The following is a 131,720-nucleotide window of genomic DNA, read 5'->3' on the forward strand; positions in this document are numbered from 1 at the left end:
TACCAATCATGGACTCACAGAGAGATGGAAGCATTAGTGGCAAAACTACCTCCACTCACACAACGAGGTCAGAAGTGGGTGAATGATCTGGAGAAATACACAGTCCAAGAACACCTGTGCTTGGGAGACATGAGGGCACTGCTTGGACGGATAGAAGGAAAACTAGAGGCAAGAGCAGTGGATTCCAAGGCCAAATGCACCAACTCTCCAGATTACATTTCCTTCAACAAAGTCAGGTCAAGGTATTGGGCTGCCATTCGTCAAATCTACCCAACAACACGGAGTTTACATGCCCTCAACAGCCTGAGAAAAGAACCGGGGGAAGACATGTATGCCTTCCTGAAGAGATGTGAAGGAGTGTGGGAGGACTGCACTGGAGAACGACATGACGTTTCACCATCTGTCGTAATGCTGTGGAAGAACGCGGTCATTAACGCCCTTCCCCAATCAGTGCAGGCAAGCCTGGGAGATGTGGTGGCATTAGACGCTATACCCATGAAGAATGGAGACAACATCTAATTTACCACGATATGAAATACCAAGCAACCCAGAGGGAAAAAGACGAAGAAATTAAAACATTACAACTAAGACTCTTGAAGATACAAATGGCTGAGAAAGATACCGAAGCTAATAAAAACAAGAAAGCGGCAAGGCAAATGGCAGCTACATCAGAGAAGGCAGGGCAGATTCCGCCAACAATTCAAGCTCAGGAAGAACCAGAGAATGCAGGGCAGACATCTCAAACAGTTGAATCTCAGATAGTGCCAGAGAATCAGATGGAGAACCAACAACCAGGAAGTTTCCGAGGAGGCAGAGGCAGAGGAAAAGTTCTCCGGTTTGAGGGATGCTACATTATGCAATCAGCTGGGCCATTGGGCTAGAGATTGTCCACAACAACAAATGAAATACCCACCACATGCACCAAACAACGGCCCACCATGCAGTTTCCATGATGACGACGGAGGCAGGGGGTCCCAGAGATGTCAAAGACGGACAGGATTTCCAAACATGAACCAAATGCCACTGACAGCCTGGTATCAACCACAACAATGAGGAAGCTTAGAGGACCAGACCATCAGGTGATGCATCTTCAGCACTAGAGTATTTTGAAATCCAGCTAAATAGAGCCACATATGTCACCAAAGGAGGGAGAGGTTGAATGTTATTTAAAAGATAGTGAGTAGAATATTGCATTTACACAGAGCATCCACAGATTAGAAGTAGCAGAGTAGAACATTTAGCAGACTATTTTTGTAATTATGAGAAGGAAAAGACATTACGAGTGATGTTGTTCCCCCACACAGAAAACTATTGTGTCCACACAGCTAGTGAGGTCAAGAAGACGGGCTTCCACCCAAAATATGCAAGGGGCGGCGATACACCTGACGTGAAGCTGTCCAGACCTGAAAACAGAAACTTGATTCTGCTGTGGTGAAGTCTGGCTACAAAGGGAGGTGTTCCAATAGGGTCGCTTGTCTCAAACCAGTGAAGAAGTCAACAAGAATCCAGCTGAACTAGAGAGTGACTGTTAGTGGGAGAACTGTGACGGAGCGTCAGAGACTGGCCCAACATTTTCCAGCCAGTACATAGATAGACCCTGTCAGAAGACCGGGGCTTTGTTTAAAGGGGAACTTCATTTATTCTTAGCCAGAAGTGTAGTTTTTAATCAAACAAATTATGTGATTTATGGAGTCAGATTACATTTTTCTCATAAACACAATTGTATAATCGGTCTGGAGTATCTGTTTTAAGGCATGAGCCGCAGATTAAATAACATAACACTGATTGAGAGCTTGGATGAAGAAGTTGTAGGGTTTTTACAACAGTTTCAAGAATCAGTTTTTATTTATTTATTCTTTAATAACTGTACTGATTTATAGTGTAGTGCGTAAGGCAATATCTCATTTGAGTGAGGGGCACCAGCCCTTCATGCAGGTCACTCTCTGTGAGAATAGTTCATATTTTCCCTCCAGTTTGGAGAATGATTATTTTATCATATGTTAGTTCAGCAGTGTCAACCAATCCTCTAATCCTAGAATTATTGAGACGCATTAGCGACACCAGGGGTATTGTTTTTCGCAGCAACGATGATGCATAATACCATGACAAAAGCCATTGTTGAAACAAGTAAACTATTTTTTGTGCTAATGGCAGATTTTTTAGTGAATATGCATTTATACCATCAGAAAACCATACATCATACGATATTTTTGTACGCCTTGTGGGTACACGGAGAAGTTATATTTATTTAATGCAACGTTATGGGTTTTACATGTCCTGTTCATAATAGGGTATTCATTGCAATATTGATTGAGCCTTTTATGCTCAAAGGAGGGAGTGTCATGATTATACAGATATGTTAATTTCAGTGACGTTGTAGTTAATAAATAATAACATGTAGTTAACAATAGGTCTCATAACAACAAGAGGTATGCCGAAGCTTGGGCCTTCTCCAATGAGGGAGTGGTCCAGTTTTAGATATTAGACAAATGGAAGTGGATGAATATGTCAGAACTCTGAGTAATATTATGCAAGTTTTGTCTACACAGGCTAGGAAAACTACAGAGATACCAGACGAGACTCCAGAAGAGACTCCTGTTCGGCCAGGTGAATGGGTGAGGGTGAATGTTCACAAAAGACAGTGGGCTCATCCCCGGTGGACGGAAGCGTGAAAAGTTGTAACAAACTTCACTTGCGCTCTGGTTTAAAGGTAAAGAAAAAGGAGCAAATTGACACCACCTCACACATTGTCACCCTTCACTGGCAACTTCCAGAACATTATTGGGAGTTAGGACTGATTTGGCAGAGCTGGAACAAAACAATAAATAGAAATAAGATAAAGATAGAAACAGCTCAAAAGACAAATTGTCTATAGATTTTTATAGATTGTACATTAATGTGAAAACCAATTTTTTGTTTTACATCTGAAAAAGAGTCCAATTTTTTGTATATGTTATTTTTGTACTCATTATTTAAATTCCGTAACGGACACAACCAGGGATAAAATAGAGATGATGACGAGAACAAAGCCAAACCAATTGTGGGGTCCCCTAGGGATAAGATTTAGAATAGCATTGTCGATTGTGCTCATTACACTTGGCACCTTTCTGGTTGGAAGGGGAGTACAATATCAAGTAAAACATGGAACCATTAGTTCACTCATAAAGAATGCCCACATCACTAACAAGACTCCAGCTGTGTTTCAGAGACTTTCACTTATCCCCAGAGCCAAAAGATCAGCTGAGCAACAAGAGGAGGAGTTAGAAATACTCGTTCCCAAAGGTGAGGCGGTTATAATCAAGATGATTCACCCCCCTATATGCAGTTCTTGTATCAAATGATGAGATGGGTTTAAGTGATCGGGATATGTAAGTGATGGGGATTTACAGATTAGGGGAATCTCTAAATACACTGGATCCATGTTTTAGTCTGTACTAGAAACACCCCCTGCTAAGCTATGAACAACCGACCGGTGACCTGAGCACAATTATTGAAAATGATTGTTAGACACAGGCTACTAACCCACAAGTACAGCTTTGTACGTACAAACTCTATGAACAAGATTCCCCAGCAGATAGTGGCAACATTGCAGATATGTCCAGTCACAAAAGTTACTAAGGTTCTAAATAACAGTGGGATTAAAGTGATGGAGAAAATATGGAGACGTTCTTTTATAGTGTGTGAAATATGTGGTGCTTGAAACATCTAGGTATTTAAATGTATAGAAGAAAATGGTTTCCTGAAAGAGTTAATTGGAGTAAACATGTTACAGTGGGTGAAAACAATGTTTAGGGATATGGTAAAATTATTAGTAGACATGAATTGTGTTTAGATGACATTTAACAACTAAGATGGATAGTAAGATTAGGAAAATAGAGTGGAAAAGGTTGGATTTATTTGTGTGTTAGAATTTAACTATACGTAATGCCTCCCGAGATCTCTCTCTCTCTCTATCTATCCGCCTGTCAGACCACTACGACCACATCGTCCAAGCAGACAAAAGACCTCACCACGGAAGACTCCTCCTCCATCGAACAGACAGAGAAGCAGAGCTGAACCATCTCCACCTGAGGAATCCAGAACTACAGGTGACATAAAAAGGCACACTCATCGGTCCCCCACAGGACATGAAGTTCCAAGCTGAGCCACAAGATTTGGGCAAAAGAGCAGAGAGTGGGACATGAGAGCGGAATACACCCTCCATGCAATAAAGTAGAGACTGTAAAGGAGGAGATGAAATGCAAAGCAGATGGGACACTGAAAAGAGTTACAGCGGAAGGATCCAAGAGCGGATGGACTGAGGAGAAGGTGGACGGAGGAGAGGACAGGACGGAGGAGTTGGCATGGTCCGGCAGAACGTGAGGGGGTCGTGGCTTGACAACCAGAGGGGGAGAGAAGGAAAACGGGAGTGAGTGAGTTTACACATAAACACACTTACTCACCAACGAGAAATACGTAAAGAAAAATATTTATTAGCCATGAATTAATCAATTGGTGAATTTATAAAGAAAAAAAGAGGAAACTATTAAATAACCCTAAAAACACACTGAGGGTAGAACATATTATTAAATCTTTTCATCATATGAACAAATTATTCTTTAAGAGTTTTTTATTCATGTGTGAATTTGGGGAAGATTTAACTTGTTACAGTATAGACCTACAGTTTAAAGGGATGGTTTTAGTAACCACTCTATAAAAGCAGACAAATCTTTATTTGTATGGAAAATGTTAAAGGTAGAGCTAGTACCGAGCCAAAGATAGTATTCCAATCTAGAGTATTGATTTCTCCATTGTAGCATGGTTATTACCTCAGGAGGAAAGATTAAGGTGGAAATAACATTTGTTTTTCGTCCAAGATGTAGAGTTTTAAAAAGACACTTGGCGAAGAGAGATTGCACATTTTAATAAAAAAAAACTAATATAATTGGGAGTAATACATGCGGGGCCTTGGATCACTCATTGTGATGGTGCATATTTTACAACAAATATCGTTCAGGGAGAAGGGGTCGCTCGACCCACCCTGCAGATGTTTTAAATCTTACTTGCAGCTTCAGAGGGAGCGCACGGCACCAGAGTATGAGTTTTAAAAGACAAGCGCCACCAGCTCCTAATGGTCATCCATTCAATCAGTGATGACCTGACATTTAGAGATGTTATCTAAAGGAGAAACATACCTGCCATAAGTGTAAATTCCTGAATTGAACTGCAAACCATTAATGAAATGACTTCTGTTTTAAAGTCCTTGTTAAACGAGGGAGTAATTATCACATGCTCGGGCAACCAAGGTTCCACACACTGTTAAAGGGGTTAGCATAGTTATTTAAGTAGACCATAATTGAAAATAAATTAGTATAATGCGTTATTGATATTCCACTGGTTCTCACACCATTTCAGGGACTTTATCAAGACCCTCCAGAAAAACGCGGGCAAAAATCCTTGATTATGCGGGCTAAAATCCTTGATTATGCGATTAAACATGCGGGGTTTTTATGTGATTTTCTGCGGTGAAATGGCGGGAAGTTGCGAAATATGCGGAAAGTTGCGAAATATGCTAAATATGCGGGAAAAAAGAATAACAATTTTTTTAAATATTGGGCTGTCTTATTTATTCTCTCTCACACACAACCTGCCATTAACGTTAAACCCCTTTACTATTCAATTAAACAAATTCAATGTTTATTTACTGTAAAAGCAATTGGGCTATTTTAATCTCACACACACACACCCTCCCCCCCCCCCCCCCACACACACACACACACACACACACACACACACACACACACACACACACACACACACACACACACACACACACACTTCTCCGCCTCATTCTGTTTTCATTTACTCGTTCGTTATCTGACCAGCTTCAATCTTGTAGGCTACTCACTTCGTTTCTTGTAGCCCTCGAAAGGGTTTTGGAGGTTGATGCCTCGGTTAACGTGCGTTGTTTGGCTTTCTTGTCCGCAGCAGCAGAAAGCATTTTCGAATGTTTGAATGAATCAAAGTGGGTCGTCACCGTCGATTTTCTCTTATGCTCCAACACAAAGTTGCACGGGGTGTAGAATAGTTTCCCCCCACTTTTTGCCCGGTCTTTAGTAGAAATGTTCGTCGGTAAATGAGATGGAATAGATGTTTTCCTCTTGGTGTTTTCTCTATCGTGTGAGCTCCACACGTTCACTCTATACAGTGTTGTTTACATTCTGTGATGCGCGAGCTGATGACGTCACGTCAAGACGAGTTAACTTTTTTTTCTTCTCAACTTTGTGTGGAAAAATGCGGGGATTATGCGGCCTTTTGATAAATATGCGTCCTTTTAAAAATCTGCGCCATTTTGCTGATTATGCGGTAAATTCTGCGATCGCAGAATCGCGTTTTTCTGGAGGGTCTATTTATCACTGCATTAGAACAGACCACCCAAAGGTACTTAGTAGGAACATTTAAGTGATTAAATTCTACAACTGTTGTAACTGACCAAAATCTTCTCCCAGAAATGACTGTCTGGAATGCCATACCCCAGAGTAGAACGTACCGATTGAACACGACGGCCCCTTCTAGTACTTTCATACTGTAACGTCACCCGGAATGACGAGTGAAGCGTTCTCAAGTTAAACAGGTTTATTAACAACCAACGGCTCTCATCCGTCCTTTCTCACTCTCTCTCCTCTCGCGCCAACCTCTCACTCACCTGCACGCGCCCACACAGACACACACACACCACCCTCTGCTCCCCAACCCCGCCCCTACCTGCTCTCCTCACAGAAGCCTGACACAAACAGTTAGCAGAACACTTGAACAATAAATGCAGATCGCTACATTGCCCCCCCCTTACTAAGTCCCTCGCCCCGAGGGAATGCATAAAAAGTCTCTGAGGTGGCCCGGGGCTCTTCTTGGTCTCTGAGGCCGCCTTGGAGTGAACACAGGCGGCTGCGCTTGCCGGCTTGGAACATCCTGTCCCGGAACAGGGGGTGAGTTTGGGGGTGGGGGTGAATGTGGGGGGTCAGCAGGGGACACAGTCAGTGAATCGGGGGAAGTGACTGTCTGGTTTCTCCTAGACGATGCTGGGGGTCTAGGCCGCGGATGTGCATCGCCTCTGTATGGGGCCAGCCGGTCCCTGTGGAGGGCCACCCGTCTCCCTCTAGGCGGCAGCTGGACCCTATAGACCACCTCTCCCAGCTTTTCCAGCACCTCACAAGGGCCCACCCAGTGACAGTCCAACTTAGGGCACCGGCCCTTTTTTCTTCTTGGACTATACACCCACACCAGGTCCCCGGCCTTGAAGTCCCCCCCTCTAGCCCTCGTGTCATAGTTTCTTTTCTGTCTCATGCCCGCCTTCTGCAGCTGATCGCGGGCAAAGGCATGTGCTGACTCCATTCTATCCTGGAGCCTCCTGGCATATTCCGGTCCCGGAGGAACCGCTGGTGTGTCGGGGGGTCGGCCAAAAGCCATTTCTGCTGGTGTCCGCAGCTCTCGCCCCAGCATGAGCAGGGCCGGTGTGCATGAGGTGGACTCCTGCACAGCCGATCTGTAGGCCCAAAGAACAAGAGGGAGGTGCATGTCCCAATCACGCTGATGCTCCGCGGTGAGGATAGCGAGTTGTTTTCCCAGAGTCCTATTGAACCGTTCGACCAGTCCGTCACTCTGCGGGTGCAGAGGAGTAGTCCGCGTCTTTTGCATGCCCAGCCGGTCACACATAGCGGCGAACACCCTCGACTCAAAGTTTCTTCCTTGGTCGCTGTGAATGACCTCGGCCGCTCCAAATCTGGCAAACATGCCCTCCACCAGGGCACCTGCAACGGTCACCGCCTCCTGGTCTGGTATAGCATACGCCTCTGGCCATTTTGTAAAATAGTCCATGGCGGCCAGGACGTAACGGTTCCCCTTCTCTGTGCACGGGAATGGGCCCATTATGTCCACCGCCACCCTCTCCATCGGGGCCCCCACCGCTAGCTGCTGAAGCTGGGCACGTGACTGATCAGTGGGACCTTTGTACGCCGTACAAAGGTCGCAGCGGCGGCAGAAGTCCTCAACATCTCTCCTGAGCTGGCCCCAGTAACAGCTTTGGCGGAGTCGACGCAAGGTTTTGGAGACCCCAAAGTGTCCTGCCCCAGTAGTTCCATGGGAGGCCTTAAGCACTTCTTCCCTCAGCGCCCTGGGGACCACCACCTGCCACCTCTCCTCCCCCGTTGCACGCTCTTTCCAGGCTCTCTGCAGCACTCCATCCTTCGTCCGGAGAGCCTCAAACTTTGCAACCAGTCCTTTGGTGGCAAGCGAGCACCCAGCAACTTCATTCCACAGTGGCTTTTGTCCTGACTCCACCCACCTCAGCACTGGCTGTAGGTCAGCATCCTCTTCCTGCCGCGCTCTCCATTCGGGTGAGTCGATGATCCGTGCACCTCTGCAGACCGGCTCGGCTGGTTTATGCCTGTGGTCTCGCTCCTCCTCTGCACAGAGCTCCTTTTCTTGGTCCTCTCTCTTTTCACAGTACCGACAGCCGCTGGGAGCACAGGGGCGCCGGGACAGGGCGTCAGCGTTGGTATGGCGAACCCCCGCCCTGTGCTCCACTGTGAAGACGTACGGCGCCAGTCCTTCTAGCCAGCGTGCAATCTGTCCCTCGGGCTCCTTGAAGGACATCAGCCACTGGAGGGCTGCGTGGTCAGTCCTCACTGTGAAGGACAGGCCACACAGGTAGTACCTGAAATGGCTGATTGCTCTCACAATTGCCAGCAACTCTCTGCGTGTCACACAATAGCGCCGTTCAGCTTTGTTGAAGGTTTTGCTGAAATACGCCACCACTTTTTCCCCCCCAGGCCCCACCTGGCTCAACACCGCCCCCATCCCGACGTCACTGGCGTCCGTATCCAGGACGAACGGTAGGCTGAGGTCTGGGGGAGTGAGGATGGGAGACTCCGTCAAGGCCTTCTTTAAAGAGCTGAAGGCCAGCTCACACTCTGGAGTCCAAGCAAAATCACAGTCTTTCTGTTGCAGGCGGAACAGGGGTGCAGCTATGCAAGAGAAGCCACGCACGAACCGCCTGTAGTACGACGCTAACCCAATGAAGCTCTTCAGCTCCCGCAGATTGATGGGGGCTGGCCAGTCCTTTACTGCCCGCACCTTCTCCTCCAGCGTGCTGATGCCCTCTCCTCCGACTCGGTGCCCCAGGAACTCCAACTCTCTCCTCAAGAAACAGCACTTGTCGGGGTGGAGCTTCAACCCCGCTGCTGCTATCCTCTGTAGAACCCGCCGCAGGGCTCCTAAAGCCGCCTGGAAGGAGCTACCATGGACCAGGATATCGTCCAGGTAGATCAGGCACTCCTGTCGGGGAACGTCAGCGAGCACCCTTTCCATCAGCCGCTCAAACGTGGCCGGAGCGTTGCACAAGCCGAAGGAGAGGACTCGAAACTGCCACAGCCCCCTCCCAGTGCAAAAAGCTGTCTTTGATCTGGCTTCTGGGCTGAGCGGAACTTGCCAATACCCGCTGCGCAGGTCTAAAGAGGAGAACCAGGATGAGCCAGACACCAAGTCCAAACACTCATCTATGCTGGGCAGCGGGTATGAGTCTTTCTTGGTCACACTGTTCAGCGGTCTGTAGTCCACACAAAACCTCATCTTTGAACTCTTCTTCTTATTGACCATCACAACCCCCGAGGCCCAGGGGCTGTCAGAGGGCTCAATAATGCCAGCTGACAGCATCTCATCAATAGCGCTGTCTGCTGCTGTCTGATGGGCCAGGGGAAGGCGGCGGGGGCGTGTCTTGACGGGCCGTGCGTCGCCCGTGTCGATATCGTGCTGCACCAGGTGTGTCAGGCCCACTTCCTCTTCTGTCAGAGCAAAAATGTCCTTAAACTCCCACAGCACTTGCCACAGTTCCTCCCGCTGCTCGGGTTTTAAGTCATCACAGCTGCGTTTCCACACCTCCTTCACTGCCGCCCGTCTGTCCCCCTTTAGAGCTGCAGGTTGTTGTTCCGGGGCCGGGGGCCGTACATCAACTGGAGTATGGGGTGTGGGGTTGGGGCTGGGGTTAGCATTGATGACAGGGGGCATGGCTGCAGGGGGGGGGGGGGTTTGGGGTGGGGGAAGTGTTTCAGTCACTCTTGATGTAGGTGGGTGTGGTGTCGTGGCAAGTGTGGGGTGCACCATTTCAACTGTGGGACCCCCTGGAAAGGCCAGCGTGTTCCTCCCCAGGTCTAGCACACAGCGTGCAACCCGCAGAAAGTCAAGTCCTAATATGCAGGAGTCCTGTACTGCCGCAACCCACACCTTAACAGACACTGACAGCCCCCCCACCTGTATAACCACCACCCCTCTCCCAAGCATAGGGGCTAGCTCACCGGTTACTGTTCGCAGTTTCACCAGAGTGGGTGTCAACCGTGTGCCCGCTGGGACCACGTCCGGTCTCATCAGTGTCGCTGTGGAGCCGGTGTCAACAAGGGCCGTCCATGGGGCCCCTGCCAGGGTGACGGGGACATGGCAGAAATCCCCCGCGTGAGTCCAGCCCACCACCCTCACAGACTCTGCGATGTCGTTTGCTTCTGGGGGAAGCGGAGCCCCGCTCCCCCCTCCGTGCAGCTGGGCTCTGTCCACTGGAGACCAGGCAGGATGGGACCCAACGGCGGGGGTCTGTGACGTCCCATTTACACAGACCCGGGGGCGTTTCCCTGAATATCAGCATTCATGGGGCACCTTGTGCTAATATGGCCGACCTGGCCGCACCCCCAACACACCAGAGGACCCCGACGAGGACGGTTGCTGCCCTGCGGCGATTGCAGTGCCATAGCACGGATTAGCTCAGTCAACTCAGCCGCCCATGCTGGTTTCTCTTGTCCTGGCTCCTCCTGTCTCACCGTTCTCACAACCGGGCCGCCTCCCGTGTGCGTGCTCTCTGCCGCCCCTCCTACAACCTCTCTCTCCAAAGCCAGCTCCAGTGCTTCCTGCAGAGAGCGGGGATGTGCCAGTTGTGTCTGGACGCGCAGCTCCCTGGGGTTTATGGCCCGGATAAACTGGTCCCTAGCCAGCTCGCTCTGCACCTCAGGGGACATGTGGCTGTATGCCCTTCTCGCCAGGGTTTCAATGTCATTAGCCAATATGCGGAGCGGCTCACCCGGCTGTCTCTGTCTGCTTGACAGCTCCGAACGCAGCACCCCAGGCTGGCTGCATTGTCCAAACCGCCGCTTCAGAGCCCCAACCAAGGCCCCATAGTCAGTTCTTTCAGCCGGGCTGAGCAGTAGCAAACAGGATAAAGCTTCATCCGTAATACACAGGGCCAGCTGGAGCGCCTTATTGTCCTCAGACCAGCCCACAGCCCGTGATAACAGTTCAAATTGGGCATGGAAGGCTTCCCAGTCGGCTTTACCGTTGTATTTCGGTGTTTTAACTTGGAGCCGGGCGCCGCCATCATTGTTTACAACCGGCGCCGCGCCACTCCCGGGGGAGGTCCCTGCGCCGACGTGCCGCTTCCCGCCGGCCGAGTCGAAACCGGCAGCAGCATTTAATTCACGCCATAAATTGTCTTCTGAGTCACGCCATAAGCCATCCATCTCCTCCTTGACTTTCGGACGAGCTCCGGTCCGGTTCATCTGTGCTTCCATTATTTACCGGCCGATGAAGCAGAGCTAACGTTAGCCGAGTCAGTGCTAGCTGCGGCTACCGGCGATTAGCGGATAAAACTCTGTTTTTTTTGTTGTTTTTTTTACTTCTGACACCAATGTAACGTCCACCCGGACGTGTCGGAATGACGAGTGAAGCGTTCTCAAGTTAAACAGGTTTATTAACAACCAACGGCTCTCATCCGTCCTTTCTCACTCTCTCTCCTCTCGCGCCAACCTCTCACTCACCTGCACGCGCCCACACAGACACACACACACCACCCTCTGCTCCCCAACCCCGCCCCTACCTGCTCTCCTCACAGAAGCCTGACACAAACAGTTAGCAGAACACTTGAACAATAAATGCAGATCGCTACAATACCTTAAATGGTATGAAAGGAGGGAGGGTACATTTCTCATGAGGAGACAGTTACAAATGCTAGCAGAACAAGACGACCCACCCCGTATACAGATGTTGATGACAATGATGAGTTAGTTTAAATGATATGGATGTTCGGAGATGAGATTGATCAATGAATTTCCAGCTGATGTGATTCTTTAAATTATGAAATCATGTGAAGAAGTGAGCAAAATAAAATGCTAAAATGGAGTGAATCCATTTCAATTTACTTTACACTATTCCAAGATAGTTTATTTTTATTTTTCAATTTACTTTGCCAATCCAAGATATTTTATTTTATTCTTTATTACTTTATACTATTCTAATATGGTGGATCTCATGTTGTATAAATCATTGCTATTCTAAAATGGTTTGTTTCTTTTCACTTTGTAAAAACAAGTGCCTTAACACTGAGCGTGGTATGGGAACGGTTTCTGTGAAAGGAGGGAGGAAGAAATGCTCTAATACCAAGCCATTGCTGTAATATTTTAAGAATGATATTGAATGTAAACAATAGAAGTTATGCACAAGGGAAAACTTTTATTTTTGAACCAAGTCAAAGTATTTTTTTGTATTTTTGTAAAGTTAGGGCTATTGAACCATTCCATTTTGATTGTATGTTTGTAACATGAGTTATGTGCTATGCAAAGTTCAGATGAAGAACTCATTGATTTCAGTATATACACACCTTTTAGGTGTGTAAGGAGGGACTGTTAGAAATTAAAATCAATGTTTTGATGGTATAATGTAGTTTAAACATACTGTCAAGTTAAATGCTCTTTTATACTGAAAAACCAGAAATTCTTGTGCACAACCAGTTAAGCTTTTATTCTGAAAATCCTTCATCTCCGGTTAGCATTTAGCATGTGGCTAATATACGATTTCCTAAAGAGGTGAATTTAGTAGCGAAATGACATGGAGTGGTGCAAACCGAAACCTACTGATTTAACACTACAACTATAGATGTCGAGATACTACCATGCTGAATATTAAATGAAGGTACAGTTTATTTGAATACATTATTGTTTACAGACGAGAGTAGCATGTGACAATGACCGGAAACCAAACCAGCCGTGAGGTATTTTCTGTATTTTTTAGAGTATTGATTACAGCGTTTAGAATGTGTTACATGAAAAGTGATGAAAGAGAAGATGAGGAGAAAATGCATGTTAAGCATATATTGAATGTGAAAAGTACCAATCCTCTGTTTAAATGCAACAACGGACAATAGAGAAGAGGCGAGCCGGCTGGCGGGGAGGAGCCAGCAGAGGATATATATATAACAGCACCAGACGAGGGATTCGCTCTCTTCTCTTGCTCAGGAGAGACGGCGTCGGTACCAGATGTGTTCGGGGTACCATATGTGTTCGGGGGCCGTCTCTTACCAATAACGTCACGCATTGTACGCATTGTGATTGGCTGTACGGTAATTTACCCAGGGGTGCTCGGGGGCAAATCACATCTACAGATCATGACGAACCGAATTGAATTATTCCTATGCTCCTAGCGTGTGAAAATGTTTGTGAAAAACATGTTAAAAAAACATGAAAACGGAGCAATGGCTGTACGCCATTGGCTGTACGGCAACTCAAGAGGACCATCATACACGGTCAAATTCCGAACATTTAAACATAGCATACACTTCATTCCAGTGGCGGCTGGTGGAAAATATTTTTGGTAGGGCTGTTGATATAGTGAGTAAAAATGTTTTTGGGGGAGAAATGACCCCTTAAATTGGGACTTCTGGTGATGTAATGGTGGTTCTAGGGCCAGGAACAACCAGGCTGAGTCGGGCTGAGTATGCTAAACTAACTGTGGTCAAGCCAGCCTCCACTCGGGAAAACCTAGTCAAGCCAGCCCTCACGTGATATTGCGGTGCGCGAATATCATATGCATTACGGTAGAGTAAAAAAAAAAAAATCATCCCTCTGTGTTTAGATAAGAATAAAACAAAAACTGTCCAGTATCAAAGACTCATTTCACTTCAGGGTGATAGCAGGACATCCCATCTAGTCACTCAGAAAAAAACAGGACATTCTGATGTAGAGTTTGAAAATAAAAGACCTTTGAAGTCTCATATATGAGCTTTCATCCCTGTCCCAAAAGGTCTTTTATTTTGAAACTGTAAATCAGAATGTCCTGATTTTTTCTGAGTGACTACATGGGGTGTCCTGCTATCAACCTGGAGTGAGATGGATCTATGATACTGGACAGTTTTTGTTTTATTCTCATCTAAAAACATGGATGATAACTCATACAATAGAGATTTCAAAGGTCTTTTATTTTGAAACTCTACATCAGAATGTCCTGATTTTTTCTGAGTGACTAGATGGGATGTCCCGCTATCACCCTGAAGTGAAATGAGTATTTGATACTGGACACTTTTTGTTTTATTCTCATCTAAACACAGAGGGAGGATTTTTTATTTTTTACTCTACCGTAATGCATAGGATATTCGCGCACCGCAATATCACGTGAGGGCTGGCTTGACTAGGTTTTTCCGAGTGGAGGCTGGCTTGACCGCAGTCTAAACTAGAGAGAGAATCGCTGTCAAGGGGGCTACAACTACAACAAGATGAAAATATTTGACCGTGATTTAATTGTAATACACGTTTCAAAATGATGCCGAAGTAACAACATACTGATACCGGATAGTAAAAACCATGAATTAAGGCTTTGACAAGTCTGCAGACAGACGGCAGGCGAAAAACCTTTTAAAATGCATGTTTTCTAATGGAGATTTGGCTAAGCTAACGTTGTAAATGCTCCGACCGTCCACACTCACAACAACGGCCTATACAGACATAAATAAACCAGCGACTGTATTCGCCATGACACAGACAGTATGTGGTTTGTACTTGTTTAACATTTGTCTAGTTTCTGAACAGATATGAAGAGCTGTGAGCTCTGAGTGCTAAGAGCTAACGGCTGTGTTGTTTTTCTGTGGAGCTCATAGCTCACGTCACGGCTCCGCCTACACTGCGTTACTATAGATACTACCCCAGTTCTTCACGAGTCTAAAAAACAACTCACTTCAACGCACGTAAGCAACATGGGCGCCAACGTGAGCGCTCTCGTGACCAAAATATTTGACGGCGCTGATTGGCTGAAATTATGTTTCGGCGGAACAGTTTACTATTGAGACTTTTGCAACGTACTGGTTGCTGCTGTTTGGCTCGGGGGAAGCGCCCCGTAATGATAAACTAATACCAAGGGCAAGGCCAGGCAGGAAACATGTGACTTATCAGTAACTTTAGACATCGTAACACAATTTTAAACAAGATTTTATTGTAGATTATACATTTTACTGATACCAATTGTAGGATATTTACTAGGGGTGCACCGAATGGGAAATTATTGGCCGAAACCGATACCGAAAATAGGAAACAGTTGGCCGAAACCGAATGCCGAAAGGCCGAAAATGATTAATAGAAATATATATATATATATATATATATAATGTATACATTTTTTTACCAATGTTGTTCAGCTGCCCGATTATGGAAAAATAAATGATTATGGCAAAACTTAACTTAAATAATAATCACTATTATGGGTCCATAAAACATTTTTTCAGCACTTTTGAATGCATACAGCACATTAATTCCAAGTCAAGTGCATTTTCTTTTCTCTGTAGGATAACTACTACAAAGTGCATTCAGAACAAAGCCAAGGTGCTTTAAAACTGCATAAACATCTAGGCCAGTAGGCCTACACCAAAATAATGTAAATAAAGACTGTAACAGCCAGGCCTTCAACAACAACAAATGCACCTATAAGTGCATGCATACAAATGTGCAAACTGGATAAATCCACATGAATGTAACTATTTACAAATGAAATTACAATTGAATTTCAAGAATCTGTAAATAAGGCTGTCTGTCCTCATAAGCAAAGTAGGAAACATTGTATAAAGATACATAAAGTGAAAACTGGATACAAAATCCACAATCAATTACAAATTAAATTACAATTTCAAGAATCGGCAAATAAGGTGGTGTGTCCTCATGAGCAATGTAAACAACATTGTATCATTTCGATACCGAAAGTACAATATATTGAACACTGTGCTGCTGTCATTTCCCCCTAATGATAACCTGAGATGGTGAATTATAACTCACAATGAAAATTGTTCAGGAAAGTGGATATAGAGTGGACATGTAGAACTAGATAAGCTTATGATAAGCCAGCCTTGTCTACTTATTAAGGAAAAGTGGGAGGTTCTTTTTAATGAACATTAGCTTCTCTGCTTTATCAGCCATAAGTCTGTTCCTCTTCTCATCAAGCACATGAGAGGCAGCGCTGAACAGTCGCTCGCTGTCAGTGCTTGTGATTTGATCTTACTCCGCATCTTTGTCCGGGTGTTTTGATTTCAAGTGGTGGAGTAATCCCGAAGTGGTGAAAGTCTTTGCAGTTACACCCCCTCGAGAAATGTCAGCTGAACACGTTTTACAAATCGCAATCCGCGCCTCTTTCTCTGATATTTTTAAATATCTCCAAGCGGCAGACATGTTGGCTGTGAACCAGCCGCGAGCATGGTCGCGCGCCGTGCTTGTCGTTGCGTTTTGATTACGTCATCACAACAACACGTTAGTTTACCAACGTAACCCTGTTCTCTGACATTCGGTGATATTTTTTCGGTGCTAGAACCCTTTCGGCCGAAAGCCGAAAGGGCCTTTTTAACAATTTTCGGCCGATAATTTTCGGCGGCCGAATATTCGGTGCATCCCTAATATTTACCTTGTTCATTAAAAATAAAAAATATTTTTTTTTTTTGAAATTTTTATTTTTTTATTTTATATATTTTTTTGTATGTGGGAAGAGGTGGGGCGGCGCCCCTAGCGCCCCTATGGGCCGGCCCCCACTGCTTCATTCTTTACTTTGTCCGTTATTATATGTAGAAGATGAACTACCTCTCTGAAAGGTCCCAATGTGTTCATTTTGATGGGCTGTCTTCTGAGTGGTTAAACATCACTAATGATTTTCTGACTTCTGACTGCTTTGGATATATAATTAAACCACAATAAGGTTTTACTATCACAGTGCACTGAGATTTGTGACAAACTGTAAAGCACTTACGCATCACTGTACACTGTAAACCAAGGCGGTTTTGCCATCACTTACTGTACTGAGGCTCAGTCACTGGTACATTTTCATTTACAAAGCCATGTTGGATAAAGTATACCATCTTATATCTGCTCCCTGATCTCTCGGCAAATTGAAAGTACTTATTGCCTGAGATCTCATGCTGTGGTTTTATTAAATGTGCCAAGTGCTAGGACTGTCTTAGGGAAGAAAGCTTTTAGATGTGCAGCTCCACTAACTTGGAACAGTCTGCAAAAAGAATGTAAAATTACCAAGCTGGTACCACTACATGTTTTTAAAGCTCGGTTGGATGCTCCAAAGTCAGATGCTGTTGGTACCTGTACATGTGGATAGATATGTAAATTGTAATCCCTGTAATTTTTGCTGTATGATGTCCTTTTGTTGTTCTGTTGTTTATGTTTTTATGTCTTCATGTGGAACCTACTGCTGCAGGTCTCCCTTGAAAAATAGATCATTGATCTCAATGGGATTTTACCTGGATAAATAAAGGTTTTGAATTGAATGTCGAGCATTAACTGCAAGTCACTCAAATGCATAAACTGGTGTTAAATGTGTTCTTTATTCTCGCGTCCAGGAGAGAAGCTTTAAAATGAGACTAAATGGAGTCTCTGAAAAGATTCAAATGGGATACTTTAATTAAAAAAGGCGCGGTAGTGTTACAGACAGAATATTGGTCCGGCAGAAAACAGCTGTGATCTGGTTCTCCTGAGCAAGAAGAAGACAGCGGATCTCTCCTCCGGCGCTGCTATATATATCCTCTGCTGGCTCCTGCCCGCCAGCCGGCTCACCTCGTCTCCAATGTCCGTTATTGCATTTAAACAGAGGATAGGTTCTTTTCACATTCAATATATGCTTAACACGCCGTTTCTCCTCATATTCTCTTTCATCACTTTTCATTTAACACATTCTAAACGCTATAATCAATACTCTAAACAATACTTCTCGGCTCGTTTGGTTTCCGGTCATTCCGGATGTTGCCACATGCTACTCTCGTCTGTAAACAATAATGTATTCAAATAAACTGTACTTTCATTTAATATTCAACATGGTAGTATCTCGACATCTATCGTTGTAGTGTTAAATCAGTAGGTTTCGGTTTTCACCACACCAAGTCATTTCGCTTCTCAATTCATCTCTAGGAAATCGTATATTAGCCACATGCTACATGCTAACCGTAGATGAAGGATTTTCAGAATAAAAGCTTAACTGCTTGTGCACAAGAATTTCTGGTTTTTCAGTATAAAAGAGCGTTTAAAACTGACGGTATGTTTAAGCTGCATTATACCATCAAAACATTGATTTTAATTTCTAACACTGGAGAATAATCATGTTACAAGTGTTACAGAAAACATATCCAAGTGTAACAAACATCCAGTATTAACCTTACTGTTTTTTACTAACAGTAACCAACTAATAATTTTCATAAAGTGCATATTTATTCCAAACTCACAATATATATATATATATATATATATATATATATATATATATATATGTAATAAAACATAATGCACAATGGTACACAGTATCCAAACTCTTTAGGCACTGGTCAGAGGCATTCATGTAAAGCAGATCACCAGAATCCAATACTGGTCAAAACGTTGCAGAGATCAAATGTTTCCTTGTCTGAAAGGAGAAACCTAATTTTAAAACAACATTTTCAGTGTGTGACTTGAAAGATAAGTTCTGATCAATAATAAAACCTAGATATGTGTATGTAGTGACCCTTTCAATGTCAATGTCAGTCCCTTGAACAGTACAAATGTTGGGGAGAAAAGAAGTTAACTTTTTGCCATTTGAGAATATCATGAGTTTGGAGTTGTCTGCATTTAATACTAACTTGAGTTGAGATAAATTAGATGGAATAACATCAAAGGCAGACTGGAGGAAATCAAGACTTTGCTCTATAGAAGAGGATGAACAATAAATAACAGTATCATCTGCATAAAAATGGAAAGCAGCATTTTAAAAATTATTAGAGATTATTTACATACAGTATATGGTGAAATTATTGGTCCTAATATGGAACCTTGGCGCACACCCTTTCAAATCAAATCAATCAAATCAAGTTTTATTTATATAGCACATTTATAAACGATTTTTGGTCGAGCCAAAGTGCTGTACAAATAATAAAAATACCCTACAGTAAAGACATTTTACAGCTAATACAACAGCAGTTTGTTCGAATATCAGTATGAGAAGAAAATGACACCCTCTGTCCTTAGACCCTCACATCGTACAAGGAAAAACTTCAAGAGAAAACCCACAGTTTAAAGAGAAAAATGGGAGAAACCTCGGGAAGAGCAACAGAAGAGGGATCCCTCTCCCAGGACGGACAGACGTGCAATAGATGCCGTGTGTAAATCGAAGAGATAATACATTTTACAACATAGGTAGACCGAATGTTAGGCAATGCATGCGTCTATAATAATAGGATGAATCCACGAAGATGTCAACAATCCTGTGGGAGCCTTCAGGGAGGCAGCACGACGAGACCCAGGCAGGACCGCAGAGACAGGTTCAGCCACGACCCGAAGTCCACGACTTAATCCAGAACTCAGGATAGAGGATCCAGGATGCGGGACCACAGCAAGAGGATCAGCCTCGACTGAAGATCACATCAAGACACAAAAGAAGAAAAATGTTGCTGGGTTAATCGGAACATGAGAATACACAGATACAGACAGACAGAAGGAAGAACAAGCACTCCCTTTGGAGTGATTTTTTTAATATATTGAAGTTAAATGCATCAATCTGGTGCCCTTTGAGAGCAAAATGAAGAGATATATGGATACCTCTCAACATCCATATGAAACAACTGTAAACAGATTTACTTTGTCTTTATGGATTCGATTGTGGACTTGATTGTGATTGCTGCTGTTACGGTATCTGAGAGGACCCAAACGCAGGACACGGCAGAGTGTTCAAAAAGGGTTTATTAGTGAACAAAAGGTGCGGGAAGGATAATCCGGCAGGAGTGGCGAGGAAGTGGAGGCTGGTGAAGACAACACGGCGGTCAGAGAATGATCCTGGAGCACAGGAAGAAAACACGTTAGCGTCAGAACATCCAGAAATAAGGTAGCTGATAATGCTGAGTAGCCTGGAGGTTAACCACTGTGGTTTAAAAACAATCTGGCGCCGACAGGTTGTGGAGCCTCTGCTGATATGCCGTTGTAGATGGCTGATGAGAATCAGGTGTGAGGGTGAACAGCTGATTGCAGCAGGTGAGCCGGGAGCCAGAGTGACAGCCACCACGCCCACACAACAGGCAAAGGGAAAACATCCCCAAGGAGGCAGCTGGAAATGGACAGCCACCACAGTACCCCCCCCTTAAGGGACGCCTCCAGGCGGCCTACCTGGTCTACCAGGTCTACCAGGGTTATCCCGGTGGAAGTCCCGTACCAGGGACGCGTCGTCGATGTTTCGCCGGGGAACCCAAGACCTCTCCTCCAGGCCATAGCCCTCCCAATCCACGAGATATTGGAATCCCCTTCCACGGCGACGAACGTCCAACAATCGCCTGACGGTGTAGGTCGGGTGACCATCGATGATGCGGGGGGGTGGGGGAAGAGTCACTGGAGGAGACAAGGGGCTGCTGGCAACAGGTTTTAGCAGAGAAACATGAAAAGTAGGGTGAACCTTCATGTGTGGGGGAAGCTTGAGCTTGACTGCAGATGGGTTAACAACAGAGTCGATGATGAAGGGGCCGACATAACGTGGCGTGAGTTTTTTAGACTCTGTCTTGAGTGGGAGGTCTTTGGAGGAAAGCCAAACACTCTGACCTGGTAAGTAGTTGGGGGCCGGGGTCCTGTGACGGTCTGCGATGAGGCGGTTGCGGGCAGCGGAACGGAGCAGGGCGGCTCGGGTGTCCTTCCACACCTTACGACAGCGTCGAAGGTGGGTCTGAATGGAAGGAACAGCAACTTCCTCTTCCTGTGCTGGAAACAGGGGTGGTTGAAAACCCATGGCACAATGAAAAGGTGAAATACCTGTGGCTGCATTTGACAGGGAGTTGTGGGCATATTCGATCCATGGCAGATGTGGGCACCATGAAGAGGGGTTCCTGAAAGCCACACAGCGGAGAGCCGCTCCCAGGTCCTGGTTGGCCCGTTCCGTTTGCCCGTTTGTTTGAGGATGATAACCCGACGACAGGCTCACCGATGCTCCCAGAGCCCGACAGAAGACTTTCCAAACGTGGGAAATGAACTGGGGACCCCGGTCAGAAACGATGTCGGTGGGGATTCCATGTAGTCGAACAACGTGGTTGACCAGAAGATCTGCAGTCTCTCGGGCTGTGGGAAGCTTGGGGAGAGCAACAAAGTGTACCATCTTGGAAAATCTGTCCACAATAGTTAGGATGATGGTATTACCTTGTGAGAGTGGAAGTCCAGTAACAAAATCCAAGGCCACATGCGACCAAGGGCGACTAGGTACTGGCAGCGGGCGAAGCAGACCAGAGGGAGGTTGGTGGGAGGACTTGGCGCGGGCACATACTGTACAGGCAGCAACAAAGACCCTGGTGTCTTCAGCCATGGAAGGCCACCAGAACCGCTGTCTGAGGATAAACAGTGTGCGATGGACACCAGGATGACACGAGAGACGGGAGGCGTGTGCCCACTGCAGGACCTTGGAGCGGACAGAGATAGGCACAAAGAGATTATTAGCTGGGCAGTTACCTGGGTTAGGCTGCGCCCGCTGAGCCTCCTTAACAAGTGACTCAATCTCCCAAGTAACAGCCGCTACCACGCAGGAGGCAGGTAGGATGGTGTCTGGACCGGCAGCTGGTTCTTCGGAAGCAAACTGGCGAGAGAGAGCGTCCGGCTTGAGGTTCCGTGACCCTGGGCGGTAGGTAAGGGTGAATGAGAAGCGACCGAAATACAGAGCCCATCGAGCCTGACGGGAGTTAAGGCGCTTGGCAGTTTGGATGTAAGCCAAGTTTTTGTGGTCTGTCCATACAATAAAAGGGAGCTCAGCTCCCTCCAGCCAGTGTCTCCACTCCTCTAGGGCAAGTTTGACAGCCAGCAGCTCTCTGTTACCCACGTCATAGTTTTTCTCAGCTGGAGTGAGGCGGCGGGAGAAAAATGTACAAGGGTGTAATTTTTGGTCTCTTTCCGAGCGCTGGGAAAGAACTGCGCCTACCCCGGTGTTGGAGGCATCAACCTCCACAACGAACTGGCGAGAGGAATCAGGGTGGATGAGCACAGGGGCAGTGGTGAAGAGTCTCTTTAGCTCCGAGAAGGCTGCATCGCACTCTGGGGTCCAGGAAAAGCCAGTTGTAGGGGAAGTGAGTCTGGTTAAAGGGCCCACCACTCTGCTGTAGTCTCTGATGAAGCGCCGATAGAAATTGGCGAAACCAAGAAACTGTTGAAGCTGTTTCACTGAGGTTGGTTTTGGCCACCCTGCCACTGCTTGGATCTTCTCAGGGTCGGCCCTAATCTTTCCTCCCTCAACGATGTAGCCCAGGAATGAGACTGTGTTGACATGGAATGCGCATTTCTCCGCCTTCACAAAGAGTCTGTTCTCCAGGAGTCTCTGCAGCACCTGCCTGACATGGATAATGTGTTCCTCCTGGTTACGAGAGAATATAAGGATGTCATCCAAGTAGACGAAAACTGATCGGTTGAGGAGGTCACGGAGCACATCGTTAACCATCGACTGGAAAACTGCTGGGGCATTCATCAGTCCAAAAGGCATTACCAGATACTCGAAGTGACCGAGTGGTGTGTTAAAGGCCGTCTTCCACTCGTCCCCTTCTCGGATTCTGACGAGGTGGTAGGCATTGCGGAGATCCAGTTTGGAAAAAATTGTGGCTTCCTGGAGGGGTTCAAAGGCAGAGTTGATGAGGGGTAATGGATATCTGTTTTTTACAGTGATGGTATTAAGACCCCTGTAATCAATGCAGGGCCGCAGTGAGCGGTCCTTCTTGGACACGAAGAAAAAACCAGCTCCGACCGGGGAGGAGGATGGGCGGATGACACCGGCAGCCAGGGAGTCATGGATGTAACTCTCCATGGATTTCCTCTCAGGGCGAGACAGGTTGAACAGACGGGAGGAAGGCAGAGGGGCCCCGGGAAGAAGGTCAATGGGACAGTCGTAGGGTCGATGAGGGGGAAGAGAAAGAGCTCGCTGTTTACTGAACACTTCTCCCAGGTCATGATATTCAGTGGGGACAGATGACATGTCAGGCGGCTCGATCTTGGGTGGTGGAGTGGCGGTCTCTGCAGGCGGTAGGGCAGACTGCAGGCATGAGGATAGACAAAAACAACTCCAACTAAGGATTTTGCCAGTTACCCAATTAATCTGGGGGTTGTGTGTTCTTAACCAGGGATGGCCCAACACTATGGGGGCATGAGGTGAGGAAATTAGGTGAAACTGAATAACCTCACGATGGTTTCCAGACAGAATGAGGTTTACTGGCAAGGTGCGGTGAGTGACTTGGGCCAGGAATTTACCATTAAGAGCATTAGCATTAAGAGGTGAATCTAACACTTCGGAGGGAATTCCTGCCTGAACTGCAATATTAATGTCCAAAAAATTCTCGTCCGCCCCCGAGTCCACTAAAGCGAGCAGAGGTAGGAACTGTTGGTTGCAGCAAAGCACGGCTTCTAGCTGCGTTCTGGGTCGGGGGTTGAGAAAGGAGGAAGGGCTCGCCAGAATCCCCATACCTACTGACGAGCCTGACCTTTTGGAGATTGGGGCAGTGGCAGTCCCAATTTGGGGATCAGGTTTGGAGTAGCTGGGATTGGGGTGACGGCTATTCCTATCCCTACGTCTCTCTCTGAGGCGATGATCAATCTTGATAGCTGTGGCAATTAAATTATCCAAGCTAACTGGATCATCCCTAGCAGCTAGCTCGTCTTTAATTGCTTCGTTCAGCCCCTGAAGAAAAATATCCTGCAATGACTCGTTATTCCAGCCTGAGTCTGCAGCAACTGTTCTAAACTCAACTGAAAATTCGGCTACACTACGGGAGCCCTGCCGGAGAGAAAGAAGGTGCCTGGAAGCGTCCCTCCCTCGTACCGGGTGATCAAAAACTTTTTTCATTTCGGAAATGAAAGTATCAAATGATAAGCAAATGTGTGGCTGGCTCTCCCTAACAGCTGTAGCCCAATCTAAAGCACTCCCCTTCAACAGACTCATTACGTATGCTACCCTAGCCCCATCTGTATGATAAGTACTGGGCTGCTGCTCAAAAACTAACGTACACTGGAACAAAAAGGCTCTACAAATCCCCAAATTTCCAGCGTATCGCTCCGGTGTGGGAATGACGGCCTCTCGTAGCTGATAGAGAGGTGCGGCAGGAGCGGGAGGAGGGGCTGCCGGCTGTGCAGCGGGCTGCGGAGGAGAATACTGTGTGGTGAGCAGTTCTACTTGCGGGCCGATCCTTTGCACGTTAGCGGAGAGGTTCCGGAGAGTCTCCACTACCTCACGGAGAACCACAGCGTGATGCCCCATGAGAGCGCCTTGACTGGCCAGGGCTTGGCTGAGTTCGTCCGCAGTCTTGGACTGGTGGCCTGTGTCCGCTGGGTCCATGCTGGCCAGATCGTTCTGTTACGGTATCTGAGAGGACCCAAACGCAGGACACGGCAGAGTGTTCAAAAAGGGTTTATTAGTGAACAAAAGGTGCGGGAAGGATAATCCGGCAGGAGTGGCGAGGAAGTGGAGGCTGGTGATGACAACACGGCGGTCAGAGAATGATCCTGGAGCACAGGAAGAAAACACGTTAGCGTCAGAACATCCAGAAATAAGGTAGCTGATAATGCTGAGTAGCCTGGAGGTTTACCACTGTGGTTTAACAACGATCTGGCGCCGACAGGTTGTGGAGCCTCTGCTGATATGCCGTTGTAGATGGCTGATGAGAATCAGGTGTGAGGGTGAACAGCTGATTGCAGCAGGTGAGCCGGGAGCCAGAGTGACAGCCACCACGCCCACACAACAGGCAAAGGGAAAACATCCCCAAGGAGGTGGCTGGAAATGGACAGCCACCACAGCTGCACATTATCCCTTACTTAATAAATACTTTTTTTGATAATCTATTATATAGAAAAGTATATCATTTGATATATAATATATAATTTATTGATAATATATAATATAATCAAATATAACAATCACAACGAAATAAGTAGTATTAAGTATTAGGGCTAAGAAAATATTGTACATGTGAAATAGTTGTATGTATTGATTTAAATTGACATGCATACGCTAAGAAAAATAGTCCGTTGTTACTGTTTGAACTAACGTACCAACAGCACTGAACATATTACATATTACCTACCATATTACGTTATATACTTCTTACCTTCGATTTCTCTTGTTCTTCTCCTCATTCGTCTTTGTTTTTCTTCAAGTTTTATTGTATTTCTTCAAGTTTTTATCTTGTTGGTCGAATGCACTTAAGCTTCAGCTAAATACAATGTAATGTAATGATCAAAAAACCCCTCTATACTCTAGACAGCGTGGGTAAATTACCGTACAGCCAATCACAATGCGTGACGTCATTGACGTCATTACGTCGTGACGTCACTGGTAAGAGACGGACCCCGAACACATATGGTACCCCGAACACATCTGGTACCAACATCGGATCACAGCTGTTTTCTGCCTGAACAATATTCTGTCTGTAACACTTCCGCGCCTTTTTTAATTAAAGTATCCCATTTGAATCTTCTCAGAGACTCCATTTAGTCTCGTTTTAAAGCTTCTCTCCTGGACGCGAGAATAACGAACATATTTAACAGTATTACTTGATCTATCTAACAATGGATTAATTACAGCGTTCATATCACCACCAATAATAATGTCATAATTGGTTATTTCGGAAATTACTTTTGAAAGTGATTCAAAGAACGTAGGTTCATATGAGTTAGGTGCATAACATGCGATCAAAGCTATCTTTATATTGCAAATGACTCCTTGAAGATAAGTAATTCTTCCATCTTGATCTTGACCTTTGTTAACAATATGTAATTTTAAGTTATTGCAAATTAAAATGATTACTCCTTTAGTTTTACTGTTTGAAGATGAATAAGCCACAACTTTATAAATATTATTCCCAATTGTATGTATATCTTCAGCTAATATGTGAGTGGCTGCATTTAAGCAATAGCTCACGACAGGCCGTGGTATATGCTCATTATATCACAGCTAAGGGGCGTGGTTCGGCCCGACGCGAAGCGGAGAGAGCTTTCGCACCTGTGGCCACTAACGGTCATAATTTCTCTGCTTTGTTTCAAGACCCGCATCAGAAAGCTTTTGAATGGTGGTACTTTTCCAGTTGGTCTACCTGCTCTTCACGTAGCTCTGCATGTCGTAGTTTAGGTGCTTTTTTTTTCTGGAGATAGGCACTGCTCAATCCACTCCTCCATCCGTAAAACCCCCCCGGAGGTCGAAGTTAATCTTAAATGTTTCCATTTTATGCTTTGTAAGTTTGTTTCGTAACGGAAGAAATTTAAATATATTTATAAAACTGACAAGTCAAATCAAGCAATCTGATTGGTCGATAGCGTTTTTGCGGACCTCTTTGATTACAGATTTGAAAACATCGTTGCTTGCTTTAAAAGTAGCACAATTCATTATGTTAAACCTTCAAAAGTATCTAGATATCCCTGCCCTAATGCCAAAGGAACTGCACACTGAATATGTTTTGCCGTTTGATGTCTATGTCTGGACCGCTGTGTCAAAAAGGAGGGCTTCTGCCCCGTTACTTCTCCGCTGCTTTCTTGTTCCAGTAGGGAGGGATACTGACTTGTTGTGAAAAGTAACTTACAATTCTACCCGTGGTATACGCTCAGTATATCACGGCTAAGAACCAATCGGATTGCTTGATTTGACTTGTCCGTTTTATAATAAATGTTATAATATTCATCGTGTCCTTTCTGCATATATTCCTGTCCATTGCTTTCATTTTTTATTTAATGTTATTGTGTTTATACTTGTTTCCACACATTTCACAATTTGGGATGAATGAAGTATCTATCTATATATGATAATATCCATCTATCTGTCCGTCAATCTATCTATCTACCTGTCTGTCTGTCTGTCTGTCTGTCTGTCTGTCTGTCTGTCTGTCTGTCTGTCTGTCTGTCTGTCTGCCTGCCTGCCTGCCTGCATACCAACCTAGCCTACTAGTTGTTTTGTTTGGAAAGGTTTTGTCATTGTATTGCTCTTTACCGGCACCTGGCTAGGCTACTTCAACATCAACGAAAGTGCTCGATATGCTGTATTGAACCAAACTAACACAAACTAACTCTATCACTATCACATGATGATGATGATGATTATGATGATGATGATGATGATGATGATAATGATGATGATGATGATGGTGATAAAGAATGCATCTAACGTTCCGCTGTTCATTATAATAAAAAAACAGAGCATTAAACAAACCATCATGCTCTTACTTTGAAATCATGCGGAAATGTCGTCATCAGCGGGCCATCACGTGGTTTCCGAAAATAACCGAGTGACACGAGTAGATTTTTACGGAGACTGGCGGGAAATATGTCTCAAAATTCCGTGTGTGTAAAAAGACGATCCACAAGCAGAAATGTGAGATCCACTAGCAGAGATTTGAGATCCGCAAGCGCATTTTTGGTCGTCAAATACTAAATGGATTCACAAATGCCTGATCGAAAGTTGTACATTTTAAAGAGATATTCAAAGATCTTTTTTTTATTTGTGAACATATTTAGCGTATTTGCAGATCAGTTTTACACTTGCAAATGTACTTGTGAGTTTGCAAATCTTTTAAATGCATTTGTGGATGGTGTTTTACATTTACAAATCAGATATTTACACACAAATTATTTTATGTTCACACAAATTATTATGAGACATATCTATGCCCATATGTTCAAGACAGATGTAAGAGGGACTGGGGAACCAAGGGGAGAGGGAATAGTTTGGAAAGAGGGAGTTATTTTAGTTTTGTTTTGAGACAGAGAAGAAAGCACTAAGCCTGCCAGCTTGCTAGAGGGAATTTAAGAAGCAGTTAGATCTTGGTATGCTGATACCTCCGGCTGCTCGTAATCAAGTGAGTGTGGCTCTAATCGTCTTCCGTAGATTGATAACATTATATGATAAAAAAAATGTTCTTGTAGTAATTGTAACAGAATACATTCTTCAAGTCACCTTCCCAATGCTGGCTATATCAGAATGGAGTCATGTGATGGAATTGACAGCAGTACATTTAACATTTATAAAAGGAATGGCATTCAGTCGAAACCAGATCACTGTCTGAGAACAGATAACACAAGTGTTGAACGTGAGTCACTCAAACGGCGTAGTGGGCGGAGGCGTGGAGCCAACTGTAGCATGCAGGCAGCCCCCCCACTCTGACAACCAGTGGCAAAGCCCCGAATGTTTTTTCTGTAGTCCCGGACCATTCTCCCTCAATAATATATTACATTAACCGTGCTTTACCTGAACCTCATCATGACACTAGAGAGGACGGCAGGAATGTAATTTCCCGTGTTCAGTGAATGCAACAGAGGCAAGACACTTGACCAACCAGAGTTGAATGGAAATCTGTCTTATCGGCTGACAGGTACCTATCCTATGAGCTGTGACAATATTTAAACTGTCAGTCGGACTCTGAGTTTTTGAAGATGGACATAAGAAAAAAAATTCTTAAAAAAGACGACAATTCTCAAGTGGTGGCTCACACAACAACCCCAGAGCCACCACTTGAGCCCGGTAAACAAGGTATGTAAATATCAGTAAACTTCCAAGTTCTATATCATATAAGGCTTCGCCCTCTAAGGCTATCGCTATTGGGTAATCCCCACTGCACGTGTGCAGCACTGACAGACTTAATCCACGCCCACCTATGACGTGGGCCCCACCTCCGGGCTCACTTCCGTATAAATAGGAATTACACCCTACAATCCACTCCCACTTTTCTTCAGCACCGTTGCAGAAGCATTGTCAGGCAAACAAGTTATTTTAAGAGCTACTTACTGAAAAGCAAACATTCCTCCTAAAAAGCTTTGTTTTTCTGGTAAGATGGAGACTGGGCAGGAAAGTCAAGGTTGTGTCAGGGATTGCCTCGGATGCGGGTCGGGCTACATTATGAGCTTGACAGGCACTCACAGTGTGAGTCCTGCCTGGGATTAGAGCATACAAACGCTGCTCTCACTCCCGGGGTATCATGCTCGCATTGTGCCCATCTCCCGCTGGCCCTCAGACAGCAGAGAGCGGACGCTCTCGCTGCTGCGGCCGCCGAGGACGAGTGGCCCGTCCAAGAGGAGTACTCCGGGGACAAAGCCCTTGACTTCCTGGATCCGAGTGGCGGGCACGAGTCGGACGACTACGTCCCCTCCATTCAGGGATCACCGGGTGATTCCCCCATCATCTCTCCCCTCCGGACGGAGGAGACAGGTATGGGGCCCGGTGTAGGTCTGGTGTATGATCCAGTGATCCCTATCTCTGCCGCCACGGTGTTGCCGTCGATTGGCGGGATCCTCCTAACTCCCGGAGATTATATCTAAGGCGGCCGCCTGGAGAAATCTCCCCGTTACCCTAGCTCAGGAGAGCTCGCCTCCGGATGATATGTCCGGGGTGTTCTCCCGGGTACACAGGGTCAGGAGTGACCCTGTCTGGCCACGCTTCCCGGCCAATAGGAAGTACCAGGAGGGGGCGGCGGCGGACCCTGGAGCAATGAAGGCTCCGATAGGGACGTGCCCCTCACGAGAGTGGAGGGATTCACGGATGTGGGTATCCCGACCGTGCCTCCTCTAGAGCCGAACCTCACGGCGTTCTTTGGGGCTAGGCAGGCCAGCACGGTTACCGGACGGCAACCCATGTTGGCTGCCACCAAAGATCGGTTTGTCGCCCGACAGACTGACCGCATGGACCAGTGTGTGTTCCAGGCGTCAGCGGTGGCAAACAATATAGCGTTGCTGTCAAACTCCATGGTGGAAATGTCCGAACAGTCAAAAACGATGTCCTCCGTGGAGGCTGAGGAGATAGGTAAGGCGGCTAGTACTGCACTTACCCTGTGAGCAGCAGTCGCAGTCTCGCAGGCGCGGATTGCGACGTGGGCGACACAGGTCCACCGGTATCTCTGGCTACAGCAGGGGAATATACCGGAGGGTGCAGGAAAGGATCCGCTGGAGGCTCCAGTCAGTCCGGACGGACTGTTTGGACCACAGTTCCACACCATGGTGGAGACTATGAAGTCTGCGGCAGAGCAAGCAGACGACACAAGGCGTCACGCTAGCTGCTTTCAGGACAAACTCCCTCAGCGACAGCAGCGACAGCAACGACAGCAACGACAGCACCCGCAGCCCCCGTAACAATCTCAACGGGGGCAGCGCGGGCAGCGGCGAGAAAAGCAACGGCGTCAGAATCGCCCTTCGGCAGCTGCAGGGGCTCCGTCCCAGGTCTCCGCTCCTCCGCCACAGACAGAGGATCTGCAGGCAACGAGTCGGAGGGGAATGAAGAACCCCCGCTCCTGGTCTGCTCCTTCGAGAGAACCTCTGAGGAAACAGAACCGAAGATGACTCTTTGGGGGGGTTATGTGGGAAGAGAGAATTGTTCATAAAAATGATTCAAATCTCAACAGTGTGTCTGTAGCAACTGTGTCTCACATGTCCCCCACACTAGTCAGGCCGGCTGCCATTAATCTATTGGTTAAAAGGCAGCAGGACTTGTTGCATAATCCATCTGTTTTTAACCTGTCGGTTAATAAACAGAGGGACTCGCCGTTTGAGCCAGCTGTTTCTAATCTGTCGGTTAGCAAGCAGCAAGGCTCGCTGTATAAGCAGTGCTTGAATTGGGCCGGTACTCACCGGTACGCAGTACCGGCACTTCTGATTTTTACCCATGTGGTACCGGCACTTCTTACTGAGTACCGGCACAAAATGCCGGTCTGACTCTGCCTCACAGAGGGTGACTGGCTGTCTACATGACATGGCCTGCCGACATTGCCACTTTCATACAGATCATACTAATGCCCTCGATTGGTCTCTGTGTGTCATTCAAGCTCGGGAGGGTGTGTGTTGGTGTGTGTGTGGCGCGAGCGAGCGAGAAAGCGCGCGCACCGGTTACGTGTATTCTTGTTAGCATCTGGTGCTAGCTAGCTGCGCTAACGGATATAGGGAGCTGTTTCAACAACAAGGTGGAGGGAGAGTCCTTTGCTGTCAGACTGAGAGGCTGAAAACTACAGCTCTGGTGAGGTAAATTACTCTCTGAGTCTTTAGATAGTTAACTTAGTTTAAGTTATCTCAGTGGGTCTCAAACGGTTTGGTCACCATTTATGTAAACACATATTTCCATTTGAGGGGGTAGTGATTAGTAAAATACGCATGAATAATACAAACAAAATGTTAACTAGGTGAAAAAAGGTAAGATAAACTTGTTGAGAGCTAAAACTAGTCTTTGCTGTTGCCTCAAAGAGGAGCAGGGGGGAGAGGAGGGAGACAGGAGAGGCCGATTCAGGAGCCCAGACACACTCACAACTATAAATGAACCAAAAACAAATAAATAAACAAGTTTCAATGTTTTTTCATATTGGATATTGTATGTTATTGGTTATGGCCATGTACTTATGATTGTATGATTATTTAAATGTATACATTTTTGTTTCATATGGGTGTAGTCTCTTTATTTCCCCCTCAAAATGCACCAGATTGACGCATTTAAGTCCAACATTTAAACAAAAATCTTACCGGGGGAGCATGCCCCCGGACCCCCCTATAGGATTTGAGGACCGGCCCCACTGTTCCCAAATAGATTTGCAATTTATTTTAAATAGTAACCCATCTCCATATGTTTCTTTTTGGGTAGTAGATTTAAACTAGAGGGCTATCACTTTGTGCAGCAACGCTATTGACAAATAAATCCAGCAAAATGGCACAAAAAACTGGTAGTGGCCTCAGGGACAAGGAGTCATTTAACCAGCCAGTAGGAGTCAAGCTTTACTTTCTTTTATATCCATAAAGAAAAAGTAAATCTGTTTACAGTTGTTTCATTATGGATGTTGAGAGGTATCCATATATCTCTTCATTTTGCTCTCAAAGTGCACCAGATTGATGCATCTAACTTCAATATTTTAAAAAAAATGTTCCCGGGGGAGCATGCCCCCGGACCCCCCTAGACTAGAGGGTGTCAGGTCCACTCCCCACTTATAAAAATAGCACTTTACCACTGCACCCCCTCTAATCTCAGATGCACCCTGAGTCATTTTGTTTAAGTACAGTGAGCCTTTCTAAAATATACAGTAAAGAGACAAACCCCCCAGCATTATAGGATATACTATGACTTTGTGCCAAATACTTGTTGCTGATTTAGAGTACTGGCACCTTTTTTTATTCCAATTCAAGCACTGTGTATAAGCCTGCGGTATTTAACCAGTCGGTTAAAAGACAGCAGGGCTTGACATTTAAATCGGCTGCTTCTATCCTTTCGGGTAACAAGCAGCGCGGTTTTTCCTTTGTCCCAGTTGTGCCTACACACAGTCGTATTAAGCCTAGCGCGGCTATTACGCACGAGGTGAATAGCACTGCAGACACCTCCACGAGTTGGAGCATAAACCCGCCTCAGGGTCCTGTTTATGAGCCTTCTCCTAAACAGAAACAGGATGAGAGCCGGTGTGTGATGCAGCGTGTGGAGACCCCTTCACAGCCCTTTAGGGCTGGGCCCCCCTTGGGTTGCTTCACAGGCAACGGCGGCAAGGGCTCTGGCATGGCTTGTCACCATGACTACCACAGCACAACAAAAACAGGTACGCCCGCTCTCAGAGCGGTGCTCAGAGTGGAGGCGGCTATGTTTAATGGACGGATGGATGAGCAGGCTGATCAGCAGAGGGTAGGCCTACTCTCTGCAATTTGCCTTACCACCCCCCCCCCCCCGCAGTTCGAGGGGATTCAGGAAACGCTCCCGTCATCCCAAGAACAGTGTCTTGCGCTCCAGTCAGAGCTGCGGAAACTCCTGTTAAAGAGAGCAATTTCCAGGGTTCCTCAAGGTGAAGAAATTCGGGGGTAGCCTACTCTCTGTCAGAGCAGTATATATTCCCGGCGAGCTGAACAGACGGGCAGACCTTACGTCCAGAGGAGGTCCTCGACAAGGGGACTGGAGTCTCCACCCCGAGCTGGTCTCCCAGGTGTGGAGCAGGTTCGGGAGAGCGGAGGTGGATCTGTTTGCTGCACGCGGGAACGCGCAATGTGCTCTCTGGTTCTCCCTGAGAAGGCAGGATCACCCCCCTCTGGGGGTGGACGCGTTCACACACAGACCTTGGCCCAGGGTGTTACTGTACGCTTTCCCACCAGTCCCTCTGATCCCTCGGTTCCTGGACCGAATGCAGGAGGAGCGACTGATAGCGGTCTTAATAGCCCCGGAGCGCACGGGAGCGTCCTGGTTCCCTGCATACAGCCTCTCCTGTCAGGGAGACCGTGGGAAATTCCGTGGCGGGGGTATGCTCTCTCCCAAGTGGAGGGAGCGATCAGCGGTCACCCAGTGTTAGGCCAACGTTTGTGGGCATGGCCCCTGAACGGGAACACTTAGAGGGGCTTGGCCTCTCTCAAGATGTTGTGAGTAGCCTACTATTCAGGGATCTAGGGCCGCGTCTTACACAGCCAAATGGACAGCGTTCCAGCGTTGGTGTGTAGGGAAAGGCTTGGACCCCGTTACGTGTCCCCTGCCTGACGTGCTGTCATTCCTCCAGCTGTTGCTGGACAGGAATTTGGCCTATAGCACGATAAAAACATATGCTGCTGCCATTTCTTCATGCCACGTAGGTTTTGAGATCAGCATGGTGTTTAGTCACCCTCTGACAAAACGTTTCCTACGAGGAGTACAGAGACTCAGACCGGTATCACGCGCTTTAGCGCCTCAATGGGATTTGGTTGTAGGCCTAGTGCTGCGCGCACTGAGTAAAGCTCTTTTTGAACCATTAGATCAGGTTCCCCTGAAGTTTTTTTTGTCAGAGCTCTGCTCTTGGCTCTGACATCAGCTAAAAGTGTGAGTGATTTGTCTGCTCTCTCGGTGGCTCCGTCATGTCTCCAGATCCAGGGAGATGGCAGCTCAGCTGTGTTGCGCCCGAACCCGGCTTTTATGCCAAATGTGATCACAAGCTCTTTTAGATCGAGAGTGATAACCTTGGATGGCTTCTTTCCTCCTCCTCACACTTCAGAGGAAGAAGCCACATCTCATCTTTTCTGTCCCGTGCGCGCGCTGGCATGCTATATTGCACGTATGGCTGCTTTACGCAAATCCCAGCGTCTGTTTGTGCATTATAGAGAGCGCTCATTAGGACAGCCTCTATCTGCACAGCGCCTGTCACACTGGCTGTGTGAGGCAGTGTCACAGGCATCTGTTTCCTCTGGGTTGGATCCCCCGGATAACATTAAAGCGCACAGCACCAGGGGAATTTCAACCTCTACGGCGTTGCACGGAGGAATGACAGTGGAAGACATTTGCACTGCTGCATCTTGGTCTTCACCCTGTTCTTTTATTCATTTTTATTTGAGGGATGTCTCCCATTCCTCTCTGACACATTCAGTACTGAATAGCCTGCCAGAATGAGTAATGTCGGGGTTTTTAATTGCGTGCCCTCTCTCCTGCCTGACGGCACTTAGAGAGCTGCCCTTTTCCCCCCTCTCTTGATCGTTTTTAACTAGTGAGACTCGATCTCTACTTTTTATAAACGACAGGTAACCTAAGTTAGCCTACCTTCGTTCCCTGATGGAATATTCATTTTTAATGCTATATTCCCTGGGAATATGATGCTCCATTTTACGCATGGCGAAATGGACATGGGTTATTAACTGAGTAGGTGTGTTTAGTGCTTCTAGTAACGGACGGAACCAATGGGGCGTAGACTACATCCTGCTTCGCCCTTAACCCAATAGCGATAGCCAGAGGGTGAAGCCTTATACGATATAGAACTGGGGTTAGGTACTGTAACCCAGTTTTCTATGAGTATAGGCGCAGCCCTAAGGTTCGGGCCCCACTGGCTCCGCGAATAGCTGAAGAAAAGCTGTTGTGTGGGAGTGGATTGTAGGGTGTACTTCCTATTTATACGGAAGTGAGCCCGGAGGTGGGGCCCACGTCATAGGTGGGCGTGGATTAAGTCTGTCAGTGCTGCACACGTGCAGTGGGGATTACCCAATAGCGATAGCCTTAGAGGGCTGCGCCTATACTCATAGAAACTGGGTTACAGTACTTACCCCCAGTTATGCGAACATGTAAGCAAAGCATAAATTACAGCTACGTTGACGTTACTTTGAACCGCGGGGGTAAGCTAAACCGTTAGCAAGTAGCTATAGCTAGCCAGATATATTAAATAAACACTTTGTCATACAATCTAAATGTTACGTTTTTTAGCGTTACCTGGTGATTTCAAAGAAAGCTCTGTGAAAAATGTTGACTGACATGAAGCTAGAATCTACCTTCAGTACACAGTTGATCCTGTCTATGGCAAGCCATTTGAGTATGTATTCCATATCCTTGATATCAGATGGCAGCTGCCTAGTTGGCTCTTTGATTGCACTTGTTAGATATATGGTCACAATAGTTTGGCAATCTGCTTGAATAAAACATTATACTAGTCACTCTTTTTCAGCAACTAGTGGCACTTTTGTCTGACTAGTTACCATTATGCCTTACTAGTGACGCCAGGAGCTAGTGAGATACATTGAAATACAACTAGTGAACTAGTGAGGCTTAAAATGTCCACTAGTAGTACTAGTTGATCCCAAATGCTCACTCACTAGTCACACTAGTTGCACAGAATGCTAATGAGGAGGAGGGGAAAGAATGCATCAAGGTCTTCTATTGGCCCTAAGCTATAGAGCGCCACCCAGCCCAAATAGTTTCGTTAAGAGATTAAATACACTGTGTTTTAAAATACAGTCATATGACCATATTTACAAAAATATAAAACAAAAGTATTTTTGTAATTATTATCATATGACTGTATATCAAATTAGGTTGCCGGACTGCAGACAGGAATATAGATCCTGTTTAAAACATTTTATTAGGCTGCAATTTGAAAGGTGCTTGGATTAGAATAGCACTGTGATAACAGAGGGACATTAGTGATGGATAGAAATATGGAATAACCCTCTTTGGATCACAGCTTTCCTGAGAGGCTGAGAGATCGCCTGTGACCTCTAACTAGTCTAAGGCAAATTTGGAGAGGTTGTTTATCTTCATAGTGCACATTTGGGACCCACTAGTACTACTAGTGAACATTTTAACCCTCACTTGTTCAATAGTGGAATTTAAATGTATCTCACTAGTTAACGTTTAGTCATTTTGAGCCCCACTAGTTAACTAGTAAGGTCAAAAGAGGTATCAACTAGTTAACTATTGAAACGTTGCCTTTACTATTAACTAGTGACTGATTCTGGCTGCTACTAGTTAACTAGTGCAGAAAAATGTATGCCACTAGTTAACTAGTTCTGCTTCTTTTTTGTAACTAGTTAACATGTCAGAGCTTTTGCAGCGCACTAGTTAACTTGTAAGACTTTTAGTGTCACTAGTACGGTCAGAGGCCACTAGTTCATCAAAAAGCTTACATGTTGGTACTTTGGTGCAAGAGTGCTGCTCCTAGCATCACTAGTAGGCTTATGTGGTAACTAGTCGGACAAAAGTGCCACTAGTTGCTGAAAAAGAGTGACTAGTATAATGTTTTATTGAACTAGTAAAGCAGAGTGCCAAACTATTGCGACCATATATCTAACAAGTGAAATCAAAGAGCCAACTAGTGTAGGCAGCTGCCGTCTGATATCAAGGATATGAAATAAATACTCAAATGGCTTACCATACCTGTCAGTTAAAGTGTTTCATAGTTAGCTTAGCTCAACCTAGCACTGAAATATATGGATGTTATGTGACAGTATTTCTGATAAAAAGTCAGCTGAAATGGTTGCATAGTTGCCACTGCTTTACGTGTCGACATCACGTTTGAACGTATTTGCAGCCGTAAATTTGGCGTTTTCTTTGGCTGCAACCTCTTTTTGTGACAGATGTTTGCATGAAATTATAATTATTCTGAATGATATTCCTATTGACAGCTAGTTTCTATGTGAACATTATGAGATGGACAGCCAGAGAGAATAAATGAAAAACAGTTATGAAATACTGTAGGGGAGAAGGGGGTAAGTCAATGTTCAAATTACCCATTTGCTTTCGGGGGAGCCCTATTTTTCAGTGCACATCCTGCTACAAAATATATCACACGCACGCTGACTGGCGCAGCAGCGCAGATTCGATCAATTGCTATAAAATCACTCTGCTACTACTACAGACGGTGTCACTACGCCGGCGGCTGTGGACGTTGTTGAAGCCTCTTCAGGCTCCGCATCACACAAATTAAGTACCGTGGTAAAGTTGACAACGAACTACAATCACATGTTGATCAAAAAAAGCGAATACGTGCTGTCCTCCAAACTGGACACATTAAATTGGTCTCTTTCCGCAGCCGGAGAAGAAACGGGTGCTAGACGAGTGAGGGTAATGATACACGGGCAAGGCCAGGCCGGAAACATGTGACTTATCAGTAACTTTAGACATCGTAACACCATTTTAAACAAGATTTTATTGTAGATTATAAATGTTACTGATACCAATTATATAATATTTACCTTGTTCATTAAAAATTCAAATTAAAAATATATATTTAAAAACAATTATTTTTTTATTTTAATTGTTTTTATTTTAATTTGTAATGTGGGAAGAGGTGGGGCGGGGCCCCTATCGCCCGGCCGCCACTGGTGTAGTGAGTTTGGTATAAATATACTGTATAAATGTGAAGTGATTGAATATTATTGTATTCTCTTTTTTTCGGAGTTGCACTTTGCAGACGGTCCCTGAGCACTCGTTTCATCTCCGGCTGCGGATAGAGACCAATGTAATGTGTCCAGCTCGGAGGACGGCGCGTATTGGCTTTTTTTTTTAATCAAAATGTGATTGTAGTTCGTTGTCAACCTTACCACGGTACTTAGGAGACGTACTTTTTGTCTGAACAACGTTTTGTTCATGAGTTATTGATCCGTGAAATCTGAATCTGCCAATATCGTTCCAACTTTACTCAACTCGGTGAGGAGCTGTCAAACTCGACCCACGCCGCTTACAGCCGGCCAACTAAAAGTTGTTTTCCGTTCACGTTGTCATTTTTAGACTCCTTTGCTTCTTTGCTTGTGAATCCAAAAGATGCGAGGCAAGGCTGTTTTCGTTTTGCCATATTTTTTATCACAAAGCCAGAGCCGGCATCGCCTGCCGTAACCATGGCAACACCCAGAAATATTCACAAATATAAAACAAATATTCAGAAACTGTAATGAACAATAACTATTATTTATTTCAATAACTTTTATTTACAGAAACTCAACATTTCTAATCTGTGTGACACAAATATGCACGATTCTTTTGGGCTCCCCCTATTTATCTCAAAGTCGGCCTTCAGGGGAGCTCCCTCCCTCTTCGGGGGAGCCAAGCTCCCCTGGCTCCCCCTCATTTCGAACAGTGGGGTAAATTGAACCAACCCCTGTAAAGAGGCAACGATTTATAGTTGTAATCACATGACCAGAAATTATGCAAGCTCCTCCCATTTCTCTTTGGCTGTGAGAGATGCTCATTGTGGTCTGCCAAGTAAACATTTTTACAAAAAAACTGTCAAAGTAAATTTTCTAGATGTCAGCTGTCATGTCAAACAAAATGTATCCAGGTTTAAAAACATATTGAATATGTTGATGTGTTGGCAGCGTATTAAACCATCATCATTAAGCTAAAGATGACTCTGAATTGTTAAGCTAGGCAATTCTTTCTAAAATGGTGGCTATGGGGTAAAGTGAACCATGTACCTTGGGGTAAGTTGAGCCTCAATGGGGTAGCACAATGAAAGTAGGCCCAGTTGATAATAAGAGCTCATTGTAGGCTACAATCAAAGTTGAATTTACCCTGTGTTTGATTGGTAAGATGTATGAAATTGTATCACCATTTGTATGATTACCTTTCCTTTTAACATGTTAAAAAAAAAAATCCATCAATTCAATCGAAATGTATATTAAAGGAGACATGTCCTGGCCATTTCCACTGATCATAATTCCATTGTTGAGGTCTACTAGAATAGATTTATGTTGTGCAATTTTCCAAACTCACATTGGTTTCACATACAGCATCTCTGTAAACTATGTGTATTCACTGAATTTCACTCTCTGCCTTTAACGGCTCGTTGTAGCTCCAATAGCTCCAGCCCCCACCCTCCCTGTGAGCCCAGTGTGCTCTGATTGGTCGGGACGTTGTGAATCGCGCTGAGCTCCGTGGAGGTGTGGTTTCCTTGTTTAGCGATACACAGCGAAACACAGCCAAACTCATCCTGAGCACACACAAAGTCACAGCTGAAGTAAAAACAATAAGTGTGGCTTGATATTGAGTAAGAAAAAGGTTGATAAACGCTGTGAGAATGGGTCTGCAGAGAGAATTTCGCCGCGATCCCAACTGTCTGTTATCAGCCTGCAACCAGGGAGGAGAAATCAGCAGAGCTGCCTGCACTGTGTGTGTGTGTGAGGAAGTCCGTGGATTGGTAAATTTGGACCAATCAGAGGGGGCTTAACGTAACGGCTCCACGGATTAGTCCATTTAGTTCCGGGTACATGCTTACGTAATCTCTTACCTGGAAGAATCAAATGGATGATGACGTTTCTCCAACGAAGCGTTTTGGGGAGGTATTTTCTGTGTTAGAGTTTTACTCGCTACAGGGTGTACTCTGCAGACCGTTTACATGCATAAAAACCTTCATAACACACAAGGGGACGGGTAATAACCGGAAAAGCATGACATGTGACCTTTTCAATATTTGAAAAACTAAACTGGTATTTGGTGTGTTATTTATTGTTTAAAGTTACCTTTAAGATTTTGTGTAGGTATGCCCAAGTTTAAACTGGAAAAAGTGAAAAAGTGAAGTGGTTAAATTTACCCCCCTGGATCAACTTACGGCCCGTCCACACAGCGGCGTGCGTTGAAAGCTTCACCATTCACTTTGAATGGGGTGACGTCACTTTTCGCCGAACTGCATTGTGGGAAGCGACGCGGAGCGTTGCTGGCGTGGCTCGCTGCAAAAGTTGAGCAATGTTCAACTTTTGAAATCTTGGCAGAAGCGTCAGCCAATCGAATCATATGCCAGTACAAGTTCTAGCCAATCAAACCGCTACTTGTGTGTCAGGGGCGGGAGATTCATGTGATTGTTTGTTGGTCGAGTGTCAGACACGCCCGCCGGCAGGCGACAACGCACGCCGCTGTGTGGACGGGCCGTTACCCCTACACTGGGGCAAGTTGAGCCACAAGAACACTTTTATTTTTAGAAGTAATATTTTCACTGCCCTTGATCAAATATTAATTATTATCATTGCCATTGATAGGAGAAATCCTGAATTATAGGTGTGTGCTTTCATTTTTACTATGTGTCATTTCTCCTTGATTAGAGGACAGCATAACAAAAAAATGGCTCAACTTACCTCACTCTCCCCTATGACAGTAAAACAAGAATACAGTTTAAAAAGGGGAGTGATTTGTAAAATATCCATAAAGAAAAAGAAAATCTGTTTACAGTTCTGTTTCATATGGGTGAAGAGAGATGTATCCATTCTCTTCATTTTGCTCTCAAAGTGCACCAGATTGATGCTTTTAACTTCAATATTTAAAAAATAATCTTCCCGGGTGGGCTTGCCCCCGGACCCCCCTAGAGGAGGTGAAGTCCGCCCCCCAATTATAAAAAATAGCACTTTACCCATGCTTACACATATATGCCGTGAGCTGATCACGAGCCTTCATTGTGAGAGTCGCGGGTACACTGTGTATGTGCGGGAAGTGTTGCAATAGAAAATTCAACTGTAGCGCCCGGTACCATAATGGGAAACCCTACATGTTTGAGCACCCTAGCTATGAAACGTCAAGCTACCCCACAGCACCCCCAAAAAAGAAAATCTCAAGCGCTGCAACTGTTTCCAGGTCCAGGGAACGCCCCTGGTGACAACACTGAAGAATCACACATCTGTAGCTGAGGATCGCCTTCTGTCTGTTTCTGTTTCTGTGTAGCAACTATGACAGCCTCCAACAGCGGCCAGCACCCCCCACCTAGCGCCTCCTCCACCCTCAACCCCCCCCCCCCCCAGCCTGCGGTAGACTCGGCGCATTGCTGTGAGCCCGCCTGTTCATCCGGTGTTGATTTTGGACCCGCAGTGACCATCGGCTGCAGGAAGTAGTCGGGCCCCGCTTGTCCTCGGGCTGCAGGGAGATTACAGGCATGCCATCCGTCTCCTCTGGAAACACCGCTGCCTGTTCCCACACTGTGCTCAGCACCTGAAGGAACCACAGCTGCTGCAATGGACACTTCGGGGAGCGATGCTGCGTTCACATACTTCGGGAAAGCTGAGGAAAGGTTTTATGATCTGGAGCATCTGCCTCCACTGCTGGAGGACGAGGTGAGGCGAGGCTATTTGAGATAATAGCGTATAGAAAATTGTTTCATGTGTTTTATGCTTAAAAGGTAACTCAACAGGTGTTAGAATAGGCTACACATTAAATACACACCTTATGTTTCTATGGTATTCAGAGGAGGAAGTACTCAGATCTGTATTTAAAGTAGAACTAGCCTATGTGGACTTAAAATACTCTATTACAGGAAAAATGCTGAATTAAAATGTTACCTAAATAGAAGTACAGTTCGTATTATCTACTAAAAGGAAAGTAGAACGGCTCTGTTATGGCATTTATTTGGTCTCTTTTTATCATAACAAACAATGGATGTCATTTCTTGTTGTTGAATTCATTATAAAAAAAAATAATGGCAACAAATGTAAGCATTGTATGTCAATGTGGATTACATTTTATAACGGTTGGTAGATTGTTAGTACTGTTTCATGTCATATGCATGTGTTTTACATTTTTATATGTAGGCTAAATAGTAGCTATGAGTATTATCTAAACTAAAGTAAATTATTGGCGTCTGAAATGTGGTGCAGTAGACGTGTATAGCATTTAACGAAAAATAATGTAGCCTAGAAGTTTGTCAACATACTACTGAGTAGTACTCAGTAATTTTATGCACAACTGGTGGTATTACATTACTGTAAATAAGTTTAAGTTCGATAATGTGAGGCCACTAAGGATTGTTTTCCTCCTTCAGGAACAATGATTCAAACTGCAAAGTGATTCTTTCAGTTTGAATTATTCAAATGTTAGATTTTAGGACTAAATTATCAAGACTGGAGAAATTGTGTTCATGTCTGCACCAAATCTGGAGAGGCTCCAAGAGGATTATTTAAGTAGAGCAGAAGAAAGATTCTGCTACATGTCTTTGCTTTTTTTGGTGAAATAGTCGATAATTAAACAGCTATCTTGATACCATCTGAGATGTTTAAAGAGGACAATATGATACTCCTTTTCAGTTTCATATTTGTTTTTAGTGTCTATACTGTGACATGTCTCCATGCCATGGAGGGAACACAGGGATTTTAGCCTTTGCAGACCATTTACATGCACACAAACCTATAGAACACACTACAGGAGAGGGAAAACCATTAATTAAAAGAATAATAGGGCCTCTTTATCTCCTTCTTTATTGTGACTTCTTACAACTTGTAGAGGTCTAACATGTTCAAATTCAATTAATATTTGTATTATATTTTAAGACAGTCACAACAAGAAAAACAGCAGCACACTACTAGGACAATGTTTACGCACAAACAAGAAAAGTGGGGTGGGGGAGGGATTGCAGTGTTTACTTTATTCATGTGTTTCGATTTAATAAACAGTGTAGCCATAGAAACACACTCCAAAACATAAATCGGCTTCCATCTTATTACACTTTTTCCTTTAACCCTGATGGATGGATCTGAAATGTAACTTCAGATAACCATAGTCAAGTTAAACGCACAATATATCCCGATATAAAGTAACTTAGAAAGTACATATTTAAGTGTCGGGAAATGCACTAAAATATAAACACATTGACTACTTACACTTTATTTTACTGTCCTCGTATCAGAATCTTGGAGCTCAGAGGCAAACTTATGTAGGACAGCATTTTTAACTTTGGTGGGGGGGGGGGGGGGGGGGGGGGACTTCCAGCTTTCCTCTGCACCGTTCTCGGGGGAAGCTTTCTATTTATGGGGCTGCTGCTGCTTGAAATGGCTTTTTTCTCCCCTATAATTGTGCTCTACCCAAAAGATCACATCGATAAGCTTTGTTCACAATCTGCTGCAACTGAAAAGAGCAGTGCAGTACTCACAATGTTTTGGCTTATTGATAACTAATTTACCGGCAGGATTTTTAGCTTTTTTTTGTAGTTTGTTTTGTAATTTTTGAAAGCACTCAGTGTAAGTCACTTTGGATAAAAGCATCAGCATTAAGAATCATTTGAAATTGCCACTTTTGTCCCCACCAATGTTCCGGAAAAGAGTGTGCCCAAGGAGATGTAATAAATGAGAAAAAATTGGAAAAGGTATATTTGCACGAGATGTACCATCTAGACAGTTTGTTTGTTCACACTTGGTGGGAGTATTTCTGGGAACTCAAGTTGGTGTAATTTGGACATGTGAAAATTTTTATATTAGTTAACTTTGAAAAGAAAACTAAATTAAACGTAAAAAAATTAAAGAAATTAAAAGATAGGTGGAATGACCCCCAGCCTACGGAAGAGGATTAGAGCCACATGTAAAATCTTTTTTCAAGATCTGACAAAAAAATTTTTTGAAAGCGATTAAGAGTCAGAAGAACTCTGAGACAAAAGTCAGAATGTTTGAGAAAAGTAATCTCAATTTTGACTTAAATCTCAGAATTCTGAGAAATAGGGGAGGCTGTGGCTCAGTGGATAGTGTGCTGGACTTCAAATCAGGGGATAGCAAGTTTGAGTCCCACTGCAGTCTGCATGTCGTTGTGTCTCTGAGAAACTTCACCCAAAAATGCTCCTGTGGGGATTGTCCACAGTACTGAGTATGTAAGTGACTTTGGAGAAAAGCGTCTAACAAATGACATGTAATGTAAAAATAATTCAGAAAATGCAGAATTATTCTAAGAATTCAGAGATTAAACTCATAATTCTGACTCTAATCTCATAATGTTGACTTCAATCTCAAAAATAAAAAATTACTTTTGTTCAGATCATACAAAAAAATCACATGGGGCCTTAATCTTCTTCCGTACCAGCCCCTGCAGTCAACATGTTGATGTTGGGAAAGACACTTATCCCCCAAGTTTCACCCAATGGTACAGCTAACGGTGTGTGAATGTAAGTTTTCAAACACAGGTGGCATTTTAGCCTCTGCCTCTAAAAAACTGGAGAAGGTCTATAATGCATTCCATTTACTTTGTGGTAAAAATCATGTAATGGAAGAGAAAGAAGTTCATGGTAATGGAAGAACTGGACATAGTGTTTGACAGATGCTGCTTTGTGATGCCTCTCACTCCCCACTTGTCTAATTTAGGGCAGGCTTTTGTGTCCTTGTAGAGCGAACAGAGGATCCTGTAATGATCCGAGCGCAGCATTAGACTGTGTGGAATCTCTGAGATCACTGCATCTGACACAGTAAAGAGGGCCACTTCGTACGCTGTGTACTATGTGTTCCAAATACCCTTGCAACTAAGGAGAACTCAGGGTTTTCTGCAACTTTGTGAAAATTAGGCCACTTTTCAAGGTGATGTATTTAAAACAGTTTACCTTGGCAGCTGTTTTCACAGTTTCTAAAATTAAGATTTATTTAATAACTTAGCTCTCAGCGCTACAAGCTGTCATGTTCCTCGGAAGAAATGATTTTCACAAAGATAAGACCTCTAGCAGTGATGCTGTGCTTTTGGTAAGATAAGATAACACAAGACTAGGGCTGCACGATTTGGGGAAATAATCTAATTACGATTTTCTGACAGATATTGCGATTGCGATTCAATTTGCGATATAATTTTTTTTAAAGTGTCCCAACGGAAGTTTATTGTAAAATGTGGCCATATCTCCGGCTAGGAAGGTCGTATCAAAGTGCAGTTTGTTTGTGCGTGTTCAGGGGACGTAGGAGCACAAATTGGCTAGCGTCTGTAGAACCCCCACAGCCCGGGCTAAGAGTGAAAGAACCAAACTTACATGAAACTTCCGTTGGGTTGCTTTAAAGTCGAGCTTCAGTTTAAGATTCACCGTGTAATAGATGTAAAACATGGGATGGAGCATTACTAACCTGACTCAGGTGGTTTGTTTCACAAAACCATCTAGGAAAGCTCAATTGGAAGCTAATTTGAAAAGGGCAGGCACTTTCAAAAATACTTGGCAGGTGATTGGATGAATCTGTCTATCACCTTCTATCATGGGCTAATTTCAGATTCCACATGATACCATCAAACTATTATCTGCTCTAATGCTAATGCAAGGATGAGAACGTACAACATATTTATTGGAACAACAAATGTTTTTTTTTAAACAGCTGCCATTTTGTTTCTCTCAACAAGTCTTAAACACAACTTGAAATTCACACAAATTCATAAAAATTGAACAATTCCAATATAAAAATAAAATAGGACGTTTCTGCAAACAAGGTTATTCAAGTATGGCTCAGGAGCAGCATCTACATATTGCACATACTGCAATCAAGTTAAGTAAAGTGATAATACAAATTGAATTGAAATAGATAAAGTGCAGAACAAATAAAATAGTAATTGCCACTTCCCTGAAATCTACTTCTCAAAACTAATTTAGATCTTTTCCGATTTTTTGTCAAGAAAACCAGCATGTCAACCTTTGCTGGTTTCACACATGAACGCTGACATGTGACCATGTTGCCTCAAGCACAAAACACTATTTCTGATTGGGAACTCGTGGCTGGTATACACAAGAATTTGCGAGCCACCTTGCTCAGCATCGGAAAGTTAACACGGTGTACCTTCCACCAGGCCAGGGGATCCTCGTCTCCATCGATGGTGGGAGTCATTAGGTAGGTGTTCACCTCAGCTTCTATGGCACCCTCCAACTGTACAGCGGTTGAAGCAGGGGGCACAGCAGCGCTGCTCTTAAAGAAGCTGCCCAATGACCGCTTTGCCAAGTAGATGGCTCTGCCTCTCCTGCACTCGGAAGCACGGCGTCTGTGGCGCTGGCATGACCCCTCTTCTCCTGCAAAACACAGATGAGCGTAGAAATGAGAACTGTTAAGTGTTGCATCAATGTAAATCTGAGCAATTGGGGATTTTATGTAAACATAAAAAAAATTGCCAATCAATTAAATCAAAATACAATATCATTGCAATTTGTTCACTAAACTGCACATAAATACAAGTTACCTTTCGTGTCACCTGTTCCATTTTGATCTTCACTCTTGCTTTGATGTCTGGGGCATTCTCTGCGCTCATGTAGTCTGTCTTGAATCTTGGATCAACAAACTAAGTGATGTCCAAAAGCTCCTGTGTGTAGAATTATTAGAGAATAGTTAACTCAGAGAATCTACATTGTATGCCTCCAAGCTTATCGATTCCTTTCAGCAATGCAGGCATGTTTTTCCTATTTGCAAAACAATGATCTCAGATACAATAGCAATCGCTGTATTTATTCTCCATGTAGCCAAGGACCAGTGACTTTATTTCCTTGGTAAGGGCAGTGTCCTCGTCCTTTGCAGCCAGATTTGATGTTTTCAGGAGATGCAGGACTGGCTTCAGGTACGATACGCTTACACAAGCTCTGTGAACTCCTGGAGAGGACGCAGGGCGTTGTTGATGGATTCAAGGACTTCTATGTCCTGCCAACTGGGGACCATGTGACGCGTCTTCCTGTCTTCAGAGAGAACCTGAGACAAGGCCTTTCACTGCTCCAACACCCTCCCGATCATTTTTTGCCTTGAGCCCCATCTTGTTGGACACTCTGTGATCAACGAGTGCTCTGGCAGATGCAACTCTCGCTGGGCCTCACTCAGTGCGGCCTTCTTTTTCCAACTGTGCGAGAAATGGCAAACCAAAGACTTACAAACTGTTGCCCGATTTATACGGTCTTTCATGGTCTTCTCTTTCAGAGCATTTTCTGAAAAAGAAAATCATGAATGAATGAATTAATGGTTTGGTTTATTTTCGGTCATACTCATACAAATGTGTGTAAATATACAGTAAGAAAAAATCTAACATATCAAAAACCATTTCACACAATAAAACTCAAACAATTTTAAGACTGAAAAAAGGAATATGCTGAAGCCAAGGCATGTTTTTGCCTATCCTTTACAATACAATCTAAAAGAAAACCCAGAAAATCTCAGAGTAAAAAAGAAATAAAGAAAAAAAAGACAAACCATCATTTACGCTAAATTATAATGCTGCATTATTTTACTCCTTAAGAATTTTAAGAACTACACAATTTCAAATCATCACTAAGATTATTCCATATTTTTACTCCCAAAACTGAAACACAACCAGACTTAACATGGATTCTTGCTTTACATGCTTTAAAAACACATAACCCTCTTAAATTATAATGTCCTTCTCTTAATTTAAACATATTTAGAATACAAACAGGCAGACTTTTGCTCCCAACACGAAAAACAATTTCTAAAGTTTTAGTATAAACCATATCTGCCAATTTTAAGGTGCAAGACTTTATGAATAATGGATTGGTCGATTGATTGGTCGATTCAATTCAATGTTCAATCAAAACATTATTTGTGTAAGGTACAGTATTGCATTTTTCAGATAGAAAATGTAATAACCATAATTATGAAACTGAGAGGGGTGCGAGAGGGAGAGAGGGAGAGAGGGAGAGAGGGGAGAGTGAGAGCACACTTACCAATCGCAAGATGCAGCCTGTGTCCAAAGCACTGAAGCCTTGTCCAGTGATTCAGTTCCACAGCTTTTACAACATTGGATCCGTTATCAGTGGTGATGCACGTCTGATCCTCTTCTGGACAAGGACTCTCTTAGTCCATGGGCAATATTCTCTCCCGTGTGGTCAGCAGGAAAGTATACCGTTTGCAGGCAATGACTCTTCAACTAAAAGTCGTAATTTATGAAGTGCACGTTGAGACTGAGATACGGCTCGGTCGTCCGGCTCGACCACAGATCGGTTGTTGTTGCATAGTACTTAACATTTTTTAGCTCCCTCTCAAGTTTATTCCAACATTCCGTGTACATTTCTGGGATGGCCACATGACTAAAGTACGTGCGGGAGGGAATCGCATATCTTTTATGCAGCGTTCGGATGAGTTTTTTAAACCCTTCGTTGCTCACAGTGTTAATAGACACCATGTCTTTAGTGAGGTAGTGCGTTATTGGTTATCTCACGGTGCCTTCGTGAGCACTTTTCATACGGCGTAACAGCCGCAAACGACTCTAAAACACTAGTTTGTTTAACGTTAGATTCGGCTACGGGATTTTCACTTAAAGGTGGGGTAGGTAAGTTTGAGAAACAGGCTCGAGCTTCACTTTTTGTAATAATCCATGGAATTTTCTTAACATCCTAATAGCAATGAATATCTTAAGTGCTTTGACAAAAAAATCATTTTAGCCAGCCCGGCTGGTTTCTCCAAAATTACCTACCCCACCTTTAACACTTAGTTTCTGACCGTATACTCGTCATAGAGCTGTCTGTGGTGCTTTTTCAAGTGCTGATACAGGTTTGTGGTGTTGCCTCGGGATGTAGCGACTTTTCCACGACAGGTCGTGCACAACACCTGCTTTTGTTGCACATCTGTCGTCCTAAACCCAAAATATTTCCATACAACCGAAGTGTTGCTTTTCTTCAGGACTAAATTGTCCAACGTTGCTTCTGGCTCGGCTGAAGCCATTTACCCACAGCATGAATATTGCTAGAAACGTCCTCACACATTGGCGTTTCCCGTGCAATGTTGTTGTTGGGCGTATGCGTCGTTACCTTGGGCCACTTCTGATTGGCTAACAATGGCTGGTACATGTGGAGCACAGCACTTCTGGTTGGTGTGAATGACTGTCTGACACACAAGAAAAACATTGAATCCGACGCGCTGTATAACGTGTATCCCAAATCGCAGGCTTTAATTAAATCATTTCAAATCGCAATTTCGATTTAAAATCGATTAATCGTGCAGCCCTAAACAACACAAGATTAGCCAATTCATTAATCCTTGGAAGAAAATACCTTGTTCCTTCCTGGCTAAACAAAGGTTTAAATAGTGGCTGTTCCGCTGTTTTAATTGGTCCATTTCAATTTGTGACATACCTTATCTTTCTTTCCCAGGGTACGTTGGAATCTCCGATTTTAGGGAATAGAGAAATGTGAAAACATAAACATCATAAAAATACATTCCTGATTAGAGCTGTTTTATGATTATGGAAATTGGGGCTATACGCAATGCTTTTTGGTGATCAACACCAAATTATCATGCAGTTTATTTCCAAAAAATCTCCATAGGGCACCTTCAACTTGCTGGATTAGTAAAGCAATTGCAATTTTGGTTACTTTTATCTCTTTGCAAGAATGCACTTTAAATAAGTTGCTACACTGCTTCTGCTGCTGATAGCATTGCATTATCAGAAAGATCCCAGAATCCACCTGTAGGAGTGTAACTCCAGGCTTTAGGGAGAATTGTATCTCTCGCCAATGTCACGCCAAACTGTCACTTTGTTTGCACACTCTGTATTTACATTTTAATGAAGCCGTTCCACACGAGTTGTCTGCCTGAAGTTAAGAGCAGGGACTGTTTAGGTGCTGGTGTGAAGGGAAACGTGAGCGCTTTGCTTCTCTCCTCCATTGCTCTGCATTAACATGTATGATATGCTCTGCAGAGATTCCATACAACACTAAAAGCAGTTATTAAAAGCAAAGTAGTTTTAAAGCCTTTTTTCCACAGCATAAAAAAACCCACTAATAACATCTGACCTTTTTTGTGTAAGAAATGTTAAAATAGGCACTCATTTCCAGGAATTAATATTCTTCCTTAAAGCAACACATTCCATTGACAGAAACAGTTATCATAACATTTCGACATAAAACACAAACTTGACAGGAAAAAATCAAACTCACAGAAAAAACGTCTTTCCACTGTTCCAGAGAAACTGAATAAGTCAAACAACCACTGTAAAAATGTTCACTGTTTACTAAATACCAAGTACAAGTAAAAGTCCTTGCCTGCCATATAGCTCACCTAGTTGAGCTGGCCCATGAATAGGGACTCAGTTCCCATGCGGAGGACCCAGGTACGAATCCAGCCTGACCATGTCATCCCCTCTATCTCCCCTTTTCAACACTGTCATCTCCAATAAAGGCTAATCTGGCCCAAAAAAAACAAACAAGTAAAAGTCCTACATTCAAGTAAAAGTACAAAAGTATTAACATCAAAATATACTTAAAGTAAAAGTAGTCATTGTGCAGATTGGTCCATTTCAGAAAAATATATGATATGTTTTATAATGATTAATCATTAAAGATTTATCAAAGCTGGTAATGGTGCAGCTAGTTTGAATGACTTTGTATACTGCAGGGTAGCTTGTGAATTTACTCCAGATGTAACTAAAGCCTGATATAAGGAGGTGAACTGGCACCTCTCCAGCTACCAGCTCATTCCATATTCTTGGTCTGATGGGGACTTGAACCGGCGGCCTTTCGCTTCCAAGACCAAGTCCCTACAGACTGAGCCACTGCCGCCTTTGCTTGAGCATTTCCATTTAATGCTACCTTCAAGATTCAAGAGTGTAGTTATGACAATGAAAATCTTAGTCTGTGACCTAAGATTTTCATTGTCATAACTATACTGTAACTATATACAAATGACAATAAAATGAATTTTAAGAGATGATTATATTTCACATAATTTTGTAAAAGTACACAATATACCTCTGAATTGTAGGGTACAAAGTAGCATTACATGGAAATACTCAAGTAAAGCCGGCAGTGGCTCAGTCTGTAGGGACTTGATTGAATTACAGACCTATCTCTTTACTTCCCCAATTCTCAAAAATACTAGAAAAGGTATTTAACAACAGACTGGATGCATTCATAGAAAATCACAAATTAATCACGGACAGTCAATACAGATTCAGATCAAACAGATCAGCATCACTGCCAATTATGGAATCAATGGAGGATATCACAGATGCCCTTGAACACAACAAATATGCAGTAGGGATTTTTATAGATATTAAAAAAGCTTTTGACACAATCAACCATAACATCCTAGTATATAAATTAGAAAGGTATGGTATCAGGGGTATAGTTTTAGACTGGATTAAAAGCTATTTAAGCAATAGACAACAGTATGTAAAGATGGGAAATGATTGTTCTTCATGTTTGGACATTGCTTGTGGTGTCCCCCAGGGGTCAGTGTTGGGTCCTAAATTGTTTATACTGTACATCAATGACATCTGTAGAGCAGGGGTTCCCAAACTTTTTCAGCATGAGACCCAAAACAGAAATGTTCTTGTCCTAAGGGACCCAAGCTAAAAAATGTCATGATTTTCAATAATATCTAGTTATAAACAAAGAATGCAACACACCATGAATTTAAAATGAAAATATTTATTTAATTATAAAAGTGCATCGCAGCAATTAGGTTTCTCTCCATAACAACCTTCCCTTTGAGCATGCCCAGAAAAAACAAGGATCAAAGCAGAAAGACGAAACATGGGACGTGCAGTCAAGTATATACAGTATAAATCAAATTTCAATTATACAATTATCAAAAGTGCAATATTAAGTTTGTCGCTAGCTCAAAAACTATGTACACACCATTTTAAACTATTTTAAATGAACAAAGAACAAACAAGGGACAAAACACTAACTGAAGTGCAGTCAAGTGTATACAGTACATCACAGGTGAAACCAAATTTAAATGATCAGGAGTGGAACATTAAGTTTGTCACTAGATCAAAAACTATGTACACACATTTTTAAACACTTTTAAATGAACAGAGCTGTTTTAAAACACTCTGAGAAACAAATAAACTTCGACACTTGGCAACTGATTAACTTTTTTTTGTGGAGGCTGACTTGATAGGATGCCCTCAGTGCCCCTCTGTTCCCTTTGAATGCCTGAAAATAACAGAGAAGATATTATCATTAACATTGCTGGGTTATTGGGAGATTTTTAATACCAGCCGGCGTACGCTATATACCCAATGTGGACCTGGCAACCACATTTATAGCGCATGACATTACATGTTACTTGTTAGACGCTTTTATCCAAAGCGACATAAACTCAATACTGTGGGGAATCCCCACAGAGGGATTTTGACAGGGTTGTTGCACAAAAAATCCAAGCGCGCACAGAAGAAATCTGAGAGCAGACATTTCACGAGCGCACAGAAACAGCCTGAGTGCGAGGAGAAGGTTTTAAACTGGAACACAGGAAATCTGTAAGCAGAAATATATCTGAGTGCAAGCGTACAGTTTGAGCAGAAGCAGAGCAAATCTAAGCGCAAGCAGGCACTATTTGAGTGTGAGGACAGGGTTTGAGGGAAAGAAATACATATTCTGAACGTGAAATCAATAAAGTATGCTCTCAAATTTAAAGACCACGCTCTTGAATAAAGATAGGGAATAACCCCCATATATATTCCTATGTGCATCACACTGCAGCAGTCACGTCCGTGCGGCTGATACTTTCTCTCGCTTCCCTTCTCATACTGCCTGTCACTTTCCCTCTAATCTTCCAGTGGTTATTGTTTCTCTTTTTTTTCTCCCGGCCGTTTAAAAAAAATGTCAGGCTAGTAAAAGTTGAAACACCGCTCAGTGCCGCTGCAGAATGTAGTGGACTCGCGGGAGCGAGTAGAGGACGCGTGAGAGCACGCAGTTGGCGGTCCGCTCCGGGGCTCAGTCTGCATTTCATCCAGGGTCGGCGTCATGGGTGGGCATTCGCGGGCCATGCCCCACCAAATGAGTCACTGTGCCCAAATGAGTCACTTTGCCCCCCCTGCCAGGCCAGGCAAGCCCTGCCACTTTGCCGTTTTTTTAATTAATTGTTTTATCATATTATAAGTGAAAACGTTTTCACTAAATCTTTTTTGTGTGAAATAAATCAGAAATAAAGAATATAAATAAAAAACACAGCCTGAGGTGTGCTCACTGGTGATTGGTGTGTTTCTTGACCAATGACCCCGGCCTTGGATTTGTTGTTATTAATTCAAAAAAAATTCGCGCATAATTAGCAAGTCAGTGAGACGAAGCTAATGCTCGGACTGTCGGACAGTAATAAAGTAATGGATATACGTAAATGGCTGAAAGGTGCAGCTGCTACACGGCCTCCTCCAACTCCTCCACCTCCTGAAAACGAAGGGAATAATGCACCCATCTCCAGCCTCGCCGGCGGCAGCACCTCTGAATAGCTGGAGCCGTGCTCTTCGACCAGCCCAACCTGCTAGCCAAGCCCATCCACCTGCTGCAGCTAACGTTTGCGCTGGAATTCAACAACCCATAGATGATCTTGGAACTGATCAGCCCAAACAAATCTTCTTAAAACAGTACCCTTACAGCATCCTCACTGGCAGGAGGCGTTCGTTTGTCTCTGCTTGGTATCACAACCGAGACTGGCTTGAATACAGTGTCAAGGCCGATGCTGCATTTTGTTTCTGCTGTCGGCAGTCTAGCAAAACCCGGAGAATGGATGCATTTATGTCTGTTGGCTTCCGTAACTGGAAAAATGCGGTGGAGAGAGACAAGGGATTTCAGAAACATGCAAATTCAAAGGAGCATCTCTCTTGCTATGCGATGTGGAAGGAGCGAGAGAGGCGTGCCAGCACTGGAAATGAGATTTCTACACTTGTTAACGCAGACCAACTACGAAAAAACAGGTATTATATCTCCTCTCTTATTGATTTCTGGTGGAAAACCAGCTGCCTTTACGAGGGAAGATAGAGGCTTTTGATAACATTTCAGAGGGGGGCAGTGGCCTTTTCCTCTCCCAGCTGGACTATACGATAAAAAAGACCCCAAATTGGCTGATGTAGTGAATTCAATCCCTCGAAACGCCACTTACACTTGTCACGAAATGCAAAATGAACTCATAAGTAAACTCAGCAATGTGGTGACTGAGGTTATCGTGGAGGAAATAGGAGATTCCTTTTACACACTGAAAGTAGATGGAACCAATAATTTCACCATATATGTAAATAATCTCTGTAATAATTTATCAAAGGCTGCTTTCCATTTTTATGCAGATGATACTGTTATTTATTGTTCATCCTCTTCTATATAGCAAAGTCTTGATTTCCTCCAGTCTGCCTTTGATGTTATTCCATCTAATTTATCTCAACTCAAGTTAGTATTAAATGCAGACAAATCCAAACTCATTATATTTTCAAATGGCAAAAAGTTAATTTATTTTCTCCCCAACATTTGTACTGTTCAAGGGACTGACATTGACATTGAAAGGGTCACTACATACAAATATCTAGGTTTTATTATTGATCAGAACTTATCTTTCAAGTCACACACTGAAAATGTTGTTTTAAAATTAGGTTTCTCCTTTCAGACAAGGAAACATTTGATCTCTGTAACGTTTTTACCAGTATTGGATTCTGGCGATCTGCTTTACATGAATGCCTCTAACCAGTGCTTAAAGACTTTGGATACTGTGTACAATTGCATTGTGCATTACGTTTTATTACTGGAAGGATATATATATTGTGAGTTTGGAATAAATATGCACTTTATGAAAATTATTAGTTGGTTACTGTTAGTAAAAACAGTAAGGTTAATTGCCTACTGGATGTTTGTTTTGCTAGTGGATCGCCAGGCCTTCTGACCTGATCTGTGGAGTCTCAGCTGATCATATGAACAGGGCTGGACATTATAAATGGCCCGCTGGCCCGGAAGCATTATTTAGACACCCCGGCCAGCATAACGTACTTTAAAATCGCCCCACAGCTGTTTGCTGCGGAGCACAGCGCGAGCAGTCTCCGGTGAGCGGGAGCGCACTCATTCACTACAGTCAGTAGTGGGAACCGCAGTAGACAAAAGGCGTTGCTATAGCAACACGTCATGTTTATGTGAAAAGGGGTGGGGTCAATATGACCCGCTGGCGGAAATAGGTAACAACAACAGAGGGTGCTACATAACACACTTTCAGGTGTGTGTGTGTGTGTGTGTGTGTGTGTGTGTGTGTGTGTGTGTGTGTGTGTGTGTGTGTGTGTGTGTGTGTGTGTGTGTGTGTGTGTGTGTGTGTGTGTGTGTGTGTGTGTGTGTGTGTGTGTGTGTGTGTGTGTGTGTGTGTGTGAGAGAGAGAGAGAGACTTGGCCGATGCAGAGGATATTTTGTTTGGAGATGCCAATTTATTCATTTTCAAGCTTTCGTTACTGAGCACCTCTCCACATAAAACACACTGAGGCCGCTCCTCTCCATTTCTAAAACAGCCATACGAATCATTCACAATGACAAATACCTTGATCACACTAACACATTATTCCTGCAGTCAAAATTGTTAAAATTCACAGACCTGGTAGAATTCCAAACGGCACAAATCATGTTTAAGGCAAATCATAACGCTTTGAAACATCCAAAAAGTATTCACTCAACGAGATATAGTTCAAGGAGACAATTTCAATTTGAAATTCATAGGGTCCGTACAACCAGCAAAACTTTTTGTATCTCAGCCTGTGGAGTGAGACTATGGAACAGTGTGAATGTGGAGCTAAAGCAATGTCCAAATTATTTTCTCGAGGTACATGGATGGGGAAGGTGTTTGACTATGAAGACTGTATGAGTTCCTCCTGCATTAAAGCTAATCTCTCCAAACCGTCTTAATTCAATGGAATTGACATTATCTTGTATCTTCTAAACACAAACTAGTTGTAGCCTACTTATATTGTTTTAGTTTTTTATGCTAAACATAGCTTATATTTTCTCTACCAATATGATTTGTTCAGATTATTACATCTCGTCATTTCACTTCACCTGACTGTACTGCAAACCATGTATGTGTGTATGCTACCCTGGGCCTTCTTGTACGTGTGTGTGTGTCCACAGGAGAATGTGTCTCTAGCGGACATCCTGTCTCTGCAGGACAGCTGTCTGTGTGAGGATGAGGTGTGGGGAGTGTGTGCGGAGTGTGTCCTGGCGCTGCAGAGCATCCGACCCTCCCACCTCTTCCACACACTGTGCATCACCCCGGACACTCTGGCCTTCAACGCTCATGGGAATGTTTGCTTCATGGAGCAGCTGAGCGGTGAGTCCACAGCTCTGACACCCTGCCATTCATCTGCAGGAACGAAACCCCTTTCAGGACTTTGTAAACCCCTTAGTTTGCACTTTCTGCCTGATACTTTTATCTCTTAACAGCTTTATTTTTATCTTCGCCAAGGACATTACTTTTTCATTGCAGTTTGTTTGTGCACATTTTTGTCAGCAGGACCACAGAAAAAACAACACTGGCCCTGTTTTTTTTGTGCAAGTATGAAGCATGTGCCAATAGGCTTGTCGCGATAATCGATAAATTGACTTATCGTACGATAAATAAAAATGGACTCGATAACTTTTCTGAGCTCGATAAATTGCCGTTTACATAAAGATGTGACCAGCATTTTAGCCTGGAGCGCTGTGGCTGCCAGGCGCGCTGTGAGGGGCGGGGCTGACACACAGCCAGGTCAGGACACTCCGCGTGCACGTGCAGCAGCGTAGCAGCCAAATTAATAATATAGCGACAAGCAGGAGACAACGTGTGACTTACTAGCGGGGAATTTAAAGTGAAATGGAATTGGTTACAAAACCTAACTACACATCTCGATTCTCCGGTGTGGCAGTATTTTGGATTCAAACCAAATCAACGAGGCGAACCTACGGACTTGAATGAGCCGGGCGGTGTGTCGCATTGGTTTAAAAAAGGTAGCGACAAAAGCAGGTAATACCAAGCATTTTAAACCACCTAAAACACAACCACCCCATTCCGTTTTCCCAGCTGGGAGCAAACACGGCAGCTGGAGATGGAGAGCCCCGGCCCGACAATGCAAACATGTTGGTGTTCCTTGCTCGAAAACTTAGAAAAACAGATTTGGATATGGCCTGTTGAGGCATCTGGGTGTTTGACAGTGGACTGGACACTTGATTGTTGTTTTAAGTTGTTTTGAGTTTTTTTTTGCTTGTGAGATAATGTGTGCTCATATTTATTTATTTATTTATTTATTTATATATATATAGAGAGAGAGCTCTGTTTTCCAGCCTGACTCTATTTAATTTATTGTTTTGATTGTGTGTGATTTAATTAATTTATTATAATTTAATTAATTTGTTTTATTTATTATATATAATTTATATATTTTAATATTATTTCACATTTCATTTGCAATGTTGAATGTTCAATAAAAAGTTATGTTTGAAAGGATGTACTTGAATTATTATTATATATTATCATTATGTCTAAAATGGTCTTAAAACGGCGCCGACAATATTATCGTTTATCGCAATAATTTCCATAAAAATGTATCGTCCAACAAAATTAATTATCGTGACAGGCCTATGTGCCAATGAATCTCATTTTGGAATGGATCAGAATCCCAGGGCGGATACATAAGGATTTGTAACTTTTTTGATATTTTCCAGACAGAGAATTTGGCTTTAGCGAAGGTCCATGATCTCAAAGTCCTAAAGTTATTCATATGTTTTGTCACAGATCAAGATTAAATGTTTGGTTTTCTGTAACTGCAGTTTTGTCTGGAAGACAAAGGCATTGTTATATTTCTTGCTCTGAACTGTATCAGTTTCAATGTGCAAGTCCTTGTTCGAAAACACATCAGTGTCTCATTGGATCAATCAGGCTTTCCACAGGTCGGTTCTGATTTGCACGGATGACATCTTCCTTGAGGCTTTTCCAAACTAATGAAAAGCATCCAACCTAGCAATTATCCATCACCTCTTCTGTTTTCCGAATTGTTTCATTCCTTTTGCCATTTATTTCATTGTCTCATACCCTCTCTAAGCATTGATTGCCAGTGGCGTACGAGTTGCTAGGGGGGTCGTTGTTATGGTAACTGCTTGGTAAGTCTATGATCAGTCAACCTAGACTCAAACACACATGATCAAATTACTACATTACACGACCAGAATGGCAGTGTTTTAACCGTTTTCTTATCCAGGCACAAATCTCCCACCAGAGACCCTTTAAGAGATGCTTTGATTACTCTGTTAGCTAAAGTCCTTCGTGGCTTCATCTCTTGTCACACTGCTTTATCGGATCAGGCTCAGTCCTACTGCTGTGATTCATCCTGTGGATAGAAACACAAGCCGCAGTGCCCACATTTACCCTTCTCATGTTCATGGTGAACAAACAGCGCCTAAATCATTAATCACAACACTTTGCTCTCACAGTTTTCGTTCCATTTAATTGAGCTCTTTGTGCGATTTGGATGACATTTCAGTCTCACGTACTACTCTCCCATGCTCAATACAGTGACATTGAGAGCTGTGGTGATTTATCTCAGTGAGAATAGCCTGTTGCTTCATCAATAGGGTTAATTTCAGATGATTAATTATTGCAGTAGTAGCAGAATGGTAGTTTACTGAGGAGCAGTGAACGCATCACCATCGACCAATTAGTGCAACATTATGTCCTCTGATGGTTTTCACTTAATGATGACCAAGACAATCCCAAGCTGATCAATTTCTGATAAAAACTGGACTTTTTGATCGGCATATTTGCACAGTGTGTTGAATCAGTAATATGGCTCAGCTCGTACTACCTGTTGTGCTGAATTGTGGAGGCATGCATGACTCAACACACTCTCCCCATCACCCCGAAGGCTAGTGCGTCACTCACAACGGCTGTCCTCTTTTCCCTCTTATTCAATGTGGCGAAGGTCGTACTCGTTACATATGGTGGGAAATGTTTCAGAATCTTTGAGAGGAGATACAAAGCATAGGAGATGTAGAGACGAGTAAAGACGAGGAGATGAAAACCCTAAAAGAGAGGAGGAAGATGTTAGGACAGAGGAGGAAAGGACAAGATAATGGGAAGAATAGATGTGAATAAAAGAAAGGGAAGTAGGAAGGTTTGAAAATAATTGAGAGGAGGTGAATTGGAAAGGAATGGGGAAAAGGAAGGAAAGGTGTGGACACTAGAATAAAGCATAAGGAAAATGGGAATTTAAGGAGACGTGGTAAAGGAAGGGAACGTAAAGGAAAAAGAGCTAAGGAGGAAAGGACGTTAGAGACTCTGGAAGAAGAATTGAAATGTTGACGAAAGATGGTAAAGGACAAGTGAAATGCAGGGAGAGGAAAAGAAAGGGAAAAAGAAGAAAGTATGATCTCTTCTACTGATGATTAATCCACTGATTTTCTCCATCAGTCAGAAAGCGGTTTAGAGTCCTTTAAATGTCTTGGTTTGTCCAAATCTCAAAAATACTCTGTTTAATGTCATCAAAGAGCTAAATAGACCTAAAATGATTTACATGTAAAGGTTCCATGTCATGCTTTTCCAGTTATTACCCGGTTATTATTGTAGGTTTTTCTGCATGTAAACGGTCTGCAGAGTCACAAACCCTCAAAGTACACCCTGTAGCGAGTAAAACTCTAACACAGAAAAGACCTGTCTGCTGCCCCAGAACGCCTCGTTAGACATTTCTCTTTTTCTTCCTGGGTACAGTGACGTATTTAGGTATAGTGACGTAACGTAACGGCTCCGCAGATTGGACCAATCCGCGGAGCCGTTATGTCCGCGGAGCCGTTAAGTTTGGACCAATCCACGGACTTCCTCACACACACACACTCGGCGGGACTTTGCGAGGCTCGCTGCTGCGAGGAGCGGACAGTGTGAGCTGGCTCACTGGTGTGGGGTCGGCGAGACAGCGAGACACCGCGGAACTCAGCCTGAGCACACACACCCAGCTAGGCTGCGGGTGTGTGTGTGTTTGGGGCTGGGATTTGCTTTGTCTCGCTGTCTCTCGCAGACGGCCACTGGGCTCACATGGGGGGGGGGGGGGGCAGGAGCTCCAACAAGCCGTTTAGGACAGAGAGTGAATACACATACTATACATAGATGAGAAGCCAAAGTGATTTTGGAAAATTTAACAGTGTAAATCTATTCTAGTAGACCTCAACAATGGAATTATGATCAGTAGAAATGGCCATGACATGGGACCTTTAAGAAGCTGGAATCATAGAATTTTGACTTTTTGTTTTTTTATTTAAAAAAATTAACTAATAGCACCTATCAGAAACTACTGTTTCAATAGTTGACAAATGATCATTTTATTCTTAGAAGCTTAAGAGGAGAGCTAAATAAGAGAAGGACAGGGGAATACAATATGTGACAAAAGGACAAGAGAGCAAGAAAAAGAAGGGAATGGAAGGACCAGAGGAAAATAAGAGAAGTGAGAAAATCAGAGAAGAGGAAAGGTAAAAGTGAAGGATAGAAGAAGAAAGAAGTTGAGATAATAAGGCTAAGGAGGAGAGGAGAAACAGAGATCTGCTGGCCTCAGTACACCTGGGTGGGGAGATCATAAATCCAGAGACACCCAGATCTGTCATGACCCACTTTACCCCCCTCCTCCTATAACTCTCAGTACAACCTCTCGCTCCTTAGGGCTTCACTAGAACTGTTCCTATACCAGTATGAGAAGTGCATCTGATACACAGAAAAGATCTGGTATCTGCGAACTGCAAGTCTATGCCCTTATCTGATATCAAGTTATCCATGATTAGCACATTAACGCTACCTATAACACGTGGTACTTGCTGGTACTTGTTAGATACATTCACCATCAGTTCAGAAAAAAAATCACTGCGTGAAGGAATCAATGATGGAAGGGTTAGGGTTAGTAATATACAGCTGTTGTGGGGCTAAGTATCCTTTCAAATGAAATAACGATATGTTGAGTGCATTGGCTGGGGATTATACCTAGCAATTGGAGGAACACCATCTAACTTCTGAGCCACAGCGCCCCACAAACTCAAATCCATATGTCTCTATATATACTGTATATATATATATCCGACCGGAATTCGGTATTGGCAGATACAAAAGGTCAGGTATCTGAATCGGTATCAGGAAGTAAAAAACCCGATCAGCACATTTAACGTGCCTCTCCACCTTTTTTGTTCTGAATCCAGCTAAGGGGTGCATGTTTTGGTTTTCATGTGTCTCCTGCTCGGAGCCAGTCTTAGAATTTGGCCTATTTGAGGAGGATGAGGATGCCTCACTACTCCAGTCTGTCAGGGATTATCACTGACACACGAATTATGCAAATGAAGGAAAACAGCTGCTCTTGCCCACTGGACCGTTGTTCTTTCGAATATTCCTCTGATTTGTATCTCATTACGGTAGATTATTAGCAAGTGGGTTAAATCACAGAGCTGACATGGCTATATATTGTAGTGTTCACCTCAAACGGCAAACGCATTGCCTGCTTCCTTTTGATGACTTTATGATATTCTTTTCAGTGCGATTAATTGGCCTTTTTTTAACCTTACAGATGATCCAGAAGGTTCCTTCGTGCCTCCTGAGTTTGACCACACGGGAAGCACGTTTGAGGTGAGAGATGCTAAGTCTTCCTCTAGACTTTATTCTGGTCAGTGTCACACATCCACCCCTGGGACAGTACATCACACAGTCACAGGCACCTTGGTGAAGTTTGCTAAGGTCCTTTGTCCTCTAACCTCACCTGAAATCCTCCATATAGCCAGCCATTATTCAGCTACAAACTAACCACTGTCACCTCTACCTGATAATACGAAACTGAAAGGCAGTATGGTTACATGCAAGAACTGTACTTCTAGCAACATTTTCTTTGCTCTGATACTGTAAATAATATAGTTGTAATAGTTAGCTGACTTCTAATGTTCCTTGCCCATCAGTAAAGGACAATGCATGATAATGAAAGCTTTAGCGCAAGTTCACTAAGGAAGACCTAACCATGAGTCACTTACACGTCACTCTATTGCTCTCGCCCCCCTCATTAAACATGTGGGCGTAACCCCTCAGCAGCCAATTGCTGCACACGTTAAATTCCTCAAATGCATGCTCTTCCTTCCTTTCAGTTGTCATTTCAGGTGACCACACGCAAGCAGCAGCAGGGCTTCGTCCCAGCTCCAGGTATATATTCATCAGCTCCGCAGTCTTGCGGATTAAGCTACACGCGGCGTTCCCTAGTTGGCTAGCGGTTCCAGCCGGCCACCCCGCAAACCCGGACGCGGGAGGAAAAGACAAGGATATTGGGCTCCAGGGAAGTTCCTCCGGCTTAATGGAAATGGGCTACTTCAGGCAAACAATTGACGCACGCCTTCAGTCTCTCGAGAGGGCATCACCGGCACCAGGGCCGCTCAAATGCTGTGCTTCCGGCCTTCAAGCGGAACGGGCCCTCATCGCTCGCGAAGCTTCACCCACTTCTGGCTTCAACGGCAACTCAAGAGGACCATCCTACACGGTTAATTCCGAACATTTAAACATAGCCTACACTTCATTCTTTACTTTGTCCGTTGTTATATGTCGAAGATATTACTTTTTTCTCCGTCATGTCGTTTCCATAGCAACAACTTCAAACAGGAAGTTAACCGAAATTACATTTAAGACACTGCAACGTACGAAAGTGTAAACTATGATCGTTATTCTCCCGTCCAGGAGAGAAGCTTTAAAAGGAGACTAAATTGAGTTTCTGAGAAGGTTCAATCGGGTACTTTAATTATAAAGGGCGCGGCGTATCAGAAGCAGGATATTGTTCAGTCAGACAAACAGCTGTTATCCGCTCCTCGTGAGGGAAGAGAAGAGAAAGAGCCCCTGGTTTCCAGCGGCAATATCTCCTCTGCTGGCTCCTCCTTGTCAGCCGGTTGGCGCAGCTGGGGGCCGTTCATCCACGTCTTAAATGTCCGTTTTGCGTTTAAACCAGAGTATTCAGACCTTCTACATTCAACATGTACATAAACACGCCTCTCCTCCTCATATTCTCTTTCATCACTTTTAATTTAACACATTTTACCGGCTGTAAATCGTGTTTTCCGTAAAGCCTGAAGTCAAGCTACTGTTGGTATTTCGGAGATCCCTTCCGGAATAGCTTTTCAAAATAAACTAATCACAAGCGGAAACTAACCGGAAGTATTTTCACAATAAAAGCTTGACATCAGACATCGTGCGCGAAAACTTCAGTTTTTTCAGTATAAATCAGCATTTTAACTGATGGCATGTTTAAACTAAATTATGCCATAAAACATTGATTTTAATTTCTAACAAAAACAATGTAAAATGTTTGTGGAAAACGCTTGCAAAACGGAGCAGTGACTGCGATGCTAGCTGTGCGGCATTTTCAATGGAAATATACATCGTAACATCATATTTCAGTAAAAACAAGGCCCCACTGATCATCTACTCTCCGAGACGATTCCAGGGATGCCTGACTTGAGTTTCTAGCACCAGGGAAAGTGGACAAAAGTGCCCCAGATCAGTCTCTTAATTTACCCAGGGCCTAATGCTCAGCTTCGGGCATGAACATTCAGGAAACTCCCCTGAGTATTTTATTACATATCTCAACTTCGGAGAGGAGTTGGGGGACAAACGACACATCAAATCACATCTCCATATCAAGCCGAAGCTAATTAGTAGGGATGCACCGAATATTCGGCCGCCGAAAATTATCGGCCGAAAATGGTTAAAAAGGCCCTTTCGGCTTTTGGCCGAAAGTGTTTTAGCACCGAAAAAATATCACCGAATGTCAGGGAACAGGGTTACGTTGATCAGCTAACGTGTTGTTGTGATGACGTAATCAAAACGCGGCGACAAGCACGGCGTGCGACCATGGTCGCGGCTGGCTCACAGCCAACATGTCTGGCGCTTGGAGATGTTTAAAAATATCAGAGAAAGAGGCGCGGATTGCGATTTGTAAAACGTGTTCAGCTGACATTTCTCGAGGGGGTGTAACTGCAAAGACTTTCACCACTTCGGGATTAATCCACCACTTGAAATCAAAACACCCGGACAAATATGCGGAGTAAGATCAAATCACAAGCACTGACAGCGAGAGACTGTTCAGCGCTGCCTCTCATGTGCTTGATGAGAAGAGGAACAGACTTATGGCTGATAAAGCAGAGAAGCTACTGTTCATTAAAAATAACCACCCACTTTTCCTTAATAAGTAGACAATGCTGGCTTATCATAAGCTTATCTAGTTCTACATGTCTACTCTATACCCACTTTCCTGAACAATTTTCATTGTGAGTTATAATTCACCATCTCAGGTTATCATTAGTGGGAAATGACAGCAGTACAGTGTTCAATATATTGTACTTTTGGTATCTAAATGATACAATGTTGTTTACATTGCTCATGAGGACACACCACCTTATTTGCAGATTCTTGAAATTGTAATTTAATTTGTAATTGTGGATTTTGTATCCAGTTTTCACTTTATGTATCTTTATACAATGTTTACTACTTTGCTTATGAGGACAGACAGCCTTATTTACAGATTCTTGAAATTGAATTGTAATTTCATTTGTAAATAGTTACATTCATGTGGATTTATCCAGTTTTCACATTTGTATGCATGCACTTATAGGTGCATTTGTTGTTGTTGAAGGCCTGGCTGTTACAGTCTTTATTTACACTATTTTGTTGTGGGCCTACTGGCCTAGATGTTTATGCAATTTTAAAGCACCTTGGCTTTGTTCTGAATGCACTTTGTTGTAGTTATCCTACAGAGAAAAGAAAATGCACTTGACTTGGAATTAATTTACTGTATGCATTCAAAAGTGCTGAATAAATGTTTTATAGACCCATAATAGTGATTATTATTTAAGTTAAGTTTAGCCATAATCATGTCTTTTTCCATAATCAGGCAGCTGAACAACATTGGTAAAAAAATGTATACATTATATATATATATATATATATATATATATATATATATATATATATATATATATATATTTCTATTAATCATTTTCGGCATTCGGTTTTCGGCCAACTGTTTCCTATTTTCGGTATCGGTTTCGGCCAAGAATTTCCCATTCGGTGCACCCCTACTAATTAGAATATTCTTGACTGCCTAGCCTGAGGGGAAATCGGCGTGCGTGACGTCAGTGACGTCGTTGGTGGCAGACGGACCCCGAACATGTGCGGTGCCCGAAATCATATGGTACCGACACCGGCTCAGTATGCAGTACTGGACACTAGGGGTTTCACCAACTAATCGACTAGTCGACTACCTTTACCACTAGTTGGCGCTGTAGGCCCTAGTCGACTAGTCGTGAAAAAAATTGAGGTAAACGAGGTGCTGCAAAATGCTCCAAAACACGTCCGACATTCTTATGTATGGCAGTACTTCAACGAAGATGTAACCAACTCCACAGTGAAGTGTCAGTTGTGTACAGCTGTACTGAAGTACAATACAAATGCATCTGCTATGCGCAACCATCTGAAGATGAGACACCCGCTGCCGACAGCTAGCATTAGCAGTAATGCTAGCACCAGTGAGCAACGGACCGGCGTCAGCACTGAACAGAGGCAAACGAACAGCAAGAAAACACGGGTCAACAGTGATGCGGATGATGAGCTACGGGATTACTGCCAGCGGACACCGCATATCCCCACAATGGATAATCCACTGGAGTGGTGGGCAGAAAACGTGCACCGCTTCCCCCGCTTTCGAGGAGCTACCTGGCTATTCCAGCCACAAGCACCCCGAGTGAGAGGGTTTTTTCCCTGGCAGGCAACACTGTCACCCGAAAGCGGTCAAGCCTCCTTCCCTCACATGTCGATGCGTTGGTGTTCAAACCAAACCAAAAATATGGAAAGGTGGACGTTATCGTGGAGGACAGCGGATAAAGTGTCGCGCACTGGATTTACGTGGCATTTATGTAAACAAGAGTTTTTTGGTGAGTCCAGTTACTGTTTGTTATTTACTCAGCCATGTAACACAAATGAAAATGCAGTGTTTAATGTTACTGTATGAGTTCCAATATAAAATACACTTGTACACCTCTCTTTGTGTGTCTTTATTTTGACGTAACGACTAGTCGACTACTATTTTGAAAAATGTGTCGACTAGTAAATATTGGTAGTTGTGAAACCCCTACTGGACACTAAGTGCGCCATAGGCGGCTAGCAGGTTCAGCGCGCAGCAGGCTCGCCTCCCTTCCCTGCGCCTCACTGCTAAAACAGGTAAGGAAAGAGAGAAAAGAAGAAAAGAACGGAAGAAGGAGAAAGAGAAAGAGGAGGAAAGAGGAAAAGGAAGAGAGAAAAGAAGGAAGAGGGAAAAGAAAGAGAAAAGGGAAGAGAAGAAAAGAACGGAAGAAGAAGAGAAAGAAGAGAGTAGGAGAAAGAAAGAGAAAAGCAAAAGAAGAAGAGAGAAAGAAAAAAAAAGAGAGAGAGAGAGCGAGATTTTCGTTTATGCATTGTTGCCTTAGTTCAGGGTTCAGGTGAGTTCCAGGCAGCGTTACAGCATGGAGTTATGCAGCTCTGGCAACGACTACCCGTCACAATGCTCAGTAAGCACCGCAGTTTCAAGATTCACAGTCACGGATGCTGCCCCATCCGTCTGGTTTGGGGGGTTCTTTCAGGGAGGAAGAGAAGTCCATGTAAGACGATAGAAGACAGTCTTAATCACCCAATCAAGCATATCAGCATCTATGTCTCACCGTGGCGTAATCCATCTGCTAATTAAGCTAGTCCTTCATCACGGGTCATGTTTCAGCATTTACCTAAGCGTACGTCTTTCATGCTGCGCATATTGCACTTCATTTATATTTTGGGGTTCATGCTCACACGGCTGCATAAGCCAGGCTACGATATTCACACATCCCTGTACTCATGCTAACAGCTGCATTACATTGTCTACTTCTCCCTCTTCGCCCGGACATCGGCTCGTGCCGGCAATCCAAGATCTCTTCAGTTTACCTACGGTAAACATCAGTGACGTGCGCAGTGCTTGAATTGGAATAAAAAAGGTGCCAGTACTCTAAATCAGCAACAAGTATTTGGCACAAAGTCATAGTATATCCTATAATGCTGGTGGGTTTGTCTCTTTACTGTATATTTTAGAAAGGCTCACTGTACTTAAACAAAATGACTCAGGGTGCATCTGAGATTAGAGGGGGTGCAGTGGTAAAGTGCTATTTTTATAAGTGGGGAGTGGACCTGACACCCTCTAGTCTAGGGGGGTCCGGGGGCATGCTCCCCCGGGAACATTTTTTTTAAAATATTGAAGTTAGATGCATCAATCTGGTGCACTTTGAGAGCAAAATGAAGAGATATATGGATACCTCTCAACATCCATAATGAAACAACTGTAAACAGATTTACTTTTTCTTTATGGATATAAAAGAAAGTAAAGCTTGACTCCTACTGGCTGGTTAAATGACTCCTTGTCCCTGAGGCCACTACCAGTTTTTTGTGCCATTTTGCTGGATTTATTTGTCAATAGCGTTGCTGCACAAAGTGATAGCCCTCTAGTTTAAATCTACTACCCAAAAAGAAACATATGGAGATGGGTTACTATTTAAAATAAATTGCAAATCTATTTGGGAACAGTGGGGCCGGTCCTCAAATCCTATAGGGGGGTCCGGGGGCATGCTCCCCCGGTAAGATTTTTGTTTAAATGTTGGACTTAAATGCGTCAATCTGGTGCATTTTGAGGGGGAAATAAAGAGACTACACCCATATGAAACAAAAATGTATACATTTAAATAATCATAAAATCATAAGTACATGGCCATAACCAATAACATACAATATCCAATATGAAAAAACATTGAAACTTGTTTATTTATTTGTTTTTGGTTCATTTATAGTTGTGAGTGTGTCTGGGCTCCTGAATCGGCCTCTCCTGTCTCCCTCCTCTCCCCCCTGCTCCTCTTTGAGGCAACAGCAAAGACTAGTTTTAGCTCTCAACAAGTTTATCTTACCTTTTTTCACCTAGTTAACATTTTGTTTGTATTATTCATGCGTATTTTACTAATCACTACCCCCTCAAATGGAAATATGTGTTTACATAAATGGTGACCGAACCGTTTGAGACCCACTGAGATAACTTAAACTAAGTTAACTATCTAAAGACTCAGAGAGTAATTTACCTCACCAGAGCTGTAGTTTTCAGCCTCTCAGTCCGACACCTTGTTGTTGAAACAGCTCCCTATATCCGTTAGCGCAGCTAGCTAGCACCAGATGCTAACAACAATACACGTAACCGGTGCGCGCGCTTTCTCGCTCGCGCCACACACACACCAACACACACCCTCCCGAGCTTGAATGACACACAGAGACCAATCGAGGGCATTAGTATGATCTGTATGAAAGTGGCAATGTCGGCAGGCCACGTCATGTAGACAGCCAGTCACCCTCTGTGAGGCAGAGTCAGACCCTCATTTGCGCTGCGTTGCGTTTACAATATATACGTATATTGCCGGCGGCTGAGTACCGGCATTTTACTGAGTACCGGCGGTACTGCGTACCGGTGAGTACCGGCCCAATTCAAGCACTGGACGTGCGGTGAGGTTCATGGCTGGTGAGGCACTGACTCTTTCAGTCAGATTGACAAATATTATATTTTGACCTTAATCAAAATATTCGGTTATTTTCAAAAGCTTTTTTAGTCTGATGCTTCAATTCATTTTAAACAGACCGTTCCACAAAAGGATACCCAAAATCTAAATATTGGATTGTTCTTTCTTTGTAAGATCCCATTTTCATTAAAATGTTGGTCTTACCTTGACTTGAAGATTAAGTCCATGCTCTCCTTCTGGACAACAATCTCTATTAGTTTTTTGTAAAAGTCCTCCTTATCTTCCTGTAGTTTCAAAAGTCTAGTTTGTTGTTTGTGCACTCCAACCAGTTTTTGTGGGGTGACACATTCTGAGGTGAGGCAGTGCTCATCTGTGCCTCACCTCACCCCACAGTAACTGGCTTGAGCGCGCTCACAAAATAAGTGCCCGCGCTAAATTAGTGCCCGTGGTCCAGCAAGGCTCTGCCTCCCCTGACTGCACGTCGCTGGTAAACATGCATATAACTGGTGGTGGTGTCTTAATAGCATTTCAGGGCTTCATTCAGGATAGGTGTAGCAACCCTGCCGCCACTCAAGGTACTCCCTCTTCCCTACAACAACTGGACGGTGGTCCTCCCCTGCCTTCACATCCTACACTCGCCCGGATATCAGCGCCGTGCTGGCCAACGATCTCTAAGACCCTAACTACGGTATTTACGCATATAACTGGGGGTGGTTCATAACACGTTTACAAGCATACATGTTTCATTATGGTATCGGATTTCAAACTGCATCCCTGTCCTAGTCCGCGGGCTCCCGCCCACAGGGAATAATGTCTCGTCTCACTTTGCATCTACACGTCACGGGCTACGTTCTTCTGCACGCAGGTATCTTATCCCAGGCCTGTGCTCAAATGTTAACCTAACCTTGAAAGCTAACCTTCCTCCTCCAGACCAGTCCCACCTACTTATCACCACCACCAGTGTCTAGACCCCGGGGATTTTCATCGGAGCGGTTCTTTCCCTCCCGAATGATTATCCTGCAAACCGGGGCCTAATCGCCAAACACCATTCCATTCTCCTGTTGTATTATCATGGCAATTATTCCATCTATATGACGTGTAACAATAAATATATATTCCATACATCACGTCTCTCCGGTTTGAATTCATTTACTTGATGCTTTTAAACAAATTACTAACTATACATTAAACCATATGGATACAACCCGAAAAGTACAATAACATCAACTTAATGTATTTAACAAGCAGACATGCAGGACTCCTTCAATTGCTATATTTAAAAATAAAAAAACATGCAGTAATAATTGTGTATGTGCCTGTGAAAGTCTGTGTATTTAACCTTTACATTCATTTTTTAAATACTGCTGTTATTTTAGTCTTGAAAGCAGTCTTTCTGCTTACAATAATGGGACATGATTATAGATTATTATGATTGTAGAAATGATTATGATTGTAGAAATGTACCATACAAATAAATAAATCCAAAATGTAAATATATCTGAATTGAGTTTACGTCGCCGGATTTCAAAACAAAAGTTTAATTACAAATTCAGCTTTCTGTCCAAATCCTCAATACTTCTAAAAAACAAAAACCTTCTTCTTCTTCCCATGTTTTTCTGAAATGTGTTTTTCCCAAGGGAGGTATAACAGATTGGCGTGGCGAAAGCAAAACAGAGGTTTAGGCCTTCAGCTGAGTGTTTACTCTTCTATTTCGGTGACACACACTGGGATCCGCCTTGCAAATGAGTTTGCCACATACGTATGGGTGCAGTCCACTTCAAATATAGGGAGTGATGGTTATGTGAACTCAGAAGCACCTGGTTCAAATCCGCTGCTGCCTCAGAGCAGACTATAATATCCCCTGTGGTTGTAGCAAAGGCTTTGCTGCAAAACAAAACAAAAGCTCTGTCATGACAATTACTACCCAGGATGGTAAGACCCTGTGTTTTCCAAGCCTCTGTATGGATTCAGATCTCTGTACCTGACTGTGTTTTCTCCTCTATATCCCCGGCTGCAGGGCCATGTTTACTCTCTGGGCTCCACGCTCACTGCCGCTCTGAACTTTGTCATCGAGCCAGAGCTGGAGGCGGAGCTGGGGGAAGAGATTCAGAGGCTGCTGGAGCAGATGCAGGAGGAGAAGCCGGAGGACAGGCCTCTCCTGCAGGTATAAAAAACCCTGCTGACTGTTCTTAACTGCCATAATGATTTATAGAAAGGTGTGAAAATGTGTGTGGAATAACCAGAGATCCCTCTTGAACTATTTGGTTGTCATGGTAACAAGAAAAAGAGGAGTGAATTTTATGAAATATAACAAGTGTTTAGTTGTACTGTTGGCTTCTCACAAACGGCCTTTTGTTAAGAATCTTTTTTTTTTACAGGTCCTTATCTTAAACACGCTTAGTTCAGTTATCAGAGGTAGCTTTTCTCAGTTAAAGCAGAAACGGGAAGCTCTTCAACTCCCGAGCATTTCAAATTGGGATAGTGGTTGGTGTCGCTGTCAGGACACTTTCTGTTTTCGAATTTGAACTACCTTCTGTCTCCAATCAAACTGCGCAACGTTACTACAGCCATATACTTTATAATGATTTAAGTTAAATATATTGCCACTTTAAGAGATCACCTCTAAAGTATTTTAAGAGATGCTTTTATTACCTCTCAGTCAGAATACTGTAATTCTTTGTATGTGGGTGGAGAACAGTCGTGTCTTTGTTATCTGCAGTTATAACATATTCCAACTGGGAAAGGAAAGTGTGATCACATAATGCCGGTATTGGCCTCCTTCCACTGGCTTCCTGTCGGTTTCAGGCTTGATTAAGATATTGCTTGTGAATAAAGATTTGGGCTGGATGATCCACCTTAGCAGAACTCTTGCATACATCCATTAGAGGTCGACGAACCAGCTGCTTGTGGATGTTCCAAAATCCATATGCAAAAAAAAAAGGGATGGTTCCTTTGTGAAGGCTGCCCACAATCCTTGGACTAGCTTATCTATTAATTTAAAGCTGCCGAGACACTGATTTTCCATTTTTATTGCCATGTGAATTGGGCTTCGAACCTTGACTTTAGCTTTTGTTGAGCCGCAATTATTGTATGAAAAGTAAATTATTTTAAATTAATTTGGTCAGCTGTTATTGTTTTGAATGTGCTACGTAACAAATGTGACCATGATCAAGGTCAAGATGCAATTTAAGTGGATGATAAATTAGAGAATAAGGTTTAAAATGAAGCCAATTGAAATGTAAGTATTAGTGGTTATTGCAGCTTTGGTTCAATCTTTTTTTTTTAAATAGTAACAATACACTTTATTTTAACAACCACAAAGGACTTCCAAAATACCTTAAAAAAAACATGGGCAACATGGGCAAAAATGATCCACCTGAGCGGGTCATCATGAGCAAGAGGGTGTGCTCAGCCCTGGTAGGTAATTATGTGACAGATATGTGAAACGCTCACGTATATATGTGTGAAATGCTCTTGCGTACACATATTAAAGGCTGTAATATACACATTAAACACAATGATGCCTTTAGCTTTGATTTAATTCCACTTTTCTCTCATGACTATTAAGTGATCTCATTGGCACTGTGTTCAGTGAGTCAGCGCTCTTTAGCAGCATCGAGTGGGAATGCTGTGTCAGTGCAAATCACTCCGTGACAGTTACAGTGAGAACATTTAAGTAACAATTACTTAAAAATAAGAATAACAAAAACGTGCAAGTTAATACTCCCACAGGACATCCTCTGTCTGGCTGAAGCAAGGCTGCCTCATACCTCCTCTGCAGCTGTGTGCCGGAAACTGTCTTCTGTTGGCCGACGCGTGCTCTCCATAGAATCAGTGTCAACCTTTCAAGGTGCTTTTCATCATCTGTATCCCCACGTCACTGTTTGGCCTCTGCTGCGATCCCTCCTGGTATTAATTGATCTGTTTGCACATCCGCAGACGGACAGGAAGGCTCCTGGGAGGCGAGGTGGCAGCATCCAAAACCCAGAGGTCTGCTTAAGAGACTGAGCTCTGACGATCACACCAAAGACCAGTGTGTCGAGAGTTCTGTTAAAGCTAACGGTCTGTCCAGGCAGCAGGTAGGTGTCAATGTGTAGCTGTAGCCATTTTTAGGAAGCTGCTGCTATGTGGAATAAAGGATTTTAGTATTTGCAGCAAAAAGAAAGGACTAATAAAAGAGTTTGTCTACAGTACAATATGTTCTCTTTTTCCTGTTTTAAGTTATACATTAATGAAATATATACTAGGAATTGATAAAGAATCAGATAAGATAATACTTTAAAGGTCCCATGTCATGGCCATTTCTACTGATCATAATGCCATTGTTGAGGTCTACTAAAAGAGATTTAAATTGTGCAATTTTCCAAAATCGCATTGATTTCTCATACAGCATCTCTCTGTAGTATTTCAATCAATCAATGTTTATTTATAGAGCCCAATATCACAAATGTTACATTTGTCTCAGTGGACTTCACAGTTTGTACAGAATATCAGTATGACAATACGACACCCTCTGTCCTTAGACCCTCACATCGTACAAGGAAAAACTTCCAGAGAAAACCCACAGTTTAAAGGGGAACATGGGAGAAAGCTCAGGGAGAGCAACAGAGGAGGGATCCCTCTCCCAGGACGGACAGACGTGCACGAGATGCCGTGTGTAAATCTTCTCGATTTACACACGGCAATGTATGTTCTCTTTTTCAACTTATCAAGAATCACTAAATACATATATAAATAATCAGATCTCTTAATGGAATCAATTGTCAAGGTGAGCAGAGCAGGTTGGACCAAAGTGCAGGACAGACAAATGTTTCAAACTGAAAATTCCCTTCATTTCAAGGCTCACTCCCTTGTGAAAGACTCAAGAATCCCACTGCTACCAACAGAAAACCAGAACTGAAATACATTCAAAACTAATCAGGGGACAAGACCCAGCTGGGCAGGACAGGAAGAACACACCAGGTGAAGAGCATCAGTAATCAGACAGGAGGGCAAACACAGAGACAGGAAGCAGACAGAGACAAAAGACTGGGGGTGAACACCTTTCAAAATAAAACAGAACAACACAAACAGATCGTGACTAACAATGTAAGTGGTAGTAAAATCCTTAATTAGTTAATGTATTGAGGACGTGGTAGGAATAAATAAAGTCAGGATCTTTTAATATATTCTCTTTTTCCACCCAATCATTTGAATCAAATGAATCCACAAAGAATCAGATCCATATAAGGAATCAATAAAGGCATTTGTATTGATCAAATCGTATTAATTCCAATCCCAAAACAATCCCTAATAAATCATTTCAGAACGTTGGTGAAATAATAGTTTGTCTTGAGCCTCAATAGGTTCTACTTCTACAACCAACAATTCATCAGGAATTGATAAATGAATCAATAAAGATTCATATTGACAAGAGGAACCAATAATGGAATCAATAATTAAAATCTTATACATTTTCATTCCTAGTGATCAGGATTGTTTTTGCCCTCAGTTGAAACACTCTACCTGTCAATGTGCAGGTGTGCCGGGGCTGGGACTCCTCTCTGTGGGCGGAGGACATGGAAGGTGATGGAGACTGCACCACCTTGGCAGATGAGTTGGACTGCAGGTCCCAGAACAGGTCCCCGGTGCGGAGGAGGGTCCATCAGAGGCTGAACAGGGGGAGGGGGGCTCTGAACCGCTCCTGCTCGGTCCCAGACTCCAACAACCCCCGCTGTCTCTCCCCTCCAACTCACGGAGATATCAGCGTACCCGTATCCGACCTCACAGAGATCGGAACGGATGAACACTCGAGCTGCGAGTCCATGTGGAGCAACAGAGTGCCGAGACTGGACCGGGGCAGGTCCTTTGAGTCGTACCCCCACAGCTACACCGAGGATCATAGGGAGGAGTCCAGAGGGAACGAGGACGCTGCAGAGACATTCTGCAGCGGGGAAACAAAGGTCCAGGGGGGCAGTGATTGTGATTCTAAGGACTGCACCCAGGATTCAGCGTCTTCCGGTACTTCCTGTCAGGAGCTGGACATGGAGCAGGACTCTTCTGAGGACCAGAGCTCGTTCAACCACACCCTCTACATTCCGGACAACTACATGACCAAAAGCATGCTGTGCCTAAATGAAGAGTCCCAGGATGAGGTGAGACAGTGCCTGCTGGTTCTCAGACCACATGGGCAGATTTTTTCTGCACTCTTGTGTGATGTAATACAGTGGTGCAGAAATTAGTCCTAGAACCCTACACAAATATGTAATCACTGCACAGCTATGCAAAAACGTCTGTCTGTAAATAAGTGTAGCCGTGAAAGAGAAACATAAAAACAGTAAACAGTCTTTAAGGTGGTGGTCAAACTCAGTCCAGAAGTGGGAAAAGTGTTTTTTATAAAGGTGTCTTCGTTAAAATGCCATAAGTAGTAGCTTGAGTTTAGCTAAATAAAAAGCTGTTAGTCCATGTTTGGAGTCCTTTGTCATCATGTGACCTAAATACAAAAGTGTGGTCATGTACTAACACAGTGGTTCCCAGCCTGGGGGGCGCGCCCAAGATCGCAGAGCACCAGGCCTCAGATGATTTGAGTCCAAATATCATTCAGACTTTTTTTTTTTTTTTTTTTTAACATATAATTGTAACGCAATACATGATTGTCACTAACAGCCTTGTCTCTACATTACAATAAAATATAAAAAATAATTGATTAATTAATTTTAATAAAAATTCAACTTAGTAACTATTATAGGCATAAAAAGACAGAAATGTATAATTCTTTCTTTAATGGAAATGTTTCTTCTGCCCGTAAAGTGTCCAAACCAGGCTTTTCTGGATAAGAGCATTTTTTAAATATAGTCATTGTCCATGCCGGTTTCAGTTGGATTATTTGTCACAGTTGCTCCGAACAGATCGGTTTCCCTCCATTTTGTAGATTATTTACGACTTTTGAATCCACATAAACACATCGGCAAAATCCGGCTTACTTTGAGCATGTGTTTTTAAAACATTTTAATCCCTTCGTGAATTCTTTCCACTTGCGCCATCCTTTAATTTCTTCATAGAGCGGGAATCCAAATTAATTAATCCTGAGTCCAATAACCATCAAAGTCACTCCAATAGTGCTCCTTAATTACGCTTTTGTCGTCCTTTAACAAAATACTTCACAATCATCCAGTTTGTGACAGTAGTTGTAGCATTTTGAGACTTTAATTACCGCTGTTGCTCCCCTTCCCCCCCCCCTTGTGTGTGTGTGTGTGTGGAGGGGCGCAACTTCCAATAGGAGTCATTCGGGGGGGCTCTTGGGAAAAAAGGTTGGGAACCCCTGTGCTAACAGATGGCCACACTGTTGAATAAGAGGTAGTTGAGCCTATTAATTCCCTCAGGGCTGGGAAATATATCAACACTAAACTGATGAAGATAAATAAGGCTTATTATTACTTAGATTTTGGATAACTTAATATCATAAAATGGTGTCTTTTCCTGGTTTTAAAGCTCTATTACAATGGATGCATATACTTTTTCAAGGTCAAGACGGACATGCAACCATTTGTTTTAACTTCCAAAATGTAACTATTCCCTTTGTCATAGTCACCTGGAAGAAAACAATTTATAACATGGGTTGGTGTTTCACTTCAGCCCCTTGTGGCCAAAACATGCATTACACCATGGCAACACCTTTCTTATTGTTTCCATAGGTGAAAACAGCAACCTTTTGAGGGAATCTCCGATAACATTGGCAAACACCTCAATCTCATATGTTCTTAAGTCATAAACACAGTAGAGAAATCAATTAAGATCAGAATCAGACTTAGGAAATGTATCACCAGGTTATTTTTTCAATTGCCTTTAGAAAAACTTCCATAAGACAAATCACTGCTGAAGAGAACTCAGAAAAATGAATTTGGAGTTACAGTTACAATAAGGCACATTTAGGCTCCAAAGCCTGTCCCTTAATCTCCTTTGAAACTGTTCTTTATTCTCTCTCCAGTGGATCTCTCTGAGGGAGCTTCTCACTCGGTGTGGACGGCGGCTGACCGTTAACGAGCTCTGGGCTCTGGGTTTCTCCTGCCTCTCCTCTCTGCAGTCCTACATCGATTTTCCAGGTGATTAAATCATTTCATGCATGAAATCAGTTTAATTAACTACTCCTTTTAGAACAATTTAGAACTCAACATATAAAGTAAGAGCACACATCCTTTTGCATATGTCTCTAAAGGGCTCTCAACCACAGCTCATTAACGCTCGAAATTCATCTGGAAACCTCTAGCGATAAATAGAAAATTACTTCCTAATTCCAATGGGAACCTTGTGCAATTTTTTGAAGTTGCATAGGAGTATCAACATTGAATCAGAAATCATGTTGTGTTAAAGTAAAAATACATCGGATTTCTCTAGTCATGCATTTTTTATTACAAAGTTGCACGTGTATTGGTTTTGTGTTTAATATTGTGAACACGTTAAAAATGTTTTAATCGTTGACAACACTAGTATCTACTGTATTTAATCTGTACCAGTGTTACATTTTCTTCCGTTCATCATGTGCAAGGCTTAAATTCTGTTGGCAATATCTGTTCTGATTTCTGTCTTTTCCATTAGCCTATCTATGCCTGGACACGATGCACGTGGGCTGTGAGGGAGAAGTACTTTTCTTGAAACCTAAAAACATAGGTTGGTTTACTTTTGTGTCCTACGGTGTAGTCTTCGGAGCTGTCTTTTGATATGTTACAAAAGTAAATCCTGTTTTTGGAGGCTGTTGTAAACTTAAATTAGTGTTCTTTACGCAGGATCCAGAGACGAGTTCTATCTTGCCCCCGAGTATCAAGAACATGGGATTGTGACCGAGAAGGTTTGTCTTACCAAATTGGTTTATGTGACAAACTAACTTTCTCTGATCATTTACTTTGGTTATAAGTTTTCCCTCCTCTATTCTCTTCTGTCTTGGCTCAGGTTTGTGTGTATGGGGTTGCTGCTATTCTTTGGGCTGCAGCCAAGTTCAGTTTATCACCTCATCAAAAGCTGGCGATGCCTCGCAAACTGAAGAGACTGCTGCTGGAGATGGCAAACAGGACGCCCATTGAGAGACCTTCCATCGCCATGGCTAAAAGGGTATTATTTTTAATTTAACATTTTCTTTCAAAATCAGTCGTTGTTCCCAGGCGGCAACTTCCTGTTCGAAAAAGTGAAGACTGCCCTAAAGTTGCATTACATTTAATATACAGCAGAGGGCGACTCCATCGATTGCGGTAAGAGTAAGATTGTGTAGAAATCCAGGGCTGGTTCTAGCCAATTTGATGCCCGAGGTGAGATTTTAGATGGGGATACAACTCTAAAACACCCATATGAAAAAGATCTGTTTACATTTTAATAATCAAATAAGTATGTGAACATAAGAAATAACCTACCATAGCCAATACAAAATAAATGTAACTTATTGTATTTTTGTTGTTCATTCATATCTTATTTGACCTAGTTAACATTTATTTATTCATACATATTTTTTTATCTCTCCAGTTTTAAACGATATTTTTGTTTTACTGTCCTATAGTATACATTGGAATGATTTCAAACCTGTTTATCCCAATAATTATAAAGGAGTGCCTTGGAAATATTTGTTTACATAAATTGTGATCAAGACGTTTGAGACCCACTGAGATAACTTAGACTAAAGTACTATCTAAAACCAGTGATTCTCAAACTTTTTTCAATAATGTACCCCCTTTGAAAAAAAGATTCAGCCAAGTACCCCATGATCAGCGCATAAAAAGTATTTGTTAGGGATGAAATTACTATATAAAGAGATGAGAGAGATAGCACAGCGCTGCAGCATCAGCGTCTGATTTATTAAAACAACAACAATGTAACTGAGAAACACTTAAATGCTACATTTCAAATGTTTACAATCCATCACTAAATTCATGGCAAACCAATTTGAATCATGCAATAACACTAAGACGACATTAGTTGCATTGAACTGATCTTGTTAATAAGTTGTACTTACAATTTAGTGAGAAACATGGGCTTGTGCTTCACTGTGGATCTTTGTCATTCTGACAGGGAGGCAAACTGCAGTTATTACACTTCTCGTTTTGAAATATGTGTAACTGTTAATATAAAACACACACTGCTCAAACTTCGTTACTTTTCCTAAAATTTGTATATTTATCTTTTTTTTTTTCAGTAACATAAAATAAATCTCACGTACCCCCTACAGTACTCCAACGTACCCCTAGGGGTCCGCGTACCCCCATTTGAGAACCACTGATCTAAACCCTCAACAGCTCCGGTACCGGTGCACCCTCTCTCTCTCTCTCTCTCTCCCTCGCTCGCTCCCACGCTCACTCGCACTTTGGCTGTGAGCTGCGGGTGCCTGATAAGCCAACATCCCCCACTTTCATCACTTACAGCGCCCATCGTACAGGGCAAATGAAACGTGTAACCGGGGTGAAAAGGGTGTTACATTTACTTAATTATGAATGTTGTTACATCAAGGCCGAAAATTAGGATGAGCACCAACGGTCAAAAATGTTTTTTTCCCTCCCAGAACTGTCAGTGCAGCGTCCCTCCAGATCTGGCGCCCTAGACGACCGCCTATGTCGCCTATCCCAAACACACTGAATTTTTGCATAGTAGCCAGCCAATCAGGGCGAGCCTACCTGAATGCGCTCGCAGGCCGCGCAGTATATAAAGCAGCTACACCTCCTGACTGTCATCCTACCCCCTCTTCAGCGAGCGGCAACGGAAACTCTGGTAAGACTGCGGTGCTCTCTGGTGGCCCTCTCCGCCGCCAAACCTTCCATGGAAGGATGATTGGCCAATGGGGAACTAACATGGGAAGGGCCGAGCCTCCGCTGAGGTCCTTGAACGCACCGCGGCCACTCTTGCGGGGCCGCACGCCTTCGTATTAACGCTGTGTTTCACATTAACAGTGAAATGCATTTAATCGGAGCCACTATACCATGTGAGGTGTGTTTTCTGACAGCAACACGCCGGCTATAGTGTCCCTGAACACGCACAGTACTTAGACTGCACTTCCTGCAGTTTATTACACTCACGTGAGCGCGCCCATCCGCTGCCTCCTTTACTGGGGTTACAGCAGGGGTGGCTCGAGTGTGGGACAGTGTTTCACAATGGCGCTGCATTCTCAGGCTCTCATCGATGGGGGACACGCCGGAATATGAGGTCTCCGTGCAGCCCCTCACCCTCAGAATACCTACCTTTCCTGCCACTGGAGCTCTCGCTTTCAGTGGCTGTTACCAGGACGCCTCCATACACTGCCAGGTATCTGGCAACAGGGGCGAGACGAAAGCCGGTTGCGCCGGGCGGGCCGGACGGTAAACGGCTTACCGGCTTTGGCGGCAGTGGTAGTCCGACACGTTCCGCCGCCATGGCCATCACCAGGGGGAAGTCCTGGCGGGCAGACATGTGCGGTGGACTTCCGCATATTCTGGACACGGAAGTGTCAGACACCAATGAGGCGAAGATATCTTCTTCCTCCTCAGCAAACGCTGAGATGGTGAACGTTGGTGGCATCACCTCGGCCATCTCCTGGTCTCCCACGTCCACCACCTCGAGCTCGTCTTCGGCGTGGTCTGGTCCCAGGCACTCGAAACAGAGCTGGTGGGGATCGGCGCCCGCTATTAAGCCGGGCATTAGAGACAGGCCCGGGTTTCCTGCAGTGGCGACTCCATTTGCTTGCCTGGAGGTAAGATACTTTTTACTTGTTTCGAATGCTTTTCTCAGGTGTTGTCCCGTTCGCTGAAGAGAAAAGGATGACTTATATACTGTGCAGCCTGCGTGCACATTCAGGTAGGCTCGCCCTGATTGGCCGGCTACATTTATGCAAATTCAGTGTGTGAACGCTCGCGTATCATTGATGAAGAGTAGTACCCATAGAGTCCAATAGAGGGCGGAGCCTGTGTGAGATAGAACAGGCTGGAAGTACGGGAGCAACTTTGCATCAAACTTTCTAAGGAGATTAGTCTGCGTCCATTTTCTTTTTACGCAGTACGGTTTCCAGAGTTATCGCACGTGTCACCGTGGACAGCCCTAGTTTTGGTTTTAAGATCCCTGTAATGCAGACAGAACAGCAAGCTTAACTGAAATTTGCTTTAGAAAAAAAGTTATTGCAAAAAGACATTTTATTTGTATTTCATCTTGCCCTTCTGTGTCCCTTTATGTTTTGCTCTTGAAAGCACTTGCAATCGCATCTCATTATAGAAAATGTTCCCTATAAATAAAGCTTTATTTGATTTTTGCATAACAATCGGCACAACTTTGAAGAAGAGCCATATTTAAATACACATACACTTTTCAGAACATCACTTGCAATTTAAATAAAGAGAATCTGATTTGTGAAAGTGCTTTTGTAAATAGAGACTCGCTTAAGAAGTCCAATAATGTACCTATTGTTATGCTGCCACTCATTTTGTAAGACATTTATTATTCAAATACGAGATGTTTAATTATTCCAACAGTTATTTCAGGGCACAGTTTATTCCAACATTGGTAGTGTCTGTGCGTGTGAAGTGTGTTCTGTACTGTTATCACTATTGTTTTCCTGTGGATCTGTTTCAGAGCTGTCGTGACTACTTATCCTATCAAGGGATAAATGCTGAGACTGTATGGAACAACCTCATCCGCAGAGTTCCCCCGGTAAACATTCCCTTTTTCTCCGCTAAAGATACATTTACACATTTCTGTTTATTTATTGTAGAGTACTTCTATTTGAGTTTGATTATTTTTAATCATCCACTTATGTTGGCCGACAGGTGCAAACGCCCTACAACGGCCCAAAACATTTCCATTAAGAAAAACGCAATGCAGCTACAAAAACAATGCACATACACATATGTGCCTAAACAAATAAAGAAAAATCTTCACCAACTTGAAAACACATGTACGGCATTTAGAAAACATTCAACAACTTGACCAAAAATGCGCTGCATAAACGAAACACTGCAAATACAAAATGTTCAACAAGAAGATCTAAACACAGCGGAAACGGGGACAATAAAAAGTGACGCACACAGCTGGGACTGAAGTCACATAAAATGTCTGCTAAAAATCTGCTTATTTTAACAATGTGATCACATGATTCCTTCCTTCCAATATTATTGCAGATCTGCTGTAGGCTCGGTATTAGTCATTTTGAATATACCGGCAAAACCCCTTAAAACTATGAAACAGACTAACTGTGCGATCAGTAACAGTTGGCCAACTTTACAATCCCCAAACGTCAACAAGCGCTTCAGTCCCAGCTGGTTTCTGTTTTGTTTTGAGCTTTGTATTTGCAGAATTTTGTGTTTGCAGGGTTTTGTATATGCAGCACTTTTAGTAAACGCTGCACTTTTCAAGTTTTGGCACAACAAGGTTTTATAATTGCGTCGTTTTTGAAGCTGCAGCGTGTTTTGCCTAATATACGTGTTTTCGGGCGGTGCAGCACGTTTGCATCTGTCGGCCACCGTATACTCTTAAAAATAATATCTCTATATTGTATTAACCAATTCTATTTTCTTTTAGACAGCCTCAAAATCCATTGCTGCAGAGGATTTGAGTTTATCTGAAACTCAACAAAGCTCACTTGAAGAGTCTTCACAAAGCAGCGGTAGGACATATTTACTTTAGTATCGATGACCCTCATGCAATATAGTTTACCTTTTAAATGTATAGTATATTTCACACTAAATGTGTTACATTTTTGGAAGATGTTATAATTTAGTTATTAATAGGCTTCAAGAGGCGAAATCCTAGCCCTGCGTAATTATTTTACCTTAAAAATGTAATTTCTAACCTTGATCATGCCAGAGAAGCAGTACGGAAGCCCATAGGGGACTTGATTAAATGATTATGAATGAAAATGATATTCCACAATAGCAATTTACTTTTCCTCGTATGTTAGTTTTTAGAGTAAAATGAAAATGTTACTTTCCAGTTTGCATTTTCATTTAACTTTATTGTACAGCAGTTTCTGTCTTTAATTACATTAATTATTAATTATTACTTTAATACGGCTTGGGCTCTTTTATTTTAAATGATTATTTATGTCAAATTTGATTTTAACATTTAAATATTGTCCACCCTACAGAAAGATAAGTCTTTGAATATGAAATGTGAAATGCCATTTTCATTTTGAAATGGTCGTAAAATTGCAGTTCCATTTTGATTTTGACTTAAATATTGCTTGCAAATGGTAACAGTGTTGCATTCTCATCTCCAAATAAAAAAACACATTTAAACCTTGTCCTCTGTGACCTTGAAAATAAAATGTACAACTGCTTTAAAAGTCATACAAACTTGACATTGCATTTATATTTAAAATAGAATAACATTTACATATATGGGAAAGTGTAATACTATTGTGGATATTTTTTATATTAGAGTTAAAATATTAAATTTAATAAAGTCCTTATGGGCTTCTATAGTCTTCCTAATACTTCCATATATTTGTGTAGTTTACTGAGGTGCATTGCATGAGACAATATCACTGATATTGTATGGCATTGTTGTGACTGTGTGTAGGATTTGTTCCCATGGCCACTGAGAGCCGTCTGGCTCCTGTGCCTGGCCCTGTACCCCACAGCTATCCAGTGGACAAGGAACTCCAACTCTCAGAAGCCTTCACTTCCCCTGCCACACACTTCAGCCCCATCATCCTAACCGATGAAGGGTTTTCAGAGGCGGAGAGACAACACCTTGGGGCTTCCATTGAAGGGTATATATTACTGAAAAGTATATCCATTACAACCATACCACTCTGAATGACACTGAATAATCTGTTTTAAAAAGCAAATTTCTGGGTAAAAGTTAAATAATGTAATGTTAAAATGAGGCTGCAAGTCATTAGCAGACCACAGGAATATGGCTGCACCCCATTTATTTTCAACGGGACCCCAGAACCAAAGCCGGATTTGTAAGTTCATTGATTCTGGCCGATGGTTAGGGCCTCAACACTTTGACAAATTTATGTCAACAACATTTTTGAAAAAATCAACAGAAGGCCCTTTGTAAGTTTGGGGTATTTGGCCAACCCTAATCCCTAACTTTTGCCAGGAACATCCATATTTGTTCGGCGGGCATAGGGTTCATGCATTAGGTCTTTATGACAGCTGTTTGGCTGCTGACTGTTACCAGTGTTCTTTAAGACGTTTCAGCCCATTTTTATTTGATGAAAAGTCATTAGATTTTTGTTTTAGTAAAAATGTTTTCTCTCAACTTTGTCAGATATCTCTTTATTTAGTCCTTTGGAAAAAGTCCTTTTTAGTCATCAAACTAGATGTTAGAATTAGAAATTGTATTTCATCTAATCCTGGAAAAAAATAAGCTTAATAGGGTTGCTTATTTTTCAGGTTTGCGGATGCGTTCACAACCAGCAGTGAGGAAACAGGCCCTGATTTGACTTCACAGTTCCCAACTTGTATACAGACTGAACTAAATCTACATACGCAGGAGTCACCTGTTTATCACGCCAGTGTAACTTCCAGCCAAGACATGCTGGTCAACTCTTCTTCTACTCTCCCTGATATTTCCTGTCTTGAAGTCTCTCTTCCCCCGCAGCTATCCGATCACCTCAGTGGTTGTGGTGTTTTCAACAACTATCTCTTCTGTCAGGATCCCATAACAGGACATCTTTCCTTAGTACCTGTGCAGATTAGGGCTCCAGAGTCTCTCCTCGGGTTGGATATAAACCTCTCCATGGTTCCACAGCCTTTACAGGGACTAATCACACTTCCTAAAGGCAAAGATTGCCAATTTATGAACTGTGTTAATATGCCTTTGAGGCCTGGACCCCTGGATTATGGCCCACCGTCATCCTATTTCAATGGAAGCTCCATTATTTCTAACAGCCCACTGGAGCACAGTATTCTTAGAGCTTACAATGGACAAACAAATCCAGAAAGTGAGAAGCAGTCTCCTTTAAACTCTTCCCCCCTTAAAGTCCACCCTGCCCTACAGGAGGTGATTGACTTCCTCAAGGGAGAGTTTTCAATTGATGGGGATTTGGACAATGGACAAGAAGAGGACGTCACTATGGGTATGTATCTTTAGACATGTCATATCATTTAATTATTGTTTCATTAAGTGTGTGTGTCATTAAAATGGCGGCTGCCAGCAAGTGACTAATAAACTACTAAATGTCATAATGCCAATAAAAGTCTGCCTTTAGATTAGTGGTGGTGATGTGCAGCCTAGCGACCCTCATAAAGTTTGTTTATAGCATTTTGTTGACTTTTTATTGCTGCTGATGGCATTAAGGCTTCAAAAGTCACAAGGTAGTGTTAATATGTGGAAATTATCCTGCTGAACAAAACTTGTTTCATAAGTTAAGTTTCATAGTTTTCACGGGATGCTTTCTTCAAGGATGACCTACAAAAATACATTGTCACTGCACTACTTTAAATCCATTGTGTTTGGTAGTGTGGAGCATATTATGTGTGAGAACAGCTTTTTGCTTCTCTCTCATTGATTGACTTTTTGCTTCCCTGTTGTTTACCTTAGGTCTGGAGATTGCTTAAGTTGGTAATAGAATTACGACAGACTGTCTGTCTGTCTGTCTGTCTGTCTGTCTGTCTGTCTGTCTGAGCACTTTACATTAAGCAAACAGCTGTGTCCAGCTTCGCTAAATAAAGCTTGAACCGAGGGGGATCCATGAGCAAAAAGCAAACAGCCAAAAACATAATGATTTGACGATCAGTCAGTTATAGGCATGACTTGACCAGTATGATTCAATCATGTAAGTCAGGGTCACCACTTATATGTTAATCATCAGCAGTGACGTCAAACTAGAATGATTTGAACAGCAATCCACTAAAAGCTGCAGAGAATGCCCTATACCTAAAGGTTTAAAAGGTGACTGCTTTTCTTTTCTTCAGTGATACAACAAAACAAAGACCCACTCGATTATCCTGCTTTGACCTGTTAACACATTCATTTAGAAAATTGACTGTTTCTCTTTTCCGAGGGGAGTATATCTTCTCGTTGAAGGACCTCCAGTACCAGATGTTTGCCGGTGTTGTGAAGGAGAGGTTCAAGGATCTGTACTGGGAAGAAGACTTGCTGGGTGTACTGCACTGCCTTGTGAACTACAGCCCGTCCACACTGTGAGTAGGACCTCAGACACTTTCTTCCTTCATTTTGAACACTCATAGGAAGGTGGCAATGGCAGTTGTTGTTTTCGTCCAAGGCTCTCTTCAAAAACTGTTTACTCAGACCCTTTCCCCGCTAGACAAACATCCAAGAATAGCACTAGCGCCTGGCTTTTCTTTGGAGAAAGGTTACAATTGTGAAAATGTTCATTCTCTGAAAATGACTCTCATGGGTATTTGTTCCACTTCAGATCCATTTTGCTCCTAAACTGAATATGTATTTCAATCAGTAGAGTGAAACGAATAAGGAAAGGTTGATGTTTGTTAGAACAGAAAGTTATGTCTTGACTGAAATGATTTTGCACTTAGACTTACCAGGAGATTTGTTATTGAGGAGCAGCTGCTCTGAAAGTGAAATCCACTCCATAAGCAAAGTGATTGATTCAAATAGGAACAAGACTTCACTTCATATGTAAGTTTTTACTCTGATGAATCAAAATGGCACAGTTATCCTGCATTATGTGTTGTACACATTTCCTGGTGTTAGAATATTTACCTTTAGATAGTCCATTTCCTTTCGTGTGTTATATAGGTTGTTATACGCCTCCATTGGACTCCTTTGTTTACTTCTGTAACATAGTGACATTACATTACATTACATGTTACTTGTTGGACGCTTTTATCCAAAGCGACTTACATACTCAATACTGTGGGCAATCCCCACAGGAGCAATTTGGGGTGAAGTGTCTCAGGGACACAACGACATGATGACTGCAGTGGGGTTTGAACCTGTGACCACCTGATCCGAACACCTACGCACAACCCACTGCGTCACACGCCTCCATCACTATGTAACACTCACACTATTGTCTTGTGCTTCAACACATTGAACATGATTCGCTAACGGGCGGGACATCTCCAAGCGGTTGACCAATCACAACAGAGCCGCCCAGGTAACTAATTAGAGCAGACTGGGCTCTGGCTTCAGACAGAGGGTGAAAAGAGGTGCTGCAGCACAGGCAGTATGAGAAAAATAAAGGGCTTTTTGAACAGTAAAGCATGGAGACATGTCACAGTAGAGACACTAAATACAAATATGAACCTGCAAATTAACATAATGGGGCAAAAAAGTATTTATTCAGCCACCAATTGTGCAAGTTCTCCCACTTAAAAAGATGAGAGAGGCCTGTAATTTTCATCCTAGGTACACTTCAACTATGAGAGACATAATGGGGGGGAAATAATCCAGGAAATCACATTGTAGGATTTTTAATGAATTAATTGGTAAATTCCTCGGTAAAATAAGTATTTGGACACCTACAAACAAACAAGATTTCTGGCTCTCACAGACCTGTAACTTCTTCTTTAAGAGCCTCCTCTGTCCTCCACTTGTTAACTGTATTAATGGCACCTGTCTGAACTCGTTATCAGTATAAAAGACACCTGTCCACAACCTCAAACAGTCACACTCCAAACTCCACTATGGCCAAGACCAAAGAGCTGTCAAAGGACACCAGAAACAAAATTGTAGACCTGCACCAGGCTGGGAAGACTGAATCTGTGATAGGTAAGCAGCTTGGTGTGAAGAAATCAACTGTGGGAGCAATTATTAGAAAATGGAAGACATACAAGACCACTGATAATCTCCCTCGATCTGGCGCTCCACGCAAGATCTCACCCCGTGGGGTCAAAATGATCACAAGAACGGTGAGCAAAAATCCCAGAACCACACGGGGGACCTAGTCAATGACCTGCAGAGAGCTGGGACCAAAGTAACAAAGGCTACCATCAGTAACACACTACGCCGCCAGGGACTCAAATCCTGCAGTGCCAGACGTGTCCCCCTGCTTAAGCCAGTACATGTCCAGGCCCATCTGAAGTTTGCTAGAGAGCATTTAGATGATCCAGAAGAGGATTGGGAGAATGTCATATGGTCAGATGAAACCAAAATAGAACTTTTTGGTAAAAACTCAACTAGACTTGTTTGGAGGAGAAAGAATGCTGAGTTGCATCCAAAGAACACCATACCCACTGTGAAACATGGGGGTGGAAACATCATGCTTTGGGGCTGTTTTTCTGCAAAGGGACCAGAACGACTGATCCGTGTAAAGGAAAGAATGAATGGGGCCGTGTATCGTGAGATTTTGAGTGACAACCTCCTTTCATCAGCAAGGGCATTGAAGATGAAACGAGGCTGGGTCTTTCAGCATGACAATGATCCCAAACACACCGCCCGGGCAACGAAGGAGTGGCTTCGTAAGAAGCATTTCAAGGTCCTGGAGTGGCCTAGCCAGTCTCCAGATCTCAACCCCATAGAAAGTCTTTGGAGGATGTTGAAAGTCCGTGTTGCCCAGCGACAGCCCCAAAACATCACTGCTCTAGAGGAGATCTGCATGGAGGAATGGGCCAAAATACCAGAAACAGTGTGTGAAAACCTTATGAAGACTTACAGAAAACGTTTGACCTCTGTCATTGCCAACAAAGGGTATATAACAAAGTATTGAGATGAACTTTTGTTATTGACCAAATACTTATTTTCCACCATAATTTGCAAATAAAGTCTTTAAAGATCAGAAAATGGGATTTTTCTGGATTTCTTTTTTCTCATTTTGTCTCTCATAGTTGAGGTATACCTAGGATGAAAATTACAGGCCTCTCTCATCTTTTTAAGTGGGAGAACTTGCACAATTGGTGGCTGAATAAATACTTTTTTGCCCCGCTGTATGTCCTCTTTATATCTCATAAGTTATAAACCCCCCCAACACCCTACTCCTCCTCTTCTCACCCATACACAGCATTCACTTCACACACACACACTTAAGCCTGCATCTGAAACGGTCCCTATGGTAACCGATAGTGCCGGGTAGGATGTCCGACAATAGTGAAGATACATGTAAGGCCTCTAATACATTATCACCGAGCAGCACTAGTGTGTGTGTGTGTTTTTGTGTGTGGGGGGGGGGGTCAATGGGTTCCACAGACATCTATTCATCTATCCGTTTCCATGCTCTTGTGCTCAGGAGCCATATGTGGAGAGAGCCTTTAATCTGTTGCAGCAGGAGGACATCACATCCTTTTATACATGGACACTCTTCCTTGAGAATTGCAGGGCTTGTTCACGGGGCTTAGCTGTCGACAGTTCTTGTTCCTCTAATAAAAGGAGGGCTGTAGCCTCTCCTTTATGATGTATAGAGAGGACTGAATGCGTGCTGGATGGATCCATTGGTGTGACTGCAAGAGCAACGTATCTGCTGGATGTGAGCTGCAATATAATTTTAAATCAGGCTTCGATGGCTTTTTGTTTGTGATTGTCGCTATGGGCAATCTTTAGTTTTGAAAGCTGTCGTGTTGTCAATGTCTAATGTGTGTTGTGTTTCACGATGATGATATGTTGTTATTGTAGGGCTGCCAATGCACAATTTTCAAAAATTGTGATTATTATGATCGGTCTTGAAATTGCGATATGATTGATTTAATACAGATAATTACCATTTGTATTATCTCTCAAAAAATAGTAGGTTTTTATATATTTACTTTATTATGTATATTTAAAGATCAAAGTGTGATTTCTTTATTTTTTGTAATTAGTTTTGATTTTTGTAACAAACAATTGTTTTGAGAATTATTAATATTATTTTATTATTGCAATACTTCATTTAGAAATGTTCACATGTTTTGCCATTCTGCGATTTAAATATCCTATTTAGATATAGATCCATTTCAAATGATGGTGCTGCCCAATGTCATTTAAATGCTGTTTTTATGTAAAGCAATGGGCTGTTGCACAAGACACATTTTTTCTTAGGTTTATTATAATCTGTCCGTCTATCTCCCAGTTGTCTTCTTCATTACGTGCTGAAATGCATATGATTGTCATTGTCCTTTACATAGGTGCTAATTGTGGCTGGCTTTGAACTGACCGTGTGTTTCCTCCCTCCTGCAGCGGCTCTAATGAGCAGCCTCCATCAAAGGCTGTGAAAAGGGCAAACCTTACCCCACCCTTGATATCTGCTGCCTGGGGAGGGAAGAGAGAACTTTGTCTGCACGGTTGTCTGGACCTGAATGGAAACGTACACACAACCAGTCCCTCTGATGTGGATCCATGGGAAGGACCTGAGGCCAGGCCCGCTCATGGAGAATATGAGGCTGCATGTAAAGGTTTAAAATCAGGATCAGAGGAGCATCAACACAGCATCAGTCCAGGTAGGAGAAAAACTCAATGTTATTTATATTGTTTAGGACAATCCGGAGGAGGATTGGGTCACATGTACATTTGAATCTGACCAAAATAAATAGTTTTTCCTTTAAGTCAGAATTCAGATTTTTTTTAATTCTGACTTTCTCTCGGAATTCTGAGTTTAATGTTAAACTTTGAATCTAAAAATCTTGGCCCTACAGGAAACACATCTGTTGTGTGAGTCATTATGGCGCATTTCCACTGCAGGGCCTCGCACGGCTTAGTACGGTATAGTTAGGCCTTGGTAGGCCAGGCTCACTTTATCCTGCGTTTCCATTACAGTTTAGGAACTGGGGTAGTAACCATAGTAACGCAGTGTAGGCGGAGCCGTGACGTCATCTTCAATGTGAACCACACAAAACCAACATCAGCCGTTAGCTGTTAGCCCTCAGAGCTCACAGCTCCTCATATCTGTTTAGAAACAAAAAAAAAGTTAAACAAGTACAAACCACAGACTGTCTGTCATGGCGAATACAGTCACTGGTTTATTTATGTCTGTGGGCCGTTGTTGTGAGTGTGGACGGTCGGAGCATACAACGTTAGCTTAGCCGATCTCCATTCAGAAAAAAAGCATTTTAAAAGGTGTTTCGCCTGCCGTCTGTCTGCAGACTTGTCAAAGCATTAATTCATGGTTTTTACTAACCGGTATCAGTATCTTGTTACTTCGGCATCATTTTGAAATTTGTATTACAATTAAATCATGGTCAAATATGTTCATTGTGTTGTAGTTGCCAGCGATTCTCTCTCTAGTTTAGCATACTCAGCCCGGTTGTGGGCCGGAAATAACCTCGATTTTGGAGAGCCAGAAAACTGTGAAAAAGTACCCGCTAGCCTAGTGGAAACGCAACCAAAAACAGGCCGGGCACGGCACGCTTAAACCGCGCTCCGTGCTGTAGTGGAAATGCGCCATAATAGCCAGGTCAATGTTGCATCAAGTTCCATATTAATAAAATATTTGTTCATAACAGTGTAGATCAAACTAAATATGGATATATGAGGCCAATTTTGAGTTTATTTTTGTAATTAAAATGTATTTGTAACTGCACTATTAACTCCAAATGTATTTGGATTTTGGAGCGTAAATGCAATTGCAAGAAGTAAAAAGCTAACGTAATGCTGTAAACAAACACAATTTCCCTTTTCTTTTCTTGTATGCCTCTACTCAAAGTACAAGTGTTGGAGATGTACCCATAAACACACTCAAAGCATGTGACGGGTTTGAAGCAAGGAATATAATGCACATTACATTTTCTAGATATATTAACCACTCTCAACAGATTATAGAAGTTGTTTTTGTATTTATGCTTACAGCATATATCCCTACAAAGATTGTTGTTTATGTGGCCTTAGGTTCCTCACTAACTGATATGATTGTGACCCATGTTGCATACTCAGCATTATATCACATGATTGTATGAGGTCGTACAAAACACTTAATTTCAGCCTTTGGTAAATCAATGCCTGCTTGCTCTTCAATATAGTGGTTGTCCCATTGTGTTTGGGTAATAAGATTATTTTTGAAATCAAAGTCCACCACACCAAGTATAAATGCTAATGAACAAATTGCTTTTGCTTATACCTTAAATGGGAACTTACTTTTTTATTATGCAATTAAAGTGAGAATGTTGAGATTAAAGTCAGAATTCTGAGAAAGAAATCTGGATTCTGAGATGAAAGTCGGACATTTTAGGAAAGAGGGCAGATTCTGAGGAAAACTAAAGTCAGAACTTTGAGATTTAAATTGTAATTACTTTTAAGGAAAGGAGGAAAAAACAATCACTTCACACTTCACATGTGACCCTTATCCTCTTCTGTATGTACACAATACAATCAAAACGTTTTTGTTTTTAATAAATTACCCCCCTTTAAACAATCCTTTTGATGATTAGAATTGTATAAACAGATTTGAAACTGTATTTCACCCCAATCTATTTGCAATGTTTTGATATATTTCACTGAACTTGGCTGCTGCCTGGAGTCATGAGAGCTGTGACTGGCTGTTGGATGCTGTTCTTAAGAACTGAACCACATTCATACGAGTCCAAGGCCTGCTAGCTGACTCTAAAGATGTTCTCCCTCTCCTCTGGGACTCATTCCTGTCCAATGACATGCATAAACACACCCTTTGCATCTGTGCTGGTTGTGCAATTCAATCTTAGTAGTGTTGATTACAAACAGGCTAATGCAAGATACTTGAGATGAAGGGATGGCGGTATTAGGAGTCTGTTAGACAGTGGGTGTATTGTGCACCCATGACAGGGTTAGCAATAAATACCCTCAGCACCATCCCCGGATCTCTTTGAATTTTCATGTGATTCCGTCCCTCTCTTTATTTTTCTCTGTGCTTCCCTGTTTACCGGTCGAGGTGTGAGCACTGACAGTCTGGACAGAGGGCTCATGGAGGGAGGGGATCATTCGGCGGGGGGCAGCGATGAAAGCCCCTCTGAAGCTGAGTTTCCCTCAGGGAGAGAGGAAGGGCTGACCCAGGAGGAGCAGATGAGCCCGGACTGGCTGCAGGACATGGAGGACAGCGACTCTCTGGCATCGGAGCGACTCCTCTCGCCCCCGTCCAGAGCCGAGGGGCCGGGCCCCCGCTGCAGCCCGGCCTGGGCCCTGGCTCTCTACGGACCAGAGGGTTTCAGTGCAGAAGTAATGGAGTACGCAGTGAATCTGGGGCAGCACACGGGATCGCCATGTCTGGATGTGAAAACACAGGTGGGTAGCAGAGTTCAGATTTGACCTTTACCAGGCTTGTGGCGTAACAGATTACATGCTGTGATGGAATGTAACTGAGTACTCAAGAATATTACTTAAGTGTAATTTTGACGTACTTTTAATAAAGTATTTTTTACATTTATTATTATTATTATTATTATTGTTATTATTAGTATTATTAATGTATATACTCTGTGGGTGCATATTTATTGAAAGTGATCCTATTGTGTTAGCATTAAAGCATGGAGACATGTGACAGTAGGGGCATTATACTGATATGAACCTGAAGTTTTAGCACAACAAGGCCCCTTTAATAGGAGAGAGAAGAGGTTTTCTGCACAAAAAAGATCTTGGAATATATCCATCAAAATATCCTCATATTTTTTTTTTATTACTTTATGGTGATAAACTGCAGCTTGTGTTTTAGTGTTTTTTCATTTCCATTCTTGCAATGTATCTTTTGTGTTATATCTAACTGCTTATTAAATGCAGTTTCACTCCCTAGTTTTATTCTCGTGCTAGGTTATCAGAGCAGGATTCATGTTCCTATCTGCAATAAAGTGGGTCAGCTTTGGGGTAAATAGGATGAGAACATGTGGGGCACTTTAAGATAATTGACATATTATTCTCTCCAAACTGGATCTGAATATGAATATGTGAACTTGGCCCTCGGCAAAGAAAGTTAATATCATTTGCAGAAGAATATTAATGAATAGTCTTTGTGTTAGCACGCTTTGATGGCAGCGCTGCTTCTTCTGAAGGTTTGTGTAACCACTAAGGACACACCTTAAGAGCCGTGCTGCTACGACTCCTCGATCACTTCACTACAAAAGAGCTGTTGCCTTATGTTGCCACGGTGAAGAGAGAGAAATAAAGTGCTGCCGCATATTTATTAGAAACAAAGCTCTTTCCGTGAAAAGAATGTGGTGTTATCTTAGGGCCGTGTGTGTGATTTTGGGCCTTTTTTTTTTTTTTTACAGGAACTGCAGCAACAGCTGATGATTGAAACAAAGAATCTTAAGAAAACAAGAAATTTCTACCAGAAGCTGCTGCAGCAAGAGAGAAAAAACAAAGGTACCCATATCATAGCTGTCTGGGAATCATTTCATCATTTCGGGGCTGCCCTAGCAAGTTGTTGTTGTTACCAGTTTATGACCGGACAACTCTCGGTCAGAGATAGTTATTGTTGTGGGACACCTGGAACACATCCTTCTCGGGGTGTAGATGACCCCGACCCATAAGCGACAACAAATGTGATTCAGTGTCCTCAGCTGTTTAGTCTATTTATTGAAGACTGTTGATTATTACACTCTGAACTAGTTAAAACCTGGAGCTACAGAAGGGGTCTTCAGAATTGATTGTGGCATCTCAACCGTGTGGTCAGACCATGGCCCTGTGACATGTCTCGTAAAATTCTCCGGCCGTAGCTCCAAATAAACCGTCAGTGTTTGCCATCAAAGCTCCAGCTCCCCTCATGTCTCTCTGAGTCCTGACTCCAATTGCTTCAGAAGTTTCCCCCACAATAACACTGACAGCATACACAAGCTCCAGTGTGGTCGATAAAATATTATTTCACAACTTAATTGAAAACTCGTTTCTGATTGGTCAATTTGGACATTCAGCGATCTGCTCTTTTACGATAGCAGACTGTTGCTAAGGATGCTCTGATCAAGACTTTTCCTGATCCATTTATCCCCAAGGGGATATCCAGTTGTTCAGTCTGTTATTATACACAGAACAGGTCACAGGACCTAAGCCCATTAGGTCTGAATACATAAATACATATACAAACACATGCATATTTACTATGGAGAGGTGTCGGAGCAAATAGGCTGCCAGGTTTCCAGGGCCAGGGCGCAGTCTGGGTTTGGTGCCGCTCTCAAGGACACTGTGGCAGTCCCGATGAGGTGCAATGGCAAATCTCCAGCTGCCAGTCCACACAACGTATTGTAGCTCCAATCGGGAGTTCAATCGGCGTTCATTCGGTTCCCAAGCCAAGTCCCACTGAGCTACTTTTGCCTAAATAGATCATTTTCTGTCAAATCAATCTGCTGAAGGAATTCTGGTCAATTGATACTGGCTGTGGTATAAACACATTAAAGTCAAAGTCAACTTTAATGTCAATCTTCCAGTTTTTGTGTACAGACAGAGAGATCCAAACACTGTTTCCCACAATCCCAAATATAAAAACAATATATATAGAATATAAAAATATGTGTGCAAATATGTATGTACACAGTCAAAGACACATTTTTACATGTGAACACATTAAGACCTAAATAAAAACACAACAATCAATTTATACAAAATAACAATCACTTCAATATTTTGAGAATGTACATTAGTGCTGATTATTCATCGAATGTGCAAAAATAAATATTAGTGCAAATTGTTCATAGAATGTGCATTATTGCGATATTGTCCATTGAGTGTCTGAGTGAAAAAAAAAAAAGATGGACTTCTTTCTTAATATTAATTTCAATATTTGTTATAAGCACGAAAACGCGCCAAAAAGAAAACTCAAACAAGAAAACTGTTAAAAAGAAGGAAATGTATTCAAGACCACAGAAGGCAGCATTAAACACTAAAGGGAACGGCGGAAGAAGACAGACAGGAAGTAAACACTAAAGGCAACAGCATAGTAGACAGACAGGAAGTAAACACCAAAGGGAACGGCATAGGAGACAGACAGGAAGTAAACGCTGAAGGGAACAGCATAGAAGACAGACAGGAAGTAAACACTTGAAGGTGACCTATCATGCAAAATGCACTTTTGTACGTATTTTATACATGAATATGTGTCCCCTGTGTTCCAGGGAACTCACCAAGTGTCAGAAAACACAACCCTCTCCATTTTCCTCCATACCCAAATCTCTAAAAAAGGGGCCGCAACGGATCTGATACAGACTGATCCAGATTTGAACACTTTTATGTCGTCACAGAAGTTGCGCTACGGCTATTGGGCCAACTCCACCAATCAGGAGGAGACAGCCACGGACATTGCCGTTCCAAAGCGCTGTTCTCACTGAATCCGAGCATGAAAGGCAGTGTTAAATTGAGCGAAATGAGGAATGGCTAAAATGCATGATCTGTTTGGTATTTTGAAAAATGAAAAGTATAAATATGCAATGCCAATTGCATATTGCATATATTGCAATCCCATATATAAATATAGGTATGGTCCAACACTATATTATTGAAATATAGCATGATAGGTCCACTTTAAGGGAACAGCATAGGAGACAGACAGGAAGTAAACGCTGAAGGGAACAGCATAGGAGACAGACAGGAAGTAAACACTAACAGGAACACAGTATGGGCTCTGGCAGTGTCTAAAGACTGGTTAATGGAATATAAAATGTGAACAGACGTGGATAGTTACAGAAAAACTCGATCAGTGCTGTATCAGTATCATTGTATCCAATTATTCTTATTCAACCAAAGGTTCTGACAACAAACTGATGCTGTCCAAACTCAAGTCCCAGCTTGCGGAACTCCGATCCAAAGTTGTCTTCTTGGATACAGTGAAGAAATATCTCGAGGTACTTTCAAAGTGTCACAAATCCAAGCAATGCTTTTTCTTATTTATTATCTAACATCTTGGCTCTTCTGTCCTTGACATTATTTATTATATTTCTGCAGATTCTGAGTGTGGACCAGTGGGGTTTGGAGGTTTCATTAATTCCTTCTTTGGCCTCCTGTGGACCCGGCTCTTTGGACTTCCGTTCCTCTGAGGATCCGTCAGCTCTGAGCTTCAGCAACAGCAAAGGGAAGAGCATTCTGCAGGTCGGGTCTCCTCTAGGCCTCATGGCTTACCTCTACGCCAGGTACTACTGATGAGGGTTTATTTTTGAACGCCTCTGTCAGTCACAATGACTACTTTTGTTGGACAATGAATATTTTCCCGAAAATGTATTATTCTTGTCAAATTAGGACATTATGCCGCTGATATAATAATAATAGCTTAATAACGCAACTAGAAAAAAATAAGATAGCGAGTTGGTGCAGTATGTCCCCTGTTGTCTATGTCTAGTAAAGATGGAACCAAAAAAGTTACCGGCTACTATCAACCACTTTTGATAATGGAAAATAAATGGTTCTAAGGAAGTTGAGCCGTGTCGTAGCATGCAGTGGAAATGCAGCATGTTAGCATGTCATGCAGTATACAGCAGTGCTGTTCAATCATTTGTTTTGAATCAGTTTTGGACAACCTACCAGGCTTTGGCTACACAGACAATAGAGTGGTGTAAGAGTTTTTAACCCCGGAAATTAGTTAGCATTTTAGCACTTTAGCCCCCTTGCCTTGAAGTGACTGGTTTTTCTAACCTGTTTTTGGTTTCGATTCCCAAAATAAGTTCTGTGGTTAATACAAGCTTGTGAGTTTTTCCCTATTTGTTCTACATGTGTATTTGTACACCTGTATCTGTTCAGGGGACAAATTATTGTCAGTGTTTTTGATGTAGTCTGTTAGTAGGGGAAGTTTTGTTATGTTGCTAGCAGCAGGTAGAAGCGTCCTAAATCAACATGTATGTAATGTATGTACTATTTTTTTGCTTTGTTGATCTTCATGAATACCCATTTGTTTGGCTTTTCTCATGACACCCACCATCAGTAACTATGTTGTAATAGTTTGGGGGGGGGGGGGGGGGCTTTGGTGTGATGCTCTCTCACGCTGAATGGAGCCATTTAAAGTAGGCACCTACGGACCTATCTTGTTTTAAAAATGTTCTGGGAACAATTATGCAGGATTATGCAGTTCTGAAATAAACAGTTTTGTTACTCTCTGAACTTAGTTGAGTTGATATTCTCATTTTCATCGCAGAAATGCAGCTTTGGAGGGCTACATCCAGCAGTTCCTGTATACCTATCGTTTCCTCTGCACTCCTGAGCAGTTACTGCAGTTCATTATGGATAAATTCATCGCTGCTGCAAGGTACAGTATATCCAGCAATCTCCACTAAAGTTTTTCCTGTAAATCTTAAAATGTCATCAGAATACTTTATTTATCGTGGGGTAAATTGGGTTTTGTGACAGTTGTTATATTTTAGAATTAAATAACTTAAGATAATTAAGATATATAAAATAAATAGAATAAAATTAATTAATGAAGGAATGTGCAATAAAGAGGTCATAGAAAATGAAAATATGGATATAAACATATTAGTTAAAATAAAATGTTGTATAAAAGTTTAAATAGACAAAATATTTATGTTAACACAGGATGTTAAATGAGATATTTTTGCTATTTCTCTTCTTAACCTGTTAAGCCCCCCCCCCCCCCCCCCCCCCCGCGCACTTCATATCACATGAAAGCTGGTATTCCACAGATTCCAATGGTATTGGTATCATCACTGTGCGACAAGAACTCACGGCAGCGAAAGCCAGGAAAGACAACACACAACTTCACTTTACGGGGCCAAAACGGCAAATACGTCTTAACTTTCCTGTTTTCTGATCAAAAGTTGTGTTCAAGGGCATTAAAACGCACATAAACGCTGCTGAAGGTTAATCCAATATCTCTGTGTCACTTTGAAATGATTGCTGATAATCCATCATAACATTTATGTCAATAAACAGAGTTTTCATATAGAATGTATGAGAGCTTCCGGTTTTGGGCATGCTGGCTGCGCATCACTCTTATTCAACAATAGTAATGTTTAGATGGATTTAGAAACTCTCCTATTCTATTGGCTCTAACGGTTCAAAAGTGGTGTCAATCATCAAAATCGACCGATGGGTTGCAGAGCTATGGCACCCAAATGACCCCAAATGTGGTTTTTTTTCTAAACCTCTCTAAAAAGGTAAAGTTTCACTTGTTTTGCATCAATCTTGACAAAGGGTACTTATTATATGTTATAGTTTGGATTCCTAAAGCTTGTTGTCTACTATCCCATCATTCAAGGGTGGTTTTCACTATAACTAATGGGTTTTCTCTGGACGGAAACTAATTTACATTTTTTTACTATGTTCAATCTGAATTTACTTTAAACTAAAAATATCTATATTGACTCTGACTTTTGACTGAGAAAAAAGATGATTAATTTGCCCCTTTTTAGAAGTGAAGATATAGCCATTTGTTCTGGGCATGTCATCTTCGAGCCTGAGACCTTAAAAACAGGCTCAGGGCTTAACAGGTTAAGAGCCCATACTTATCTTACTTGTTGGAAATACCCAGAAATAAAAAAAGATTGGAAATATGTAAAGAAATACAAGGAGTTTAACTAATAATGTCCACTAAAAAGATAAAATACAATTAAATACAAATGAACATAAGTCAAGTATGTATAATGAAATAACAAACAGCTCAAAGAATGAAAGATGTTGAACTGATAGTATGAGCATTCTGTTTTTCTTTTCTTTTCAATTCAAGGCAAGGTCCCGACATGTCAGGAGAAGCTGAGAAGATCTTCCATCGCAGTATGGATCTGCTCCAGTTCTGGATCACAGACTGTAGACAGGTGGACTTCACCCCTAAGTCCAGCCTCCTCGATACGTTCGAAAGCTTCCTTAACACTGAGGTTAAAGTTATACTTTTTTGCAGCTTTTCTAAAATGCCAATACCTAATAAATACATAACATTCTGACCCCCTGGTCTCCTTCTCGCATAATCTTCACTTAAAAGTACCCAGTAATAAAGAATATTAATAACAAAGAAAATTGAATGGATATACCATATTTATTTAATGGTAACGATAGGTTGAATACCAATATGTACCAAAGCTGCTATAAGACTTTCATCCTGTAGAAATCCCACACCATCTTTTACTGGGCTGATTTTATCAAACTAGCCCAGTCATGGGCAAATTAAGGCCCGCGGGCCATATACGGTCCGTTGTTGTTTTTTAATCCGGCCCGCCGAATATTGGTACAAAATTGTCCAAATTATAGTAAAGACCGCATTCATTTTGCCTTTTTCCTACAATACCCGGCATTTCAGTTGATCCCACTAGATGGCGCACTCTAGACACATTTGACCTTTGCTGGAGTCGGCAACCCGGCAAGATCTAAGAACCAAATACGTGACGCTTACATTGGAGGAGGTCGAGATTAACCTGAGCAATAACAGTTCATGGCGAGTACGGCGAATACAAGTTGTAACAATCAGTAGCGCAGAGCAAAGTGACTAGAACGCAACCACACACTTATTAAAAACAGTTATATAGATTCAGGCAACACTAACCAGGCTTAGTGTGATTTTGTTTATTTTACCTTACTCCGTTCACTGTTATTGACCATTGTGAAGAGCAGGCAGACGGTTTCCTGTTGTTTGTATTATTGCAGCTATCGGATGGAACCAATACATGGGCTACATGTGGCCATCACAAGTAAAATCATAACGAAAACTGCGCCGGTAAAATATGCATGTAGAAAACGGCTTATGCCACAATATGATAGCAACAAGTAGTCAAGATAGTCTGATTAGCTAACATCACCTGTAGAATGTCAGAGAAACTTTCATAACAGCGTCAATTCAGACTGAAACACATTCAGTTATGGGCTTGGGGGATATTTATCAGCTGCTTGTGTGACAGTCAGACAGTGAATACTTTACAGCGGCCGCTGCCGCGAGTTAACGGGAGAATAAACTCCGGTAGACGAGGAGCACTGCAGCGGGCAGTAATGCAGCTGAACCACATTCATAAACAATGCACCACGGCACTTTGGAGAAAGGTATAAGGTTGGAGTAGTTTTTGGCTTCGTATGATTAAAAACTAGCCGACGCAGTCCTCTATTGATGTTGTTCTGAGCGGTGTTGCGGAGAAAATCAGCGACGTAAAACACTGTGTGGGTCATAAGAAGGCACGTAAACGGTTACGTCATGATGCAAACGATGACGCAATAATTCACCTTTGAACCTAATTCACTTTTGAACCTGCATCTGTAACAATGAGTGGACCAAAGAAAAGAAAAGTCGAAAATGAGTGCCGAAGTGCTAAATATTTTTTCACGATCTGCTACTGGCCCGGCCCGTCTGACACATTTTAAAACTCATAGTGGCCCCCGAGCAAAAAGGTTTGCCCACCCCTGAGCGTTAGCTAAACTATCTTAAAGTTTGTTCTTGTTTCTTTTGGTTGTATTTGGCAGCCAATAACTTAACTATGGAATACAAATAAAGACTGAGCAGGCACAACAGCGCCGGAGAAATGATCAACTCGGCTAACTGAGATCCCAAAAGATGGCAAGCTAAAGCTGTTAGCGGCTTTATTATTACAGCTTGTAACTGCGAACACACCTCAACATTTGAACATGTTTCAACATGTTGTGAACGAAAAACCATCTCCATATTTGTACACAATTTTTGGTATAGTTTTTAGGCATACAGCCTCAAACTCAACAGTTTGATCTGGATAGTGTTAGCTAGCAACTTAGCCGAGGCTAGCGCTGTGTTTGCAGCTCAACTTTCACATCAGCTCCACACTTAAACTCCCAGGAGTAGCTACATTGGTTGTTTCAAACATAACAAATCTTCAAGTATTAAAGTTTACTTGAAGGTTATGATATCAAACTTACAATTTAAACATTTTACAATAACAAGTACAGTTCTATTATGTACCTGTTCTGTTATACAGCACCTTATAATTTCCTTACGCTTTGTATACATGTAGGGCCCGAAATACACATTTAAAATGAATAAAAGCTAAAAAACCTGCGATCTTCCTTTAAGACTGTACTTAGTAGGTAAACAAAAACCCATACATGCGCGCTACATATTTTAAACAGCTTGAAAGACTTAAATAAAATAAAGACAGAAATAGTTATTTTAGATTGTACCCCTAAGTAGTTTTCACATGTATTCTTTTTCCTCAGGTGATTCCTGTGGACAGTCGGGGGGAGTTCCTTCTTTCTGCTCTCCACACCCCTGCTTACACGATGTGGAGCCACAGAAGTGAAAGCCTCCTCAGCTTTCAGGAAGATGATGATTCTGTGTGTGTGCATTCATCCACTGAGGATCTTGGAAGAAAGGTCAGTATCTCTATCATCAATTCTACCAAACAATAACTCTGTCCATCTGTGTCTTTTGAGGTTTTCAATTGTGGTCAACCACATTACAATGTGATGCAGCAGGGTGATAAGTCCATGACTTTTTTTTTTACGGTATTTAATCAAACCAAACGTTCAAAGCTATATAAGTATTAAAGATTTAAAGATACATCTGATGAATGAGGCAAAGACTGCAATGTCTCTCCACACCTTTGTTATTAAAATGGCAGAAAGTGCTTTTTACATGACAAAATAAAACATTTTGGGCGTTTTACTCCTCTCTGTTTTGTCTTTAATTTTCAGTTTACGATATGATACGATATACTTTATTGTCCCCGTAAGGACTTTTTTTTTTGACTCCGTCCTGCAGTTCCGCATACATGTACATATACAAACATAGTGGACATTAAGAGACATACACATATTACGTTTGATCCAAACCTAAATGTCATGAGTGCCAACTGGTGCATGATGCTTTCATGATTAGCAAATACTCATTGGATGAAATGAGTACAATTTAACAGATGTAATAACCTATATTTTAAGGTGTGGAAAGATCCTCAAAGACATCACCTTGAACAAGAATGGACATTTGTTGCTATTTTCTGACATGATCCTAGATCAAATGGTTATTGTATTACTCTAAAATGATTGTTAGTTGCTGCCCTGTTAGCCAGATTTGTATAGTTTGCTACATCTCTGTTCATGTAATTCAGAGCAATGCATCCTCTCTTGTCAAATCTCTCTCTTGATTCTTTAGTGGACATTCTCCCGGGTGGTGGAGCCCTCTGCCATGTCTAAAGACAAGGCCTTCTCCGTTGCTATGGCCCTGCCCATGCCCTGCTACGGCTCCCTGGCGGATGACCTCTCCACCGTGTTCCTGCAGAGCAAGGAGCGGATCCCCTTCAGCCAGAATGAGTGCAGCGCTCAGCACGTCGCCCAGCAGCTCACCCTCCTGCAGCAGGTACACAGCTCCACATCCCCCTCCCTTACTTCTTTAACACATACACTGTATACATTCTGCGTATGTATTTATTATTGCATTAAGCAGTATTCCAATATCACTGTACAGTATCACATTTTACATTCAATTAATTTTGCATGTAGATTACTTAATTCTGCATTTACTTCAACATTCTCTTTCACTATTACATTGTTATTTTTACTTTTACTTTATTTGTTTGTATGTTATTCTATTTCTATTCTATTTATTCTTGCACTATTTTATTTTTATTATTTTTATTTTGAATTACTGTTATTAGTATTGTATGTATATTTCTTCTTGCACTATTTCATCTATTTTATTTTATTTTATATCTTTTTTTATTGTATGTTATTTATTTTTCATCTTGCATGAATTTACATTTACTTTAACTTTCAATATATATATAGCTGTAATTCAATATCATTTAAATGTTTTATTTAATTCTTATGTGTATTTTTATTTCTATTTCCTCTTGCACTATTTTTTATTTGTTTTTGTCCTAATTATATTGAATGTTGCGTGATTGGAGAAGTCTGGGACTTTTCATAGCCAAATGATGCTGTAGCTATTGTGCATTTAAAGCATTAAAACCTTGAACATATTAATCTTTAAGTTGTTATTGTTGTTTTTGCCTCTTTTCACCACTAGAGGGAGACATGCCTATATGCATACAATAACCTCCTGGTCCAAAACTGAACTTTGTTTTGTAGGAAATGTTCCAGGGATGTCATCCAGTTCATTTCCTCAACTCCAGAATTCAAGGAGTCCGGGACAAAGTCTCCGCCCCAAACAAGTGAGTATAATGTTCCAGCCTTACACATTATATTTCATTTGTCCTTTCATCCAAAGTGACAAACAAAAAGTGCGATCAACCTCCAAGCTTTTTTATTATATAACAAATCTCAAGTGCAACACAGAACACACAATATCATACAGTATAGGAATCATTCTATTATATATATTGTAAATAAAATAAGACAAAGTATCCTAAGTATTTCTTTTTTTTTTAGGTAAAGGGAAAAAAGTGAATAGAAATATATATATATATATATATATATATATATATATATATATATATATATATGATAATGCAAAAAACTAAATTGTCATTTACTAATGGGTTGGACAATAGAACATCTACCTTCGGAGTTATTCTTCAAATAAATAAATCGTATTGTTAAATAAATCAAAAGAAATACATGTGGTAGAAAAGAGAGTATTCTGTTTTATATCCCAGTTAATTTAATATATTTCTACTTTTACTTGAGTTAAATATCTTCTTCCACCAGTGATCATTTCTAGTAAACAGTTCCCAGATCACTGTCCCCCCTCTCCAGCAGGAATGTGTCTCAGCACGGTCCCCCAGCAGAGGGCGGTGGTCTCCCTGTGTGTGAGGAGCCCCCCTCAGACAGCTTCCTGCAGCAGCTGCTCTCATACGCTGACAGTGTGGCTAACTGGATCTCTGCTGAAATAGTCATCTGTGACTCGGCCAAGGTGAGAGGAGAGAGAACGCAGGGAAGTGATGGTCGCTGGGAAATAAAAACGGACAGCAGCCAGACGTTCAACATGTGTCTGTAGTCTCCTGGTTGAATAGTTCATACACAAAGAACTGATCACATTGGTATGAAACCCGGAACAATTCTCTTGTATGTTATATATTGCAGTAACATGTGCAGATTTGTATTTGTGTTTATATAAATACTGTGTTTTTCTGGACATGTTTGTATCATTTTCCTTATGTAATTATCTTCTATTGGACATTTTAATGAACTTAAGTTTAAATATGTGTCTTCTATCTTATTTTTTATTTATCTTTTATTGGTAATGTTACCTTCCTATGATTTGATATTTAAATATTCTTATTCTCTTTTTTTTTTTCTTTTTTTGTTTAATGTTTGTATCCATATTTTTCTTCAATTTTATTTTATATTGGTATGCACATTTTTACTTTGTCTTCTTTAGTTTATATAAATGTTTTTATTCCACTTTTTATTTTAGTATTTACTTTTAAGGTATTTTATTCTAATATGGAGCAACTGTCTCCAAACCCATTTCCCATAACATCATGCTTATAGAATATCTTCCATATGATTTATCACACTGCATATACTTTATGTTGTGATGTCATAGAGAGCCAACACTAACCAGACTAAATGACTAAATGATACTACTAAACGTCTCCGCTAAACATTAGCCGTTTTTAGCTTACCGGTGGTGACACAGGGTGTTTCTCAATGTCGAGTACGTTTGCTTGGTAGCACATGTCTTCCGAGTCACTTGCTTCAGAAGCGAGGCAAGAATACTACCTGGCATTCGGAAAACGAAGAGTGGAACAGGCGAGCAAGTGTGCGTCATATTAGAGGCCCCGCCTTACATTTTCCGCCATAGATTTGGGGAAATTGGTCCGTGCGCAAAGCATTGTGGGGATTTTAAGACCGCGGAGTTTACACATGTGCAGCCTCAACATTTCTCCAAACGAAGTACGCCCATGAGTACGCCGGGCTCTGTAGAATTCCAAGTATGCTGGACATTGGACTTCGGCGGCACTCGATGACGTAGTATGTGTGAAATAGTGGCTCTGGAGCAACTTTACTCGAGAACACCCAGAGATGTAGTTAGCCTAACGTTAGCTTTTTACTTCTGCTGATTTATAAAAGTGGTTTTAATATGTTAAAAATGATCCTGCTGAAGCAAAGCTATAAGTATCATAAATGTGTGTTTGCCACAGATCTTATTGTATTGCTTTCAGTAGAGGGAGCCCTTGCAATGCTAACATCCCGGTCAGCCAAAAAATACGTTATCCCTGCACCACTCTGAACTTGATTGTTCCCAATGTATTTTCTGAGACACCCATTTAGGTCCCATTTCTTGTACTACGTTAGTTAGTCTTTCGGCACACTACTGTTGTATTTTGCCTTGTTTAGTCGTTTTATCGCAGCTCTCCTCTCTTGCAGACACAGGTGGCTCTACTCACCAAGTTCCTGTGGATAGGAAAACACTGCTACGAGTCGAGGAACTTCGCCACAGCCATGCAGGTCCTCGGAGGTGTGGAGAACGTGATTGTCAGGCAATTACCAGTAAGGCTGCTTCTCATAAATCCCTCCTCACCAGAACTCTGCTTCGCTGCAATAAGTCACATGCCCTGCAGGTCAATGTTTTTCTTCTGCCGTGATTGAATTGGGTGAATTTTAATTACTTTCACAAATGAGAAATTTGCATTAATGCATTCAAATTAGATGTAGAAAGTGTGAGCGCAGCGAGGAGGAACGTTGAATAGGTGTAATATACACACACAAAAGGCACCAGTGTTGAGAATATATATAAGACATTTCCATATTTCCATGGGTTACATTCATTGACTCATGTGTTGTGTTGAATCCAGCTTATAATAAGTGTTTCTTTTAGAAATAAAACTTTCTCCTCTCTTGCCAACAGGCTTGGAAACATCTGTCTTCCAAGGTGTGTGAGATCCTGGAGGAGCTACGAGCTGTGCAGGTGTGTTTCGTCAAGCACACACATATGTTGTTTGTAACTGAAGGCTAGGCTGGTCACATATTGTGAAACTTGGCTGCAGGGCAAACAAATCGATAGAAAAACAGCTCCTCCTACAGCTGCTCTGCTGCTGAAAGTTAGCCCCAACAGAACCTGATGCATCAAACTACCAGTGGTGGAGGAAGAACTCAGATTTGATATGAATATATATTCTGCTCATTTTCAGGTTCATATTTTTTCATATTACTTTTTTGTGCCTCTTCTGGGACATGTCTCCATGCTTTGATGTTCAAAAAGCCCTATATTGTTCTCATACTGCCTGTGCTGCAGCACCTCTTTTCACCCTCTGTCTGAAACCAGATCCCAGTCTTCTGTGATTGGTTAGCTGGCTGGCTCTGATATGATTGGTCAACTGCTTGGAGATGTCCCGCCCCTTAAACTCTTATCACATACAATTAGTGCTGTGTACCTGGACTCACATTCAGGTTCAGGTCCGGACTCAAGTCCAGAGGTTCAGGTTCAGGTTCGGACTTATAAGTCCGGACTTGTGTCAAGTTGTGTGAGTAACTAAAGTGAACTTACTGTGAGCTAATTATCAATTGAAAATAAACTCATAATCAACTCAAATTCAAACTCGTCAGGTTTATTGTGCCCCCTTCCAACTTGTGTCTACACCATGTCTTTTCTAGAACTCTACATGTGTTACTAACTACACAACACAACTACATACATAGTGATGTACATACAAGACTCAATATGCAAGAGTACAAGACTATGTGTTCTTGTTCAAGAACAACAGCATATTGACATTGTCTGGGTGAAGTGTTGCTCTTTCGGCAGACACTATATCACCATACATATAAAGGAGTTAGCTTAGCTACACTACCATATATGGCAACCAGTATCCCACGCTTTCAGTGTCCACTATGTCTAAGCCAGCTTCCCTTGACGTCACACAGATCTCGCGAGCAGTTGCGATATTTTTGCGAGACTTCGTGAGTTCAGTAATGGCCGCCATATCAGAAGCCAAAACAATGTTTTTCGTCTTTTCTCAGCGCAAATTTCTCGATCTATGGAAGGTTTTAGATGGTTTAGAACAAAAAGGAGAATATACGTAAGTACCGGTTCCCGACGTTCCGGTTTCAACCGGACTTGAACCGAAACTTTTTACAAGTCCAGTACCGGTTCGGCGTACCGGTACGCAGCACTACATACAATGTTGGAGCGCTAGCCAATATAAGCACGAGTGTTACATCTCTAAGCGGCTGACCAATCACAACAGAGCCGGTCAGCTAACCAATCAAAGTCTGGTTTCAGACAGAGGGTGAAAAGAGGTACTGCAGTACAGGCATGAAAGCATGGAGACATGTCACAGTAGAGGCAGTAAATACTGATATGAACCTGAAAAGGAGCCCCTTTAACCACTCCTATGGGCAAAATCGTCTTTGCCAGTTCTGTCCCGTGCGAGTCAAACTGTCCTGTTATTGTCTGAGGAAAACATTGTTTTATAGTCATATCTAGACACAGCTGTGGTTGAAGCCCAAGCACAGAGAAAGGGTCAATCTTATCATACTGGAAAGATAAAAAGCTCTCCCAAGGCCGTTTGCCTCGGCTTGGGAAGAGAGGGCAGCGAGGAGAGGTAAAAGCTCAAAGGATCAGAACGTAAACTAAAGGACTAAATGTAGTGAAGTAAATAGTACAATATTGGCCCCTCACTATAGAGTGTAACTTTGTGTTTGCCACTATAGATGAGAGCAAGTCATCTGGGTACTTTCCCTCTACACAAGGCCACGCCCCTTTTTTGCTGAAAACACTTGCTGTCATTTGACTGATGGTTAATACAGATTCTGCATTTTTTTTTTAAACATTTTATAATACGACGCCTTTTTTATCTACAAGAAACCCAATTATGATGGTCGGACAGGCAAACTATTAGAAAATGTTATTGGAGACCGATGATCGGCTTCCATTAATGGTTTAATTTAAATCAATAGAGGACATCGATCCCCTATTGCAGACCAACACTTAAACTGGGATTTCTGAATTACATTGTTTCGATTACTGTCCTTTTTCTGTAGAGGAAGTCAATCAATCGATTTGTTTGTTGTTTGAGGTGCAATATACAACACAGCAGCTTTTAGGCGTGAAGAAACTATTGTTTACCGCTTGGCCCAGGTGCCTTGTTTTCACCGGAAAGTGGACAGGCCTTAATTCCACCAGGAAGTGACGTAGCGCTGCTCTCATCTATGTCCACAAGCTTCTCAAAGCATTGAAGAAAACAATAGATTGACTAAAAGGGAATAATTTTAAATATTATCTTAGGCTCCTCAAATACTTAGCTACGGCCCTGCACCAAGCGTCCAGTCACACTGCAGCCGGCAGAGAGCGGAGCGACTCAGCTGAACCCACACTTACACAGGGATTGTTGATCTGTTCAGACAAATGATATTGGGATAAATCTATCTCCATATATTGACTGTGCAGATAAATGTCTCTGTCCTCAGATGTTCCTGAAGAGCGACGACCTGTGTCTGATGGGGGGGGAGCACACAAGGAGGAGGCCCACCCTGCCGTCAGCGCACATCCTGGCCATGCACGTGCAGCAGCAGGAGATCGGTGCCTTCACCCTCACTACTGGGGCCTACAAGTGGACCAAGCTCAGGTGAGGGCGATCAGCCTCTTGAGCATATCTGCTATTGGCCCTACTAAATCAGGTGTTCAACTACTTTCAAAGATACAGCTCTGGAAAATAAGAGACCACACCAAATTGTTTTTAAATCTCAATCCCCACATTTATGGCAGCCATTCCATTCCAGTGTCTGTTGAATTCCTACACAGATAAATGTTATCAGTGGTTTATACAATTAAATCAAAGAAAATTAATTTTACTTACTAAAATACTTACTAAAATAAAGAAGATTGAAATCAGCCTAAATAAAAACCAAAAATAAAATTCAGACAGGACGTCTATCTATAATATATTGAGCTTTATTTAAGATGTATTGTAACATTGTGATTCTACTGGCAATCTCCCTTTTCTTTTTTTAAATGTACCAGTAATCTGATTACACTTTTTTTTACTGTCACTCTTAAGGGAATACAGTTTGGTACCCTGATTAAGTCATCTTGTTACTGCAAGCCTGATTACATTCTGTTAAATTGGAAAACACATATATGGACATATAATACATATAATATAATACTATTGAATACATTATATATTTATAGCGCTTTTGTAGGACTCAAAGTTGCTTTACAAACTAATATAAATGGACACATTTACACACAGCATTTGCACTGTAGTCCCTCTGATTAGGCTGATAACAAAAGTGTTTACAGTATACAACTGTAATACTGACACAGAGAATACAAATTAACCTCTCATCAAACAGCCATGTAAAACATTTCGTTTTAAATCATCTGCTCCACATTAATCCTGATATACAGTACCTCTCAGTGATGTACTATATTAACAGTTAACTGGAAAGGTAGCTCTCTTCCCACGTTCCAAAAATCCATCTCTCTCTAAGTCGGCCAGCTCACTGTATGAGGACACATTTTCCTGTGTCCTTCTCCTTCAATCCAATATGGCCGACCAGATGCTGAGGTCACAACAAGTGGCGGATGGATGGTAATGGCACAGCTGTTGGATTGGGGTTGTTGGTAGGGGTGCCAGTGTTGCACCAGATGGCGCCCGTGGGATGGGGTTTGATTGGAAAAGAGGTTTGGGTCCAGATGCTGAGAGGAGATGGGCTGCAGCCAGATGCTGGGGTCAGGGGGTCCGAGCAGGGGGGGGCAGGAACACAGCTGGCTCCTGTGGACCAAGGTTTGGCTCCAAATCAGGTCACAGAGAAAGCAGATGATGCTGCCAGGAGGGAAACTTGAGTGTAATTTGCACCTAGATAAAATCCCATTTCATGTTTCTGTTCTTTATTCCCTCTTCATCCACCCGTCCTTGGCTGAAGGAGCATAGCTAAGGTTGTGAGCCAGGTCCACGCCTTCCAGGAGGCGGTGTACCCCTACAGCCCGGACCTGGACCTGCAAGCCTACCTTCGGAGCCGCAAGGCCCGCCTCTCCACCTCTGACCTCCACCTCTTGGCCGCCGACAACGACGCCGACTTCCGGCAGTCCAGCGAGCGGCAAGCGCGGAGGATCCAGAAAACGCTGAGGAGGGTGAAGGCCACCTTCCAATGAGCCCTGCCCCAGGCCCAGTGCCAGACACCAGGTCAACACCTCCTGACTGAGGCCCCAAGCCCGGGCCCCGACCCTCAAAGCCTCTGTTGTCCTGGCAGCAGAACCTTGTGGACTTAGAAACTGCTGTCATATACACTATCTGTCAAAAGAACCTTAACTTAAGTAAGGGATAATGTGCAGCGGAGCAGTCATTCATGAAAAAGTATTACACAGCAACACACTTAATAAACCAATGACTTGACCAGCAATTTTGATTTTAAATGGTTTTATTGATGATGATCATCCATGATCATCCATGTCTGTTTTTTGAGAAGTTCTCTTTAGTGATTACTTCCTGTCTGTCTTCTTCTGCTGTTCCCGTTAGTGTTTACTTCCTGTCTGTTGAATTCTCTGACGTCCAGGTCTCTTGCGCTCTTTTTATTTTTCTTCACTGGGGACAGTTCAGCCATCATGAATCCAAAGTGTTGTGCTCTCCACAAATATAAAAAATGAATATTCAAAAAGTGTTCCATGGTGTTTCTCTGATGGAGAAAATGAATGTTGGTTGTCCACAGATGATTTCTGCAGAGTGATTTGACTGCACAATGTGCACATAGTATCTCCCTTGATTCTCCTTAGCAATGGTCTGTTAGCGAGAATGAACCACCTCTGGTATGTCCCAATTGAATCAGAATCGAGTATACAACTTGGCTTTGTGATAAGTCAATATATCAGTTGAGACAATTTTATTTGTAAGACTACACATGTAAACCTTTAGTAAAGTGTTTGCTTCTGATTCCAGCATTTTTTTTCTTTCTCAGCTAATATATTGTACTTTTTTAATCTTTTGTGAAATGACCCTGTTTTTTGTTTTTTGTTTAGCTTTAAAGGCTTCATACACAGAGCATGGCAGCATTGCATGTCCAACATGGAGGCTAGAATACCAACATGTGCAAAGAAGGCACCACGCCTGAGACCACGGGCCCCCAAAAACCTCAGCCTCACTGTGTATCATGGTTATAATATCAATTGTAACTTTGTTTAGGACTATGCACCACTAAATGAAATAATCAACTGACCCAAGAAGACACTTTGGTCCAGACTAAAATGTCTCAACTATTTGATAGATGTCTATGAAATGCTGTGCAAATATCAACAGTCCCTTGAGAATAATTCAAAATCCCCTGACTCTTCCTATGGCTTGACAGTGCGTTTCACCTTTGTGCTTTTCACCTGCATTGTTCCTGGAAAGAAGGCAAGACTGTATTGCAAAAAGAGTCTGATTGAATAGAAGTCTATGACAATATGACTCCACTTCTCTATATTTTTTACCTCGTTGTCATTTGTGGATGTTCTTCATGGCTAGCTTTCTAGCTGCATGATGTTAATTTTGTAAAGTATGATCTAATTTAGGATAAAATAGAGAAGAGTCAAATATATAGCTTTAGGGTGGGGCTACCTTTTGAGTAACAGGTGTTGTCTGGTTTGGGTGTTTTGGTTCTTCTTCATCAGATAACCTTAACCCTTTTGATTGTGTTTTCAGTTTATTCAAGTTCATTGTAACATGATGGTTGCTTAAAAAGCATGGTAACAGCCAAAAGGCCAAACTGAAGACTTCAAAATGACCCTTCCTAAACCGATAGACAAACAAGTCCCAGGGTTCATACACTTTTTAACCAATGATTTTCAATTACTTTTCCATGACTTCTCCATGACCTTTACCTAATTTTCCATGACCAAAAAAATTACTCTCTCAGCGGTACCACTGAAAATGTTTTATTTGAACATGGAATAGGAAAATAAGGTCTACAACATGTTGTGCCTATCTAAAACAAATCCAATAGTAGGCTTACTAGCTCCTACAGGCTAAAGCAACTACAATCTCTCACCAGCGAAACACCTCGTCAGTTAAATGCCATTCTACGTTTCATTACTATACGATACAGTATTTATTATCATTGTAGTATTACTATTTCAGCGATTAGATAAAATATAAATTATATTTGATGCAACTTTAGTTACATTTCCATGACTTTTCCAGGTCCTGGAATTAGCATTTTGAATTTCCATGACTTTTCCAGGTTTGTAATGACCGTAAGGACCCTGAAGTCCACTTCTTGTCTATGTTTAAATTGAACCTTTGAGTTGCATATTCCTAAATATGACTTTATATATGTATCAGTTCTGGGAATGTGTTTTTCCAGCAGAGACATAAAGGGGACAGAATGGGAGGGGGGTTAAAAATAAAATCTATTTGATGTTGCTCACATTCATTTTATTTGTAAAACCAAACTTAATATTGTGTTAAATGTAATTAACGGTTTATTGATCATTTATTTTTACTTAACCTATGATGCATAGTTTGTTTACAAATAATTTATTATATAAGATGTATATTGATAAATGAATCTGAGCACAATGTGAAATATTTGCATTTGAAAGTCACCGTAAAGGGCAGAAGCTATGTGTTTGACAGTATGGTATACCATACAGAGAAACCTATGTGCAGAATGTAATGGGAGGAATGATGTTCAGTCTATTTTTATATGTTTCTGCCTGCTCTCTTGTTAATTTAGCCAAATAAAGGAAATTTGATATGCCCTTTGTTGCCAAAGCGTATTATTGTCAGACGATATCCATGATAGAATGACTTCATATTGATATTTCTGGCATTTCCTCCTCTAAATTATGCCTCGAGGATTTGTTTTGGTGAGATAGTCACTTCATATTTTAAGCCAGAATTCAACATCTGATGACAAGGACCCTTGTTAACATAAGTTTGATTTTGCCTTTTGGCTTTGCTTTCTCAATGCCTCTCTCCTATGCCTTGCACATTAGATGCAAATGATTTGTAAAGTTTTAAAGGGGCCCTATTTTGCTCATTTCAGGTTAATACCTTTATTACTTAGTGCCTCTATGACATGTCTCCTTGCTTTAATGTTCAAAGAGCTCTTTATTTTTCTCATAATGCCTGTGCTGCAGCACCTCTTTTCACCCTCTGTCTCTGTCACAGGGACTTTATCCTTTGCAGACCGTTTACTAGCACACAAACCTATAGAACACACTACATGAAAGGGACAACTCCAAGAAGCAGAACAGGACAATTATTAAAAAAAATTCTAAATAGACAAATACATGTACACTGCTTTGTCATACTGTTCCTGTGATATTGCGTTCAAATTATGAAACCTCCTTGGACAAACTTTTATAAAACTCCAATAACATAACTGAAAACAGGCTTCTTCGTGATATAGGAGGAGTAGTGCTGCCTATGGGACCAAGTCATTGTTTTTCAAGTCACAAGACACATTTTGTAATTGCACTCAAGTACGAAGGCCCAAGTCTTTGAGAAAAAGTCCTGATGCTCTCTTCGCCAATTTCAACCTGTATGTTTTTAATCCTGTCTTTATTTGTCTTCTCACCACTGCAAAGTATTTGTAGATGCCTCTCAGTAATGCATCATGAGTTCTTCAAGGTTTGGTCTTGCAACATGTTTGGATGCCGTTGATTGGTTCTAGAAAGTCGTATCTGGGAAATTCCTTGTTGACTTGCTTGGGATGGCTATCGATAATTAGGGAAATTAAAGCAGATTCATTGGTTAGGGGCAAACTTTTTTAATTACTTTGATATTTGGGCGATGAGCAGGGTAGGGTGGGTTACTTTAAAACAATTATGTTACAATAACTAGTTACCTGTAAAAAAGAAAATGTAAGTGTATTATGTAAAACAACAGAACAATGTAACCTTAGAAAAGAAGAAACCAAGTCATTTTAGAATCAGAAATGATTTTATTAATAGGAAAAGCTGCCTTATAGATTCACACTTAAAGTATTAGCTGAACAGCGCGGTTTACAGAGAAGAGAGAACATCTGATCCTTTTACAACAAACAATATGCTCTTTTAGTTTTTACTAACATTGTAATCCTGCTAGTAATCCTCACATTTTAAAAATGTACCAGTAATCTGATTTCCTTTTTTTTTTTGTTACTGTAGGGGGAATAAATGCAGTTACATTTTTTTGCACCCTGATTAATCCTGTTACATGTAATCTGTTACTCTCTTTGGACTTCCAATTCAAAATTCTGAACTAAAGTGAGTCCACACCTCTGTTTCTGCCTACTGGCAAAGGCAACAGAAGAAATGCAACAGTATGAACATAATCAAGCATGTATTTGACCTGCAGCAGTATTGCACCTGTGCACATTACCTTCAATGATGATACGACTACATGCACTTTACCTGAAGATTTTGAGTTCATGCTTATTTATACATCTGTTTCACAAGGCGAAGAAAATACTGTACTTTTTTCTCAATTTATCTGAAAGCTATTCGATTTTAGATATAAAAAAGCTCTGACCATGCCATTCAAGATGCACCATAACAGATACCTTTTTTTTAAAGGACACGATACGTAAAATGTGTTCCTCCCCAAAAATGTTAATTTCATGTGCATTGTAAATTAGAATCCACTAGTTTGATATTTAAAGCAGACAGGGGTTATTCTACACAGCCAAATAAGCTAATACAACTACTGATAAAAGTACAAGAGGTAAATCAAACTTATAAAAAGCATTGGGGATTCCAAAGACACATGATATTAATAGAGGAACATGTTTAATAAAGAGGCAAGCAAACATTACATGTAGGGTAGGTAAGTTTGAGAAACCAGCTCGGGATACACTTGTTGTTATATTCCATGTAATGCTCTTAACATCCCGATAGCAATGAATATCTAAAGTGCTTTGACAACAAATCCATTAAAAAATGTCATCTGTGGAAGCCGTAGCACTGTAAAAAGCACGACCAATCATTTTAGACGGCCCGGCTAAACTAACTGGATGTCAGCCTTCCATCTGTGCACACATTTATCTCGTGCCCTCATTGGTCATGTGCACGTTCGTGTGTGTTGGAGGAGGGGCTCTTTAAGGAAGTGGCAGATTTTCTCCGGTCGTGTATTTTCAAATTCGAGCAATCTCGAGCCGGTTTCTCAAACGTACATACCCTACCTTTAATAAAATACAAAATACAAATGCACACATCCAAGGTAGTACAAATAATTACATCTAAAAGAATGCCTAATTTGAAATATGTAACACGATTTCAGAAAACGTTTCATATTTACAATGGTAATATGTAGCCTACTGTAAACATTCCCGGCTTGCAAACAGCACAAAACATGGGATAATGTGTTGGATAATTGCCTTCACCCAGTGCTCTTGGGCAGCAGGAATTAAAATACAGTCCCTCAATCTCTCCTGGACAGACAGAGCAGAGCGGAGGAAATGGGCGCAGTGTGACGCTGTTATAATCTGAAGCATCGGGGCGCATCTTCAAAGCCCGCAGATAAAGAGCTCGAGGCCGGAGCACATGACACAGATCCCCGATAAAGAGACCAGCGGGCCGGCCCTTATCTGCTCTGTCATATAACTAAACGATCAGTTTAGTGCCATTGTCCCTAAACTGCTGCATGGGGGGATCTCTGGGGGGGGGGGGGCTGCAAAATAAAAACAGGTCCGACTCTGTCTTGTGGTAGGCCTAGAAGGTGTCTGGGTTTATTGAGACCTAATCAAGGAAAGTTTCAGATAGTTTTAACATAAAACGTCGCAAGCAGAAACATTTTGGTAGTAGCCTACTCTGGGGACTGATTATTGGTCGCCGGTTCAAGTCCCAGAATGGACCAACGGAGTGTTTAAGTCACTTTAGTTCACCTCCTGCGTATAGGCTGCCAACCAAATTCCCTTGAGCAATGCATCAGAATCCTATAGTAGCTGCCCACTGCTTATTATACAAGTTAAATTACTGTATTGCAATATATGAGGTGATTAAAGATTAATTCATTAGAATCCATGATTTAAATTTCCATTTGGATTATTGTGATGATCTGACGAATGTGAGTAGCCTATGGTATGTATGTATATTAAAACAATTTAAATCTGACAATAATGTTGGCATGTCAAAAGTTTATGTAGTTACAATAATATTGTTAGCCTCGCATTACTTTTTTTCAGGATGGGTTTAATCGTAAATAAATGCAAATTGTTCATAAACACAACATTATTTTGGGGTGCAGACCCAAAAATAAAATCTGATAAACTTTGGTAAAATGCTGAGAGCACGTCATTTATCTCATCCACTGAGGAGTTATGCGTGAGATATTCTCGGAGGAAATCTCCTCGTTACTTTCGTCCCACGTTACTTTAACCCGGACCTCCCTGTCACTGTCACTGCCAGAATAGCAGCACTGTGCTTTTTACTTTTAGTACCTAATTCATTCCTTATATCTGCAGCCTTTGGTGTTTGATGCGGTCAATTTAAGGATTACCAAATCCCTCTATGGGCTTGTTTGCACCCCCCCACACTGTTACTCATCCAACAGCTTCCTCGTGGCTTGTTTAGCATATTTACATGTGAACGGCTCGACAATCAGCAGTAATTGTGTTGCTCCTGTAATACCTTTGATCTTCAATGTTTGAAGCGCCTGTGACAAACGCTGGCTCTCGGTTCGCCGGCGCCACCACTCACCGGGGGATCAGAGGACATGTCAATACCAACCATCAAGGACTGCCCCCCCTCAGAAGTATGGAGCTGCGATGTATCATTCCCCACAGATTCCATGAGTAATACCTGGATCACTATTAGGTGCTTAAACATAACGCTTTCAAGCCATGATAAAAACATTAACACAATCAAAAGTCAAATTACAGTGTCCATGTCTTTTGTTTTCTTTAATAAGTCATTGTTTTATTTATTTAATAAAAAGTACAGAAGTATTGGCAACACCATGCACATCCAAAACGGAAACCATGCACATAACTCTATACTGACACAATGATAATATGGTTGGACACATGTTACTGATGTATTCAAAAGCAGATGCTGCAGATGGTCGACGTATGCACTAAATCAGAAACTAGGATTTGTGCAAACTCATAACCAAGTGAAAGTACAAAATGAGGTATTAAAATATAGTTAATTATAAGTTAGATTAGCATAACATGGATATACTCCACTGGAGTACAAGTACCTCCAAATGTTATCCTATACTTAAAGTGGAACTATGCCGAGCGGCGCAACGTCCCGCCAACACGGCACGCAGCATTCTCATCTGTTTGTCCTTACTGGTGTCATTTTCTGGTTGCTAACGCCATTAGGCGCTTTCACACCAAGTACTTTGCCGTACTTAGTTCATAAGAACTTAGTTAATCAGAACTCTTTAGTTCTGATTAACTAATTACAGATCGCGTTCACACCGGAATAAGTCCCTGAGGGAGGGTTAGTCAAATGAAACCTGTTGACGTCACTTTTTCTTCTTCTACTTTGGGTTTACTGGCAGGCCGCAAACAACTTCAGGGCATCCAACAACGACCATGGTGTCGTCATGAAGAAACACACTCCTCAATGTCAGTTTCGGTAATGTATTGACAAGGATGACGACACCCTGAAACAGAGTAATCCAGCAAGATAAGCTGACAAAGTATTACATCCATGCAATTTAATCAACACAAATATATACCACGAAACAGGGTATAATAGTATAATATATATATAGTATAATATAATAGTGGAAACAGTCTTACATGAATGAGTGGACGAACGTCTCAACTCGAGGCGGAGTGAATGAACAATGTTTGAACTAAAATGGCCGCTCGGCACTACCGGGTCAGAGCACGGCATAACCGGGCAGCGACAGCAGTGACACTGCCCTCTAGTGGCCGGCGATAAACTCTTCAACTACTGCCACCCGAAGTCCCCAGCCGGAAGTCCCCGGAGTTGGGGACTCCGGGGAATTCCGGCCGTAAATCTGAGTAAATCGCCAGAATGCCGACACCTCCTCATCACTCCACCACTCCCATGTTTTCTTTTGTGTTGCCATAAGTTAGTCTCTCTCCGTTGGTGCGCTGGGCTAATGCTAATGCTAATGATGCTAATGCGAGGATAATAAAATGGCGTTTTCACAAAACGTTTTTGGAGTTTTACGGGGCGTGGTTTGCAATCCGCCCAGCCAAAAAGAAATGGGAGCCTTTTTCTCCCACGAAAGTACCTGCTCTCTAGCAGGGACTGAAAATGGGGTTTAGTCAACTTTTAGTCGATGAAAAATTACATTTTAGTCAACTTTTAGTAAAAATGTTTTCTCTCTTTAAACTAATTCAGTGAGGCAAATACAGGTATCTGAAATTGGAATCAATGTGACAGCATCAAGTGTTGAAATTCGTAAAGCAACATTTCATTCTCTTAACACTTTACTTGTGTAATATATAAGGATGGGTATCGTTAAGGTTTTTAACGGTACCACTACTCTTATCAAAACTGCTTATCGATCCGGTACTTTAACGGTATTCTTGTAGGTACTTTTTGTTATTTTTTAAAGGGAAAAACTAAACAAATTGTTAACCGAATTAACATTGCTCTATTGACATGTGAAATAAATAAATAAAATATGTATAATTATGTTATTATATTGTACTGTACTTGAGTAAAAATGTTGAGGTACTTGTACTTTACATTTAAATGTTTTGCTACTTAGTACTTCTACTCCACTACAGTTCAGAGGTAAATGATGTACTTTTACTCCACTACATGTATTTAGTCCCTTTAGTTACTTTACAGATCTGGATGAAAGATGTGAAATATAACCAAGTGTTAAATCAGACTTTAGTTCCACTCGGAGTAAATTCACAAGCTACCCATACAAAGTCATTCAAACTAGCTGCACCTTTACCAGCTTTGAGAACATTTTAATAATCAATCATTATAAAACATATCATATATATTATTCTGAAATGAACCAATATGCACAATGACTACTTTTATTGTCGCTACTTTTATACTTTTACTTGAGGAACATTTTGTGGGAAATATGCTGCATTTTGAATGTCCGATGGTCCACCATTAACACTTCAGTCTCGTCTCGTCAACGAAAACTAAATACATTTCGTCATAGTTTTCGTTATCAAGAATCTATGTTTAGCTCGTCATTGTCTCGTCTTAGTCATGTAAAAAAGGTCGTTGACGAACATTTTTCGTCATAGTTTTCGTTGACGAAATTAACACTGGTGTGAACGTACATTTTCGGAACTATATCGGAACTACACTGGGAAAAGTACTCCAGTGTGAAAGCGCCTATTGTAACACATAATCACTGATGTTCCGCTGTAACGGTGGTGGACTCATCAGAACAGAGTTGGTGAGCTGACCAATCAGAGCACAGTGGGCTCACAGGGAGGGGAGGGGGGTGCAGGAGCTCCAACAAGCCGTTTAGGACAGAGAGGGAATACACATACTATACAGAGATGCTGAGAAACCAATGTGAGTTTGGAAAATTACACAATTTAAATCTATAGACCTCAACAATGGAATTATGATCAGTAGAAATGGCCATGACATGGGTCCTTTAATGTTATTACAATTATTTTTATGTTTTACAAGTATGGACACTATTTGGAGACTTACTGCTCAGATATTGGCTTTAAAAGAGATGTTCAAAACTATTGACTGAACTCTTCTTGGTCTCAGATAACATTAGGGATTGTTCCCATTATATATACACTTAATATTTCTAAGATGCATTTCTTTCTCAAATGTTGCGCATATGGGGACTAGTGAGGAAGAAATTCAGTTGTAATGTTTCAAATGTTAGCAGTAACTGAGCCAGGCCTGCTTTGACACCTCTCCCGGGCTACTGTATGCAGCAGCAGAAACATGAAAGCGCGTCTCCACCTCTGCAGGAGCCAGCTGTTCCTCCCGCCGCTGGTTTCAGTCGCGGCGGACAAATGTATGAGCTCAGGAGGGTTCTCACAGACTTGGCGGCGCCAGGTCTTCACACTCACAGGATATGTAAAGACTTCAATAACGAGCCATTAAGCCCTAATCATCGGGATCGATCAGGCGTTAACAATGGCCTCTACATATGCAAATGGTAGGCGAGGGCCGGGGCCCTATAAAAGCTGCCTCTGGCCAGGAGCTGGCATCACACTCTCCCTTTGACATTCGGTGGATTAACAGGTCACTGAGCAGCAACATGGTGAAATACTTTTCAGTGGACTGGCTGGCCCAGAGCCACGAACACACCGCGGTGACGGAGGATGCTGCCTCGGCCTGCAGACCTCACATCCCCTGCATGGTACAGCCCTGTCCGCCGACTTTTGGCAAGGGTTACCTGCAGCCAAAACCCAGGGCCACTAAGCCCGTTGAATCAGTAGAGAGCAGCGGGCACGACGCCAACCTGTGCTTACCTTTCCATCCAACAAGTTGCACCTCACCAAGTAAGTTCACTACTCATGGCAGCCTGCATTTCTTTGATTTAAAAGAAAAATGTGTCAAGCTTAGCGCACTAGAATGGTGTATAACCAGCTGTTCCTTCCTTCAGTTTCAGATACCAGCGGGTATTCCTCCGGGTATGAGAGCGAGGCGGCTTCCTCTGAGTGTCTCTCTGTGGATGATGGCAGCGATGCGGAGAAAGACGCAGCGCAGCGCCGAGTGCGCACCAAATTCACCCTCGAGCAGATCAACAAACTGGAGAAAATCTTCAACCAGCACAAATACCTTGATGCTGGAGAGAGGGTGAAAACAGCACAGAAGCTCAACCTCACAGAAACTCAGGTAAGAAGAGAAACCAACAATAACACCAAAAATAATGCCATGTTCCTTATTTGTTTCCTTTATTGTTTTTTGTTTAGAGACTAACTGTATCCTTGCCTTCTCTTAGGTACGAACCTGGTTTCAGAACAGGAGAATGAAGCTCAAGCGGGAGGTGCAGGACTACCTCGCTCCCCAAATCTCCCCGGTGATGTTCCAGCGTCTGACCCCGGTTCAGTACCACAGCATGGCCGGACAGCGACCCTACTTCCCGGCCACCGGCCCGGCCTTCTACCCGCTCACGGTCCCGCGGCTGGTCCTCCAGCAGCAGATGCGCCCTCCTCACGTCATGATCCACAACCCTCATTACTACTGAAGAACTTACAACCAGAGACTTTTCCAATCGAAACACTTACAATCCCTTGCAATCCAGAGTATTTGATGTGTAATTTTTATTATTATTATGTTATATCAAAGTTGTATATAATTTACATAAAAAGTATATTTATCATTGAATTAAAAAAAGTGTATCTTCTAATCCCTGGATCTGACTTTCTGTGCTTTGCATACATAACAAGAACAAATGTGGAGATAAAGCTGATGATATTATCTTTATTGCAGGATTATTTCTCCATGAATAGATCATCCTGCATTTCGTCTTAAAGTAGGAGGAGGTTGGAAGAAAGGGATCTGATAAAAATGGGAGTTGTCCATTAAAGCTATCACAACTCATTGTAAGGATCTCTCAGTATATCAAAGCCCAGTCAAACAAATCATTATCAATGAAATCACTAGAGTTCACATTAAATTGTCCTTGCGCGTCCCATACAGACATTGCGGTACCCCCCCCCCCCCCTTACCTGTCAACAAAGGCTGACCAAATGCTCTCCCCAATGCGCCTTATTTGTCCCAATATCTGCACTTCAAACGCCAGCTAACGGGAGATCATGGTCAACAATTAGTCCCAATTAAGCTGTTCATTGGTGAGTTTACACTTACAGCAGGGACCCCCACCCACCCTTCGGCCTGGCTCCATTGAGTCTGGGTCTTTATGTGGCACATAATCTCATTTGTGGTTTGAAGTCTGAGGCCTGGGGTTAGAACTTGATTGTGTGATGAGGTTTGGAGACACTAGAGATAATAAAGGTAATATTCATGTGTATTTACACTCAGTGGCTGAAGGGCCATTGTCCCCCTTTTTACAGTCCAATCACATCCTGGGTGACCCATTTATTGCCAAGGAATTTGCTTTGGTGGATAATACTGTTACAACAAGGAAGGAACTAAGTTGTACAATATACAAATATTTAAAAAGTTCAAAGTTAATTTAAATGTGTATGTCTACTTTACCCATACTCACACATTATACTGCATACATCATGTTTATTTAATAGCAGGTAAGTTCATTATAATGTAGTTGCTCTACGTTGACAGTGCACACTGTAAAGCTATCGATAATAATATAATAATAATAATAATAATGCATTTACTGTTTGCAAAGCGAAGCTAGTCTATGAACAATTTCCCAATTTGGGATCAGTAAAGTATATCTTATCTTTTAATTTGCTGTATACTGGTGCATTGACATAGTAAAAAGAATGAGAACATATAAATATGTTAAAGAATAAATGATAAGCAATACACCAAAAAAGAAATAAAAATATGTGGAGTAAATCAGATTATAAACGGGCAAGATAGCAGCAAATACTAAAGTTTAAAAAAAAATATCTGAATAACAAAATATGTTTAAAAGGGGAAGTTTAATTCTGCAGATAAGTGCACCATTTTGGTCTGATATAGTGCATATTCACTCATTATTTACATTGCCTATTAAATACAGGTAATGTTTCTGCTGTTGATATGTATTTATCCTCCAGAGACCCACCCATTCATTGTTGTCCTCTGTGGAGGACATTTGGTTTTGGTCCATTACTTTGAGGTTATACATGCCACAGCATTAAGTCCAATTGTTCTCCACAGAGGACATGAGCTTTTCAGACATTTCACATATGTGGGGGTGTGGCTTTGAAAAAGATAATATCATTGGATTTCAAAATGGCGTCCATCAACACAAGCACTATTTATAGAAAGAGAAATGGTAAGTTTGTAATTTTGTAATTACCAGTGTTGTGAGGTCAATATTTTTAATTAATTATAGTAAGGGAACATCTTAGGAGTTAGTGTAGGGAGTTTTCAGAGCAGTGTAATAATTATTTGACCCAAAACTAAATGTTTTTATGAATGTCCTCTGAGTGAGGAGGACATGCAGATTTGCTAAATTTTTATTTCCCTCCATTTTACACAACACAAATGGAGTCCACTATGGGCCAAAACTAACACGTAGGTTTCTGTAGCGTTCATGGCAGACGGATGCAGTGGGAAGACATACATCAAGTGCCTCAAGTGTCAGATGTATCTCTGCATTTCAAGAAAGGATGGAGTACTACAAATGAGGACTCATTTATTGCATTGAGATGTTGTGCTCTAATGTTGTCTAAATGTACTTGTATGTTAATGTTGTTTGTATGCTTCACATAACACCTGATGTTCTCTACAGATGACACAAAATAAAACAAAAATATATATTTTTAGTTTTTATTAGTCGTTATGTTAATAACACCCTAAAGACTTGTGTGATCTAAAAAAAAAAGGAAATTTGAAACCTTTTTCTTTCTGGGTCTCAGGAGCAATTGTTTTTTCTATTTTATTTTAAAGGTTTAATTTGAAATCATGTGCAATGCATTACATGCTGCTGTAACAAAAACATTCCCCCAAATCCCAGAACAAGCTGAGGAGTGTGCATGGTTCACATTCTGGAATATGAGGAGGGTTTTAGGATGTGTTTTTGGGATGAGGGTCATAGTCTGACATATTGCATTGATGCAGTTTTGCTGTAAATGATTGATTTGATAACAATATAATCCTCATCGTTCTCACAGGGTACCTGATGTGTGGGGGCTGAAAGGGCCCCGGGGCCTTTCTGCAAATGTGTCATTGTCAACAGGTCAACACAGATCAAACGGAACCTTCTCACTTTCTGATGCAGTCACACATAACAAAAGCTTCATCACCATCCTGCTTCTTCTCAGACAGACAGCTGTCTGCGGCTGGGAGACTCATCACTGATTGGACAGCCAGCATGTCAATCACACACAGATGTGGACAGCAATATAGAGGTACCTGATGCATTTAGATTATAGGCATTAGTAAATATTACTAATGCTTTTTATTATCATAAGACATTTAAAAATGATTAATGACTTCAAGACTCATAATACTTTATTGATTTTAAGGATAAGGCTCGGTCTATATGTCATTTCTTGGTTACTACAGCTGATAAGACATGTTATGCAACAGGGAATATTTGAAAGTCTGAGTGTGATTGGCCAATGGCACAGCAGGACTGAAAGCCCACATGAAAGAGGTCTTACATCGGGCTACAATCTGGTATTTTAGTTAACAGCCCTGTATAGCGGATATCACCCGGCCTTACTTCAAGCAGAGATCATTTCTGTCAGGTAACTGATACTCAGACTCAGTGGCTCCGGAGCCAGCCAAGGAGGTGCGAAATCCCACAGCCCGGCCTCCATTAACCCCAATTACACCCACCATCAAGTTCCTATCGTTCCGTGGAGAGGCCTTTGCAGATGCAAATAAATACGTGTGCCCCTTCTTTCAGTGAGTGACACAAGAGGCATCAACACAAACACACCGTGAGACCACAACATGGAAAACTTCTCTGTGCAATGGCTCTCCAAAGATTATTATTAGGATGCGGCACTCAATTCAAAAGTCCGGAGCGAAATTGTGCAATTTACGAAGAAGCAGTGTTCCCCGACTTCTCCTAACAGTCAGACGCTGATCGACTGTGCACCGACATGTCTTTGTGTTTCGGTTGACTTCGGCTGAGTCGTTGAAGCTCCCTGTCCTTCCTACAGCTGACAGTTGCGGGTGCACTTCGGATGACAGCGAGGGGGAAGCCGCCCAGCAGCTGAGGTGAGGGCCAAGTTCAGCAGATCAAAAGTATGGTCCCATGTGAAGGAACTTCAAAGTACAATCTGTGGCTCCTGGTGTGTTTTTGTCAGAAATAGTAAATCAATCATAACCATTCACTCTGGTATAAATAACACAGGGCAGAAACAATTACATGTCCAGCATTACATATATTGTTTATGTATTGTATTGGCACACAAACAGCCCATTGCAGAATAATACACATTTATTGAATATTATAAATAGCTTTATCACTTTATTGTGCAGCTTTCTCTTGTGATTTTCACGTATTACCTATAATAAGACATCAACTAATGCAATTAAATAAATTCTCTTTGAAATGTTATAGTAGTGAAGTAAAGTTAATACAATGGAAATGCTCTATAAAGTGTAGTGTATGTGGGAAGTTATTAAGTATATCAACAGTAGTAAATGTTTTACTTTTTAGTTACTGTACTTTATTTGAGTCTTTCATGTAATTTATATTACTATAATAACATACTTTGTGCTTTTACTCCACTGCAATTTGGAAGAAAATATGCTTTTTGCTCATCACATTTATTCAACAAGATGTGTTATTAGTTACTTTGCCGGTATTATGCATTTGTATTGAAATTAATGAATGATGAATATTATGTGATACAATCCCTGGGAGTAGGATATATAAATAACATATGATGCCAAGCTTTTACTTAAAGATTAATTATATACACTGTATATAAACATATCTGAGTACTTCTTCCACCACTGTTGAATGTAGTTCTGTATACTTGATTTTTTGAGTGTCCTCCTGATTGTCTTATTCGCTATTATTATAATGATCATATTTATTCCCCAGGTGAAAACCTAGTTCCAGAACAGGCGGGTGAAGCTGAAGCGGGAGGTCGAGGACCTGCTCCGGGACTCATGTCTGTCCCGGCCGGAAAAACGATAGACGCGTCCCGGCCGCCCTGTGGTTCAGCACCCGGCTCTGCGTGGACAGCTCCCGGCAGTCATCATGCCTCCACACTGCTGAGCTCTGCCCCCTCCCGAGACAAATTAAAATGATTCCCTAAAGTGTTGTCTATAGATATGTTTACATTGCTCTCAAAGAGGGGTTCAAAATGGTCAATAGCTTTATAGTGTTCGAACCAAAGCACTACAGTCGATTTCTCTTGTGTATGACATTGTGTATTCATTTCCTGTGAATATTCTATGTGCTATATCACAATAAGAGTTAAACCAATATTTGTTATTATTTGTATCTGTTTCACAACTCTGTTATTCCTCAACAGCAACTTTTAAAATGATATTAGACTGAAGGTCAAAAACATGAATATATCACTTTTTCTGTAACGTTAATACTTTTTTAATGCATGCTTCTTCATAACATTAAGCTGTCTGTGGCTCTTTTTCTGCTGTAACAACGCAAATGTCCCTTCTGTGGGACTAATAAAGGTATTCTGATTCTGATAAAAAATTACACATAAAACACGCATAGGAAATTATTTTGAGTTATGATATTTAAAGAATAGCCTGGTGTTTAGATTGGGATCTGATTTGATCTGTCTTCATCCGAAATGAGCTAAATAATGTGAAAACAACAATGTGTGGCCCGATAGTCAAAGCCCTTACTGAACCATCAGATCTGCTGTGTCACCATCTGTTGCTGCAATGCTGTTACCTGTTACAACACATGGTGCACTGTTCCTGTTTCTCCATGTTCTGCTTTCTCTGTTCTCTTTCCTTTGAAGGGGTTCCATAGTGGCTGCAGAGAATCATAAGCAAGGAGAGGATAACGCTTATCACATTATCAGTGATGCAGGAATATCCTGAAAAGCACTATATCACACTGAACATGAGACTAATGTAAAAGTTAATACGTGACATTTGCACAATGTACTTATATATTAAAACAATATTATTCAGAACATCGAAAATAAGTAAAAACTCAATAAAATTAAAAACAAATACAAATGTGAACAGATGGCAATTAATTGTCTCTTATAACTGATTAATTCTCTAATTGTCCAGCTGTTGTTAACCTGCCTAACTATTTTATAAATGAAACAATCTGAATTATAAAAGAACCTAGTAACTCAAGCTTTACGGTATAAATAGTGGAGTAAAAATGACATTATATCTCTTTGAAGTTTTGTGGAGCAGTGGCATGAAAAAAAATACCCAATTGAAAGTACCTCAACTTTGGAATACAATACTTGAGTATATGTACTCAGCAACACTCCAACACTTCACATTATAGACTCATATGAGGGGAGATGATCAGTTGTGGGCGTCTGCAGCCTGTCTCTCCTCTCCTGAAGCCGCTGCAGAGGCGCGCTCCCCGGCAGGTATTCCCCTGGGCACGGCTCCGGGCTGTGATGGCTCTCTCTGCCTGTATATTAGCATCTTCAAAGTGACATCAAAGCCGAGTTAACTGCTAGATCATTGGGATCCATTGAGCTCTATTGTCTCCCGATGGAACAGTTCACACCGAGAGCAGTGGTGAGAGTCTGTGGGGGCTCTAGGCAAAATTCACTGGGGGCCCCTCGAACCAGCTTTCATCACCATCAGTGGTGCCCCAACACACTCTGTCGTCCCCCCCCGATTTCATTTGTCCAGGACGGCACAAAACGAGAAGCATTCGGACCCAAGTACTGAAGGAATTAGGTATTTGCTGTCTACAATGACAGAGAAGAGAATATCAGGTTGGCTGTACTCAGCATTGAATCAAAACGCACTAAGGCTTTGGATCTTAATCAGTTTGTGAGGCGTTTTGCTGAACAAAATGGTAATCGCCGCATTCAGCTGTAATAGACATGTGAACTTGATGCTCTGCTCACGGATGAGCATACACAACTGTTAAGATGATGACCTTACGTGTGTAAATATATATTTTTCTTTGTGGGAGTCTGTCCCCAAAAAACAGTTTTAAGTCCTGAGAAAGTCAAATAAGACGGTGTGTAAAACTACACTGCCCAGCCAAAGAAAACAATTACTAGTTACCTGAAGAGGTGGGAACTAACCAAGTACTGTACTTGCAGAACTTAATCCTCCAAAACTATTGGAACAGCGAGGCCAATTGCTTTATTTTTGCTCTACACTGAAAACTATTAGGTTTGACATCAACAATTAATATGAGACAAAGGTCAGTATTTCACATTTACATGTATTTAATACCTTTAGTTACTTTACAGATGTGGATGAATGATGTGAAATATAATCAAGTGTTAAATCAGACTTTAGTTCCACCTGGAGTAAATCCACAAGCTACCCTGCAGTATACAAAGTCATTCAAACTAGCTGCACCTTTAGCAGCTTTGAGAACACTTTCATGATCAATCATTATAAAACATATCATATCTATTATTCTGAAATGGACCAATCTGCACAATGACTACTTTTACTGTCGCTATTTTCACTATATTTTGATGATAATACTTTCCTACTTTTACTTGAGGAACATTTTGAATGCAGGACTTTTACTGTAACAGAGTATTCCTACACTCTGGGACTATTACTTTTACTCAAGTACAAGATCTGAGTACTTCTACTTTTACTCAAGTACAAGATCTGAGTACTTCTACTTTTACTCTAGTCCAAGATCTGAGTACTTCTACTTTTACTCAAGTACAAGACCTGAGTGCTTCTACTTTTACTCAAGTACAAGACCTGAGTACTTCTACTTTTACTCAAGTACAAGATCTGAGTACTTCTCCCACCTCTGCTATCTGTAAAAAAAAGCAGTGGCCTAATTTGAGTATCAATATAAAAAAAAGAATGTAACCTGATTACTTTCTTTAACTTTCGATTACCTCAATATCAAATGCGAATAAATCCAAGAGAAAATAAATATCAATATCGATGTTTTTACTCATGTGTATTATGTAAGACAACAGAACAATGGGACCATAGAAAAGAAGAAACCAAGATATTGAGGATAAAAAAACATTATTTACTTCAAACTGCAAATGAGGTGACAGTTTCCAAGCAGTTAAAAAAAATGGTGGCTTCCAAAACAATGAGCAGGACACAAGAGGAAGTCTGGTAGGATCTTCTAAAAATATTTTCACGTTTGGCAAACCAAATCTCAACCAACTCAAAATCAGCACAACTTCTAAAAATGTGTGAAAACAGTTGCCTTATGTTTTTAGTCTTAGCTTAGTAACAGCTTTCAGACTGCAGGGCCCTGAACCCTTACTATAAGAAACAACACATTCTGATACCTCCCACCAGGAGGCACAATCATCAGAGTTCACATCAGGAACCCATGCATCAGTGTAAGGAGAGGGGCATTGTTCAGTCACTGGACCCTGTGTATGCATCACATCCACACAGACCCTCAAGGCCTCTGTCTGCAGAGATCACTGGAACAGTTCCTGCCTCTAATGGCAACATGAGCAGCAGTAAATGATCCATTGTGAGAGGGGGGGGGGGGGGGGGGGGGGGGGTCACTTGAATGACAATGAGTGCTTCACTGCTGCTCTGGATCAGGTGAGTGGAGGCTGGAGAGGTGTGAACCGTCTCAGACAGGCTGGAGCCGAGGCCGGATGATGATGATGATGATGATGATGATGATGATGATGATGATGATGATGATGATGATGATGATGATGATGATGATGATGATGATGATGATGATGATGATGAGATCAAACTAACAGTGTAGTGGGATTACAGGCAGTCACTTTCTTCACCATCAGCAGCCAAATCCTTTAATCCACGACAGTAGAGTGTATCTATGGGAGCAGTTCAGTATCTGGCCCAGGGACACTTTGACTTGTTGACTGTGGGAGTGGGATAGAACAGCTGACCCTTTAATTAGTAGAAATGTATCAACATATACCAAGACATTTTCTTTCAATTTTTAGGACAGACTATAATATGACTTTTTTCATTTTTCCTCGACATAGTATACAAAGACTATTTCTCGACATACTATTATGTTTTTACAAATCAGTACAATTTCCACAACAGCTAGTTGCACAATTATAATGTATATTGAATCCATTGTCTTTTATATTGATCATTTGTATATACTTGCCCCTAATGTTCATTTTAATTTGCATCTTATTCCGGCTTTTAAATATGTTTTAACTTGTGTAATGCTTGACACCGCTGCTGGAACAAAGTTATTTCCCAAATACGGAATAAATAAAATATTTATCTTATCTATACTATTTATTATTTTTATCATACTTTACTATGACATTTTTTCACTTTTTTTGACATACTATACTATGATTTATTTTGATACTATCACACTATCACTATACTATCACACACTACATTATACTTTTGTTTGCATATATTTTCTACATTCTATATGACACTTTCTTTCATCATGCTATTCAATTTTTTTTTCTTCAGTTCATTATTGAGCTTACTGCTCATTATATATATATATATATATTATACTACTGTAATATATATATTACTGCTTACTGCTTAACGTCACAGTCATATCTGAAGAACGAACCCAAACCTTCTTCTTTTTATTAATTGTATTACCAAATTGGTATCAAATAAATAGTAAGCATTGGTAATACCAATGCTGATAAAGTAAACTATTTTATTTGAGTATTTGTGTCTGGGAGAAGGTACTGTACCCACTATGTTCGGCAGTACAAGAGAATACAAAAGAAAAATCAATATGGACCATTACTGTACAATTATCCTTAACTTATGTTATACAATGCACCTGATAAATAAGTATGGCATTTTGAAACATGATGTGCAACACTTATTACTGTAATTTGTGTGCGTTTTGTTGTTAACTAAGATGATGTTATGATTTATTTTGTGTTAGTATGCACGTGGACGCTTTGGACATACCTGGAGAAGGAAGAAATGGGTTTTCGGAATGATGGGAGTTAAAGACAAAAGGCGGAGACTAGTGTTGAAACTCGTGGAGAAACGATCAAGATGCCACCTTGTCCCTCTGATTAGACGGCATGTTAAGTCAGGAAGTATCATTATTAGTGATGAGTGGAGGGCATACAGGAGAGTGCTGAGTAACATGGGGTACAACCACTACACCATAAACCACAGCAGGTGGTTTGTGAACCCCCAGACGGCAGTCATACCCAACATAATGAAAGAGTTTGGTCGACCGTCAAAGGACATGTCCGTAGACTGAGAGGAAACTGTACAGAGAGTTTGTTGGAGGAACACCTCCAGGTTCTTGAATGGTCGTCTTGGCTTGGCTCTGCTCACCCTGATGGACTGCTTGGACGCTTGTTCAAGGATATACACAAAGCCTTTCCAGTCTGAGTACCATTATTTCTTACCAAGTCTTTCATGTATGTCTGAGAAAAGCTTTCATGTTTAAATATGTGTATCAGTCATACTAAATAGTAATTATTTTGAGTCCTGATTTTCTTCATGTGTGAATAAAATGTTTTGCTTGGTTCTGTTGCATCTTACTTTGCATTTCATGTGAAAAATGTGTATTAGGTCAGTGTGAATGTTATAACTCATTCATAAATGGACAAAAACCACGCACCCTTTCAGTAGTTATAAATGTTAGTGACTCATCAATAGATGGTGATGTGTTTCACACTTTACAATAAGGCTCCCTTTTACCAATTATAAATGGTAGTAACTCATTCATAGATGGTCATAAGAGACGCCAAGAAACATCAAGATGGATGGGGGGGAATCAAGCAACAGTGAGCAACAGATACCAAGCAACAATACCAACGCTGGCTGATGAAGAAGACAAAGTAAGCTAGGTAGCCAATAGAAGGCTTAGCAGTACAGATAGATGTGGGCTCACTATTTGGCAAGCAACCGGTCACAGTTGCCCTGTTTATCTCATGTCTTATAAAAGCTTATTAAGGATTTATAAAGTTTTCACAACCTAATTAATAAATAAATTACAAGCTATTGGTAAACCCTTTATAAAGGTAGTCTTATTGTAAAGTGCTACCGGAACATCTTTTGCCTCTTTTTAGGAATAAAAGGATCAATAAATCAGCAGCAACAGAACACCCTCACATGAAACTGGAAAGTGCGACTAAAGAGGATATTTCTGAATTTGAGACACAGCTTCTAATATATGTATTGTAAAATGAAATACTCTTGCATGACATTGAT

The 131,720-nt window shown here is 41.9% G+C and overlaps 2 protein-coding genes across 3 annotated transcripts; both read left to right on the forward strand.

The window, feature by feature from the left end:
* The first annotated feature begins 41,288 nt into the window (after positions 1 to 41,288).
* Positions 41,289 to 112,676, forward strand: kndc1 (kinase non-catalytic C-lobe domain containing 1). Of its 2 annotated transcripts, none has more exons than XM_079686882.1 (31): positions 41,289 to 41,519; positions 55,982 to 56,180; positions 61,417 to 61,475; positions 70,449 to 70,595; positions 72,164 to 72,281; positions 72,371 to 72,510; positions 73,951 to 74,565; positions 76,398 to 76,512; positions 77,006 to 77,077; positions 77,194 to 77,255; positions 77,357 to 77,515; positions 80,984 to 81,061; positions 81,929 to 82,013; positions 82,928 to 83,120; positions 83,755 to 84,440; positions 85,368 to 85,506; positions 89,435 to 89,694; positions 92,094 to 92,443; positions 93,424 to 93,517; positions 95,888 to 95,985; positions 96,086 to 96,270; positions 97,266 to 97,376; positions 98,814 to 98,961; positions 101,252 to 101,407; positions 102,186 to 102,389; positions 103,121 to 103,203; positions 103,751 to 103,904; positions 105,365 to 105,487; positions 105,846 to 105,905; positions 108,407 to 108,564; positions 109,868 to 112,676. In XM_079686882.1, the coding sequence occupies exons 1-31, from the start codon at positions 41,421 to 41,423 to the stop codon at positions 110,094 to 110,096; spliced, it is 5,379 nt and encodes a 1,792-aa protein (XP_079543008.1). In that variant the 5' UTR covers positions 41,289 to 41,420; the 3' UTR covers positions 110,097 to 112,676. The 2 variants fall into 2 exon arrangements, with proteins under 2 accessions (XP_079543008.1, XP_079543007.1); XM_079686881.1 differs by having other exon boundaries at positions 41,290 to 41,519; positions 103,727 to 103,904.
* Positions 112,677 to 120,093: 7,417 nt separating this feature from the next.
* Positions 120,094 to 121,026, forward strand: vox (ventral homeobox; the record flags this gene model as incomplete). The annotated part of the gene is made up of 3 exons (XM_079689937.1): positions 120,094 to 120,337; positions 120,442 to 120,674; positions 120,781 to 121,026. 3 exons carry the CDS (start codon positions 120,094 to 120,096, stop codon positions 121,024 to 121,026), a joined length of 723 nt encoding a protein of 240 aa, XP_079546063.1.
* Between the last annotated feature and the right edge of the window lie 10,694 nt (positions 121,027 to 131,720).

This window comes from Notothenia rossii, assembly GCF_949606895.1.
Source record: "Notothenia rossii genome assembly, chromosome: 6".
Lineage (NCBI taxonomy): Eukaryota > Metazoa > Chordata > Actinopteri > Perciformes > Nototheniidae > Notothenia > Notothenia rossii.

Coding starts and splice junctions, on each gene's coding strand:
- kndc1 (XM_079686881.1), top strand. CDS start 41,421: ATGGACACTTCGGGGAGCGATGCTGCGTTCACATACTTCGGGAAAGCT. Junction 72,282..72,370: donor ATCAGTGTCAACCTTTCAAG/GTGCTTTTCATC, acceptor GCACATCCGCAG/ACGGACAGGAAGGCTCCTGG. Junction 77,256..77,356: donor ATGGGATTGTGACCGAGAAG/GTTTGTCTTACC, acceptor GTCTTGGCTCAG/GTTTGTGTGTATGGGGTTGC.